This window comes from Microchirus variegatus (genome assembly GCF_963457635.1).
Source record: "Microchirus variegatus genome assembly, chromosome: 6".
NCBI lineage: Eukaryota > Metazoa > Chordata > Actinopteri > Pleuronectiformes > Soleidae > Microchirus > Microchirus variegatus.
In genome coordinates, this window is record NC_139807.1 from 10080441 (window position 1) to 10206175 (window position 125735).

Sequence of the window (125735 nt, forward strand, 5' to 3'; positions counted from 1 at the left end):
TGTGGACTGTATTTACCGTCATGTTGCGGTAGTTCAAGTGGTCACTATGTTGCTGTCGCTCATGCGCACCTGTGCCGCGCTACCTGAACCAGCCGGACCGTAGATCCCGTAGATTTCACGCACAGCGCGGTTAAAAAAAAAAAAAGTAAAGCGGTGGTGGTCAGCGGTGCACCCACGTTCCGTCTGCCGGGCATTTCGACGAGGATGGCCGCCCGCCGAAGCTGCGTGAACTCGCTGTGGTCTGGCACCGAGCGCGTCCGCATCGGCGAGCGCCTCAAAGCGACGCTGGCCGGGGTGCTGGAGCTGGAGCTGCTCAGGTGCAAACACCTGGAGATGGTGGACGCCGCTCTGGAGGAGCGAGCCTCCGCTGAGGAGGAGGCGGAGGAGGAGGAGGAGGAGAGCGTCGAGCATGGGTCTGCGACATCCCGCCGGCAACAGGTCAGTCCATGCGTCTGTCAGCTCATACCCCGGATCTCCAGGCTACATGAAGACATTATTAGATATGGATCATGCGGGGACGCTGGTCGCGCTGCCAACGAGGCAGTTTCCCTGCGGCTCACGGGCAGATTTTGGCGGCGCATGGCTGCGCCCAGAGCTGAATAACCCAATTGATTAAGATGGTGCCAGGGAGCTTCCGAGCATGCGAACTCCATCATTAAACACAGCAGCAGTGTCACATGGTGCAAATGTCAGTGAGGGTCAGGGTGCTGGCACAGAGCCCTGCTGCCTCAAGGTTATAGGGAAGATGTGGCGGAGGGACACACACACACACATACATTCTTGTACGGTATCCTTGGTGAGGACATGCATAGACCAAACACATTCCTTAGCCCCTCACCCTAACACGAATAGTCACAGCTAAATGCCTTATCCTAACCCTGACCACATAAAAAAGTTGTCTTGTTTACTCTGAAGATGCCAATGTGGAAGTAAATCTATACTGAATAGCCACTAGGGGGCAATTTGCCTACTTTTCACTTGATTTGCAACATGTGTCAGCATTTTTCTCAGCGTTAGTGGTTAGTTTCGTGCCTGCATCAAAAGCACATGATGTTGATTTTGTTAATATTGTTCCCGTTTCGTACAGCATGTATGAGTGGACATTGGTGTGATTGACAGCTCCAATCATGCCAGAATATCAGTGCCGATAATCGGTCTATCCCTAGTACACACACAGGTTTGCACAGCTATGCTTTTAAGGACTTACAAACAATTAGGTTCTCTCTCATTAGGACCAGGTTTTGGTCATACAGGACTGCTGGTCCAGATAAGGTCAGTATTTATGCCAGAAAAGCAGTAACAAAAGCACACAGACACATACACAGGTGGTAAACCCAAGTCTGGTTCAGTCTAGATATTAATACACAACACAGCAACCAGACACTGCTGCATTGTTTCCTCTGTGTCCGCTATAAGCTCATCAGCTGTAAAGGTCACTTTGAAACCACTTTTACATTCACATCACTCTGATGGTGAAGCTCTACATTCTTCCATAACTGACTCTGTCACCTGAAAAGTGACCTCCACTGAGGATGGGTTAGGATGGGGGTGATCTCGAGTCTCATGGGAAAAAGAAAAGAAACCTATTTCCCAACCTTTTGTCCTGAAATGGGATACCCGGGTCTTTTTGTGACGAGAATGTGGGGAATGTGGGTTGACACGTAATACAGTACAGGACAGGATGTGAACAGGGCTCATCCCGAGGACTGTGTGGTGACACGGGCTGTAGTTTGGACTCATCCGTTATTACTGAACATGAACTAAACGTGAACCTGTGACGTCAGCAAGATGTACATTTTAGGCACAGCAGAATCTATATTGAGGACAATGTGGAGAATACTGATATTAGGTAATACCAGAGTTTCAAAATGGTCAAATATGGTATTTGTTCCAGCTGTCTAGTGTTGCTGTAAAGGCATAATATTCTGTTAAAAAACATCACCCTCAGTCAAGTCAAGTCCTGTGTGTGCAGATCTGTGGACTGAAACTTCCTGATGGAGATGCATCACTGTACAGACAAGCAACACAGATTATCTCTGAATCATTCCCGGGTGCGACTGACAATCCAGACACATAACAGGTTCATGGTGTAACAAGTGACTTTTTTTCCCCTCTAACTATATTAGTTACGCCCGATTAATAACGTAAAGAAAACATTCAGACTAATTCCTCGATGCCACTGTTTTCTTCAGCTTTTGTGGTGGTGAACTGAATCTATTTTTGTTCTTTAATACTCCTGCTGTTTGGATAAGACACACACGTGTGGAGGCAGCGCCTTGTGTGAAATGATCCTCCTTCCATCGCTAAAAACAAAACAATGTAAGAGACAGCAGGGACGTGAGAGCTGTGTGACGTCGACTCATTCAGTCTTTCTAGTTTTAGATCAGGATCATTCCCAGATTTGACAAACCAGTCGTTAGGTTGTGTTTTTTATTTATTAAAATATGTTAATAACTACAACATTAATATTATTATTTTGACTGACGTCCACATTCACCAACAAACACTTTACCACGCTCACTTTACCCCTGAGTGTTATTCCACTGTGGCTATTATGTGTGTTCAATACCAATAAGTGCTATGAGTCAGCAGCAGCAGCAGCAGCAGCAGCAGCAGCACATTAGTACATGTTCTGCTGTTTAAGCTCGGACACAGCTTTTTTTTATTATTATTTCACAAAATAGTATGAAAAGGATGATATTAGATTTGACTGTATTTATCCACATTCAGGAAGTTCACTTATTCCAGCAGCAGATAACAAAACATCCGTGGAAATCAAAAGTGCAGGATTTCTTTATTTATTCACAACATAGAGAACTAAGTGCATAAAGTCTACGTATTGAACGTGGATGGAGAATCTCTCAACGTCGCTTTCGCCGCCATTATTTCACTGAAACTCCCTCCCAAGTTTCCCCTCATTCATTTGAGCAGCCCCACCATGAGAAAACATCAAGTAGTGATGCCCGGCGGGTGAAAATGGTGCCTTTTTAGGGTTTACGTACAGCCTTAATTTATTTATTTATTTTTTAATTAATTAATTAATATATTAATTAATGTATTTATTTATTTTTTAATTATTGTATTTATTTATTTCTTAATTCATTTTTTTTAATTAGTGTATTTATTTTTAATTATTTGTTATTTATTTATGTGCTTGTTTATTTATTTTTTATAAAAAAAATAATAATAAAAAGAGTGTGCCTTAATTTATTAATTCAAATATTAATATTTGCTGTATCGATTATCATATTGAACACGGAAGGCTAAGATATATCTCCGAATCAATATATTGACCCATCCCTGTTGAACCTTAATTGTATTGATGGTGAAGAAAATGATACGGTGACACTGTTATTAGAGCTGAAACAGTTACTCGGTTATTAATCGATTATTAATCGTCAATTAAAACAAGATTTTAAAACAAGATTTCTGATCGTTTCAGCTTCTTAAATGTGAATATTTTCTTTGTTTCTTTGCTCCAGCTAACAAAGAAATCATTAAAACTCAATCATTTTAGTTTGTGAACAAAACAAGATATTCAAGAACTTTTCCAGGTTTGACAAACACTGATCAACGTTTTTTTTTTAACGTTTTCTGACATTTTATGGACCAAACCATTACTCATGTAAATACTTGTTAGTGTCTCTTAGTTTCTTTGGCAAAACGGCTTAAAATACTAAAATCTTTTTAAAACCAGTGCACGGAGCGGAATTAGAGTCCCATCTGAGTGAGGGCGTGTGCAGTGAAATGTGTCTGATAACGTGCTGCCTTTCTCACCAGCAGCCGCCCACCAACGTCTCCCCGTGTGCTTCCTCCTGTGGAGAGAGGCCGAGCGAGCGGCTCCGCTCATTCTCACCTCTGAAGGGAGCTGCCAGGGTGGCAGAGCGAGCAGGCTGGCAGTCTGCCCTCTGACCTCCACCAACACACACACACACAAACAGTGTGTGCAAAAGCAATCGACCACGACTACTTTAAAATATGCAGCAGCTGAGAAACCAAAGATATCTGCTGTTTTATTCATTACCATAAAGGCGGAAATGTACCATAGACATTCCATAGACGCATTATATACTTTCTGCACTGCAGAATTTCATCATTTTTGACAAAAAAAACATTTATTTGGATATTGCACTTGCACTCACTGTTGAATGCATTTGCTTGAATAACTGTGCAGCTCTCATCTATAACATGCTAAAAAAAGACATATACACCTACACACACACACACACTTAAATATGCACATATTCACCGGTGCATTCACACACACATACAGTCTGAAGGAAACCTGTTAGTCCTTCACAATCTATAAATCTATACAAGATTTTGCAAAATTAATAACAGGTGAGACACAAGAAGGGAGAAAGAATGAAGTTAAGTGCTTAATCAATTTTTACTCATATTACCTCAATATCCATCACTTTATGTAACATTTGTTTTTATTCACCGGTTGTTCTGCTTTCATAAAAATAACTATTTTGTAAGCCGAGGATTAGTTGACTCATAACATAACGCTCTCGACTTATTTTTGAATCAACCTCTTGAAATATGATTCATCTTTTCTCTTTAGTGGAGAGAGAGAGGGAGAGAGAGAGAGAGCAAATCCATATTAATCAGGTTGGGATTATGTCTGTGTGTGTGTGTGTGTGTCTGTGTGTGTGTCTGTGTGTGTGTGTGTGGTGTTGTCTTTTTAAGCATGTGATGTTGTCCAGTATTTAAGCAGCATGCAGGTTTCTATTCTATAATGTTTTAAATTGGAACTCAAAGTTGATTAATCGATTACAACTATTTTGACAGACAATTAATCGGTTTGGGTGATTCTTAAGGAATTAAAACAAGTTTTCTGATTGTTTCAGTTTCTTAAATGTGAATATTTTCCCGTTTCTTTGCTCCTTGTAACCAAGAAATCATTCAAACAGAACACCATCCTTTCTAGTTTTGAGAAGGGAAACATTGAATTGTGATCTAAAAATAAAATCTCCTCACTGAAGAAAACCAATAGTAGAGGACGGGATTACCAAAGGAGCTTCTCATAATTCACACACAGTGGGAAATAAGTAACATTTAAAAGATTCAGTGACGTGAATGTCCTTGAAATGTGTCTGTTTCATCTCACTGAACTCACTGTGACATTCTCTTTAATATTGGGAAGCATCGTCTTACATGGGGAGCCATTATCCTGACGTGCGGAGTGACAAAGCTTTTGTCTGTGGGGTTTTTTTCTGGCCTCAGGATCTTTCTGGTGGGGAGGGAAAAAAACCTAAAAAGGTCTGCAAGGATCCACCTGAATGTTTCAGTGAAGCTCCAGTCCATCGCTCAACTTCACGGGAGAAGCTGCAGAGACTCTCGTGTGGGCGCTGTGTCGTCGCATTTCAACAGCACATCAATAATGCATGAAACGATAAGTGGCGTTGCTGCTGCGTGTGGATCGAACGAGCTCGTACTTTCACGCCGCGCGCCTCTTCCGCCCAGACAGCGCTTGACTAAAATGATTCGGTCTCGACGTCGTGAAAACCGCTGCTAAAATTGGTCTTGGCCGTGATGTAATGATCCACACACCTGATACATGCTCTGTGTGTTGTTAAAGAGGGTCTGTGCTGCTCGAGTGTCACGTTACACACCCCTCACCTCACTTGTGTGTCACTCGCCTATGATTTGATCATGGCTGGTGTCTGTGTGAACATTATATCCTGTAATGTGCAGTGCACTGGGCTGTTTTCGATGAATGGTTTGGTCCATAAAATGTCAAAAAACGTTGATCGGTGTTTGTCAAACCTGGAAATGACGATGTTCTCGAACGTCTTGTTTTGTCAACAAAGCAAAATGATTCACTTTTAAATGATTTCTTTCTTGTGTGGAGCAAAGACACGAGGAAAATGTTCACATTTAAGAAGCTAAAACAATCAGAAATCTTGTTTTAATCGTGAAAAAAGCTTCAGATGATCAAAATAGTTGACGATTAATGTAGTGATAGAGAAGTAGACGTTTGTTTCTGCAGATATGATTTTTACGGCTTATATATCAACGCGATATATCAGCGAGCGGAAATCACAGGATTAGTGCGTTTAGAGTTCACTCTGAGGCTAAGTTAGATATTTCGCCTGCTCTGTTGTCTGTGTGCTGTTTTGTGGTTCTGTGTGGGAGGAAAAGTGAGCAGGAGTTGGGAGAGCGAGCAGCTGCAGCTATGGTGAGTAGGGGGCGGCTGGCTCGAAGGATATTACCCAAGTAAAGGGGGTGTTTGTCAAGGGGGAGTGTGTGTGGGGGGGGGTCCTTGAAGATGCCCTTCTCTCTCACCCAGCAACCGCTCACCACTCCCTCCCCACCTTCACTCCATCGGTGACTCACTCTTATTTCCTCGGTCTCTCTTTTTGTCCCTCTTGCTCATTTCGGTCACCCACTCATCTGCTCCTCGCTGCAGATTTGAGTCGAAGCGCCCTAATCTTTCAGAGTTGAGATAAGCCGAGGACAAGAAGTCAAAGTCTGAAAAAGTCTTTCTTCCACTTATTTTTTTTTACTTCCCCCAGTCCATCCCCCCCTTTGCCTTCTGTCACCCTGGCTGCTCTTTGTTACGTCATCTGTCTTCCTTCCATTATCCTCTGAATCCCCCTTCTCTCCCCCAGCAGTGAGTCACTACCTGTTTTGTTTCCGCAGCAACAAGAGGATTGATCAGTGCCACTCAGTGTCTCTGTTGTCTGGACTCCATCAGGCTAATGCAGAGAGGGGGGGGGCTCTTGGCTCCTGTCCAGGAGGGCTGGGTTAGGGGATTTTAAAGGATAACTGGAGGAGAGGGGGGAAGGGGGTTTTACTCTAACAAGCCTCTGCTAATCTGGGAAATTGAGGCACACTTTTGCTAACCTGATAGGACAATTGTTGGTGTGTTTGTTGGACCTGTTCCAGTAAGCACCGTGTGACGTGATGTCTCATTATTGCTATAACGGGCACACAATGAGCTTATTGCATGAACATGATTTTGTTCAATTCTGTTCATGTAGTTTCAAAGTTTAATGCTACATTCTGATTCTACACTCTTAGAAATAAAAGTGCAAAGTAGAACCATATCAGATTCTTCTGCTTGTCCTCATAGGAGAACCCTTTTTGGCTCCAGGTGGACCCTTTTGGAGGGTTTCACCAAGAACCCTTTTTGATCCCTCTCTGGATCAAAATGGTTCTTACTGGAACCATTAGTGTTACCAAGAACCCTTTAAAAACCCTTTCTTCGGGAAAGGGTTTTTCAGCTAGAACCTCAGCAGGAAGGACCCTTTTGGAACCCTTATTTCTAAGAGTGTACTAGAGCTGCAACTAATGATTATTGCCGATCAGTGTTTGTCAAACCTGGACATGATGTTCTCGAACATCTTGTTTTGACAAACCAAAAATTATTCAGTTTGAATGATTTCTTTGTGATGTGGAGCAAAGAATTAAAGAAAATATTCACATTTAAGAAGCTAAAACAATCCAAAATCTTGTTTTAATCATGAAAAAAGCTTGAAACCGATTAATTGATTATCAAAATAGCTGATGATTAATTTAGTACTTTAGCTCCCTCACTACTATGTGATCATTTAAACAGAAATATCCACTAAAATGAACCAACCTTTTTTCACAGTGTTGGACACTTATGTGCATTTACACCCACTTGGTTATAATAATAGTCCATATTTAATTTGACTGGTGTTCTTTTGTAACAGTGCCTTTTTAATGCTTGTAAACACTCCACACTCACAGACAGAGAAACCTGTTTGTACGTTGTCACAGAATTTTGATTAGATTTTTCCCTATTTTTTTTTTCAGACCGCCTCTTCTTCAGATATGATGGCGTTGCCCTGTCAAAGCAGCGCAGACGACGTCTACTCCTCGTCTGCGAGGAGAAGTCATTCACGCTGGTCCACTCTGTCCTGGGACGCCCCCTCTGACCTGCTCTCTCCCCCAACACCAGACCCCAGTGGTGGGCTCCACCTGGACAGTGACTCCAGACCGAGTTCAGGTACAAATGTTTGTCCAGGGGTCAAAGTAGTTGACAGCGGGCGATAACGGCGCTGACTTGTGCGATGATCAACAGAGTTTGTCACCTTCTGTTACAACTACAGCTCACGTCGTGTCAGAGAGTTCCAATTAAACATTAACTCCACTATTTACTTACACTCTTTGTGACTTGACACTGGCTCATTCAGTTTCTGTCTCATTGTAACTCTGGTCCCTGTGTCTCTACATTTACACCCTACTCTTTTTTAAATTATTATTATATTACATATAAGTTATAATTATTACAGATTTCTCTGATACATTATGAAGCTAACAGCGTGTTATTGTGAGTCAAACAGTGGATCCAGCACTGTGACGTCCTTCTCCTGGAATTTATGTTAGTTTCTGTCGGTGATGTCTTTGTTTGGCGAGTTTTAAGTGACGTGGCTTCTCTTTTTCTACGCCCAAACTAAACACTGTGGGCACAAAAACATTCCTCAGGAAGGACCCACTCGGCCAGGGGTGTGTCAAACTCAATTACTTCTATAACCGGGCTTATAGAGGCTTAAAGAAACATCAAACGAAATGATTTAACCATGGAAGAGCCTCAGAACGGCTAAATATCAACATTTGACTACTGTCCGATTGTTGAGAAAAAGTTCCTTCATAGTTTCTCAAACTTTTCTTTGTAAACTCTGATTTTCTTTTTATTTTCTTTGCGTTTATCCTGCCCACACACCATCACCTCACACACAAGTGGCTCCAATCTCGACATTTAAATAACAACGTTATCAACGTGCCAGGCGCAGGCACACCCGCCTTTTAAAGGAACTAGTGCACTGCCCGTAGGAAGTATGTGCACACCGCAAATCACATAGGCCTTGTGAAGAGATTCCAGCGTGGCTGACAGTCACAAGACAGCTAGCTGCACTAATGCTAATCGTAACCTCTCTAGCTTGCCTTTTGAAACAGTTTTGCCAAGTTAGCTGCAAAATAGTAGCATGCTAATGCTAAATAAATATGTGCTTGCGTATTGGTGAATGGACACTCCGACTGCGTCGTTTCAGTATAACACCGTGTGAAAATCTCTTCACTCCCACCTCCCCGCTCCAGACAGCACAGCTGTTGCTGATGAGCCGCTGTCTGCCTGGTGTAGCGTGATAAATCGGCGAAAATTTAAATTACTCCAAAAAACGTGAAAATCAAAGATGCACACCATCGAGCCATGCTCAACCCTTATCCAAAGTCTTAGGGCGATCTGACTAACGGTCAGCGAGATATGCCTGTCACAGACACACAGACAGACAGACACAAAGACACAACTTGCTTTATAGATAGATGACAAGCGAAACACTGATTGGTTTAACTGATGTTCTTCCCAAAACACACCTACTTTGTGAGTTTGACACATCTCCACTAGACAGTTGGACGGATAAGGTAAAGCCCATGGAGTCACCATGACAACCTAAAGGTCTACGTCATGGGTGTCAAACTCTGGCCCGCGGGCCAAATTTGGCCCTCCGTGTAATTTCATTTGGCCCTTGAGGCAATATCAAATTAACATTAGAGCTGGCCCGCCGGTATTATACAGCGGCAATCGCGCTGAGTTTAGCCGGCGATTTGGCGACTTTGATGGTCAGTATAGCGGTATTTTCAAATTTATTAGCTTGTGGAAAAAGTTAATGTTGATATTTACCTCAGAAGGGTGCAAATAGAAAAGAGGCATTCAATTTTTTATTTAAATTTTCTTTAATATGCCATTGATATTTTTTAATTATTATTATTATTATTTGAAACTCGATTTTGCATGTCACTATAAAGTTATATAAGCCTTGCTTGTTCAATATTCAATGCAAAACTTGTTTGGGTCCCTATTAAAAGGTTAATTTGTTCAACCTTGGCCCGCGGCTTTTTTCAGTTTTAAATTTTGGCCCACTCTGTATATGAGTTTGACACCCCTGGTCTACGTGAACAACCGACAACTAAAGGTTGCCAAGAAACAAATATAGCCCCTCATTTAGGTATTAATAAACATAGAGAATTCATTATAATGCTTGTGAACATAACAACCAGAAAGGTCAGGATACTGAAAACATGTGCCAGATGTAGTTGCATAGTCCTAACATTCTTTCCTCTCTCTTATTAAGGGTTCTATTCAGTCAGCGGTAGCTCTCTGTCGGACTCTTGCTACTCCGTGTCCAGTGATGCCGCTCAGGGAGGACCAGTGCCGCCAGCCAAGCCTGTGAAGCTGTGGGAGCAGACTGCTCTTTCTGCAGACAACACAGACATCCTGTGGTCAGAAGGTGCAGTGCAAAAGCACCAGCAGCAGCAGGAGCAGCAGCAGCCTGTCATGCAGATGGATGCCGAACCCACAGAAGGCAATCCAGTTTCAGGTGAGCTGGTGCAGACAATGGAGCCTTGTCTTTTGATTTATTTGAAGTTAATGACTTTTCAGTAGACAGCTTAATGTAGTTCAAAAAGGACAGTTGTAGTAATTGTTGTATAATTATACAGGGAATAATAATCTAAGAATCTAAAATCTCATCATGTGTCACACAGGAACAAGTGACCTTGAAGAAACTGGTCTGAGCTTTTTGTTGGACCTCTACTCAGGAATTGGAGAATCCCTGGTTGCTTCACTTCTCCCCCTTCTTGACCTCATTTCCTCTCGCTCAAACTCTGCCCTCCATTCAAAGCCCCAGCTGGACCCTCGCTACTGTACTGACCTGGTGTCCCGTCGGACCAAAGAGGTTTACCCCTACCCAAGTCCTTTGCATGCCGTTGCCCTTCAGAGTCCCCTTTTCACCTCCCAAAGCCAAGAGCAATCAGTCTCCACGAGCCCAGACGGGCTTCAAAATGATGATCCACTGGATTCAAACATAAGCCCAGCTCTGCCTCTCCAGCCTCCGCAGTCTGCTACGCTGCCTTCTGTCACACAGCTGGAGCACTACATCTCTCGCCTGGCTCATCAGTACCACAGTCGGGTAACCTCCTCCACCTCTGATCTCATGTTAGCTACCACCCCAGTTCCAGTCATGCACAGAGGCCTTTGCACCCCTGGCAAAAGCCATGGTTCAACCCAGTCTCTCTCTGCTTTTGAAAGTCGCAGCACAACCTCAACTAGAAAATTCCGCCGGCGTAATTTCGATGGTGCCTGCAGCTTCCGGCATGTGTCGTCGCGTAAAGTTGTACAGCAAATATGCAGGCACTTGCCGTTTTAAATGGCCGACTTCCTGTTGGGTCAAGGGCGTGTCCCTAAACATGTTCAGGACGGGTCCCTTGTCTTACATATGATGTTTCGTGCAGATCGGTCAATGTATGGCAACGTTTAACTTCCTGTTTCGGGTGTTCCACTTCCTGTAGTGAGTTCACCTTCTGCAGACATGTTCAGGACGGGTCTCTGGTCTCACATATAAAGTTTGAGGTCTCTACGTTAAAGTATGACGACACTGTGAGGTTCTAAAGTGGACTGGGTCCTGATCATGTTGTTGACCATTTCTCATGTATGTGTATGTGGAAATGGTTGCACAGTTTTTTGGGATTTTTGTCGCCATGGTTACTCGAAACACTTAGAAAAGTCAGAGCACACCTTTCCCGATCAAACCGCACATTATGATATAAGATGTGTGGGGTTTTTCCCAAAACTGTGGGAGGAGTTGAGTGTCAAAGTTTGTGGTGGAGAAGTACATTTAGATAGTTGGAGACTGACAAGCCCCCCCTAGCCCCTCCCCCTCCTTACCTCACGCACACACGCACCTGTGTCTCTGTCGAAAACCTCAGACAACAGAGAAAACAGGCCCTTTTAAAGTTGTCATATCTCATGAACGGTAAATGATAGAGCTAAAATTCTTGGTTTGTGAGCGCCACAAGGCTCTGAGCAGCGTGCACATTTAATTTCGTAAGACACGGGTGAGAATTGACCGAGTAATGACAGTTTTAAAATGTCCTGAACTTGACTTTTCAAAAAGTCCAAATCTAAATTTTTAACATGGCAGTCAATGGGGACGTTGACCAGAACTCTCTGCGCAATTAGGTGATTTGAAGAGAAACCGCAAGTCGTATGAAAATAAAAACAACACACAGGGTTAGCCAACAACCATAGCAACATTTTGATGTAAAAAATGTCTGTTTAAGTTGGAAATTGTGGGCAGCGTTGGAGTTTGTTTGGAGATTTTAAGTGAATAATGTTCTACTTCTCACTACAGTGTACACTCTAGCTACCGCCCACGCACGCAATACACACCCATTATAAAAATTAAAAACGTAATTTTTTTTTGCAAAACTTAAACTGCGATTGTGGAAAAACCGTCATATGTATCGAAACCGTGACTTAGGTGATAAAAGTCCCAAGTCTTGTGACCCGTTTAAAGTTAAAATCAGGTTTCTACGTTAAAGTATGACGACACTGTGAGGCTCCAAAGCGGGCTTGGTTTGTCGACTTTTGCCGTCCATTTCCCATTCATGTCTATGTGGAACTCGTTAAGGGTTTTTCGCGATTTTTGTCGCCATGGTTACGCGAAATCCTTATAAAAGTCATAGCACACCATTCCCGATCAAACCGCACGTTTTGATATAACTTGTGTCAGGGTTTTCTCAAAGCTGCGGGACAAGTTACGCGGCGAAAAAACGGAAGGAAGAGGAATATCAAGAAGAAAAAGCGCGAAGGATTATAAGAGATGCTTGCTCCGCAATGCATTTAGGCCTGAACTCTAGTTCTACTAGAGTTGAGGCCCTAAATGCATTGCGGTGCAGGCACCTAACTAGAAAATTCCGCCGGCGTAATTTCGATGGTGCCTGCAGCTTCCGGCATGTCGAGTTTTCGGGCAACGTCCAAGTTCAGGGAAGTTCCCTCGTCACATCTGTCAAGTTTCATGCAGATCGGACAATGTTAGACTTTACTTCCTGTTTCGGGTGTTGCACTTCCTGTAGTGAGCTCACCTTTTCTAGACATGTTCAGGCCGGATCCCTGGTCTCATATATCCTGTTTCGTGCACACCGGTCAATTTACAGCAAATATGCGGGCACTTGCTGTTTAAAATGGCCGACTTCCTGCTGGGTCAAGGGCGTGTCCCTAAACATGTCCATGGAAGGTTCTTTGTCTCACATATGGTGTTTCGTGCACATCTCTCAATGTAAGGCAAAGTTACATTTAACTTCCTGTTCCGTGCGTTCCATTTCCTGTGGTGAGGTCACCTTCTGCAGACATGTTCAGGACGGGTCTCTGGTCTCACATATAAAGTTTGAGGTCTCTACGTTAAAGTATGACGACACTGTGAGGTTCTAAAGTGGACTGGGTCCTGATCATGTTGTTGACCGTTTCCCATGTATGTGTATGTGGAAATGGTTGCACAGTTTTTGGGGATTTTTGTCGCCATGGTTACTCGAAACACTTAGAAAAGTCATAGCACACCTTTCCCGATCAAACCGCACATTTTGATATAGGATGTGTGGGGTTTTTCCCAAAACTGTGGAAGGAGTTGAGTGTCAAAGTTTGTGGTGGAGAAGTACATTTAGATAGTTGGAGACTGACAAGCCCCCCCTAGCCCCTCCCCCTCCTCCTCCTTACCTCACGCACACACGCACCTGTGTCTCTGTGGAAAACCTCAGACAACAGAGAAAACAGGCCCTTTTAAAGTTGTCATATCTCATGAACGGTAAATGATAGAGGTAAAATTCTTGGTTTGTGAGCGTCACAAGGCTCTGAGCAGCGTCCACATTTAATTTCGTAAGAAACGGGTGAGAATTGATCGAGTAATGACAGTTTTAAAATGTCCTGAACTTGACTTTTCAAAAAGTCCAAATCTAAATTTTTAACATGGCAGTCGATGGGGACGTTGACCGGAACTCTCTGCGCAATTAGGTGATTTGAAGAAAAACCACAAGTCGTATGAAAATGAAAACAACACACAGGGTTAGCCAACAACCATAGCAACGTTTTGATGTAAAAAATGTCTGTTTAAGTTGGAAATTGTGGGCAGGAGAGGAGTTTGTTTGGAGATTTTGTGATTTATTTTCACAATCTCAGCAGAGTGTACACTGTAAGGGACGCAATACACAGCCATTATGAAAGGCCAAAAAAAGTCAAAAACTTAAACTGCGATTGTGGAAAAACCGTAATATGTATCGAAACCTTGACCTCGGTGATAAAAGTCCCAAGTCTTATGACACGTTTAAAGTTAAAATCACGTTTCTACGTGAAAGTATGACGTCACTGTGAGGCTCCAAAGCGGGCTTGGTATATGGACTTTTTCTGTCCATTTCCCATTCATGTGTATGTGAAACTTGTTAACGGTTTTTCGAGATTTTTGTCGCCACTGTTACGCGAATCGCTTATAAAAGTCATAGCACACCATTCCCGATCAAACCGCACGTTTTGATGTAACATGTGTCAGGGTTTTCTCAAAAATGTGGGACAAGTTAAGCGGCAAAGTTTTTTGTGGGAGAAGGACAAGACCATACTAGAAAATTCCGCCGGCGTAATTTCGATGGTGCCTGCAGCTTCCGGCATGTCGAGTTTTCGGTCAACGTCCGAGTTCTGGGAAGTTCCCTCGTCACATTTGTCAAGTTTCGTGCAGATCGAACAATGTTTGACTTTACTTCCTGTTTCGGGTGTTGCACTTCCTGTAGTGAGGTCACCTTTTCTACACATGTTCAGGACGGATCCCTGGTCGCATATATCCTGTTTCGTGCACATCGGTCAATGTACAGCAAAGTTAGTGGGCACTTCCTGTTTAAAATGGCCGACTTCCTGTTGGGTCAAGGGCGTGTCCCTAAACATGTTCAGGACGGGTCCCTTGTCTCAAATATGATGTTTCGTGCAGATCGGTCAATGTATGGCAAAGTTACATTTAACTTCCTGTTCCGTGCGTTCCACTTCCTGTAGTGAGGTCATCTTTTGCAGACATGTTCAGGACGGGTCTCTGGTCTCACATATAAAGTTTGAGGTCTCTACGTTAAAGTATGACGACACTGTGAGGTTCTAAAGTGGACTGGGTCCTGAGCATGTTGTTGACCATTTCTCATGTATGTGTATGTGGAAATGGTTGCACAGTTTTTGGGGATTTTTGTCGCCATGGTTACTCGAAACACTTAGAAAAGTCATAGCACACCTTTCCCGATCAAACCGCACATTTTGATATAGGATGTGTGGGGTTTTTCCCAAAACTGTGGGAGGAGTTGAGTGTCAAAGTTTGTGGTGGACAAGTACATTTAGATAGTTGGAGACTAGCCCCTCCCCCTCCTCCTCCTCCTTACCTCACGCACACACGCACCTGTGTCCCTGTCGAAAACCTCAGACAACAGCGAAATCAGCACTGTTTAAAGTTGTCATATCTCATGATCGGTAGATGATAGAGCTAAAATTTTTGGATTGTGAGCATCACAAGACTCTGAGCAGCGTCCACATGTAATGTTGTGAGAAAGGGGTGAGAATTGACCGAGTAATGACAGTTTTAAAATGTCCTGAACTTGACTTTTCAAAAAGTCCAAATCTAAATTTTTAACATGGCCGTCTATGGCAGCGTTGACCAGAACTCTCTGCGCTTTGAGGTGATTTTAAGAAAAACCACAGGTCGTATGAAAATGAAAACAACACACAGGGTTAGCCAACAACCATAGCAACGTTTCGATGTAAAAAATGTCTATTTAAGATGGAAATTGTGGGCAGGAGAGGAGTTTGTTTGGAGAGTTTGTGATTTATTTTCACAATCTCAGCAGAGTGTACACTGTAAGGGACGCAATACACAGCCATTATGAAAGGCCAAAAAAAGTCAAAAACTTAAACTGCGATTGTGGAAAAACCGTAATATGTATCAAAACCTTGACCTAGGTGATAAAAGTCCCAAGTCTTGTGACCCGTTTAAAGTTAAAATCACGTTTCTACGTGAAAGTATGACAACACTGTGAGGCTCCAAAGCGGGCTTGGTATATGGACTTTTTCTGTCCATTTCCCATTCATGTGTATGTGAAACTTGTTAACGGTTTTTCGAGATTTTTGTCGCCACTGTTACGCGAATCGCTTATAAAAGTCATAGCACACCATTCCTGATCAAACCGCACGTTTTGATATGACTTGTGTCAGGGTTTTCTCAAAGCTGCGGGACGAGTTAAGCGGCAAAGTTTTTTGTGGGAGAAGGACAAGACCATACTAGAAAATTCCGCCGGCGTAATTTCGATGGTGCCTGCAGCTTCCGGCATGTCGAGTTCTCGGGCAACGTCCGAGTTCAGGGAAGTTCCCTCGTCACATCTGTCAAGTTTCCTGCAGATCGGACAACGTTAGACTTTACTTCCTGTTTCGGTTGTTGCACTTCCTGTAGGGAGGTGACCTTTTCTAGACATTTTCAAAACGGATCCCTGGTCTCATATATCGTCTTTTGTGCACATCGGTCAATTTACAGCAAAGTTAGTGGGCACTTGCCGTTGAAAATGGCCGACTTCCTGTTGGGTCAAGGGCGTGTCCCTAAACATGTTCAGGACGGGTCCCTTGTCTCAAATATGATGTTTTGTGCAGATCGGTCAATGTATGGCAAAGTTACATTTAACTTCCTGTTTCGGGTGTTCCACTTCCTGTAGTGAGGTCTCCTTCTGCAGACATGTTCAGGACAGGTCTCTGGTCTCACATATAAAGTTTCATGCAGATCGGTCAATGTACAGCAAAGTTAGTGGGCACTTGCTGTTTATAATGGCCGACTTCCTGTTGGGTCAAGGGCGTGTCCCTAAACATGTTCAGGACGGGTCCCTTGTCTCACATATGATGTTTCGTGCAGATTGATCAATGTATGGCAACGTTACATTTAACTTCCTGTTTCGGGCGTTCCACTTCCTGTAGTGAGGTCACCTTCTGCAGACATGTTCAGGACGGGTCTCTGGTCTCACATATAAAGTTTGAGGTCTCTACGTTAAAGTATGACGACACTGTGAGGTTCTAAAGTGGACTGGGTTCTGATCATGTTGTTGACCATTTCTCATGTATGTGTATGTGGAAATGGTTGCACAGTTTTTGGGGATTTTTGTCGCCATGGTTACTCGAAACACTTAGAAAAGTCATAGCACACCTTTCCCGATCAAACCGTACGTTTTGATATAGGATGTGTGGGGTTTTTCCCAAAACTGTGGGAGGAGTTGAGTGTCAAAGTTAGTGGTGGACAAGTACATTTTACTGACAAGCCCCTCCCCCCCCTTCCCCTCCTCCTCCTCCTTACCTCACGCACACACGCACCTGTGTCTCTGTCGAAAACCTCAGACAACAGAGATAATAGGCCCTTTTAAAGTTGTCATATCTCATGAACGGTAAATGATAGAGCTAAAATTCTTGGTTTGTGAGCACCACAAGGCTCTGAGCAGCGTCCACATTTAATTTCGTAAGAAACGGGTGAGAATTGACCGAGTAATGACAGTTTTAAAATGTCCTGAACTTGACTTTTCAAAAAGTCCAAATCTAAATTTTTAACATGGCAGTCAATGGGGACGTTGACGGGAACTCTCTGCGCAATTAGGTGATTTGAAGAGAAACCGCAAGTCGTATGAAAATAAAAACAACATACAGGGTTAGCCAACAACCATAGCAACATTTTGATATAAAAAATGTCTGTTTAAGTTGGAAATTGTGGGCAGCGTTGGAGTTTGTTTGGAGATTTTAAGTGAATAATGTTCTACTTCTCACTACAGTGTACACTCTAGCTACCGCCCACGCACGCAATACACACCCATTATAAAAATTAAAAACGTATTTTTTTTTTGCAAAACTTAAACTGCGATTGTGGAAAAACCGTAATTTGTATCGAAACCGTGACTTAAGTGATAAAAGTCCCAAGTCTTGTGACCCGTTTAAAGTTAAAATCACGTTTCTACGTTAAAGTATGACGACACTGTGAGGCTCCAAAGCGGGCTTTGTTTTGTCGACTTTTGCCGTCCATTTCCCATTCATGTCTATGTGGAACTCGTTAAGGGTTTTTCGCGATTTTTGTCGCCATGGTTACGCGAAATCCTTATAAAAGTCATAGCACACCATTCCCGATCAAACCGCACGTTTTGATATAACTTGTGTCAGGGTTTTCTCAAAGCTGCGGGACGAGTTACGCGGCAAAAAACGGGAGGAAGAGGAATTTCAAGCGGAATAAACGCGTAGGATTATAAGAGATGCTTGCTCCGCAATGCATTTAGGCCTGAACTCTAGTTCTACTAGAGTTGAGGCCTAAATGCATTGCGGTGCAGGCACCTAACTAGAAAATTCCGCCGGCGTAATTTCGATGGTGCCTGCAGCTTCCGGCATGTCGAGTTTTCGGGCAATGTCCGACTTCAGGGAAGTTCCCTCGTCACATCTGTCAAGTTTCGTGCAGATCGGACAATGTTAGACTTTACTTCCTGTTTCGGGTGTTGCACTTCCTGTAGGGAGGTCACCTTTTCTAGACATGTTCAAAACGGATCCCTGGTCTCATATATCCTCTTTCGTGCACATCGGTCAATGTACAGCAAAGTTAGTGGGCACTTGCTGTTTAAAATGGCCGACTTCCTGTTGGGTCAAGGGCGTGTCCCTAAACATGTTCAGGATGGGTCCCTTGTCTCACATATGATGTTTCGTGCAGATCTGTCAATGTATGGCAACGTTACATTTAACTTCCTGTTCCGTGCGTTCCATTTCCTGTGGTGAGGTCACCTTCTGCAGACATGTTCAGGACAGGTCTCTGGTCTCACATATAAAGTTTGAGGAAGTATGACCCCACTGTGAGGTTCTAAAGTGGACTGGGTCCTGATCATTTTGTTGACCGTTTCCCATGTATGTGTATGTGGAAACGATTGCACAGTTTTTGGGGATTTTTGTCGCCATGGTTACTCGAAACACTTAGAAAAGTCATAGCACACCTTTCCCGATCAAACCGCACATTTTGATATAGGATGTGTGGGGTTTTTCCCAAAACTGTGGGAGGAGTTGAGTGTCAAAGTTTGTGGTGGACAAGTACATTTTACTGACAAGCCCCTCCCCCTCCTCCTCCTTACCTCACGCACACACACACGCACCTGTGTCTCTGTCGAAAACCTCAGACAACGGCAAAATCAGCACCGTTTAAAGTTGTCATATCTCATGAACGGTAGATGATAGAGCTATAATTCCTAGTTTGTGAGCGTCACAAGACTCTGAGCAGCGTCCACATTTAATTTTGTGAGAAACGGGTGAGAATTGACCGAGTAATGACAGTTTTAAAATGTCGGTTTATCTTGTTTTTCCAAACTACAAATCAGAATTTTTAAAATAGCCGTCTATGGCAGCGTTGACCAGAACTCTCTGCACTTTGAGGTGATTTTAAGAAAAACCACAGGTCGTATGAAAATGAAAACAACACACAGGGTTAGCCAACAACCATAGCAACGTTTTGATGTAAAAAATGTCTGTTTAAGTTGGAAATTGTGGGCAGGAGAGGAGTTTGTTTGGAGAGTTTGTGATTTATTTTCACAATCTCAGCAGAGTGTACACTGTAAGGGACGCAATACACAGCCATTATAAAAGGCCAAAAAAAGTCAAAAACTTAAACTGCGATTGTGAAAAAACCGTAATATGTATCGAAACCTTGACCTAGGTGATAAAAGTCCCAAGTCTTATGACACGTTTAAAGTTGAAATCACGTTTCTACGTGAAAGTATGACAACACTGTGAGGCTCCAAAGCAGGCTTGGTATATGGACTTTTTCTGTCCATTTCCCATTCATGTGTATGTGAAACTTTGTAACGGTTTTTCGAGATTTTTGTTGCCACTGTTACACGTATCGCTTATAAAAGTCATAGCACACCATTCCCGATCAAACCGCACGTTTTGATGTAACATGTGTCAGGGTTTTCTCAAAGCTGCGGGACGAGTTAAGCGGCAAAGTTTTTTGTGGGAGAAGGACAAGACCATACTAGAAAATTCCGCCGGCGTAATTTCGATGGTGCCTGCAGCTTCCGGCATGTCGATTTTTCGGGCAACGTCCGAGTTCAGGGAAGTTCCCTCGTCACATCTGTCAAGTTTCGTGCAGATCGGACAATGTTAGACTTTACTTCCTGTTTCGGGTGTTGCACTTCCTGTAGGGAGGTCACCTTTTCTAGACATGTTCAAAACGGATCCCTGGTCTCATATATCCTCTTTCGTGCACACCGGTCAATTTACAGCAAAGTTAGTGGGCACTTCCTGGTTAAGATGGCCGACTTCCTGCTGGGTCAAGGGCGTGTCCCTAAACATGTCCATGGAAGGTCACATGTCTCACATATGATGTTTCGTGCACATCTCTTAATGTAAGGCAAAGTTACATTTAACTTCCTGTTTCGGGCGTTCCACTTCCTGTAATGAAGTCCTGATCATGTTGTTGACCGTTTCCCATGTATGTGTATGTGGAAATGATTGCAGTTTTTTGGGATTTTTGTTGCCACGGTTACTCGAAAAGCTTAGAAAAGACAAAGCCGGCTATTCCTGATCAAACCGCACGTTTTGATATAGGATGTGTGGGGGTTTTCTCAAAACTGTGGGAGGAGTTGAGTGTCAAAGTTTGTGGTGGAGAAGTACATTTTATTGACAAGCCCCTCCCCCTCCTCCTCCTTCCCTCACGCACACACGCACCTGTGTCCTAAAACCTCAGACAACAGCAAAATCAGCACTGTTTAAAGTTGTCATATCTCATTAACGGTAGATGATAGAGCTATAATTCTTAGTTTGTGAGCGTCACAAGGCTCTGAGCAGCGTCCACATTTAATTTTGTGAGAAACGGGTGAGAATTGACCGAGTAATGACAGTTTTAAAATGTCGGTTTATCTTGTTTTTCCAAACTACAAATCAGAATTTTTAAAATAGCCGTCTATGGCAGCGTTGACCAGAACTCTCTGCGCTTTGAGGTGATTTTAAGAAAAACCACAGGTCGTATGAAAATGAAAACAACACACAGGGTTAGCCAACAACCATAGCAACGTTTTGATGTAAAAAATATCTATTTAAGTTGGAAATTGTGGGCAGGAGAGGAGTTTGTTTGGAGAGTTTGTGATTTATTTTCACAATCTCAGCAGAGTGTACACTGTAAGGGACGCAATACACAGCCATTATAAAAGGCCAAAAAAAGTCAAAAACTTAAACTGCGATTGTGGAAAAACCGTAATATGTATCGAAACCTTGACCTGGGTGATAAAAGTCCCAAGTCTTATGCCACGTTTAAAGTTGAAATCACGTTTCTACGTGAAAGTATGACGACACTGTGAGGCTCCAAAGCAGGCTTGGTATATGGACTTTTTCTGTCCATTTCCCATTCATGTGTATGTGAAACTTGTTAACGGTTTTTCGAGATTTTTGTCGCCACTGTTACGCGAATCGCTTATAAAAGTCATAGCACACCATTCCCGATCAAACCGCACGTTTTGATGTAACATGTGTCAGGGTTTTCTCAAAAATGTGGGACAAGTTAAGCGGCAAAGTTTTTTGTGGGAGAAGGACAAGACCATACTAGAAAATTCCGCCGGCGTAATTTCGATGGTGCCTGCAGCTTCCGGCATGTGTCGTCGCGTGCAGGACCTTTGCTGGTAAAGTTGTACAGCAAATATGCGGGCACTTGCCGTTTAAAATGGCCGACTTCCTGTTGGGTCAAGGGCGTGTCCCTAAACATGTTCAGGACGGGTCCCTTGTCTTACATATGATGTTTCGTGCAGATCGGTCAATGTATGGCAACGTTACATTTAACTTCCTGTTTCGGGTGTTCCACTTCTTGTAGTGAGGTCACCTTCTGCAGACATGTTAAGGACGGGTCTCTGGTCTCACATATAAAGTTTGAGGTCTCTACGTTAAAGTATGACGACACTGTGAGGTTCTAAAGTGGACTGGGTCCTGATCATGTTGTTGACCATTTCTCATGTATGTGTATGTGGAAATGATTGCACAGTTTTTGGGGATTTTTGTCGCCATGGTTACTCGAAACACTTAGAAAAGTCATAGCACACCTTTCCCGATCAAACCGCACATTTTGATATAGGATGTGTGGGGTTTTTCCCAAAACTGTGGGAGGAGTTGAGTGTCAAAGTTTGTGGTGGAGAAGTACATTTAGATAGTTGGAGACTGACAAGCCCCCCCTCCCCCTCCTCCTCCTCCTTACCTCACGCACACACGCACCTGTGTCTCTGTCGAAAACCTCAGACAACAGAGAAAACAGGCCCTTTTAAAGTTGTCATATCTCATGAACGGTAAATGATAGAGCTATAATTCTTGGTTTGTGAGCGCCACAAGGCTCTGAGCAGCGTCCACATTTAATTTTGTAAGAAACGGGTGAGAATTGACCGAGTAATGACAGTTTTAAAATGTCCTGAACTTGACTTTTCAAAAAGTCCAAATCCAAATTTTTAACATGGCAGTCGATGGGGACGTTGACCGGAACTCTCTGCGCAATTAGGTGATTTGAAGAAAAACCGCAAGTCGTATGAAAATAAAAACAACACACAGGGTTAGCCAACAACCATAGCAACGTTTCGATGTAAAAAATGTCTTTTTAAGTTGGAAATTGTGAGCAGTAGAGGAGTTTGTTTGGAGATTTTAAGTGAATAATGTTCCACTTCTCACTACAGTGTACACTCTAGCTACCGCCCACGCACGCAATACACACCCATTATAAAATTTAAAAATTTAGTTTTTTTTTACAAAACTTAAACTGCGATTGTGGAAAAACCGTAATATGTATCGAAACCGTGACTTAGGTGATAAAAGTCCCAAGTCTTGTGACCCGTTTAAAGTTAAAATCAGGTTTCTACGTTAAAGTATGGCGACACTGTGAGGCTCCAAAGCGGGCTTGGTTTGTCGACTTTTGCCGTCCGTTTCCCATTCATGTCTATGTGGAACTCGTTAAGGGTTTTTCGCGATTTTTGTCGCCATGGTTACGCGAAATCCTTATAAAAGTCATAGCACACCATTCCCGATCAAACCGCACGTTTTGATATAACTTGTGTCAGGGTTTTCTCAAAGCTGCGGGACAAGTTACGCGGCGAAAAACGGAAGGAAGAGGAAGCGGAATAAACGCATCGAATTATAAGAGATGCTTGCTCCGCAATGCATTTAGGCCTGAACTCTAGTTCTACTAGAGTTGAGGCCCTAAATGCATTGCGGTGCAGGCACCTAATAATGGCAGGGGGCAGCATCACGCCTTGTAGGTCACTGCTGGGAAATTCAGCCAGAGTCGGCCTCAGCACTAGCGCCAAAAAGGCCACGAGGAACTCAATCAACCTGGGCAACCTTCCTTCAGCAACTGGAGAGGACGTGAATATAAACCTGCATCTCAACCTTAACTTGAACCTGGCTTCTGGTTTAAATCGTAGCAGAGGAGCCGTGGACAGTTCCAAAAGTGGCAGTTGTGGAGCTTTCAGGAGTGACTTTACTGCAGCGCCTGCTGCCTCCACATCTCTCTCCTCTGCTACACCCACCCCAGCGGTTCGAGTTCGTCCTCGCATTTCAACTTGTCCAAGCAGCATGAGCCACCGCAGTTCCCTAGAGGTCATTTCAGGCTCTGTACCGAACACTGGATATGGGTCATCGACATCGTCGTCATCATCATTCTGTCGCTCATTAGACTGGAGTGGTGGTGCTCAACCAGACCCTGCACCATCAGTTTTTGGTACCAATGGTGGATCAGCTCCTGGGTCTCAGCGTAGCAGCTTAATTCAAGAGCCCAGCGCCAGTACCAAGTTGAGTGAAGACTCTCCTATGGTGGGAGAAATCTCCCGCCTCTCTGGGCTGTCCAGGGCTGTCGTGGTTGGACTGATGGAACAAGGTGTGGAGCTTGATATCGACTGCTTCCAAACAGAAAGTGCAGGTGAAGTGAGGGCTCACAGTAAATCTCACCTGACAGCCCAGACTGATCAGTCTCATCACTATACTAGAGTGACCAATCTGAATCCCCAGAGACCAATACAGCTGTCCCTCAGTGTCACTCATTCTCCTCAATCCCAGTCCAGTCTCACCCCTCCTCTCTCGCACTCAAGCAGCCCCATTCACCCTTACCAGCCTATGCATATTCCCTCTCCCCATTACTCCTCACACTGCCAGTACCAGCAGATCCCTTCCCCTTCTGATCTTCCCTCTTCCACAACCTCCTCCCCTGCCTCCCGCCCCACTCCCAGGGGTCGCTCCCCCCCACGGCCTCTCCAGCCATCCCCCATGGGTCCCACCCCTCTCTCGGTTTTCCGTCGGGATGCGCCCTTCCAGTGCTCCCTGCCCCACACCAACACTAGGACCTCTTCTTTGGAGCACGGTGGCATCCAACCAAGAGGCGGATCACTTCGTCAGAGTGGTGCATGGAAGAACGCAGAGGGAGAAGGGCTATACAGAGGAAAGCATGCGTCCCATAAGTTGGTCAGGGCAGCCACAGTGAGCAGCTATGCTAAGAGAGAGGAGTTCAGCTCTTCTTGGGGTGGGGAGGAGGAAAGGGCAGCAGCTCTGACATCCAAAAAGACCTCCAACAAACTGTGGAGGGGCTTTGAGGGACGACGCTGGGCCAAAGAGTCAGAAAAAGAAAAAGAAGACATGGACAGAGCGGAGTATGGCTACGGGTGGAGGAGGAACAGTGTTGGTAGCTGGAGAAGGGAGAAACCCAGGGTAAAGGCTTCATCCAGCAGCAATGACAAGAGGCCAAAAGTAGACAGCTCGCCACTCTTCTCCAAGAGGAGAGGGAAAGAAGATGGGGAGAGACATGGCTCCAGCCTCAGGCTTTCCAGAAGGGCTTTATTCAGAAGTGAGTCCCAAGGTTTGCTGGTGCCTCATAACCACAGCGAGGAGCATGCAAAGCGGTCACACTGGGTCTCCTCGCTAGACGTAGGACAAGGGAGCTTGGGCATCAACAAGGATGACGGGGTCAGACTGCTTACAGCGAGGGAGGACGACAAACGTCTGTCGTCCACCGCAAGCCTCTTTAACCTTTCTCGCTCTCAGAGCCTTGAAGGCAGCTGTCACTCACTCTCTCCGCTCTCCTCCCCTTCCTTTTCTCCGTCCCCTCCTTCGCGGATGCCGCTCCAGCGCTCTCGATCACTGAAGGACTTGGGGAGGAGAATGTTTGGCTCAATGAGGTCACTGAGTCTCAAGCGGAAGCCATCGAAGAAGTGACATTTGTACAACGAATAATTATTACAGTAGATTCTTCCGTGTGTTATGCTCAAACCACCAGTAATGGCCCTTATGACACTCCGTGTATAAGGAAGTGCCGTCACTTTAATTTTGAAATGTCAAAGATTTGTATTTGATTACACAGATTTACTACTTCTGAAATACTAGCTATAAAAGATATGCCATTAGTTTTTATTAACCACTATCATGAAACTTCATCTCAGGCACTGACGTCTGTAAAACCTACTAATATGATTCTTTGTTCACAGTGATTCCAGTAAGATCTTTATAAATTTATAGACAAACCCTTTTTAATTAGCCTCTTAAAAAGGGTGAGAGTGTCAATTGTGTGCTCTTCTAAAGTCTTCCTTGACGATGCATTATTGTAAAATGTACAAGCAAGAAACTGTGGGATGTAGCATGGCCCACAAAGAGATGCCAGTAATAATAATATACTGTATAATAGAGGTGATTTGTTTATGTAGGTTACAGTTTAATTTGTCATCATGCATATGCTGGATTTATATTTCGACAATATTCTGGGATCTTACAAGTAGCCCATTCAAATATATATATATATATATGAAGACAAATTGCATATTAGCAGCTTCATTGTATAATGGTTAAACCTCCCTGTAACCATGAGTTTATACGTGTAACACCCTCTTCTGCATGCTGCTCTGTGACCTGTTCAATGTTTATAGCTATTGTGACAATGTAATATTCCTCCTTGTTTATGGGCAATATTGCCTCTGAAGTACAATCACATTGGCCAAACAAAGACTAAAACCAAGCAAATACTCTTTACCTGGTTTTTGTGCTCAGGATTTTCCAATAAATACCGAATGACTAAAAGTACTCACGAGTTATTCGAGACAAAATGTGGCTTCCTCATGGCTGAAGAATAATAAAAGATAACTCAAACCTGACATCGACCTACATTACCATATGCTGTATGTTTGTTCAAAAAGACACCCACACTGCTTGGAAATGATTTATAAAAAAATATTTTACTTGAAAATTCAGGAAATCAATACTCCACACCACAGACAACCGCAATCACAGAAGCATTATCAGGAATCTGAGTAGTGTGTGAGTCCTGTGTCCATGTTGCTAGGAAACTAACATTTGTACTGTCTCTATTTTCAGCAGCAGCATCTTTACCTCCCCTCTGACTGTTGCAGTATCCTTTTATAACATGCAAACCACACGCTGCCAAGTTCAGCTCATAAATGCATAGGAGACACCGTAACATTCATGACGTGCTGAGTGTATGTGATCAGTTGAAAGCAGTCTTTCTCGGGCTGAGGCTTCAGTGTGGCGCAGTGAGCTGGCAGGCTAATCTCCATTGGTTTGGTTAACCTGGTCTCTGGAGGAAAACATTCCCCGATACAAGGCCTTCTCTTTTTGGATCTCCGACTGCAGTTTCTCCTCGGCCCTTTGCAGGTGCTTCCTCACATTAGCATCTGTCAGAAAATGTGTAAAGGCAGTTTTCAGACATGTAGGAGGGGGCACTTGGTCAGGTGAACAGAAAATTAATGCAATAAATTAGTAGAACAGCTGTATATAGAGCAAACAGACAAACAGTTGATATTAAAAATCAGTTTATATATTTATTTTCTAATCATTTCCATTCCCATACTTTAGCATAGCACCAAGCTGTGACGTTACCAAGAGCCGAGTGTCTTTATTATGTGACATTATATACATACACTCTATGCAAAAGTACCCCATACTCCTGTTAATAGAACAAATGGAATCAATAGAGAATAAGGACACATTTGCGACATATCCTTGTAAATTGGCTTGTTGGCTCTTCTCTTACCATTCGGTTGTGCTTTGCAAGCCTGGGCGAGGTACTGTTTGGCAGTCTGTGCGTCTCCCATCTCCAAACAGGCGACTCCTGCCCTGTACAGTGCTTTGACATTGCCTGGTCGCAAATGCAGCACCCGCAAGCTGTACTCCTGCACGCGTGCATAGTCAACTCTCTCTTTCTGCAACAGACAGGCTGGAAGAGAGAGATATGTACATACAGGTAAATGTATAAATATTGTACTTGGCTGCCATTTTTATATTTTAAAGCAATCAGAAAAAAGCAATTGGCTAAAGTGGAGAGGGATTTGTTGGTACTGTATAAAATACTAGTGATAGGAAATTGCTTTTACACTAATAATAGTTTTTCAGGAGTGTGTCTAAAACATGTTTGATATAGTGATTTTTCAACAATACAAGTAGTGGTGTTTTATCTACCAGCTAAGTTGTTGTAGCAGTCCACTTGTGTGCTCCTCAGTGAAGCCTCCTGTTCTGCTGTGAGAGCCGGCATCGCGTTCCCAAACTGTTTCAATGATGTCATAACTTCGGAGTCGAGGCTTCGGAGGATCAGGAGAGCGCGGTGGTAACGGCCGATGGCTGAGCGAATGTTCTTCTCCCTATAGAAAACATTTCCTTCCATTTTCATTTTGACAGCGTCCTCCAGCAAAGGCCAAGCTGAATTTGATGTCTGTGGGTGCCTTGAGATGCCAGGTGGTTCCCCTCCGGCTGCTAAAGCCACCGCCGCATCTGAACTCTCCTCCACGGCTACAGTGTTCATTTCTGCAGTGGAGCTCATTAGCTGTTAAAATTAGAAATAAGTGTGAATCAATGTGTTCTGAGGCCATTTAAGAGCCTCCTCTATATACATTCATTTTCAACAGCTTTATCCTCCACATACTGTCAATTTAGAGTGTCCGTTATGCTCTAAATGTTTTTAGAATGACCTCCAGTTACTTTGGGAGTGGACTGTAATAAATGATGAGAGTGAAGAATGAGACTATGTCTAGATGTGTGATAAATAAACAATTTTTCCAACTTCAGACTGTGGAGGGTAGCATTGCACCTCTTGGTGTATGCTCTGCCATAGAAGAAGAGGGAGCTCTTGAACATTTCATGCTGCACTTGCCTGTCATGTTATGCTGATATTCAGGGCTAAAACCAAAGTGCTTTTCCATAAAATGGAAAATGGTGGAAGATACCTGTCCGTGTTTCCTTGACCTCAAAAATATTATCATAATATGGTTTGCCCACAAAAAAGAGATTCAGATCACTTTAAATAAAGCGAAGAAAGCTGAAAAAGAGTCACATCTAAGAGGCTGTAATCTCACAAATCTGTGATCTCATTGAAATGGAGTCGATAGCATTGATAGACAAAAATGGATGCATCACATTTTAACACTCTCTTTTACTCTTCAAAACACAAACAGTACAACGAGGTACACTGCAGCACATTAAAAAGGTTGGCTTAATTATTTTTAAAAGAATTAGACACAATTCTAGTGACATTGCAGCATTGTATCTTATGTGTAAAGTTTCGTTTGTAGCTACAGCTAACTGAGCTAAGTGTCACCTGCTCACTCACTCACACGAACAACGTGCAGTTTACCTCACACTGTCGATGTTTAAACGCTTAGTTTGGTACATGAACATGTGAGATGTGAAGTATTACCTTAAAAAGGTGCCACGGAAGCTCATCAAACAGGAACTATTCTTCACTTTCCTCTGTTAAACCACCATTCTACTGTTGTTGATGTGCTTCCTGCTTTCTTCTTCTTCTTCTCCGTGTTTGGCAGGCTTGCCGCAACAACGGCGTATTGCTGCCCTCTACTGTCTGTTCCTCTAATCACGTTAATATTTTATGTTCAGTCCTGTTTTTATATTCCTACTTTTTTTTAGCACACCTATAATGTACGTGGAATGAAAACATTTATTTTAAAAAATACCTATTTATTCCTTCATTCATTCATTCATTCATTCATCACACAAATTCGTCTCATTATGACTTATATTACGATTGATGCACAAGACAGTTTGAAATGGTTTTAGCAGCCAGAGCAGTCAGATTTGAATATTAAACGTCATAATAATGCAACACTATTTTGAAATTAGGATTTGGCATCTCATACTTATCAGATATTAGTATATCATAATGATGATATGTCATTATTATGAGATAGAACATCGTTATTGACTTAGCATCTCATTATTATTGACTTAGCATCTCATTATTATGACTTAGTATCTCATCATTATGGCTTAGTTTCCCATAATTATGAGATGAGATACTCTAATTATTACGACTTAGTGTCTCATTATTATGACTTAGTATAAGATAAGATAAGATAGTTCATTATTTGTCTCGCAGTGGGGAAATTTACAGTGTTACAGCAGCAAGACAGCAAAGATAAGGATAATAAATAATAAACATGCATTAACAAGAGAAGTACAATATAAAGAGATATCAACACTAAGACTATATAAAAAAGTTAAATAGAGTAGAATGTATATTGTACATAATAGACAATAAATTAGATATTATAGACATTATAGACAGTATGCTGCATCTATCTATATTGCATGTATCTATTTTTTAATGAGATGGCATCTCATTATGACTTAGTATCTCATAATTATGGCCTGGGTATGCTTTCTTTTTTTTTCATGTGGCGGAAACGGCCTTCCATAAAAGAATAAAAAAAAGTCTATGCAGTAACTGTGCATTTTGTATTGTCACCGCTGGGGGCAGTAACGGTCAATGACGTTTTGGCGCATGCGCTGTGGCGTTTCACACAACCGCAATCAGCAATCATGGCGGCGGCCGTCGACAGTGTTGTGAAAGTGTAAGTTTACCTACATTTATTCCAAGAGTAAAACGACCAAACTCTCAGCGGCGTAGTTACAGTCGATTTACCGTTGTGTTACTGCGACATGTTGAACACAGTAAACGTCGTCTCCTTAACCGGGAACGTAATAACTGTCCCAAGAGAATAACGTTGTCCACCGAGCTAAGGTTAGCCTGTTAGCTGCGGGACAATGTTAATGAAGCGAACTCGTTGTGGAGCTGTGTTTTATCTGCTGTCCATCTCTAATTAAACTCTCCGTCGTGTTTTTAAGAGGCTCATACGCACCATATGTTCTATCTGTTGCTGGTCAGATGAAAGAGACAGTTAATTTCCTCCCCACTCACACACACGCACACACACATTGAGCTTGGCGGGTGCTTTGTTGTGACGAAATGCTCGCTAACAATCAACCTTTTGTTCCGACCACGTCCCTCCGTCTGTGCTCATCCGTGTGAGCGTCCCGATATTAAACGAAGTGACTGATCAGCGTGTGAGCAGTTTACTGATGAGACAACCTGCCGCGAGACTGCAGACAATATTATGTCATGTATTTGTGAGGAAGGCCTACCGTTGTAATTCAAGATCATCCAAGTCACTAGTCATTGTGAAAGCACGTTTAATGCGCACAGTAACACAGTGTGCTTTGCAAAGAAATGTAAAAAAAACAACTAAGATGATTGTAGAACTTTCTAGCAGTTGCCCAGCGCGTACAGTGTGAAATCAAAGGAATATTGTCATCAAAGCAGTCGTCATCTTAAAGTTCAATTTTACTTCTATCTCAATTTCAAATTCACTTCAGGAAGGTAATGCCTGATTGAAAGGATCAAAGCTAGTAGTGTTGAGTGATGAAACGCCCACAGCCAGCGACGTCGCGTGTGGTGTGGTGTTGTGGTGGCGATACTTTCTCACCTTGAGATGTCGAGTTCTCGGCCCACGACGACACGTCTCAGCAGCGTCAGCAACTAGCTGCTGGTCCTTTTCAGCGGCTCAGCGTTGACTTTAGTGGCCTCTCAAATGGCTGTTGGTCTTTTTTACCAGCAGTCCACACGGCTCCACCTTACTCTCGGCTACAGTATTTCTTGCGTCCCTTAACAGCCCCGTTAGCTCTTGCCCTCGGCTCCTCCGTTGTAGTGGCAACTTTTGCCCTTTAACGGCCCCGTTGGCTCTCAGCTTTGGCTCGCTCGTTGTGGTGACGTCTTTGGGGGTCCCGGCGCTGTTCTCCAATGACGGGTGCTCTCTGCTCGGCACCGTGTTCTTCGACAGCGGTTTACAACTGTCCAGTTTTTTACCAATTTATGTATCTATTTTGTCATCAAAGCTTTGATGACCAAATTCCTTTGATTTCACACTGTACGCGCTGGGCAACTGCTAGAAAGTTCTACAATGATGATGCAACATCATTGTAGAACATGCCTTTTAATAAGTTATTATTTTGAACCAGTCTGGCCATTGTCTGACCTCTGGAATCAACAAAGCATTGTTACGTAGAGAACAGCCTCACGCCATCAGCAGTTTTAAAGTCACTTAAATCACCTTTCATCCCCATTCTGATGTCAGTTGGAACTTCAGCAGCTCGCCTTGACTATGTCTACTTGTCTTTAACAAGCACTTGAACAAGTGTACATAAAGAAGTGGCCAGTGAGTGGATTATACACTAGGATTTATCTTTATACATTACATACATGCATACATTATGTGTGCATACATCTATGAAAGCCATGCATCAAATTCTGTCTTTGTTGACTATGAAGTTAAAAGGTGTTGTTTAACTTTGACACAGGAGCACTTGGGTTACTGCATAGGCTAAATATCTCAGTAGATCCGCGCGTGTGACGTCCCCTCTTAGGAATTTTTTCATTTGTTTTGCCTAAGTGACTGTGGCAAATATGAGATGCAAACTGAAAAGCACACGCCTGCATGTGAACAGGAGGCGTGCACCTGCAAGGTAACCTGTGGAAACCAGAAGGCACATAACACCAGCCACTCCTGTTTTCCTCACAAACCAATAGTTACCAATAAGTGTTACATAGAGTGGAATACTGCAAGTGTTCTAAAACTACTTAAACTGTTACATTTGACATGTTTATGAAGGTCTGTGTTTGCTAAAACTGCTTGTGTTACACCTTTCAGACTGGGAGAGCAGTATTACAGAGATGCCATGGAGCAGTGTCATAGTTACAACGCTCGTCTCTGTGCTGAGCGCAGCATCCTCATGCCTTTCCTGGACTCTCAGACTGGTGTAGCTCAGTCCAACTGTTACATCTGGATGGAGAAGAGGCACCGGAGTGCAGGTATATAATCAATCCAGACTAGCAAGTGAATATAATTTTCAACTTTTCATGTATGATATACTTTGCAAAAATGACACATAAAACACATAATTTACTACTGAAGCTGCTTTATTAACCTTTATCAGCAAGGGCGTTTGTTATCATGTAAATTGACCTCTACTGCCACCCACTGACTTAATTTTATACTGCACGTTATATAAAGTTTGTTTTTAAGACTACCATAACAGCATTTGTTGCCAAATTATCCAGTAACAGCTGATTTGATGCATTCGCAAGTTTCATTTTCAATTTTGCAGCGCCCTAATTACTTCACATGTTGTTGTTTTCTGTTTGTGATGTTATGCTTGACTATAGGTGTAGCTCCAGGGCAGCTCTACACCTACCCAGCCCGCCGCTGGAGGAAGAAACGGCGTTCTCATCCCCCCGAGGACCCTCGTTTGGCTTTCCCACCGATCAAAACAGGTATTTGTTTCTGATGAAACCGCTTTTGCTGTCATGCTGGTGTAACACCCCAGTTTGTGTGCACGTGCGTAGCTGTCTGACAAAAAGGTTTTCAAAGAAAGAGAAAGGATGGACTGTAAAAGTGCTTGTGCATGCACTGTATCTATTTAGCACTGTTCTGGCAAAAAAAAAGAAAAGATACCCAACCCTATTTATTGCTTTATTTAGATCAGTTTTGTTTTTTCTTTGTCTTCCTGTGATGTCTTTGCCATGCCTTACTGTTTTTGGTGTTTGCCGCAGATTTGGATCTGGGTCTGAAGCGTGATGCGTTGGGGCCTGTTGATGGCAGCAGTCTGGAGGCCTTGCTGAAAGGGGAGCCTCTCGACAGGAGGAGCGGCGTGGCGGACAACCGCGGCCCAGAGGATGACACAGCCGCTGTGGAGCCTCCTGCTACGTCCGCGGCCACTCACACATCATCTGGACGCATCCGCAAGGTCAGACCTCAAAGCTGGCTGGATTTAAATGAAACCACACTGAAGCACATTGTATATGAATGGGTTTAGGTGGTTGTAAGTTTGTTGGCTTTCCTTTCACAATAACTGCTTTTTGTAGCGAGTCCTGGATCACGATGACTACTTGGATGACTTGGACGATGAAGACTTTGAGGATGAGACTCCCAAGAGACGGGGCAAGAGCAAGTCCAAGGTGTGTGATTCACAAATGTTCTCGCCGCTAACAATTCAGCATCTTTTTATTCCACCATTTATTGTTTTTACAGGAAAATGTGAAATTTTTCAACATTTAATGGACTCAGGTTTTGATTAGTCACTTTTTTTTGTATTTAATCTGTTACTTTTGAAAGACATTTAATGGCTTCACCTTCTGCTCTACAATTGCTCTATTATGAAGAGCCCGTACTGGTGTGTTATTCATCAATTAACTGAAAGAGTTAAGTGCAGCTAATGAAAATAAGTAGTTGAATCAAAAATTGATTGTTTCATTTGTTGAGTAATGTCTGTGCCAACTGTTGCATGTGTTCTGCAGGGGCGCAGTGATAAGAATGGCAAGAAGAAAACGGAAGCTGCTGCCGCAGCGCTAGAGGAGAGAGACAAACCTTATGCCTGTGACAGTGAGTAGGAGCTTCCTTTTTTAAAACCCTGTCATGCACATCGCCTTGAAAGGCTTTTACCTTCTGTCATGCATGGTGTGACCTATTAAAGACGTATTCCAGAACTAATTTTAAACAACATAGGAATTGGAAAAGTTGCCAGAGTTGCATTTTGTGTTTGTGTGTGTGCTCTGTAACTTCCTGGAGGACTTACATCAGCTCTGAGTTTGAAATATGTGTGAAAATTAGTTTTGGAAATAAATAACAAAAAGGTGATTTTGAGATGATGATTTTTGTGGTTCCATCGTGGGCCTTTTTTTTGGACAGTAGTAGTAATCGCTTAACACTGTTGTATGACCGTGTGTGTGTGTGTGTGTGTGTGTCAGTCTGTGGAAAGCGCTACAAGAACCGTCCCGGCCTGAGCTACCACTATACGCACTCTCACCTGGCGGAGGAGGAGGGCGAGGACCACGAGGAGATCGAGGCACCACCCACTCCTCGCCAGCCTGAGGAACAGAAGAGTGAGTCCCTCTCTAGTGCTGAGAGAGAGAGAGAGAGAGAGAGAGAAAGAAAGAAAGAGAGGAGGGAGGTTTGATTGCATGTCATGCAGCATGTGTGCGTCTGTTCAAGGAAAGTCTCTCTCTCATTTTTTTGATTTTCCTCTCACTCTTTTCATTTTTTTGATTTTCCTACTGTTTTTGAATACCAAATTGAGGATTACACTCAATATTCTTCAATGCATTGTTGGGATTCTGGTATTTTTTTTCCTGCATATCATCCATCTCTTTTTTTGTCCCCGAACATATCCATCAACTCGCTGTTTTCTTTTGTGCATTTGACACAGTGTTAGCAAACACATTCAACCTTCAAAATGTGACTTGTCATTCATTAGTTTGGGTCCTGATTTATTGCATCATCAGCCAGTTACTGGGTTAGTGGGTGTTGTTGTTATAAATAGGTTTGTACTCAAACATTTGAAGTCTTTTGATTTATAAACTCTATTTACCATACAATCAGGTACCAACTTTCCAGCTTTACTTGTGTGAAAGAAGACCAATATCGTTCAGAATGGTTTTGTGTGATAGTCCTTGAGTGCACTGAATCTTTCCTCACTCTCCCACTCAGCTACTAAGAAGGGTCCCAATGGGCTGGCACTGCCCAACGATTACTGTGACTTCTGTCTGGGAGATTCCACCTTAAACCAGAAGACTGGCCAGTCAGAGGAGCTGGTGTCGTGCTCAGACTGTGGACGCTCAGGTACGACCTCGTCACATCTCTTACCACTATTAAATCAACTGTTTTCTAAGCCTCACCCTCAATGTTTACCATTCCAATTCATAATCCATGGACTCTGGCAGAAGCCAGTGAAATTCACTGGTTTATCAGCCAAATAAACTGATAATATTAGGTGGTTTAATACTCTGCAATTTGCTGACTATTTAATTGTTTCTGAAGCTTCGTTCTTGTTCCTATTTATGCTCAATTTACATACTTTAATTACAAAAAGTTGGCTCTTGGCTTATAAAATTCCTCAAATCCAGAGCAGATGCACACTTTTTAATCCAGTGCTCACACTTCACGTCACTTGACAGCTTATTGGTGCCTATTTATAGATGTGCCTGATGTTTATCACCTTCCCTCTCCTTCGTACAGGCCACCCGACATGTCTGCAGTTCACGCCTGTGATGATGGCGGCGGTGAAGACCTATCGCTGGCAGTGCATTGAGTGCAAATGCTGCAACGTCTGTGGCACCTCAGAGAACGACGTGAGCCATTTATATTTATGATCCAAACATGTCCTTATTTTATGATATGATAATAATCACTGAAGTTGAGTTATTTGTTGTTTTACACATATTTCACAAGTCGGTTTACAAATATGATTAAAGCAGAACTTTGCAAGCCCGATAGTCTTTTCACCTTTTTCTTTTTAACACCATAAATATCCATCCATTTATCTATTCATTGTCTACCACTTTATTCTCACTGTTGGAAAAAACTCACTGCTGTTGTTCATCACTCATGTGGCCCCTCGCTCATTCAGTTTTAATGATTTCTTTATCATATGGAGTAAAGAAACCAGAAAATGTTCACGTTTAAGAAGCTGAGATGAAAATGAAAATTTGTGATCTCTTGTTTTCACAGGACCAGCTGCTGTTCTGTGATGACTGTGACAGAGGCTACCATATGTACTGTTTATCCCCACCCATGACTGAACCCCCTGAGGGTAAGTTCACAGTGTTTTTATCCCGTTCAGTGTTTCTTTGTGCTGCATGTAAAGTTTTCATCATCACAAAACTCCCCAGGTCTGATTCCTCCACTCGTGTGTTTGGAGAGCTCTCAGGAATCTACACAGGACAGAGTAACTTTTAAATGCGTTATTCAGATGCTGATAATTGTCCTAACAACAACCACAAAGATAATACAAGATAATCTTTGGATGTGTACAGAATAAAATGCCTTTTAAGTCTTTCGTCTTCTTTAGTCAGATGTTCACGTTACCTAGACTTTCACTGGATGATTACTTCCTTTTATTAAAAAAAAAGCGCAATAAAATGTTGAAAATGACTTTTACAAGGTGCCAGAGTCCAGAACCAAAACAAGTAAAGAGATGTCGTGGTAGAAATAAACACTTCACACTGTAGAGCTACAATTTGAGTATGTTGAGTATCTCACTTCCAAATTGTCAGATATTTAACAGATTCATGCATCTCTCAGTTGTGTAAAATATAATACAATGGAAAATGTTTCCTAATTTTAAAGCTATCAAACACAATTCAGGACAAACCCCAGGTGAAGAAGAAGTATGAATTACAGTTAGGCCGTCCAGTTATTCTTCCTGAATATGAGTTGACAGTTTGCTGTGATGTTTTGCAGACAAAAAACCCTGCTCATGTTTCTCTGAAATGAATCGCTGTGACGCTTAATGATGTATTTTCCTCCACCTCCGCTTCCACATTTCGCCCTCACTCTTCTTTGTGTGTTTTACAGGGAGCTGGAGCTGCCACCTCTGTCTGGCTCTGCTGAAGGACAAAGCCTCCATATACCAGCAGAACCAGAGCTCCACCCCCGAGTGATGTCACATCAGCCAGTGGGGACCCCCCCTCCCTCAGCAAATAGCCCACCCCCCCAGTAGAAGACGTCAGACCCCATCTCAGTTGGGATGTCGGCGCTCGGTCCAGATGCAGCTGATAGTCAGATTACAGATGAGTTTCAGAAGCATTCATATCTACAGCGTTCAGAGGGGGGAGGGGCCTCAGAAACCAAAACAGACCTCAGATCAGTCAAGATGGGGATCAAACCGTCACTTACCACTCTGCCTACAAAGTCCCTGCAGCTAGCCCTCAAAACACAGATGTACATATCAGACTAGTACAACACACACACACACACACACAGAGAGAGGATACAGAGAGCATGAAGTAACCATAGTAACTGCTGTCTCCATGGGAACTCCGAGGAGCAAACGGATTAGCATCACACGCTAATTATCTTGTTCATGACGCAGTGTGTGCTGTCAAGATGACACCATTTTTTTTTTTCTTCTTCTGCCAAATTATCTATTTTTACTCCCTGAATGTGGGGGAAAAAAGTAAACTTCACAACATGTATTGTCAAAGAATATAATTAATACTATTATTATTATCATCATTGTTGTTGTTATTATTATTATTATTGTTCTCGTTCTCGTGGACTTGAGTCACTGATTATCTTTTTGAGAGGTTTTCCCTGAGTGGAGCTGGTCAGTACCAAGGTTCATCATCATCATCATCATCATCATCATCATCATCATATAATAACACACACATCAGTGATCCACAGAGCTTAGAATCACTAAAACCCTTCTAGTTTTATTTTGAAAGACTTCATCTTTTGACTTCTTAGGCTGTTAGCACAAAATCCTGGCTAATGATGTTGTCATTATTCTACAGTTGTGATTACCACAGGTTTTGTCATTGGATATATCGGGTAGTTTCAGAAAAATCATTATACAGCTGCGCATGTACTGTAGGGATCGACACGTTCATGTAATTTTGAATAACTCCTCCATCAGACGTTGCTTTAAATTGTCTTTATTTAAATGTCCACCGTGTAAGAATTAGAGATGTCTAATGGTGTGACTTGACACGGTTATTTTGCTTTTCCATTAGCGATAGTACCTGGTACTTTTTCTTTTTTAGTACCTGCTCTGGCGAGGTTACAATTGAACTGAGGCGATACTATGCGTGGCATCGTCAGAGTGCCGTCACAGGAAGAGTCGTGAGCAAGACGTCCGACACGAGAATCAAAACGAACAATGCCGAACTATAGATCGGTTAAAAAGACTTAACAATCCTGAAAATGTGCGTTAATCTCCAACATTTAGCACGGAAATGTCTAAAATCTCACCGTTTAACTGTGGAGTCTGGTGAATTTAGCGACAGCAGTGCTGAAAGTACTGAACTAATCTTCTAATTTAACGGATTCTAATGATTCAGTACATGCTTTACAAGTCACTAGTTTTTAAACGGCAGTTTCATGGTACTATAGTAACAGAATACCATGTAGAGGTGATGTGAGGCGGTACTGTATAATGGAAAATGAGACGAACCCCTTTCCGAGTGTCTAGTGAACTACGGTGGCCTTCACATACCAGAAAGAATGTCCTTTGTTTGCAGAGTAAGCTTCTAAGCTTTCAAAACACAGGCCATCACTGGTTTATTTGTATATTTCTGCCAATAAACCTTCCTGTTACACGCTGGACCTTAACGCAACAGAATCAGATTATATTGTCAAGACTACAAACATAGTAACAGGAAATTTGAAACATTTCTCCAAGATTGTTATTGTGGTAGCTTCTTTTTTTTATTTTCCAAAACGGTTAGTCCGTAACGTTGTCACGGCCACATCACATCATCGACTGTAGCTGTTTGTATCATCGCTCACACTGAGGTAGACTTGCATGCAGACTGCATCTGTACGAATGCACGCTCACACACGCGCACACTCGCGTCACAAAATGTTTTTTGTCTTATTTGTCTTTTTTTTTTTTTTACATTTTATATTACCTGATAATCCATTGGTATTGGGAGTATTTTCTAGTACAGTTTTGTAAAGTCTATATATCGTATAGCAACACTTCAAGTATATAGCTCCTGATGCATTTTATGTACTGTATTGACTTTTTCTATTTTTGTTATGACTGTGACATGTTTGGATTCATTTGATTATTCTGATATGTCAGACCTCCATTATAAGTATTTGTAAAATGATGTACTTTGTTGTACTGTTTTTATTTTTTACATTCATTTGGTATCCAAGCCAATTTAGCCTGACTGAAATAATAAAAAAATAATTAAGTCACTTTAAATTTAAATGTCCACATTCATTTTTATTGATGTGCTTTTTATTTGTCCCATTGTGACTTAAGATATTCGGTTTCTTTCAAAAACATTCAACCACTAAAACTAATCTTTCTGTTCAGTAATGCAAGTAAATATAATAATTTGCCATCCCAATCAATAAATAATAATAATGTGCTTTACTATTCTTAGTTTTTTTGTAAAACAGTAATTTTGAAAATAATGGACAACAAATAAATATATTTTAGCATTAAATATATAATTTAGGTTAAAGAGTCTCTACATTCTGGTTAGAGCTGAAACAATTACTCGATTAATTAATTACTAAATTAATCGTCAACTACTGATAATCAGTTTGAAGATTTCTTCGTTATTAAAACAAGATTTCTGATTGTTTTAGCTTCTTCAGTGTGAATATTTTCTTAATTTATTTGCTCCACATAACAAAGAAATCATTAAAAGTGAATCAAGAAAACAAGACATTTGAGAACATCGTCATTTCCAGGTTTGATTGTTTTGATTCTAAACCCATGAGGCTCAATCTGACAGTTGAACAGCAGTGATTGGTGCTGGAGCTGTCCATGGTGCTGAACCTGACCCTTCATAACATTGGTCTCGACCACATTTCTGGTTCAAGCTCTGTTCTTGCCTTTAGAGTAAGTAGTCCAGACTCATAATATTGAACAGAAATATTACAAGTTGTGTTTCCTTTGTCTACAAAGTTGTTGTTGTCACTTAGTGCCTTTCTGGAAGTATCATAACCTGAACCATTTTGACAGATATGAATGTTATTAATATTAATTAGTTCCCTTCTGATTGTAGAGAACTGCTGTTCATTACATATTTTCTCTTTTCATTCTCTGTAATCTAGGTGATCCCAGTAGATCAGACCATCTGTTACCAATGAGTGAGAGGTGTATATAATACATTTAAATAAATTATTTAATGCTATGCATGTAACATTTTTGAAGGTCAGTGGGTAAAAACTAATAAGTGTTAATAAGATCCTTCTCTAGAAGGAACATATTGCTCTCATCCTTTATTTATTTTCAGCAGTGTATTTTATCAGTGTACTTGCACTGACTTTTTGTTGCCTGCTTATGGGCTACAAATATACATTAGCACTCTTGCTATAATCCTGCACGTCTACATCCTCTACATAAGACTGATGTTCATTAACGTGCGCTGTCAAATCAACCCACTCAAACTGAGTAAATGTCACTGAACAAAGTGTTTTAATGTCACTCAACAAACACACCGAGGGATTCCCCTCCAAACACAGACGTTCAGAAACAGCTTGTATCAAACAGGTAACTTTGTGATGACCGAGGTCAAGACAACAGTGGCTTAGTGCAATAATCCAGAGCGTGATCATCAGCCATGCAATGCCATTTACAGCCGCATACACAAAGGCAGGTTGAAAACTCGACATAAAATAACGTCACAGACTGAGAAGCAACTCTATAAATCTACACAACCGGTCATTGAGGTTACTTGTGGCAGTCATTGAGTGATAATAATAATAACAACAACAATAACAAGTAAACTAACACACTTTGGGTTCCTTATACAATATTCTTAGTTTCAGAATACAAATTTAATACTATATAAATGTACTGTGACACATAGTGCATTATCAGTTGAGCATGAACTTCATAAAATCTGGGCTTGTAAGTGCTTGGTACAAAACTATGTAAATTACTCATTTATCAAAGGTAAACAATGTCGCTTTCAGGCGGTTGACGTCATAGTAATGCAGCTCCAACATGTACAACCACCGTGAAATGAAAGAATGCATTTGTCCATACATATGGTTAATATTGGCAGCCAGCGGTAAAGGGGGGGGGGGGTCTTCTATAGTCTGATGACAGAGTGTCAGTCAGTAAGAGTGTTGGAGGTGTGAGTGTGTCTCCTACAGCTGCTCGAAGCCAACGGAGCAGAGGAGGAAGATGCAGTAAAGCAGCAAGAGACTGAGGCCCAGCCTGCGATCCAACCTCCAGTGGTTCACATGAACACACAGTACCTGAGGACAGAGACACAGAGACGGAGAGTGAGTAGGCTTTGTTTTCACTGTAGCTAAAATTCTATCAAAGAAAAACTTGTGCAACCATTTTTGTTTCAGATAATGAAGTCAAATCTAAAAAAAAGACCCTTCATAGGCTGCTGAAAGAGTATGGATATTGATGTAGAGTTGTCTCATGAATGTAGTATATAGATAAGCAGGGAGAACCTTTGACCTCCCCAAAGCAGATACTAAAAAAATACCTGGTACCAGGTACTATGCTAGTGGAAATGCAACTTAACCGTGCTGTGCTGATGCAAGGTGAGCACATAGGTGTGGAGATTACTTTTTAAAAAACAATTTTGCAAGATAAAGGAGAGCACTGACACTACTGGAAACTGGGTGGACTTTGTCTAATAAGAGTAAAAACAGAGTACATGTACTTACAGTTAGCATGACTGAGGCCAACAGCAGGATCACAGAGTACACCAGACCTTTGCTGTTGATTGTCACCTAAAAACAGATCAAAAAAAAAAAAACAGCATTAATTGACAAAAACTTTTTTCAGGCAAAAACAAGAGCACATCAACATATTGACATCTTTACTTTTTATTTATTAGTCATAGTTTAGTATGTTGCCCAAGATTTAACAAAAAAAAGTCATACTGGACGACGTACTATAAGAATTTTTGGACGACATACTATACTATGACTTTTTTGACCATTTTTGGACAATATACTATACTTTGACGTTCTTTGACAATTTTTGACCATTTTTGGATGGCATACTATACTATGACGTTTTTGACCAATTTTGACAATTTTTTGACGACATACTTTACTTTGATTTTTTTTTACCTTTTGGACGACATACTATACTATGAGGTTTTTGACCATTTTTGACCATTTTTGGACGACATATTACACTATAGTGTGACATTTTTGAACGACAGTAAAAACTACTACACTACTACACTATTTCGTCCAAAATCTGACCAATTTTTTGAAAAAAATATTTGGGTCCAAAATTTGACAAAAACGACATACTATACTATGTCGTCCAAAATTGGAAATTTTTTTGAATTCATTTTTTTTTTGCCCAAAATGTGACAAAACGTCATACTATACTATGTCGTCGACCTCAATGTCATACTACACTATTTCGTCCAAAATCTGACCAATTTTTTGAAAAAAAAATTTTGGTCCAAAATTTGACAAAAACATCATACTATACTATGTCTTCCCAAATTGGAATATTTTTTGAATTCATTTTTTTAGCCCAAAATGTGACCAAAACGACATACTATATATACTATGTCCTCCCAAATTGGAATATTTTTAGAATTTTTCTTTTTTAGCCCAAAATGTGACAAAACGTCATACTATACTATGTCGTCGACCTCAATGTCATACTACACTATTTCGTCCAAAATCTGACCAATTTTTTGAAAAAAAAATTTTGGTCCAAAATTTGACAAAAACATCATACTATACTATGTCTTCCCAAATTGGAATATTTTTTGAATTCATTTTTTTAGCCCAAAATGTGACCAAAACATCATACTATACTATGTCGTCGACCTCACTGTCGTACTACAGTATTTCGTCCAAAATCTGACCATTTTTTGAAAATTTAATTTTGGTCCAAAATTTGACAAAAACATCATACTATACTATGTCTTCCAAAATTTGATTTTTTTTTTAATTTTTTTAGCCCAAAATGTGACAAAACGTCATACTATACTATGTCGTCGACCTCACTGTCATGCTACACTATTTGGTGCAAAATCTGACAATTTTTTTGAAAAATAAATTTTGGTCCAAAATCTGACAAAAACGACATACTATACTATGTCGTCCAAAATTGGAATTTTTTTTTTTTTTTTTTTTTTTGCCCAAAATGTGACAAAACGTCATACTATACTATGTCGTCGACCTCACTGTCATACTACACTATTTGGTGCAAAATCTGACCTTTTTTTGAAAAAGAAATTTTGGTCCAAAACTTGACAAAAACGACATACTATATATACTATGTCCTCCCAAATTGGAATATTTTTAGAATTTTTCTTTTTTAGCCCAAAATGTGACAAAACGTCATACTATACTATGTCGTCGACCTCAATGTCATATTACACTATTTCGTCCAAAATCTGACCAATTTTTTGAAAAAAAAATTTTGGTCCAAAATTTGACAAAAACATCATACTATACTATGTCTTCCGAAATTGGAATATTTTTTGAATTCATTTTTTTAGCCCAAATGTGACCAAAACGTCATACTATACTATGTCGTCGACCTCACTGTCGTACTACAGTATTTCGTCCAAAATCTGACCATTTTTTGAAAATTTAATTTTGGTCCAAAATTTGACAAAAACATCATACTATACTATGTCTTCCAAAATTTGAATTTTTTTTGAATTTTTTTAGCCCAAAATGTGACAAAACGTCATACTATACTATGTCGTCGACCTCACTGTCATGCTACACTATTTGGTGCAAAATCTGACAATTTTTTTGAAAAATAAATTTTGGTCCAAAATCTGACAAAAACGACATACTATACTATGTCGTCCAAAATTGGAATTTTTTTTTTTTTTTTTTTTTTGCCCAAAATGTGACAAAACGTCATACTATACTATGTCGTCGACCTCACTGTCATACTACACTATTTGGTGCAAAATCTGACCTTTTTTTGAAAAAGAAATTTTGGTCCAAAATTTGACAAAAACGACATACTATATATACTATGTCCTCCCAAATTGGAATATTTTTAGAATTTTTCTTTTTTAGCCCAAAATGTGACAAAACGTCATACTATACTATGTCGTCGACCTCAATGTCATATTACACTATTTCGTCCAAAATCTGACCAATTTTTTGAAAAAAAAATTTTGGTCCAAAATTTGACAAAAACATCATACTATACTATGTCTTCCGAAATTGGAATATTTTTTGAATTCATTTCTTTAGCCCAAAATGTGACCAAAACGTCATACTATACTATGTCGTCGACCTCACTGTCGTACTACAGTATTTCGTCCAAAATCTGACCTTTTTTTGAAAATTTAATGTTGGTCCAAAATTTGACAAAAACATCATACTATACTATGTCTTCCAAAATTTGAATTTTTTTTGAATTTTTTTAGCCCAAAATGTGACAAAACGTCATACTATACTATGTCGTCGACCTCACTGTCATACTACACTATTTGGTGCAAAATCTGACCATTTTTTTGAAAAAGAAATTTTGGTCCAAAATTTGACAAAAACGACATACTATACTATGTCGTCCAAAATTGGAATTTTTTTTGAATTTATTTTTTTAGACGAAAATGTGACCAAAACGTCATACTATACTATGTCGTCGACCTCACTGTCGTACTACAGTATTTCGTGCAAAATCTGACAATATTTTTGAAAATTTAATTTTGGTCCAAAATTTGACAAAGACTTCATACTATACTATGTCTTCCAAAATTTGAATTTTTTTTGAATTTTTTTAGCCCAAAATGTGACAAAACGTCATACTATACTATGTCATCAACCTCACTGTCGTACTACAGTATTTCGTGCAAAATCTGACCATTTTTTTGAAAAAGAAATTTTGGTCCAAAATTTGACAAAAACGATATACTATACTATGTCGTCCAAAATTGGAAATTTTTTGAATTAATTTTTTTTAGCCAAAAATGTGACCAAAACGTCATAGTATACTATGTCGTCGACCTCACTGTCATACTACACTATTTAGTCCAAAATGTGACAATTTTTTTGAAAAAGAAATTTTGGTCCAAAATTTGACAAAGACATCATACTATACTTTGTCTTCCAAAATTTGATTTTTTTTTTAATTTTTTTAGCCCAAAATGTGACAAAACGTCATACTATACTATGTCGTCGACCTCACTGTCATACTACACTATTTGGTGCAAAATCTGACCATTTTTTTGAAAAAGAAATTTTGGTCCAAAATTTGACAAAGACTTCATACTATACTATGTCGTCCAAAATTGAATTTTTTTTTTAATGTACTTTTTTAGCCGAAAATGTGACCAAAACGTCATACTATACTATGTCGTCGACCTCACTGTCATACTACACTATTTCGTGCAAAATCTGACCTTTTTTTGAAAAAGAAATTTTGGTCCAAAATTTGACAAAAACGACATACTATACTATGTCATCCAAAATTGGAAATTTTTTTGAATTAATTTTTTTTAGACGAAAATGTGACCAACACGTCATAGTATACTATGTCGTCGACCTCACTGTCATACTTCACTATTTCGTGCAAAATCTGACCATTTTTTTGAAAAAGAAATTTTGGTCCAAAATTTGACAAAAACGACATACTATACTATGTCGTCCGAAATTGGAATTTTTTTTTTTTTTTTTTTTTAGCCCAAAATGTGACAAAACGTCATACTATACTATGTCGTCGACCTCACTGTCATACTACACTATTTCGTGCAAAATCTGACCATTTTTTTGAAAAAGAAATTTTGGTCCAATATTTGACAAAAACGACATACTATACTATGTCGTCCAAAATTGGAATTTTTTTTTTATTTACTTTTTTAGCCGAAAATGTGACCAAAACGTCATACTATACTATGTCGTCGACCTCACTGTCATACTACACTATTTCGTGCAAAATCAGACAATTTTTTTGAAAAATGAATTTTGGTCCAAAATTTGACAAAAATGACATACTATACTATGTCGTCCAAAATTGGAATTTTTTTTTTATTTACTTTTTTAGCCGAAAATGTGACCAAAACGTCATACTATACTATGTCGTCGACCTCACTGTCATACTACACTATTTCGTGCAAAATCAGACAATTTTTTTGAAAAATGAATTTTGGTCCAAAATTTGACAAAAATGACATACTATACTATGTCGTCCAAAATTGAAATTTTTTTGAATTTATTTTTTTAGCCCAAAATGTGACAAAATGTCATTCTATACTATGTCATCGACCTCACTGTCATACTACACTATTTTGTCCAAAATCTGACCATTTTTTGAAAATTTAATTTTGGTCCAAAATTTGACAAAAACATCATACTATACTATGTCTTCCAAAATTTGATTTTTTTGAATTTTTTTAGCCCAAAATGTGACAAAACGTCATACTATACTATTTTGTCCAAAATCTGACCATTTTTTTGAAAAAAAGTTTTTGGTCCAAAATTTGACAAAAACGACATACTATACTATTTTGTCCAAAATTGAAATTTTTTTGAATTTATTTTTTTAGCCCAAAATGTGACAAAATGTCATTCTATACTATGTCATCGACCTCACTGTCATACTACACTATTTTGTCCAAAATCTGACCATTTTTTGAAAATTTAATTTTGGTCCAAAATTTGACAAAACCATCATACTATACTATGTCTTCCAAAATTTGCATTTTTATTTTATTTTTTTAGCCCAAAATGTGACAAAACGTCATACTATACTATGTCATCGACCTCACTGTCATACTACACTATTTCGTGCAAAATCAGACAATTTTTTTGAAAAATAAATTTTGGTCCAAAATTTGACAAAAATGACATACTATACTATGTCGTCCAAAATTGAAATTTTTTTGAATTTATTTTTTTAGCCCAAAATGTGACAAAATGTCATTCTATACTATGTCATCGACCTCACTGTCATACTACACTATTTTGTCCAAAATCTGACCATTTTTTTGAAAAAAAGTTTTTGGTCCAAAATTTGACAAAAACGACATACTATACTATTTTGTCCAAAATTGAAATTTTTTTTGAATTAATTTTTTTTAGACGAAAATGTGACCAACACGTCAAAGAATACTATGTCGTCGACCTTACTGTCATACTACACTATTTAGTGCAAAATCTGACCATTTTTTTGAAAAAGAAATTTTGGTCCAAAATTTGACAAAAACGACATACTATACTATGTTGTCCAAAATTGGAAATTTTTTTGAATTCATTTTTTTTAGACGAAAATGTGACCAACACGTCATAATATACTTTGTCGTCGACCTCACTGTCATACTACACTATTTCGTGCAAAATCTGACCATTTTTTTGAAAAAGAAATTTTGGTCCAATATTTGACAAAAACGACATACTATACTATGTCGTCCAAAATTGAAATTTTTTGGAATTTATTTTTTTAGCCGAAAATGTGACAAAATGTCATTCTATACTATGTCATCGACCTCACTGTCATACTACACTATTTTGTCCAAAATCTGACCATTTTTTTGAAAAAAAGTTTTTGGTCCAAAATTTGACAAAAACGACATACTATATACTATGTTGTCCAAAATTGAAAATTTTTAGAATTTTTCTTTTTTAGCCCAAAATGTGACAAAACGTCATACTATACTATGTCGTCGACCTCAATGTCATACTACACTATTTCGTCCAAAATCTGACCAATTTTTTGAAAAAAAAATTTTGGTCCAAAATTTGCCAAAACGACCAAACGTATGTTGTCCAAAATTTGACAAAAAAAAGTCATAGGTTAGTTTATCGTCCTAAATTTGACCGAAAAGTCATAGTATAGTATGTTGTCCAAAATTTGACAAAAAAATCATACTATACTACAATTTTTACTATGACTTTTTGGTCAAATTTGGTTGAAGTTTCCAACACTTATCATGTGCAGACTATGGTAATGCATAAAGGATCATGAATCATGGATCAGCTATCTTAGACATCAGATATATAGAACATATGGTGTTACCACTGATCCATAGCTGACTATGAGAGTCCTCAGTGCCCATGGGAAGCCCAGGCCGAGTAGAACATCAAAGATGTTACTGCCAATGGTGTTGGATACGGCCATGTCTCCCATCCCTGCAGCAAATGACACACACACACACACACACACACACACACGTAAAGACGTATTCTTTAGGTGAAATCTGCAGATGGAGTCAACAGTGGACAATGAGACATACACACCTTGTCGTGCGACAATGAGGCTGGCCATACAGTCAGGAACACTGGTGCCTGCTGCCAGAAAAGTGATGCCCATGATGACGTCAGGGATTCCAAGTGTGTAGCTGATTATAGTCACCTTGACAGAAGAAAAGAGCTTGTTTATATGTTTTTTATCCTGCGTGTGTGTTTGCCTCGGCATCACTGCGTTTCCTACCATCCAGACCATGAGGTAGGAAAACAGGGCTATCCAGAGTGTGGAGGAGAGGAAGGTGATCAGGTACCAGCGCTGCCACTGTGGCAGGCTACAGTCGGGGATGCTGCAGTAAAGCAAGACGCTCAAGGGCCACGAAAACAGCCACTTCAGACGCACACTCCAGCTATCTGAGGACGCCATGAAAGCACAGTTTCCCCACAAGGATCACCACAGATTCATCTAAACTTATAAATTATTCACATGGCATCGTCTGGACGTGCTTCTCTAATTAGCTTTGATTAACTCTAAATCCATCTCATCATTTTTCAAATGAGAAATACCAGGTGGAATTATAGATTATTATATAATAGTAATACATTTTAAAAAAGATAAAAACAAACAAACAAAATAAGGGGGAAAAAAACACATTTTCTGCTGAAAGACGTGAAAAAAATCCAGAGGCCACTAAGAACATTGACCTCTTATTTATTTACCCATAAGAGGATATCTCTTTATTCAGCTGGGTACAGTCATTAACTACTCACCTGGCACGACAAATGGTTTGAAAGGAGCACTCTCCTCCTCTCCCTCCTCCTGCTCTTCTCCATCTTCCTCTTCCTCTTTTGGTGGTGCTCCTCCACCGGCCCCTTCCACCACCTCTTTACCCCTCTCCCTCTCCCTCTCTCCCTCTAGCGTTTGCCTGTCCCCCTCAGCCACTGACCCATTCTCCCTTCCCCACGGCCTGCTAGCCCCCAAACCATCCTCCCCTGAGGCTCCCCCCTCCTCTGGGCCAACTCGAGCTCGAATCAGCCTCTGTCTCTGTGGGAGTGGGGAATGTAGTCAGAGAAAAAAAAAAAAAAAGAAATACTGAAATGACAAGAAACTGCAACAAGCCAAAGGAAATGACTTAATTTGAGTGGAGCTAACGATATGAGAACTGGCAGGCGGAGCGATTAAGCAGTCAGGCATGTCCTCACATTCACCAGCGCAGATTTGGGAAGCGTTGATCGGGGGACATGGCACAGAGCAAGGGGCAGCGATGGCATCACACTTTAATTTTGGCAGCAGGACTGACAAGCACACATGCAGAGGTGGGGAGGTGACAGAGTGAGGAAGAAGATTTCTAGATTGATTTCTTGTCTGTTGTTTGTGGCTGCGATAATAATCATATGACGCATTAGGCAGCACTCTGTTTGTCTGTTTGTGGGCCGATGATATGGTTTCCATTTGAAAGCAAACATATCCTTTTTATATCTTCTCAGCTGCTGGATTGGATTCAGTGAGAAATCTACGGTATTTTATTACCTTACAGCATGTTAAAATTCAGATAAATATTCAATATAAATTTATTTTTAACCATTAAGTAGAGGACAACACTGACGCATGGACATGGGAATATCATGCTACTGGTAACTGCAGGTAACTAAATGACAGTTATCATTACATAAGTCCACAAAATACAGTATATAACATAATATACATTTACATTCTCTAGCTGGACATTTGGATGTAGAACATTGACATTTTATACCTATAAATAAAGGTGAATTGTTTTATGTTTTTAGTGACGTGAAAGGAATTATTGGATTTGAAAATATTACGATCTCTGTCGTAATTTTAACCTTATTGCTAATATTATATATATTTGTACCCACCAAACTAAATAAAACAAAAAAGATGGTGTTATGTGTGTGACTTTGGGGAAGGGTACCTCGTTGATGACCATGCGTCCTGCCATGCGCAAGCGGGTGAGGGGAGGGAAATGCGGGGTGATGAGAAGGCGGAGGCTTGCCTCTGAGAAGGAGAGCTGATGAGGGTGCTGCTTCATCAGCTCATCCACCATCGCCACCGCTGAGTCCTGACCAGCCACTACGCATGAATCTGGAGGAAAGGCAGGCGACACGGTCACATTTACATATATACACTACCGTTCAAAAGTTTGGAGTCACTTTTTTTTCAATGAATATAACATTAAATGAATCAGAAATACACTCTGTACATTGTTAATGTGGTAAACGACTATTCTAGCTGCAGACGTCTGCTTTTTAATGGAATATGTCCACAGTCTGGCTATTATCTTTAATTAACGTGTGTGACATATTTGGTCTGAAAAGACACAAGGTGAGGCTCACCTGCCTCCCCTGACTGCACGTCAGATTTGAAGTAAATTACAAAAAAGAAGACATAGAGGACAATTACAGAGACATAATCTTCTATCCATGTGGTCTAGTTCTATTTGAGCCATTTGGGAATCCACCGGGAGCAGAAATGGGTTTGATTGGCAGCTGAATCTGTGCCACTGTGTCTTGTTGATTGCAGCTCAGAGACTGAGTTGTTCAAATGTGCACGTACAAACACAAGCTCCCGCACCTGGTTTCAGCGGCACCATGTCGTTGTCGCAGTCCATGGCGTTTCCGACAGCAGTCGTCCGTCGTAGGCTGCTCAGACACGGCTGACCTTCCCTGCTGAAGTGTTTCTCTGCCAGGTTGCACAGAGATCTGTTAAACCTACAGACAACAGAGACCAAGAATTTCATGAGACAACATTTAGTATGGTCTTTGTTGGGTTAGAAATATGAGGAATAAGAGACTCACTTCATGATGATTATATAGATTCCATACATAGAGATCAGGATGATGGTCTCCCACCTGTGACATGGACACAAACACCAACACTATTGATGTCAAATCCAAGGAGCAGGCACCTGAGTCATAGAATGTTCACCGGTGTCTTACCACATGACTTTTTCATCATAGATAACCTGCAAATAAAAATACACTTTTAGCACTATGCAGAAACTAACTTGAAAAAAATGGCTCTGGCCAGGATTCCTCACCAGGATAAGCACCAAAATGGACAGAATGTAGAAAAGTGCATCACGAAACAAAGGCCACCAGCTCAGGCAGATGGGCTGGAGACAATGGACACACACGGCACGCGAAGATTAGTTTGACCAAACACGCTCAATAACAATATTCTCAACAATCTTATCAGTCCTGGTCTGGACACAGTGATGCACCTGTTTGGCAAAGATGCCGCAAATGCCGATGATGACGAGGATGTTGAAGACCGCTGATCCCACAATAGTTCCAACGCCCACATCTCCTTTTGTGATAAACACACCTAAAACACAGAAGAAGAAGAAATAGTTTCACGAGACAATATTCAATATATTCTGTAATAGTGGCATTAAAGCAGATAATTTCTGCTCAAAATGGTGATTTTTTTTTTCATCTAAAGTTACACAGTTAAACAAAAACATCTCAGTTCTGTGAATGAAGCTAAATAAAACTTCTCGCCATCTTTGTTCTTGTCTACTTCAAACAAACATAGGTCAACAGGTCCTTCTGATGACACTTGACTTTTCTCAGTACTAATCACGTGAAGATGCATATGATGGAGAGGGTAACTTGAGCAATCAACAGGCTGACCCCGTTTTATGAAGTCGTGGAATGGACAAGTGTCATACTGACCAATCAGAGAGGTGAAGAGCTCCGGAGCGGAGCTCCCAGCTGCCATGAAGGTTGCTCCAGCAACATCCTGACTGAGCTGAAGGTTCTACAGGACAGAGGAGTTAATACAGCTTAAAGAATAAGGCTGCTGGAGCCCTGAAAAGCTCACCTAGTAGAGAATATCACATGTATATTATTTCCTGCAGCAGCCTACACTCAAATCCAGTCTACACATTAAAGGAAATGCAGTTTTCTTCTTTCATTTTATTGTTCTGCTTTTTTCTTATAGTCTAATATGCCTGATATAGTCACATACATTCTCTGTTAAACTAATTAAAAACAGTATGGGTGTTAAATATGAGCTAATGTTAAGTAATGTAATGTTTACACAACTCTACAGTGTCATGGTGTTTTGAGGGAGTGGTGAAATTCTGTATTTTTTATGTCTCAAGTCAAAATAAAGTAGTAATGTAATAAGTAGTAAGTAATGTCGTAATGGACAGGCGGATGAAAAGACAACTTACTGTTGATTTTCTTCTTTACATTACACTAATAATAACATTTTGGAATAAATGTCTAATCTTACCTCTGATACTTTTTCCAGTGATGGTACAAAGTAAACATCGCACACGATGGCCAACGCATAAAACATGTAGATAGCCTGAAAAACACAGGACAAAATCCATTAGCCGCATTTTGTCTGTCTTGTATTGAATCTTTCATTTTAAGTTCTGGCTTCAATGCAGATACTCACACAGAAAACATGGAGGAGCACTGCTCCCTGTCTCCTCTGCTCCTGAGTGAAGATGTCTTCAGGGAACTCGTGGACGGCTGGAGAAAAGAGAGAGACAGAGGAGAACATGAAGATAAAGGACGAAAGAGAGAAATCATTTAAACATGAGACAGCAGAACCTCCGGTAATGCTGAAATGGGACGTTTTTGCCCAAAGTATTAGAGAAGACGAAGAAGCAAAACTGTCTTCTGTTATCGCTTCAATATATCTGTCTTGGAGCTGCATGGTGAAAAAAACAGCAGCAGCCGTGATTGACAAGTGCAGGCACGGACTCAGGTATTAGTTTAGGGGAGCACTGTTGGTGGAACTTGCATTTTCAATCGCTGATGATCACATACATGAGAAGTCCAGACACGGGAGAAAAAAAAACACTGTTACACCGAGAGAGAGAGAATGAGTCATAAAGTGTTGCAGAGAGAGAGAGAGTCGTGAAGAGCTAATAAGGCGTAATCAGGATTGTGTGAACTCATTTGACAACCGTTTGAATGTATCTGACGTGTTTATATTTAAACGTTACATACTACAGCGTTAACATTTTACCATCTTAATCTTTCTTGAACTCCTTTCATTCCGCTCTGCATGATGAATACAGTTTAATTTAAATGTATAGGTCCAGTGTGGAACATTCAGCAGGGTGTATTGGTGAAAATTCAATATAATACCCATAAATGTAGACTAGCTCTAAAATAAAAAAAAATACTTTAGTGTTTTTTTTGTAGCCTCAGAATAAGCCTTTTATATTAAGCTGTGATGTATACAGGAGGGATTTATGTTTCAAAATTGAAGCTCATTGCACAAACACATAAGAATGACATCATTTCTGGTATGTGAAGGCCCTTGTAGTTACCTGACACACTTGGGAAAGGAAAAGCTAAGAGGAGAAGCCGTTCGTTGTTCTTTTTTACAAACCGCTTTCAGCACTTTTTGGAAGGGAATTAATGTAGAAAATGTATCAGCAGTTTGCCATTTGTAACCTTACCCTGAGGCTTTTTTAATTACTTGTGAGTGCACTGCGAGTGAAAAGACGGTGTGTGTGTGTGTGTGTGTGTGTGTGTGTGTGTGTGTGTGTGTGTGTGTGTGTGTGTGTGTGTGTGTGTGTGTGTGTGTGTGTGTGTGTGTGTGTGAGTGTGTGTGTTAGTTCAAGACTTTGTTGGATGCATGGCAGATTGTATCCCCTAGCAAAAAAAGTTCTGAGACAGATTAGAGTTAAAGCAAGTGCCACCACCGCCATGCAAAGTGTTCCTCTTCCGACTTCACAATCACCAAATCCCCCGCCGTGCTCTCTCACACATTGTCTCAGACAAATACAATCACTCACTGTGCATAAAAAAACAAATAAATATTCCATTCATTTGCAGTCAGGACTTAAAACCTCCACAGACGATGAATGCACCAGAGTGAAACCTGGATAAAAGACGTTACACAGAGGCAACATTGTGCACTCAGAGGCACCACATGGTGGGATGGAGACAAAGATGTGATACTAAAACATACAAATATAATAATGGGAAGGAAAGGGGTTTGATGGCTTGCGATTCCCTGTGGCACTGAACAGCTCAATAAATTATCTGCGACTGAATACAAGCTCAGTTCAAACAAACAGTTTTTCTTTCTTGTTTTTCAGTCAAACTGATCAATGTGCACACAAGGCAATGAGCGAGCTGCTGACCACTAATCACTCCGCAGGTCATTATGACAGGGCAGCCACTTTGAACAGCTCCTGATGCACACACAGCATCCGACCACAAATTCACCATTCAGTTTCCTAGCAACTGGGTTCCCTCAAAGACTGAACTGTGCTTAAACGTCTACATGTGCAGTTTGAAGAAAATGATGGATGAGATGAATGAGAGAGAGTTAGATCTGTGCACAGGAGGAGGAGGAGATAGAGTTAAACTGATTAACAGAGAGACAACACCACACACATGCAGATGTGTGTTACTGAGATGACTGATCATTCACTAGTGTATGAATACGCAAACCCTGTTAACGGTTACAAACTTCAAACTTCTATTTTTCTACAACAAAGACGGAACATAGATGATAAAAACATGTCTCACCAGATCTAGGAATAGTGTCATTATGGTTGTTGGCCTCTTGCTGGGTGAGCTCTCTCTTGGACAAGATGTCACGATCCACAACAGGTCCATGAAAGCCTGAGGAGAGACTTACATGTAAATATACAATATATATATATATATATATATATATATAAATCAATAATATTATATTGTAAATGTCACTTTCCAAAAGTGGAGGACACTGCATCTTTACCAAACTTTGTGCCATTTAATTGTTTTTACTTCAATCAACATATTATGGATGTAAACAACAGCACGAGTTTAGAAAGACATAATATCAAGCATTTGTTGTGTAAGTGAAGAAAAACACCTGAGATGTCATTTGAGTGAAAGATCCAAGTGAATGCGAGCAGAGCGACTCCACAGACGCAGAACCGCGGGAGCAGCCGCGTCTGCAGGCTCGGTCTCGGCGCTCTCATCCCGCCAGCCTCAGCCGCCTGTCGCCGGCTCTCTGCTCAGAACATCGCCGCTGCCGCTGCCGCTCCTCGTCCTCCGCCTCGCACCTCCGGATCTCTCCCGCCTTTTATAGTTCGTTACACACCGGTTCTGTTTGGTCTCTTCGACTGGTGTCGTTTATTTCAGCTGCTCGGGCTTTGGGTCTCCATCCACCACGGCACAGCGAGATGTAGCACAGGGTCGGCCCATTTTCAGCATCTCCAGTCACTCAGTTCCGCACCAAGCGACGCAGCATCAGCATCATCCGCGTCAACAAGCCTCAGCTCCAGCACCACCAGTGTGTAGAGACCAGGCAATGATTATCAGCCGGACTTAAACAAATACTAATCCACTCCTCATCCTCTCAAATCTGATCCCCGTGTAAGTATTTTTCTTTGTATGGGAGAGGGTGTTTTTTTCCTGGAGTCACAGAAAAAACACCACCAGGGAGCGCCTTCAGCTGGGTGGGGCGAGTGTGGAGACAGCTCAGCTCAGCAAGGAGGTGTGTGGACACACTTTCACTGAGTCATTCAAAACAATGAACCAAATATCCAGACTGAGGCTGGAGAGAGTAACGTGAAGAGAGGAGAACGGCAATCGTTTACTCGGTTCCTTATAACCCAGCAAACGAGCCCTTTTGGTGCCCATGTGTGCCAAAAAGTTACGGCTGCAGGAAGGAGCCATAACTGGAAGGAGCTGCAGGAGACACTTGTGTTAGACACATAAAACAAGTGAATCAATAAACCACATCTATCTATCTATCTATCTATCTATCTATCTATCTATCTATCTATCTATCTATCTATCTATCTATCTATCTATCTTGGAGCTGCATGGTGAAGAAAACAGCAGCAGCGGTGATCTATCTATTGAAGCATTCCCTACAATTTGTCATTTAGTAATAACCAACTTCTTACCAAATCAGTAAATAATCAGTGTCAGATCCTTTTTTATTAATACGTAAAATAGTCATCTCAAACCTAAGTTTCACTTAGGTTTGAGATGCGTCAAAGTTAAGAGGGTAAGAAAATACATGTGGTGAATAACAGTATGACAGTTTCACAGTCTTTGCTGCATCAGTGTGAGTAAGATTTAAAGTGGACTGCTCACATAAATGTTTTCCAAACTAACCTTGATGTGGTAAAGTAAACTGATAATTATTCACAGTATAACATATTAGCAACAAAGATTCAAAAATTAAAATAAGGCAGATTGATGCATTTAAATGTACATAATAATGAGGTGCTGTGGTCAAATAGGAGGTAAGTCACTATACTGCACACTGCAGTAGGGCAGTAACATCATCTGTGCACTGGTCAAGAAGGTGCAGATGGAAAACAGAGGGCACTTTTCTGCGATAATGTCCATAGCCAAAAAGAGGAAAAAATGGAGAATGAAGATGCAGATCAGAAAACGTCTTGCTCTCTGGACTGCTGTGTTTGAAGTACCTGTCCACCTTAAAGAGAAAAACAATCCAGAGGGACAACAAAATGTGAATTAAACAAAATAATAACACAGAACATCTGAAACATCATTTCAGAATACATATATTTTACTATATGTAACTCAACTTTTCATCATTCATCGTGAAGTTACCTTTGGTTTTGCAGGTCAACTGTGGGACTCTGGGGCTTCAGCACCTCCTCAGCCTCCTCTTCCTGTGTACACAACACCAGAGATGACTAATCCATGTCTACAGGAACTGCTTCCTGAAAATGAACTTAGTCTAGTGGTAAATTTGGTGAAATACAAGAAAATCCCTCAGCTCCTGATTTGTCTGCCTGAGATCCTGCAGTAAAGAAAACCAAACTTATCAACAAACTGAGATTAAGTCCTTTCCCTATGCAAAATACATCACAAGTGAGGCACAAGGAAACTACTGTAAATGAACAATCAAACAAGAATAACAAGTAATAATTACTTTTATGATGTTGGAACACTCTTCTACTGTTTCCTCCAAATGCTTCAGTTGTAGATCTTTCTATAAAAAGACACACACATGAAAATAATATTCAATATCAATATTTTCATGTTGGCTTCCAAAGACAAACAATGTACTAATGATTTTAAAATAAACTTGAGGCCTTTTGGTCAGATGCTGCCCTGGACTGATGTTTCTGTTCCTACCTGATAAATATCCTCATCCTTGTGCTGCAGCTCAACCTGAGTCACCTCCATTTCAAACTGAAGAAACATGCAACAAAACCAATTAGAAGATTGGAAAATGTAACATGAATGAAGAATAAATGATGTGAAAATAAATTAAACACGTCAAAGCCGAACTGTACCTTACCTCCAAGGTTTTTAACACAGCCTGTAACTTGCTCAGGCTGATTTTGTCCTGTTCTCTTTCTTGCTGAATGATTTTGATCAAAAAAATAGATAGAAAAATACAAAATGTAGTAGTTTTATCAATTTGTGTATCAACTTGTACCTGTAGGATATTGTACTCTGCCTAGTAAAAGTGATATTAAAAGTTCATGACATCATACCTCTGATGTTAGCGTCTTATTTTGTTCCTTCAGCGTAGTGGATTCCTCCTCCTGCACAAATACACAACATAAAGAGTCACCTGGGGGATATTTAAAATGACAACCCATCTACTTGATAGTTTCAAGATGATCTGCTCACCATGCAATATGGGATTAGTAGTGAAATAAATAATTTACCAAAAATCTGGCACAAAAATTCCTTTATTATCACAAAAACTGCAATAACATTGTAATGGCTAACAATATCCTCAAAAAAAACGAGACAAACAGCAAATCTTGAAGAAACTGATCTTAGCAGTGGCAGTCTAGTGGTAAGAAAATCAAAAGACAGTAAATGTCTACACGGAGGAGTCAAGGAAAGACATAATTCTTACAGTTTTTAAATGGCTGGAGGCAAAAATGCACATTTTCCCTTCATCTGATGTGCTCAGCAGCTTCATTTCTTCTAAGATGGACAGAGAGGGACCAGGTGCTATTTCTGCTTCTTCAGTGTGTTCATTCAGAGCAGACCTGGAAACAAAAAGCAGACATCTCCTGTAAGTGCACGCAGATGACTCAGTTTAAGTACAGATGATTTTGTTTGTCAGGTTTACAGTAAGGCCTCGTCCTGTCTGTCCTCCAGCTGCTCCCTCAGCTCCTGATTTGTCTGCCTGAGATCCTGCAGCCAAGGAAACCAAACGTTTCAACAATCTGAGATTTAGTCCATCCCCCATGCAATATAAGTCACAATTGAAGCAAAAGGAAACTACTGCATTATATCATGTTTCAGGCAAAGTAACAATCAAAAAAGAATAACAGGTAATAATTACTTTTATGATGTTGGAACACTCTTCTACTGTTTCCTCCAAATGCTTCAGTTGCAGATCTTTCTATAAAAAGACACACAAATGAAAATCATTCATATTTTCCTTTTGGTCAGATGCTGCCCTGGACTGACGTATCTGTTCCTACCTGATAAATATCTCCATCCTTGTGCTGCAGCTCAACCTGAGTCACCTCCATTTCAAACTGAAGAAACACGCAACAAAACCAGTGAGAAGCAGGTGTGAAAATGTAACATGAATAAAGGATAAATGATGTGAAAATAAATCAAAACATGTCAAAGCTGAACTGTAGGTGTTACCTCCAGAGTTGTTAACGCAACCTGTAACTTGCTCAGGCGGATTTTGTCCTGTTCTCTTTCTTGTTGAATGATTTTGATCTAAGAAATATGTAAAAAAAAAAAATTGTAGTTTTATCAATTTGTGTATAAACTTGTACCTGTGCGATACTGTACGGTGCCAAATAAAGGTGATGTGAAAAGTTATTGACATCATACTTCTGATGTTACTGTCTTATTTTGTTCCTTCAGCGTGGTTGATTCCTCCTCCTGCACAAATACACAACATAAAGAGTCACCTGGGGGATATTTAAAATGACAACCCATCTACTTGATAGTTTCAAGATGATCTGCTCATCTACCAGATACATAATGGACTGTAGTGATAACACCACGGCTGGCATTACTATATCAACAACACTGCAATATGGGATTAGTAGTACCAGTCTGGCACAAAAATTCCTTTAGTATCACAAAAACTGCAATAACATTGTCATCTCAGACAACATCCTCAAAAAAACGAGTGACTACCAGGAACAGACCTGGGCAAGTAATCACCAAAGATTTTACACAGAGACAAATGAGTTCATGTGTATGATAGGTTCATTTACTAGCAGGGTAAAGGTAAGGCATACTGATTTTATCAAGTGTAACACAATAAAAACAAAAGGTTACCTACCAATTCCTGAATCTTTGTTTCACTGTGCCTTCTTGCATACAGCTCATCGGTTAGGACGTAGCTGTCGGGCTCTGCTTCAACCTGCTGTGCTTCACTGATGAGCTTCTCTTGGCTGTAAATATAAAGTGTAACAGTTCTGAGTCACAAGCACAAATAAAATGTAATAAGGATGGGTTAAAGGCAGAGGACAAATTCACTATCACTAATTGGTGTGTGTGGAAAAATAACCATTTCTAATTATATATCTTAAAATGAACTATTATCATGTACAAGCTTGAACCAGCATAGGTCAGCTCCAGTGTGTACCATGTTAATGTGTAGATGATAATATGTGATAGCTTACGCTTTCACTTGTTTTCTGAGGGCAACATTCTCTGAGCGCAGCATTGCGACTTCATCTTCTGCAACATCCAGCCAGTTCCTCATCACAGAGTTCATGTCCTTCAGCTGGCTTTGACTGTAGTCCAGCTCAGCTATTTTCTCAAGCATGTCGTTCGGTGTCCTACGCACACACACACACACAGTGGAGCAAAATGTCATATATTGCTGCTAATTAACTCATTCAGTTTGTTTGCGTGGGTTTGTTCAGTGAACATGACTCACATATTTTCCTCACTGATCTCCATCCTGGTGGTTTACTCCTCTTTACTCCTGCTTGTGATAAAAAGTCAAAATTATGAGTGACACATTAAATAATTTTAAGAATTACTAAATGAAAGCCCTTGTGTCAGTTTTCTCACTGAATAGTTAATGGTGAGAAGTTCTGTACACACCATTAAAGTTATCTTACTGATCAAATCAGTTTGGCTAAGGTATTAAATAGTTTGGAAAATTGCAAATAATTATTTTGCCTAAATCACTCCAAATATTTAGTCCATAACTTCATTGACATTCATACCTGCATTTATCTATTAAATTTTGTTTTGATTTGTGCATGCTTCCATTGTCATAAGCACTTTAATTTGTTGTTTTGCTTGTTTCCATTGTCTATAATGCCTTTTATGACTTAAATGTCTTTTATCTCTTCAAAATGTTATAAACTGAAGACATTACTTACCTGGATAAGATGCATAATATGGAATATTACTGATAGATAAAGTGTTTGATGGTTTGAATATTAACAAAAGAAAAGAAAAAATAGACAACGTTAACTTTAAACCCCATTTTCCTCGATGTGCTACATGTTAAAAAGTCAGCTAGCTAATGTTTAACACTCGCTAATTATATTGCTAACATTCGCTAATTAGGTTAGGCAAATCTTTTGCTAAACCTTTTTATTTAGGCAGTCTTAAGATTATTTTATATCTTAAATTAAGCCCACAGGCGTAAAGTAACAGGTGTTATGACCCGTTTTCTCACAAACCACACATAAATTATCTAGCAAAGCGCTAACGCTAACAAAGGCAGCTAAGATTTTCAGTTAGCCAACATTCTGCATAGCAACATTGATATAAAGGCCCTAAAACTTCACATTGACATACAATATGAGTTTTAAAAGTAGACAACATGCTTTACGAGCAACTAAATCAAGTTTTTTAGGACAAAGCTTCAACTGACATACACTACAGGTTATCTCACCTGAAAGTTACATTAATGAATAACTGCTGGTCAATTATATTAAAGTTATTATATAATAGTATAAAGTGTGATTAAATGCCAGGTCCTTTATCTGCAAAAGCTGAATAAGGAGAACAACTCACCATTTAACCCGAGAACTAACAGCAAAATAATAATCATAATGATGATGAAACTTTTTTTTCCCAACAGCTCCATACATCCTTTATTATCATTTAATTAAACACTTTTAAATGGTAAAAATGTGAAATAACCGAGACATGGAATATTTAGCAAATTAACAAACAATATTGATGGATCGCATTTTGATTGTAATGTAAATCAAGTATCTGAAGCACCAAAAAGGCACGTGACATTTTAAGGACATGATGATTAAATTACAGGAAAAAAGGTACAAAGGTGGTGTTGGATGTTGGGGCTGAGGGAACGACTGAGTCATCAAAAATAAATCACAATTTTGACATTCTGAAGTCACCATTTGGTTTAGACTCATAAACATACTTTATCAATAAAACAAACTGTATGTTGATATTATGTACAGTGCTTAACACATTTATTAGATCACCACACAAAGCCACTCAATTAACAGCATGAGTAATTATCAATATACTATATATAAAGTTAATACACCAGTATACAGAAGCTCTTTAACCAAAAGGATATTTTCAATGCTATGATATAATTATTCAGATTTACTGTTTTATATAAACAAATAAAATGTTTTCTACTTGCATTCCTGAAGTGAAGAAGCCAAGTGAGCCGGCTAAAATGTGGGTATAAAAGTGTGAATTCAGTTTGTTATTTGACATATAAATAACAATACGATGTTTAGTTTGAAACACATTTTTGAAAGATTTCTGAAATATTTATGTTTTTATGACAGGTGGTTTAATAAATGTGTTGAACACTGTATATGCACAGGGGGAAAAAAAACAATAGGCACATGGTAATATGGTGTGGCACAGCAGATTTCTGAATCTGTACATCATTACACTGTAGGCTTGTTTTTTTGACATGTGACACATGGAAAAAAAAACATGATTTTGACCTGTAAACGTGTAAATTATCAACATTAGTTTTTACATAACGTACAATTCCTGCTGATTGTTGTCATATATACGCGGTACTGTAGATGTTAACAAGGCATCATCATTGTCATAAACCAGATAAAATTGGAGTGTAATAAACTTAGCTTGTGTTTCAATCACAGCACAGGAACAGTGCAAGCCCATTTCTAACCTTCATATTTAGGCAGCTTAACTGTATGAGAAAAAGTGCAGTTAAGGTCGTCAATCATAGCAGGAGTCTTCATCTATAATCACAAATACTTGTTAATGCAGAATCAAAATTGTGCATTTTTCAACATCAATAAGATACATTCTTGTTTCAGTGTTGCGTTCTTACGTTTTCAGTGCTCAGTATTCCAAAGAAACTTGAGGCCAGCCTCAGTGAGTTTACAGATAACCTTTACATTTAAGTCAATGTACCTTCCTAAGCAGACCCATCCACAGGTAAAGGATACATGTACTTGGCAGGCAGCAAACACAAACAAACATTTCAACAACCACACATTACTCTTTCCCATCCCAAACTATCTCCTCTTGAACTGAGGCAATCTTCCCTGCTTTTGCTCCCTGATTATGAAAATCATCACCACTAAAGTAAAGACACAAGGCGTGTTAATATTCAGATTTTTTTGTTGTTGCTGTTATCGTGTGGGTTCCAGTGATCCTGTGACCTGGAAGATTATCCCATCTCCAGGTAGAGGCGATGGGATGAGTGGACAGAGCCAGCCGAGGTACCAGCGAAGCCCCAGGGTGTGACGCAGGTTGCCCAGGAGTCCCAGGCTGTAGGGTCGGCGGGACGAGTACCACTCCCTGGTGGTCTGTCCCCGAAACATCAGGAAGAGATGGAAGAAGAAGAACGCGGAGACCAGCAGGAAGCCCACCACACATGTGTCAGCAATGAAGGCAAAGGCAAAGGCGCGTGCTGAGACCTGACCTAAGACACAGAGGTGTGTAAATGTATGGGATCCAATCATTTCAATAGGTCTAAAAAGTATATTAAAACAAATAATTTAATTTAAATGTTTAATAAAGACTTTCATGTCACGGTTGAGTGTCTGATCAGAACACTGGTGTCAAATTAGAGCTTGTGAAAGAAGATATTTGAAGATGTTAGAGATCATTAGATTAACTGATAATAAAAATGACTGGCTACAGGGAGGTTTCAAAAGACATCCCCTTCCAGACACACACAGATTTATGATTACCTTTCTGCCTCCTAAAGAAATACCTAGTTTCAGTGTAGGAACTCACAGATTTGTATTCTGTATTACTGGGCATCGTATGCCGCTACAGCAATAGTGACAACCAAGCTGTGAGACATGAGATCTTACCTGAAACGAGCATGATCCAGGGTATGAGCAGCAGAAGGATGCTGTGCATGGTCACCCCCTCCTTCAGTATAACGATGAAGACCTCGGCGTTCATCAGCGTGGCGTACAGCAGTCCAGACCACATGAACAACAAGCAGCTCAGGAAGAAGCGGTAGTTACGGAAGCCGACGCACTGGCCGAAGAACACACAGTGATGATCGCGCCGCAGCACGCACACTTTACAGTCATAGCAGTGGGAGCAGCGAGGTGGAGTGTGCGTCTCGCATGTATAACAGTACCTGTGTGAAGAAGAAGGAAATTTAGTGTTATTGACTGCCAGAGATGCACTAAGCAACTTTTCACATGTGCAATTGGAACAAATTGAATCTAAATCTTTACATTAATGGAAAAAAGGAGAGAATTAGGTTTCTTTGCTGCAGACTTTTTAATAACTTATTCAGGCCTGTCTCACTTTACACAAACTAGACAATCCTTACAGTAAATACCAGTCTAGGGAGTGGGAAATGTGTACCAACGCCACCATTACATGATAGCATATGGTCATATGAAAGAAACAGAGGTCTTTTCATGCAGAGAGGCACTGTCAGGAAACCTGTCACAAACTGTGATCACAATGTGAAAATAAATCTATTAAAGGAAAAACAATTGACAAGAACTAGTCTCAAATTTAAGTGTCAGGATAATATGTGTGACGTGACAACCATGAATAACGCCCAGACCAAAGAGTGTCCACATATCTTTTATAGTTAAATATACCATATATATAGTAACATAACTGTGTAGTCACCAGATACACTACATTGTAAATATCTATGCATGAATTTACCCCTCCATCCTTACCTCCACCCCTGACCTACACCCTCTCCTCCCAGGAACACCCCCTTGATGCTGGGACTGGTTTTGAGGAAGAGCAGCGCGTTCCAGCAAATGTTTCCCAGCATGAAGTACTGGGCCAGCAGGTGGACCACCTTCCACCAGGAGGACCACACAGTCTTCTTCTGCTCCGGCTCAAGCGGAGCCTCGACCAGCACCAGATAGCTCACCTCTCCGGTAATGGAGAAGACCAGGAATGTGTTGAGGGCCACCGGCAGGTGTTGGCACACCCTCTCCACCCTGCAGAACACTTTAGTGGCGAAACTCGTCATGTTTCCAGTCCGTCTTCTTGACAATGAAGTCGGTGTGGTCCGTGGTAGGACCGGTTTGACAGGCACACTCAAATAACCACTCTTAGCGTATCTTAGCTTAGCAAAACAACGAGTCCAATCGCTTCCTGGTCTGGATTAAATCAAACGCATAACACGAACGACGACTACAACATATTTAAGCACAAACGAATGTAATGCGATGGTCAAAATGTGACACCGCTGCTTTGAAAAAGACCCACTGTTTTCATACGGACTCCTGTCAATGGACGGAATCAAGTCTGAGTTCGCAAGTGTTGCTTCAAAATATGTCCGTGATGACACAATGTACTTTAGTTCCGCTAAACTCAAAACAAACCACGTGCCCCTTTTAAACTAAACACGAAAAATCCATTACTAGTTAGAAATTGCTACTATTAAACTGTTACTACGATTTTAATATTATTTTCAACATTCAATGAGACTTGCAGAAATGTGGCAAAAGGTCATGACATCCCTGAGGAAGAGCATTTTTGGTTTCTCCCCTCTGTATGCAATTGTACGTTTTTGTGTCCCGCAAATGAAGAATAAATCAATCAAAGATTATCCTTTGAATTTCAAATAAAACCAACATATAAAAAAACAAAGTAGCCTTAATATGTGCATCATTGCGTATTTGTCATAATTATCCTCTAAATGTTTTATTATAATGGTATTCTCTCAATTCTCTCAAGTGGAAAGGGTCTGCATCATAATAATAATTTAAAAAAGCTCTCACTTCTACCCCTTCACCTGCACATGACTGGATTGGCAGCATGTCTCTGGTCCCTCCCCCTTCAAACCAGAGACCATAATCCCAGATAATCTGCCTCCACTGAAAACCTGCAGTCATGGCTGCACCGAGGGAGAATTTACTGTCTCTTGGACATTTGACCAGCTCCGAGAGAAACACTTTCACCAGACAAAGAGAGCACAGTCTGAAAAAGAGGTAAGATTCTTGGATGAAACTATGTCAGAGTCATTATCACACTGGATTATGTTTGTTTTCAAAATACAGGAAGCAAGTACAGATGGCCTCTGTGAATACAATAAAATGTGGCAGCTATAGTAACATATACTGTGTTACTGAAGGGGGAAAATGCAACTTTGGTAGAGTGTATTGAATATTATATAAAGTTTATAGTAGAGTGGAGTGTGTTACTATGATGCTGCATTATAATGCATTATCTCCTGCTCTTTACAGTGCCTATGATTCACTGCTGTTGCACAGAGACAGACATCTGTAAGTGCACTGACGACTGCACTATGCATCATTGTCAGTTGTTTGTCAGTGTTTATGTTTTTAAAACTAAATTTGAACTTTGATCTGTTTCCGTGCAGCAGAGCGATGCACCTGCAGCAGCACTGGCAGCAGCTGAAGGACAGAGAGCACCAAGCACAGGAACGCAACAGACTGCTTCTGCTGCAGTTCGACAAAGCCCAGGACACGCTGAGAGAGATGTTGTCCTGCAATGCTGCCATGAAAACCATACGGGTGCATAGACAGACAGACAGACTTAAGTGTTATAACAAACAGTTGTACTTCTTTTCTAAGTATGCTCAGCTCTCATGTTGATATTTGACCCATGTAGATGGAGTATGAGAAGAACCTGGAGGAACGTGGCCCCGACTGGAAGCAGCAATACAAGGAGAAATCAGAGGCTGCACAGATGAAGGTCTGAACAGTTATCAATATGCAGCCGTCTTGTATTTCTACAGCCATAAAAAGACGGAATGGTGTATCCATATTATCATCTTGGTGACACTTTATATTACATTACAGTATAGTTACAACATAACATGAAATTTCCAGGTAATAGCCTGGTAATGACAATAGCAACAGTGTGGTAGTAAGGAGAAAATATTATAGCAATAACATTGTTTTTTTTAGTTGGCAATCATCATCTTATAAAGTGGGCATTCATCCTCCCTTATGGCACACAAGCTCTCAGAAATAAGAAATATTATCATATGATTTCCTTATGACAGTTTTACCATCATCATAAAGACTGTGTGTCCTCCACAGAAAACGGAGGAATGTTTGAGTTCATATCTGAAGAAGACAGAAGCAGAACAAACGACCAAGTCACCTGCAGGTTTGCTCTCTTCCTTACTCACTTTAATAAATGACAAAGCCGCATTTATCCTCTTCTAATATCCTGTGAGGGAATATTTAATGCGTTTCTTGGAGAATACATCCTCTACAAAAAAATCCTGACTTCAGCCACACTGATATTTTATTCAAAGGATAACACATCAGGTTGAAATGGTTTAAAATACACGTTCATATAGTGTGCATTTATTTGCAGGATTTACAAGATTGCCACAGAATGCTTCTGCACCTCAAGGGAACAACAATCAAAACAGCCACAACCAAGATATCTCTGATCTTCTCTGTACCTGGCTCACTCACCTGCGATCCCAGACAGTTCGTCTTCCCTTCACAGAGCCCGGTCAACGCCAAGGTTCCTCTCACGTCCCTCCATCTTTCCTGCCACCACCCTCCACCTTCCATCACCTGTGGCCAAGGCAGGATGCACCAGACTGGGCTTCCCCTCAGCCCGACCCACCCCGATCCTGGACGACAGGAGCTCCGAGGATTCCCTCAGAATCCAAGGTTCTGTGGGGTCAACTGAACATGGAGGAGTCACCTTGTGAGAGGGAAATGGAGGAAGAGACAAGCAGATTACTGAGCTCACACAGAAAGATGGTTGGTGGAAGCAGGAGCAGTCACTTATCGCAGGAGCTGGACATTAATCCAGGTGGGAAATTAAAACTCAACACAAAATAACCACACTGATTTCATATGACTCTATGTAAATCAACATAATATAGTATATAATAGTTGTGTGCATGTGTATACTGCACCCAGTGCGTCTGTGCAGTGGCCATACAGAGAGCAGTGAAAGTGGCAGAGATTCCAGTCAGGCGGTCAAAGAGAAACGGAAGAAGAAAACACGGCACCTCTCTTCACACCGAGGAAGGTGCAGCTCTGAGGAGTAAGTCAATGAACACAACATTAAAAACCAATGCAACAATAATAAAGAAGAACAACAAATGATTTAACTCATTCTCTTTACTTGATCCTATTTACAATATAAATCATGACAAGAGCATCATCATAGTCATTTTTAATATTTTCTCACATAGGTTATATATCCCTGTTCAATGTATTTTTGTACTGCTATTTCTATTTCGCATTTTTATACTTTTATACGTTTTATTGCGTATTGTATTACTGTTTTGCATTTTTTGTTGTTGTTGTTTTTGCCCTGCTATTACAAGTGAATTTCCCCAGTTACATACATTTCTGACTATCTTCACCACTATTCCAGTCAAACCACCTATTATTTTGAATAGGTAAAGCCTGCCTTTTCCTTGAAATATGTTTAATAAATTCAAGGTTTTTTATGGCAAATCTGATGGCAAATCATGGCAAAATCAATCACATCTTTACTTTATGCATGTTGTTTAAACATATATATATATAGATAACACATTTATTTAACCACATAAAAATAAACAAATCTCCCATGACCCGCGTGTGTGTTCTGACCCAGGCTCTGAGAATGACAAGTGAGGGATAATAATGACCTGAGAAGTTCTCCAGCTAATGATCTGTCATCCCCTCGCTCATTGAGGTTTCTAGCCTCAGGAACGCTGTGTCCTGGAACATCTGCTTCCTTCTTCCATCCATATTTTAATGTTACCATATTTATATGTGTCACATCCTGTCATTTTGCTTATACTGTGGCCCGGTTCTGTCCTCTACAATTACAATAACTTCTGCACGTCTTTTACATGATGAGAACTCTGGATTAACGTATTTTGTTCATTCCACTGTCAAGGTCATCCAGGACTTCCAGCGCCACAAAGGTCCAAAGATCAGAGAGCAATGGTTCATCGGAGAAAAGCAGCACGAGCGGTAGAAAGAGGACAAAGAAGATAAGAGGGGGAAGTGCTGCTGGATCATCATGGAAGGAGGAGGTGGAAAACCAAAGGCCTACAACTGAAGAGGAAAGCTGCTCTGCTGCTGCTGGGGAGTCACTGAGTCACAGCGAGGGATCAAGGAGTGAAGATACAGAGAATCAAAACCCTTATGATCAACCAGAAGACAGGAAGGAGGAATCGGTGAAGTTGGAACATGGAGTTGGAGAAATAGGAAGACAGAAGAGTGAACAAAACAGTGCAGAAGAAACGGACGAGGAAGAGAATCTTGAAGGAGAAGATGGTGAGGAAAAGGTGGCCAGTCAAAGAGATGAAGAGCAAGAGGGGAGACATGTGGAAGATGATGATGATGATGATGAGGTTCCTGGCAGAAAAAGCACATCGGGGGAAGAAGAGGAGACGGGAACCGAAGACGAGTTGGAAGATCAAGGAGATGATGAAGGCAGGTCAAAGGATGGACATGGTAATAAAAGAGAAGAGGATTCTTCCTTCTCTCAGGATGAAAGTGATGGGATCCAGATAGGTGAGGAGGAAGAGTCTGGTGAGGAGGAAGAGAAGAGTGATGAAGCAGAAGAGGACAGTGACTCGGATGACAGCATCATCTCACCACAGGTTCACAGGTGAGACAAAGAAAACCCATGATTTTATTTGCCAATGTCTGAACTAGAATAAAAATGCATTTTTGTTTTGTTTCCAGACAAAGACAGATGCATGTTATTCCTGAGGAAGCAGCTGAAGAGGAAGATGATGATGAGAAGGAGGGTAACATAACAGGATCTTCAGATCAGGACTCAGATGAGTTCAGTGAGGACGAGATTGAAAACATCCTCGCACCTCAGGAGCAAACAAATAAAGTGTGAGTACTTCTTATTTCTTTAATATCACAAACAAATCTGCAGCCGTTTCTCATGTCTTCTTAAATTTGTAATTTCAGAGAAAGTGACCAGAAAATGGATACGAAACCGAAAGGTAACATGTTAGTCTCCACAATTACAAAGTTAAAATGTATCTTTAAGAAAAAAAGTAGCTTTTAAGATCTTTTTAAGAATTGATGTCCCATTTCTTCCAGCATCTTGTGACTATGTGGAGATTTGTCAAGTGGAGCAGTACAGTCCAACAAAGACTGTTTACCACAGTGACTCTGATGAGTTCGATCACTTTTATGACTAATGTTTTTTCTTATAGCAATAAAGATAGATATTTGACTTAAATTAAAACAAACATCTCGACTATAATGACAGCAGAACATTAAACTGCATTACTTTCATATTAAACATTTGTTTTTGTTGGGAAATGTGTTTATTTCCCCCTCTCTTCTACTCAAACCCTCAGGTAAAGATATAAAGTGCTGCACAGCAAACAAGCAGACTGAAACCAAATATAAGTTTTAATGTTTGGTGTGTATGTGATACAAACCACAGGAAAATAAGCAATTAGGAAAGAACGTGGAAAGTACACAAATAAGTACAAATATAATTTATTTAAGAGATAATTACCACTGTATCTTTCCAACCAAAGAACAACTGGTCTCATGAGGTGACTAATAACTAATTGTCTGTGGTCAAAGAGCAGCATGAAAAGCTGCTTTCAAACTGGTCCAGGTTAAATCAGGTCACTTTTGGCGACTGTGAAACTTGAGTCTTTAGATTTTCACCACCTGAGCAGCCAAACAGGGGCTCTCTCTCTTTGTGTCCTCTGCTGCAGCGCTGCTGCGGTGGATGAGCAGTCTGCTGTATGTCCCGCCCACTTGACCTTTGGTCAGGCGTCCAGGATTGACACAAACGCAGCCGACTACGTCCTGAGGAAAAATGAAGACATGGTTTTTAAAAGGATGATATTGAATAATCCACTAACAATCATTGTTCTTGTTGTACATGTTCCGCACCTTCACAAAGTAACGCAGCTCAGAGGGAATGATGAGAACGTCGGGGGTGAGAGGCATCTGACCAAAGCACTGAAACTTTTCATAGTCCATGTTAACGTCCTCCACAGGCGGGAACAGCGGGTAGTAACTTAATGTCAACACACAAACAGGGTTGTTAATACTGTGAGTCATGAAAAAAGATGTAAATATAAGTACAATGATACAGAAAGTGAACTTAAAGACTCTTACCTTCTCTGGGTCAGAATGTGTTTCAGTATGCGTGAAAATCTGTCCGATCCAGTGCCGCTGCATCACAAACCACAGCATTTGTACATATGAGAGAGACGTTTTGTGCTACATGCGTTACTGTAAGTAAAACTAGGGTTGGGTACTGAACGTGGTACTTTGTAATGATGTCACTAGTACAGAGAGTATCAATTCACATGAATAATTGGTGCCAAATGTGCAGTTTATTCTAACAAAAACTGAGACATTTGGATTCGTTCATTACTTTTTTGTTCATAAAAGAGTATCAACAAATATGTACTGTCACAAATTCAATGTAGCATTATTGGTACAAATACCAGTTAAAAAAAAAAGAATGCTACCAATGTGAAATATACTGAACTGCTCACTAATTTAGTTCTTAATATAACCTTGATGTAAAAATGGACAAAGTCTTCAACTCTATTGTATTAAAGCCATGAGATTTATGATTTGAATCTGCACTATGAACTGGAATTTCCTAGACATCACCTGAAACTAAGATTCAGTCACACGAGTATCTACTCGTATATGCTGTGAAGTCCACATCATGTTAAAATGAAGACCTGAAATCATCCATTGAGACCATTAACTCCTCAGGAAAATGTCTGCTGACTTAATGAATCAAGTGAAAGGCCTTTCCCAAGGACATCCATTCAAACCAACTACTTTTTGCAATCAGGGAGGTTGCCCGCTGATGGCTCAGAAGATAAAGTCCATTTTCACATAGTCTACGGTTTTAAACAGTAAGTTTCAAAGTGAGTAACTGAGCTCAACTGTTGAATGATGATACATGAAAATCACATATTGCTGTAACAGCATGTCGTGCTCCTCACCAGCTTATTTCCTCTGCACCCATGTGGAACAGGATGTCAGTGGACGTCAGACCAAAGGTCACGCCGTCAATCAGCAGGGTGCAGGGGTCGGGGACCAGGGAGACACGCTGGAAAGCATCACGATGACACTGATCATGTCACTGCACATTTACACTGATAACTTGTCTGAAAGGTGCTGAAGCAATCCACAAAAAACAAGCATTTGACATCCCAGAGTCAGGTGTGTGTGTGTCTGACCTTGGCCTGGTCTTTGCTGAGGTTTGGCAGTGTGAAGGGAGGCTGTGGGTAGATGAAAAGGTGGTGGATGTCTCTCTGCGAGGGCACAAACACCAGACGACAGCCCACACTGGACAAATGAAAACACAAGGCTTTGTTAGGGTTTCCGATTAAAGCAAAATGCAAAGTTAGCATGAGGGAAAATGTCGTTTCTTAAGGCCCCGTTCAGACCTGGCATTAACATCCCTCCTCAAAGAACAAGTGCAGTGACCGGTGTTAATATTGTGGCAGTAACTGCAAATAAAATAATGTCTATGGGCTGATAGGTGTGCAAGAATAAAACAGTGGGTGGCTGACAATGTATCCAGGACAGTCTTAGCATAATCTGTAATCAGTATTGTGTGCAGATGTTAATACCAGGTCTGAACAAGGCCTAAGGGAGCTCCATTAGTGGAATCAGAGTCAGATATGAGACATACCTTTTGGTTCCATCCACGATGCTTTCAATGCATCTTGAGAAAATAGCCTCAAATGTCTCTGTTACTTGAGCTTTCTGTTGAAGAAAAAGAGAAACTTAAATACCACATAAGACCAGACTGAAAGCTCAAAAGAATTACCAAATGTTTGAATATAGTCTATATCACATCTGCTGTACATACCTCAATTTGTTCATGTTTGGAATCGACAAATGGGCCCAGCTTGAAAGAGAAGAGAAAATTATGTAACTTACATGTAATAGACTGTGTATCCATGTAACATGGCAACAAACAAACAATTAAAGTTACTATACCAGTAGACAGACATCAGGACGATCCCTGACGATCACTGTGATTAGGTCGAGCAGAGGGTCAAAGGTCAGGCTGTTAGAAGGCGTGTATGGTCCACAGGCCACAAGCACATTCACTGGCTCTGCAACTGCATACAATTACGAGCGTCTTAGATATGAAACGCATGCACACTGCACAGTGAAGTGCTTAGTAAACATTTTATAGGTGTTATATAGGTGTAACTTTTGAAAAATAATAACAATTTGTCTAAAAGGTGTCTAAAATATGGCTTGATTCCATAGTTATTAGCACAACTCTCAATCTCAAATGCTGTAACAATATTAAAACTCTCAGTGCGCTTTACCAGCAGTGGCTTGATAGTGGAGGATTTACGCTAATATTCTGTCCCAACACTAACAAACGGCAACTGCTTTTGTCTGTGTGTGAGGTCGAGGTGCCGAGAAAGTTGCTGAATTTTACATGATTTGAAATCTAGCAACTGTTTTAATCACTCGACTTTGGCAAGGTGGTTAGTAGTAACTCATATTTCTGTAAACCAACACAGTTCCTTACCTTCATCCATCTCCATTTTTATCTCAGGAGTGTAGAACGGAAGAGGTACTCCCTAAAACGGTGTTTACAGAAGATACGTTATATAAGATATTAGGCGTCATCTTTTGACTCTCTGTATCAGCACTTGTTGTCTTGTCACTGACCTCATACAGTTTGGAAGCCATCAGTTTACTTCCTGTTGTGTTCATCCCCTCCATCACAACCACCTGGGAAAAGAAAGAACACACACATCTGTACTCTGACATAAATGCTTCCAGCACAGTAGTTCAGTTCATACATTGATGTGATTTTTTTTGTCAGAGTTCTCGGTCAGACACTGGGCGAGTCTCGAGCCCACGTCCATGGCACTCTCTGTTACTCTTGGTGGACTTGTAACCTGCTGCACACAAAACTCAGCGCACAGGCAAAGGAGGCCCCACCATTGTGTGTGTGTGTGTGTTTAGAAGATGCAACACAGAACAGACACCAGAGAATTAAGGGCAGAAGAGCCATTTGTATCTGGATGTGTCCTCCTGCGTACCTGACCAGGAAACAGGGAGTACTCTTTGAGCTCTGATAGGTCAACGGGTACTTGCTGACCACCTTGCTCAGGCCCCGCCTCCAACAGAACTGACTGTGCGTTCAGTTTGCCGTTACTGTCGCAGCACACCTGACCCAACACGGTTATACCGTCCTACAGGAGGAGTGACAAAAACACAGCAAACGGAGTGATTTATGGGTGAATTATATGAGGATGTGTTGTCTACAACAGCCATAAAAACACATTTTACATGTCTTTTGATGCTATAAACAGTATGTCTATATATAGCATTAAAAAGCTAATTTCACAGCAGTTAAGTAGCTCACATTAATATACCTGTAGATTAATGTGATGCAATTCAACAATAGTATATCAATTCAAAGCTTTTGCAGACTGGGTTTATAGGGGTGATAGATTTTACCTGTGCAGGCAGTGAGACAGGAGAGAACTCTTCGATGCTGAAGTGAGACTTGAGGCTCTCACCAAGCTCCTCTATCTTCTCTGTCAACACTGGGAAAAAGAGATGCAACATATTCAAATTATTTTTTCTATCAACATTTATCTCGATATTATCTACAATATTATGCACATATGTATACATTTAAGGGATTTAATCCCCTGATGTCGTGAGTACAGCTGCATACCATTTCGCACATCTCGCAGCCTCTGGAACATGTACTTGTAGCTGCAGCTGAGCGAGTCTTCAGAACCTTCCAGGAGCTCCAGTGGGACGCCTGCACCTGGAGACCTCTTGCCGACCCAGCGGGTTCCCTGCACAGCGCCAAACGTTACCACCACCTCCCCTTTCCCTCCTCGCTGGCTGTACTTCTGTGAGGGAGTTGCACTGCGGATAAAGACGAATCGAGTGATCCATATGTGCCTTTTTTTTTCTTAAAAACATCAAACCAGACATGTATTTATGTTTTTTTAGGATCTATTTCTTAAAGTATTATCTAGACTTAACGGTTATGAATAAAAGTGTATCTGTAAAAAGGATATAGTGAAAAGAAAGTGAATTAACAAGTCAATAAATGTATCGTGTAACTCTCATATAAGCAAATGTCCATCAGATTGAAACCACAGCCAAATGAGTTCACACAATACCGATTAAGCCCGCCACGCCACACAGGAAATTACTTGATTTATTTTACAACAGCTGAAGGCAACAGCAACAAGGCTCTAGTATAGAGAGACAGCTGCAAGTACAACTGAAAACACAAAGAGGCGTTCCGTAAATTCTGCTTTTTCAGCAGATTGACAGGATAAACCCCTCTTGTCCCCTGCTGGATCCTGTGGTGCTGCTGTATACACAAAACTGCCCTCTCGGCCATGTCAGGTAGTCTTGCTTGACGGAGCACATTCTCAGATGAAGACCAAACAGAGTCAGAATAATATCTAAATTATAATAATTACTGCTAAATACCTGGGAGAGAAGCTTGCAGGAGACAGCAACAGACCAGGGCTGGTCAGCAGAGCTGCACTTCTCTTTGACTGAGGGTGTTCAGGAGTGGTCAGTGCTCGTTTCTGAGAACCCTGCACAAACACACACACACATTGACAGCACAGACACAGTCAGTGTATGGACAAATAGATTCACATCTGCACTCATTCATCTTCATCTTGGGTCTGTAATTATTACGGTTTGGCCAAATGTACCTTTGCAGGAGTAGAGTAGGAATCAAGAAGATTATCCTCCTCTTCTTCAGCTTTGATTCTGAACAAACAGTGTTAAGGTGTGACACACAATGACACTCGTCACACAAAACAGTTTAATCTCACACGGAGGAACTGCTGGAAAGTCCAATCGATGCTTTTAATCTGAGAGGTTAATGTCAAGGATACAGTTCCTGCAGCGAGTGGATGTCTCTGGTTCTATTATGACTTTCATCTTTTCTGGAGCTTGGTTTGGATTTTTTCTTGTTCAACACCTGCAAACAAGTTAGATACACACAGTTAATAAAAAAATAACCTGGACAGGTTACAACCACACACAAATATAAATACAGAGTCTCGAAAAATTGTGGTGAAATGGAAAATACAAGCACAATCATTGTGGGCCTGTCACCTCGTGTTCGAACTGCTCAAGTGTGTCCATGCTGAGTTTTAACCCATTCTTCGTGGAGCTGTATGCGACCCACTCCAGCACCATGTCGTCTGCCTGTATCCTGCTAACAATGCACTGCTCCACCACTGATGGAGGCGAGACGGGAAGGAAGAAGAGCAAGAAAAGGTAAAGACAACTGCACACACACCATGGCAACTAGTGTGACTGACACCAGTATTATGGATCACAGGATTATTACACAAATATGCAGATTATTAAGGTTAGGATTGCAGCGATTATATTAAATCTTTAGTTCCTTACAAAATAATATTAAAAATATATATAGTTAAGACAAGTTCTCCGATTTCTCTTTCTGGTCTCTTGGCTCCATATAACAAAGAAATCACAGACAAAACTAGACATTTAAAAAACATCATCATTTTGAGGTTTGGGGTATAATCCCCTGATATGAGTGAAAGTTGCATAAAACAGTCAATTGTGATTGTAACATTATTTCTGGCCACAAAACACCAACTTCACAAATCTGAGGCCAAACATGTTTTAGTTATTAATGATGTGTTGTCTCTCAACGTTTATTTGCGAATTACACACTGACTGAACATTTGTCACACTGAAAATTGTATATGAAAGTTAATATTACTATTTATTTAGTTATTGAAATATTGCCCAGCCCTAATTCAGACTATAAATAAAGAGCACAGTCACTGTTGTGTGTTGGAGGACACTTTGGGACATTGCACATAACTGCTCGCTTTTAATATATGCGACAATACAAAGGTTATAAATACTATAATTTGGAATTCATTATCTATCAGTGTTGATGTTATGTGTTTGAAAGCGACAAATGCACATCCTTCTGAATGGCTACTGAAGAATTGACCAGTTAGTCTCGAGCAGAGAACCTAGCAAAACAACTAGCATTTGTTACTTACTCTTATCCAGGACGGACTCGTCCTGACAGGGAACGCCGAACATTTCCAACTCGGATTGCAGGGTTTGTGCGTTGACCACCGCCATTGTTTTACAGCTTTATATTCAATATGGAGGAAATCAAACGTCAGGTCCAGTGTAACGTCAGCTTTTCCTGTCACTTCATAACAACAACAGCGATGAGCCAAGTCTCTCCACGACGCGTTTTCTAACCGCGAGTTACAGCAAATTATCTCCGAGTTAGCGTAGTGGGAAATGTGCTAACTCTGTATAAACCGGATAAACATTACAGCCGCATTTCATTTTACCGCGAAAAAGCGCAATAGCTGTTGGCGGCCGGAAGCTACGTCAGTGTGGCTGGAAAAAAAGCGGAAGTGAAAAGTGGTACAAAATAAAAAAACATCTACCGCCATCTTGTGGACACAATGAGAATGTTTATATAATAGTTGCTATACGTTCTGTTTGTTACATCTCTTAAAGTGTCAGTGACAAGCAAAGATCTAACATTTTTGTTCGATGTAGGTAACCAGGAGTCAAACGTTGGCCAAATAATTGAACTGTCAATCTAAATATATTGACAACTTCTGTCAAGTTTACAAACAAACAACTTTACCTATTAACTAAAACACTTCTGGATCTTGGGGATTTTCATTGATACTAATAATATGCATTACATTTTATAACTGTATATCTGCATTGTATGTGGTGTAACCTTAGTGAAACAGCAACGTGTTTTGATAAATAAAGGTTGAATACGTAGTAGTTAAGTAGTTCTATCACCAGGACATATATAAACATGCACTGATGACACATGAATTTAAGTGCATGGATATTCTCTCCAGTGTTAACGGCTTCCACAGCAGTAGCTCAAATCTATTTAAAGACACACAGACAGTCTCAGATTTCTGCTCTGGTAGGACCATCACCCTCAGGCTGTTCTTCCTCCATCTGTGGAGGCAATGATGAATGTCACAGGATGAGACACTGCACAGTTGTAAAGTGTTGCTACAGGAACGGGTCGCTGTCAGTGAACAAACATCCCACTCACCTGAGCAGAGTAGCACCGGCTCCTTGGAGTGAATTTCCATGATGTCACCCTCCTCAGAGACTCACAGAGGGCGGCTGACAATTCATGAGTGTCATGCACCTGATGAGCACATACATTATGTATACAGTAGCTGATGTATTGTATGTGACATGTTCAACGTGACCTCTCATGTACTTCTCTGTAATAGACATGTTTGCAGTGTTAACAATTGTGTCCTCCTGTTCTAATTGTGGGATCTTAATAAAAACTATCTTTTGTTCTATAATTTACACATATTTGCATGTGTCTTTTCAAAAATGATTTCTCCACACCTTCATGCTGTTCAGACAGGCATTTCTGAAGTCCTGGTTACTGCTGCAGCTCACAATACTGGTGGACGAACTGAGAATGACCTGAAGACCTGAATCCAACTTCTCTTTGCCCTGTCATTTCACACCAAAACACACCATTACATTATTATTTAGTAGCACAGAAAATACCATTGGTGATGATATATCGTTTGTGTTGAAAGTCAAGTTTTTGACCAAACCGTTGTTGATTTATTTCCTTTTAGATGATTCATCAAATAACTGTTCCAGCTGTGTGTGTGTATCTCAGACTTGCCTTCTTTCTGTGATGTTGAGCTTTCAGCGTGTTCTTCAGCTCCGTCTGCAGCGCTGTTGCAACTGCCTGACTGTTGTTGCTCAGAATATCCTCCAGGTGGTGCTCTATCAGCTCCTCTGTGGCTGTGAGATGATCACAGACATAGCAGTTAACACCCTGTGGCTGAAATAGTGACACATTGTTAGCCGTTTATAGAGAAGCGGGGCTATTTGTAGCCCGGTGCTTTGTGACTCGACATGATGCAGCTTCCTAACCCAAAACATCAGACAGCTGTGAGGTGAAAGGGTCAGTGTGCTGCAGGAAGAGGAAAAGCAGGAGACTCTGCTGCATTGTAGGAAGACTTGACTCTCCCTCCCAGTTGTCTTGCTCCACTGTATACACAGTGCCACTTTTGAGCCCAAGATCTGCAGAAGGAAATTAAACCATTATTTACATTGGAAAATATGAGGAGGAAATAGACATGGTTATTCTCTTTAAATCATTAAAACATTGCAAGTCCACACTGGTGCAATCACAACACAACACATGGGAGACACACCTCTGGGTTGGGCAGATGATTGTTTCTCACACATGGTTTAACAGTTTAAATACTTTAATGTCAGAATAGAGTATTTTCACTCAAAAAGTAGACTGTATTATGAAGCACTTTTTAAATGTTGTTGTATATTTTGAATAAATGAGATTCTTGTGCGTTTGCTCATGTTTCTGATTCAATGTGTGAAGAGAAAAAAAAACACATGGCGCAACAGCAGTTCCCAAGAAATCAGTCAAACTCACAATTAAACTTGACTGCACACAAATCTTTAAGAACACAATTTTTATAAACTTCGTGTCTCTTACGTTCCTCCAACTTGATTTATAGTTATATAGTACATTTCCTAACACTAGCCAAGATTTTAAGACATACTTTGTATTTAGTGTTAATTAAAAATGATTAAAAATGATGACATTCTATAATAAGGCCTAATTGTAGTATAGTTTGTATTGGCAAACAAATCCGCTTAGTTAATGTCAAGAGAAAACAATACTTTTTTTCCCCAGTTTGTTTAAATCAGGATGGGAACCAGAGCCTCCAGCAAAAAACAAGCTGAAATCACAGCAAACACTTCCTCCACCCCGAATTCCACGACACAATTTTCTGCTGTGAGAATGAGTTTGTGATGCAAGACTTTGACTCCTCAGAACTAAATGTATGTTACAGGAAACAGGTTTGTAGATGATTGTGACATTTAACAAACCACATATTAATGCTGGATCCCGGACGTGTTATTTGTCACAAAATTTCTTTGAGCGCTGTCACTTTAAGTTTTTTTTGTTGTGTTCTGTGTGCATTCTTCTTCTCTTCTTCCATTGTTTAGTCTTGTTTTATTCCTGATTCAAATTATAGGCTCTTTGTGATTCATTATTTTTTTTTAATATGCCGCTCTAGGCCAGGGCTGTCTTCTAAAACATTCTCTAAAAACAACACAGGTGGTGGAAAATGGTCTTCTTAAACTCAGACTTTACTAACTCGGGTTACTTTTCAAAACAGTGCTCAATGTCCTGGAATTTGAACCTTCTCAAATTATACCCGTTTATAAAGTGGCCCTTAAATCCCATCTAATGTAATGTATCCTGGCCCGGTGTGTTGTTCTCATCAGTGGTTGCTGTGGACCTTTGAAAGAGGAGCAGTGAAGGCTGTGCAGACTCAGGTCTTCACAGTCCAGACGAGCAGGAAGGTTCTGGAGGAAAGTGGAGGGGCTTGTAATGGGACCATTACTGGGGCTGTAAACCAAAACCTGGACACATAAAGTCAAGGAAGACTAATCATAACCAGATGCCGCAATAACCACAGATGACTCTACATGGGAAAGCAGAGGTTTCTACCAGATGTTTGACCTCCTCACCCAAAGTAAGGACTGGAATGTAGGCAGTCTAGTAAAATGACAGTCCCCACATAATTATAGTACCAATCTACCATATGGTTTCATTTCCCTCCATTTAAAGCAGCTGATATACTCTGCCTCCTCCCAGCAACTGTCTGACATTCGAAGGACTATATCTGACTGGTTCTGTAATTTTCTTAAAACTAACATACAGCTGCTACACAGCGGCAAACATCTGCGCTGGTTTACAGTTCCTTTTTCAAACTCTCATTTTTATTGGTTACACAACAATGTCTCCCAGGAGTGATTGGGTGAACATGAGCGCATTCCCATGTGCCTCTCCTCTCGCTTTACTGTGTCTCTGTTCTGACCAACTTTACATGCAGTTTGACAAAAACAAATCCTAAACTTCAAACTAGCTATTTTCTTGCATTTCCCACCTCTGAATCTCTCACAGATTCCGACTAAGAGCTTTCACACTCAACTGCAAAAGGTGAAAATTAAAGAAGATTAACCACATCCAGAATAATGATAAAATCAGCAAAGGATATTTGTATGTGAGTGAGCTGGGTTGGTAGATTGGGATACTGTAGCACACAGGGCCTAAGGAGTGTGACAGGCTGGATGCTGAGCTCCCCGTACAGGCCCCGATCCATGGCTTGTGGTGGGATACTGAGAGGAAACCTGCCTCCAAGGACCGGGTGTCCTCCCTCACACCAACATCCTTTCTTCACCCACTCTGGAGGCCTTAAAACCAAATAATATCATTATGAACTGCAGACAAAAGCAGTATTGACACGCTGTGGCACTAATTCATGAGAACAAAATGTGTTTTTTGTTACAGATTCTTCTTCTTCTTAAAAATAAAATAACATTGCTCCACACAAACAAATACACTATTATTAAATATGATTAAAAACAGCATCACTGACTGTATATTACAGGTGACATCCAAAATCAGTGAAACGTCTCCTGCCTGTGCAACTCTAAATTTGTTTTTCACTCTGAAAGAATAGAAACACAACATTAGTAAAGAATTAAAACAGAGGTTTTTAATGTTTTTGGCCATTTAAAGTTATAAACTTAAATTTTACAGTCAGATTTTTACATTTGAGGCTGGTACTACCTTGTAACGCCTAAAGCCAAAAATGACTTATGATGTCTTACCTGATTTCTGGCTGGATGGTCTGCTGGTTAAATTTGAATTTGAGGTGGATTTTAATCTGTGAAAAAAATAAAAAGAAGTAATTTTCTTCCTTACCAGTTAACACACTTTAATTGACAGGAAAGGTGAAAACGTCTCTACCCCTGCATTGGCCAAACTGAACATGTGTAGGAACTTCTCTATGTGAGCTTGCCACTCTGGGCTGAACATACTGGCATCTTTCATCTGTAAAGTGCAAAGAGAGAGCAAGTCATTCACACTGTGATCGAGAATGCTAATCACTTATATTAATAATTCAGGACAGAATAATGTTGGGATGATCACAAATGTTAGTACCTGAAAGGACACAAGTACTTGGAGTGAGCCATACAGTTCAGTGAAGGCACACAGCTCCTCAGGGTCAGGATCAGGACACAAGCATGTGCAGGGAAACATGCTCTCCTTCATATCTGCAAAGACTAATGTCATAGAAATATTGTAAACACAAACCAGAGATGTACAGTATGAAGGAGAAAGGTGTGTGCACACCTACCAGTCTGGAGTTCTTTCATTTGAATTATTTTGAACCAGGGACCAGCAGCTGCAACTGCACAATAAATAGATAGATGCTGTCACATCCCTCTGCAGTGTCTTACTGTAAGTCTCAACTTCTTTATCTATTTTATCTGGTTTAAAACAAAACAAAACAAAACTGTGAGCAGCCGCTTTCTTCTCATGTACAACAACATGAGTAAATTTGTATTTACTCACGTATGAAAGTTTTGTCAAGTTAAGTCATATTTATTTATATAACACATTAAAAACAACAGGAGTTGAGCCAACGTGCTTAAAAAATAAAGCAGGGTTAGACAAGCCAAATAAGGGAAAAAAAATCACAAAAGATAAGATGAAGTACAAATAACACATTAAAACAACCTGATTGTGTGTGATTTTATAGGTTGACAGTCGACACTGGGACCGTTTGTAATGTGAAGTGTGCGTTAAACTGGCATTTACACGGTCGAAATAGTTGCAGTAATCCAACATGTGGATATGGAGGAATGGAATTTCCTTTCTCAGATAAATTCTTATCATTTTTTGGACTACAAAAACACACTTGTTTTCGCCATATGTTACAGAACCCATCTGCTCACTAGTGTGCAACGCAGACACTGACATTGTAGAATCAGTTTACAAGGGACATATTACTACTATGCCTTAGCATCACACTGTCTTTAAAGTAGGTCCACACACTGGTAATGGTGTGTACTGAAGTTAACTCAAATGCAAAGATTATTTTCTGTCAGGACAACCTTCCTTTGTTTGAGTATTTCCTGACAACTTCGATCACAGGGAAATTCCCCTGATTGGTTATTTAGATGAATCAGTTCACATTGTGGTCAAAGATTAAATGTCTCACACCCAGACTTCATTAAGGACATTTTTATCCATTTGATTTGGGCACGTTCTCCCTCTTGATCTGGTCATCATTTTGGCTGTGTTAGTGCACATGGCACACATTTTGGTAAGAAAGTCTCTCTATTGACACATCTTGGAATTCAAATGTTGTTTTCTAATAGAAAAAAATGTCACTGTTGTTATTCATTTAAAGAAAAACCCCAGTTATTTTCCATATAAAAATGTTGGGTAACTGAGCGATTATTATTATAATTTTTTTTTTTGAAAGTTAGTCTTGAATATGTCAAATATCGGAAGGACAAAATGTCAATTTCCAAAGACTGCTATTAAAATATTACAGATTGCTATTTTTAATTCTGTTTTTTGGGTCAACTCTAAATTCAATGACTGAAGTTGATCACAAGACTGTTTTTTTTATAACAGATTTTGGAAAAGAGGATAGTAAATTAAAGTGAACCCTGAGGGCTAACCTGGCATTACTCCCTCCAGGCTACAACACTTTTGTTGATTACCTTTCTTTTATTATGTCAGTGTTACATATGATGCTATAAATCTGTAGAGGTTTTGGATTCATTATGTGGTGTTTTCTGTTTTTAGTTAGGTTTTTCCTCTGTGAGTGTTTTGTAAAGCTATGTCTTCCCGTGTACATTATACAACGTATTCTTGACCTTGGGATAAAAGTGAAAAACCAATAAAAGTATTATTGGGGGAAAAACCTCACCAGTGCAGTTTACAACTTGAGCACAGCATCCATCTTCAGTCCACAGAAGAAACATTAATCCCCTTGCAGACTTTAAACTACGAAGCTGACTCTGTTTTCCCATGATCATGATCAGCCTCAACACCTGCAATTAAATACCACACAAACATCTTAGCAGCGCAGCGCTATGCTATGCTAGTTAGCTTCAAACTCCAACATTAGCAGTTACCATCTTTAAAATAACAATATTCGAAGCTTTTCTAGCTAAAAAAAAATAGCCATAGACCATTACCCGCTGTATTGCTCTCAACATTTTACTGTTCAACAGCTGTGAAAACACTGTTTCAGGCAAAGTAGCTTCTTAATTAAACGTAATGGCTAATACTAATGATGCGTTCACGTGTCAGTAGTAATTTACTGTTCCGGTTTGAATTGTGCAGCAAATAAGACAGTTTCATTATTTATTAACATGATTTGTATTCCTAATTTGGTAAGTAAAAATCTGCTTTGTAACATAGGTGTCTCAAGAGGATGGTTTTGTCTGAGACATAATTCAAACATGAATATGAATTAAAAGAATCTAAATTAAAGCAATCAACAGGGAAAACGTGTTCTCATGAAACTGACAATGACACATCCAGTTGGGGGGAAAAAAAATAAAACCTTAAAATTGGATTTAAACACAACTCTTGAGAATGTGTACTACTAGTCAGGGACTTCAATAGGTAATCTGTGAATCCAAACATTACTTTAATTGTATCTATGTAATTAAGCAGGATTTTGTCCACATACCCAGAAAAGTTTAATTTGGTCAAAATGTTGTTTCAGAGTTCATGGTCACATGTTAAAATATCAGTAATCACATTTTTCTTATCTTATCTGTTGGGTCAAAGGACCTTGAGTGTGAAGAATTTGCCAACAACAATAATTTCTTACACTGAATTTATAGCAATAAGGTTGCTGGTTTCCATCACTTTTCAGGCCTTTCATGGAGTTTGCACGTTCTCATTGTGTGTGTGTGTGGGTTTTTTGCAGGTTCTCTGATTCATTTCCACAAGTCCAAAACATGCAGAGGTTAACTGGACACTCTAAATTGACCATAGGTCTGTATGTTTGACCAGTGGTGGACCGGCTACCTGTCCAGGGTGCACTCCGTCTTTTGCCCAGCTGGGATTGGATCCAGCAGCCATGTGACCCTCATGTGGATGATTAAGTGGTAGAAAATGAATGAATGACAATAGGCTCTTTATGGGTTCCTGCAGATGTTAATTCCTCTTAATGACATTCATTTTGCCTGAATATGAAGTATTTTTTCTACACAGGATGTTTGTTTCTTAAGTTGCATGTCTGAAAATATAGCTCCCAGTAAAGATCCATTCATCAATTCATGGTACATCCAGGACATGTTGGCCCTTCATAGATAAACCCACAATCCACACAAATAAATGTTGTTTTTTTGTAAATATCATACATTTTATTTGTGTCATACACTTTAAATACAAGGATGCACTATAAAAACAAAATACAAACAAAATATTTCTATATTTTTCCCTGTCACAACTTCTATTTGTATAAATAGATGCTTGGCCTGTTCTTCAACTTTGGATTACTTCTTCTCTTTGTTGGACCACTCCTGATATCCTCCAGAATAATTACAAGCACTGAAACACAAGACAGGCACAGAATAGAAGTGGTGTCATCATTATATTGTCACTAAAAATAGTTATGGCTCATAATGAAGAGGAAATACAATGACAGCATAAAACCAGGACAGACTGTGTGTAAAATAAAAAGACGATAGTAAATAATTTATTTACTTCACATATCCTAGGCGAGAGGCCTCGTCTGTGGCTGCTGCCCCTCGCTTGCCCATTTGACAGTGAAACACCAACTCTGTCGTGTCCACTGGTGGCTTGGTTACTCCGTACTTGGCCTTAAATTCTTCTGGCGCCAATGAAAAAGCATCTTTAACTGTAGCAACTGAATGAATAAAAGGGAGAAAGAGGAGAAACATTTTTAAGATAAAACAGATGATGGACATAAAACATTAACAACAACTGGAAAACATTCCGTGTCTGAAGAACCACAGTGCACTGATGCTTATCCAGCACTCCAAACTTTGGCATGCAAAGCATACACAACAGTACACTTAAGTCGGGGTGTGTGTGATAAGTGTTAACAGTAGTAAGAAAAGAGTGGGAAAACAAAAACTCAACAATGGACAACATTTCCCCCATGAATATGAATTTAGAAGACGCTCACCCGGGATGTGAGTGGATCCTGCAATATGTCCTCTATCCACTTCTTCTTGGGAACGGACATCAACCAAGAGGACATTCTGGCTTTTTGCCAGAAGTGCTTTCAGATCCTCGTAGGAGATTTCCTTCTTGCCTGGCAATAAAGTGAGAATGCATTTGTATAAAAACAATATAAAAACTCTATTATTAATTAAAACACACACACAAACAGATTTTATCTAAATGGTATAAAAATAGTTAGACACAGGATAAGAACATGTGATGGATTGTACTCTATCGAACTGTAACATGATACCTGTGGTGCAGAATTCTTACACAGGCACAAACAAACAGCCAAGTAAATAAGGTTTTTGTTTTTTTTTAGCTGTTAGCTTGTGTCTCGGGACGTAGTTAATGGTTACTTTGCTCCATTTTGTCTGAAACATAACGTATTCATTTCTAATGCATGTATTGGTATCCGAATGGAATAGTTTTAGGGTCAGACATAAGAAAAGGAGAAGATTTATACATGCATTTTGTGTAAATATATACAAGAAATGGTGAGAGAAGAGTGAAATTAAATCAGAATTCTCAAATCTAGTCAGTGGGGTGAGCTGTCACAGCGTTGCCAGTTCAGTATCACTTTGGACAAAAAAAACACAAATGACTACAAATTAATTACTCGTCATGCATGGACATCAATGTACACATCAATACCCATGCATTTGTCCATTACCAGCTATTCCAGTATTCATGAATGCGGCCAGTTCTCCCACTCTTGTGTGGTTCTGCCATCTGAACAGACGCAGTCCTACTACACAGTGTTTAAGCACTACAAAAAGAAAGAATTCCCTCGTTACCCAAAATAGTCATACTCATACATGGCATATGGTGCAGGGCAAGCAATAGTGTAATTCTTAAAAAGTTTAATTTTAAAAGGGGAAACAGACAACTTTTGTGTCCACAGGGGTTTCTGTATCATAGCAGTACACGATGTTTCTCCTCAGTCTGTGTTGTGTCATAAAAAGGATCCCAGTGTGAAAAATAGGGATGAGTCAATAGTTTATTCAGCATCAATATCAGTGTGTTACTGGTCAAAAAATGGAATTTGGATATGAGTAAAATAAAAATATAAAATCCACAAAGAGCCAAAACCCCCAAATATCACAGAAATTATTCATAAATCTCATTGGGTAAGGAGAATAAAAAATTATTCAAAACAAGGCTTTTAGGGAACAATATAAGTGGATTAAGACAAGGAAGTGAAGGGGGTTAAGGAATGAGAAGGAGGCTTGACCCTGGTGCTCTATCTCAGGCAAATCTGACTCAGCTCCTATTTAGCTTTGTTTGCATTCGAGTCAGCGACAAAAATCACACATTGGGGTATTATTATCAGAAGAGCATGGATCTTTCACTGACATAGGCTGTGAGGTCACATTCCTGGTCTGAGGTTTGTTCTGCCATGTTGGCACACCTTTCTTATCAAACATTTTACCAGTGTGTGGGTGCACGTGTGAGAATAGTATACTATTTTTTGTTACCTCCTCAGGACCTTGTCTCATACAAACAGTGACCTTATAAGGATTAGTAGTCTTCATATGGACCAAAGTACAGATCTAATGAGGCATTTCTGATGCCCTGGTCAAGGTTAAGGTTAGGCATTAACTGGTTAGGATTTGAGTTTCAGGCTAAGGATTTTTTTAAGCTGTCCAAATTAATGGATGTCAGTGCAAACTCCCAATCGATTGTTTTCAAATCAAAATTACAAAGTAATAAACGTTGGAATGTTGGACACGTTTTTAAGTTCTCATTCTTGCATGAGAGTTTGATGGTTAACGTCTCAAAGTGTCAATGCTGCGTCTTGATTTTCAATCAATAATCATTAACACAGTCAACACTGAGCTGAAGTAAAGTAAAAGTTGGCTGCAGTTTGCATTGATTCATTTCAACACTTGAACTAGCTTGTTATTTTCAGCCTGTGTAAACAGGCGTATTCTTCAGGGATAAAGGGAGGAGCCCTTTATTTACTGCAGAGTCATTATGAATCTGTCGTTTTTGTAATCAACGCGGAAAAGCTCCATATTCTTAAAACCTGCAATTGTTTTCTCACGTATTATCAATAATATCCACGCACGACATTGTTGTAAAAACCACATTACGACAAAATCTGTCAACACAAATACTATTAAAACACTATTATTACTACCAAGACACCGTGTAACACGGAAACTCGACTCGCGAGTTTTCTTCACCACATTCATGAGACATGGACGCCTTTCGTTCACTTAAAATACAGTTATTCATCACTTCTTTTACTTCTGTTTCAGAGATTGAAGGAAAGAGGAAAGAGACTCACCTGCGTTCGCCATCGCGCTGCTCAAACCTTTAAAACGAAACCTCCTTCTTCCGCATACTGTCCTGTGGACACCATTGGTTGTGACAGCTACAAAAGGCGGGACTTAGCTTGATTGACGGCAGCTCTTAACCAATTAGACGAACTTCTTGTGGGACTTTCAAAATAAAATCCAGGAAAATAAATTAAATAGATGTGGACGACGATTTATTTTTGTAAAAGCAAAAACACTACATACTGCATTATTAGATATTCAGTGACGTAATTGTTTTTTAAGGCTTTTCTCTCTCTTGGGGTAGAAATAGCCTTAAACCTTTCAAAATAATAGCTTTTATTTACGTATTATAAGTGATAAATAAAGGGCAGTTTGGTGAAAAAAAGATTCAGTAATACTTGGACTGTTACTATTATTGCTGAATTCATTTGTGTATGTTTTGATACTTTAATCTTCTTTTACATGTATGAAAATTATGATTTTTTTAATGTCACAATAGACATACGAACAAGATGGGTTGGTCAAATAATAATAATGATAATTATAATAATGATGACCTAAATGATTTTTTTTTTTTTAAATGAAGGCCAGTTAAAACTGTTTGGATGAAATAATGAATGCAGAAACCAGAATTTTTTTATTTTATTTTTTTTATTAAAATAAGATTTAGTTAATTGCAAAAGTTTCAGTCAGTAGCTACATTATATCCTAAAAAAATATCCACAATTCATTTAACTATAGTGAATCTACAGAGGTTAATCTGCCTGCAAACAAACCTTCAGTTATTACCCAAAATTACACACATTATTATTATTATTTGTCTCACAAACACCCCTACTCTTATGTTCACATATCTGCTCCTGAAACAGGAGAGTAAACACATTTCTTTGATTCCATAATGAATCAGAACCCCACCCTAGGACTGTAACTGGGATGGATTGTCCATGCTGCACTCGTCTGGATCACAGAGTTCCCTGTGTGCTGTATGAAGGGTTCCCTAGTCCATCAGCGGAATCCCTCTTCCCCTTTGAACATATTTTGTACTTCCGTAGAATCACAGCTGTTATGATGATAATCAGAAGCAGGGCGACTCCTCCACCTATGAGCCAGGCCAGCAGATTCCGGTCAGAAGATCTGGGAGGGTCATAGCGCTGACAGGAGAACTCTGAGGAGGTGCTGTATCCTGCACTGTTCACAGCCTCCACACATACCTTGGTCCCAACGTCCAGAGATCCCACCAAACCTCGACGCAGAGTATTTCCAAACTTCAAGTCATCGGAGTCTCTTCCCTCAACCACCAATCTGTACTCGGACACCACAGAAGACGGAGCGCACCATTGCACCTCTACCTTTCCTCTGTTTTCCCCTTCACTGATTGGCAACAGTGTTTGGATGAGCGGTGGCTGAGGAGGCACATCAGGACCACTCACCCCAGGACAGAGGCACCCAGTCTGCGCTAAAAGCTGGGAACAGGGCTCCTGATTCTCCAAGCAGGGGTTGTACTGACAGAGCCGAGTTTCTCGGTGGAGGTCAGGTATCCTCGCAGAAGAGACCACTTTGGGAGTGGGAGGGTTGTTTTCAACTGTGTAATCATCATCATCATCATTATACTCATCATCTGAACCCAAGGCTGTCATGAATATGATCCGTGGTCGAGTGATGGGAGGGGAAGTTGAGGCCGCATGGATGAGGAGGTGGGAGTGGAGGAGTGCTGAGGCAATCAGAAAAAGAAGAAGCATGGCTGAGCTCTGGCACTGTGACGTCACCTCTGTGGATAGAAGTGAGAAATGATGACCATGACTTCATTAGAAAAATATTGATGATTTCAAAGATAATACAGGCACAAGCAGTTTACAATACACTACAGTAAAAACATGGTAGTAACTTTGTAACAGAAAGTAATATAGTAATATTTAATAGTTCTAATGCAATGAACAGCTTGGTAGTAACACTGATAATGAGATAATTTTACAGTAATATTATGTTATTTCTAACCCGTGTTTTGCCATATGTCAGCTGGGATTGGCACCAGCGACCCCCATGTGGAGGATAAAGCGGAGGAATGAATTATGTTGTTTCCAATGTAAATGGTGATGATAGTTACTGTAAGTTAACCATCTGTGTAATAACTTGTGTCGTGCACATTATCCATTGTTATTATCAATCCATGACTAAAGTACTATACACCATATTGTTGCTGTACTGTAACATAAAGTGTCATCATTTAGACTTGTAGCCTTGACAACCAAGTCCAGTCATAGAAAATATCTGATTATGACTGAGGTTTAATAAAGAAACTGGAAAAGAAGAAGCTAATGGATTATTACGTCAAAACACAGAAACAAAATTACAGAATTTAGTTGGAAATAAGTAAGGATGGCGTCTGTGTTCGGTGGAAGTGAAGATGCTAGATGAGGACAATAAGATTTGATTTGTCTTTTTGGATATGTCAAAAAAGAAAAAGCAAGATAGTTTTTAGACAGCGGTAAAACAAGAAAGATACTTTTCCCTGGGATATAGTTTATGACTACCATGTGTTTGTGTGTAATCAAATGTTGGCAATGTTCTGGTTTCCATTCTGTAAACAGTTTAAGATAAATAAATACTGAGTGCTGCAAGAGAGAAAGAACTATTGAGGTGACTGATCAGCTCTTCCATTTTCTCCTGGCAGAAAGCCAGATGAGTTCTGTGGGAAAGAAACGCTGAATCGAAACATGAATGGAGTTCGGTGAACATAAAGTAACTCTAACAAGACAGAACAGAAGATATCGTCTCTGTCTTGACACACTGTTCAGCGACCACTCCTGAGGTTTCCATCCCCACACACACACAAACACATCCATGCGGTTAACTGAGTGAATGGGAAGGAGAATGTGCCGCTGGAGACAGTGAAGTGTTTACTGTACCTGTTTGATGCTGATGCTGAATATTCCTGCCTTGTTCCCGCGCTGTCCGCTCTCAAAGTGTGCTCACTCACTCCTCAGTTCTCACCGTCTTAAGTTGTTTCCCTCAGTCTCTCTCCTCCTCCTCCTCGACACCCCCTCATTTTCTCTCCTCTCTGTGGCTGTCCCCTCCCCTTTTCACTCTTTCATACTCTGTCCTTTTTCACCCTGTGCCTCCTCCTCCTCCTCCTCCTCCTGCTGCTGCTGCTCTTACAACAGGGCCCCCCAACAGCCACCATTGCACTGTTATGTTTCTTTGTGTGGAATTTTTGTGAGAATGTGTAATGGTGGTGGGGAGTGGGGAGTGGGGAGTGGAGGGTGCCATCATGTGCCTGTGTTCAGCATATTAATAATCTGAGCATCAGCAGGAGGAGGCAGGCTGGTGCTTGTTGCAGTATGTGTTTGTGTAATCCGTATAGGTGCAGTTGTGTGTTTTCCATGACTTGGACCGCTCAGCTCTGCAGGTGTCGCAGTGGAATGAGCGGTACACGAGGACACTTGTGTTTATGTGAGCCTTTCAGAGTCGGGGGTGAAGAATGCATGTGTGTGTATTTATTAGAGAGCCTTCCACTTCTTGGAGCCACCATGGTGACAAAGCTGGAGGAGAACGATTAAGGCTTTCAAGTTTCCCAGTCCTTTTATGGGGTGAAGCTGGCAAAGCGAGCCAGTTCTTTCTCTCTCCAAATACCCACATTGAGCACAGATGACAGACGGGGTACCAGGGAAAAAAGCCTCGTCGCTTTCCAGCCTAACAACCCCTAACATAAACATAGAGACTTCTGCTTTTTCGAAAGAATAAATAGTCACATTCTTGCGCGTGTGTGAACGTTTCTCTGAGGAAAACCAGCAACATGGTGCACAAGTTGTGACAAATTTCACTTTCAGATGCAACTTTCTGAGAAGACGACAAATCATCGTCAAAGGGATAAACAGCACATTATACTGCCACTTAAACAGCACAGCAGGACATAGTTCACTTTTATGTAACTGTTGTGTACACACACAGAAACGTGGAGGGATGTGTTTTCATAACTTTTTTTTTTTGTGTGAGAAAACCCAAAATGAGAGAAAAATAAAACCTTTGATCAACTTAACCCCTGCAGTGTCTCCTCTCTGTGCGCACACATGCAGAACTCCTTGTTTTGATCAGTCAAGCCAAGGAAGTCTGGAGCTACAATTTGGGAAAACAAGTTTCACAATTTAGATTCCTTCCCGTGTTTAAAATCTGTAACATATGTGTGCCTGAAGGGAAATGAGTTAACAATGTGTGATGTTCTTTTTGTCATATGTTCTGCATGTGTAAAATCTAGTGCTCATTTATTCTGAGGAGAAAATGGTGAAATGAAATTCACCATGCTGGGAAAGAGGAGGCCAGTGGTGACAAACATCAGTTATAAATTTATACGCCTTTTGGCTTTTTTTTTTATACATTTTACTTTCAACAAAAAAACTGTCAACTTCAAAACCCACACAGCATTAATGAACCAAAAAAAGGAGCAGGAAGATGGAAAAATCTTATAATACCTGCCCCTTTCTGACTAATAACATAATGTAACCGGCCATTAGCTTATCATATGACACACCAAAGTCAAGTTAATTCTCTTTATTTCTGAGTAAATCTTTTCAAACTTATTTATAGTAGAGCAGCACATTTCCACAGCTGCTGTTCGTGCAAACGGCCTGGTGAAAAATACAATTTCCCCTGAGAGATGTTGTCTGATGTTCAAGCTGATTTCTAAGTTGATTGACCCTTTTCTGTAAAACAGGGGAAGAATAAGTGAAAAATAGAGGATAGATAGTGATTGCTCATAACAGCAATTTTTTTTTACACACCTTCCTCTTTAAATGTTTATATTTTCTATATGGGGTTTCCTTTGTGTTCTATTATGATACCCAGAAATATAAATTCATATACTCTTTCAAGATGAATTCAATCAATAACACATATTATGTTTTCATCCATGTTGCTATAAACCATCAATTTAGTTTTATTCCGAGCCAAATTATTCGTCAAACCACCTCTTAAGTGTACGTTTAAGTTTAAAAAAATGTACAATACCAGTCATATGGACATCAAGTTTTAAGATGCTTTAAACGATATATCAAATCATACTGTAAATGTGTGTCACAACACATTTCAGGGAAAATCCGAACCCTTATCTCTACAGTTTTTTTTCGTTTTCTTTCAATGTTCCAATTGTTTTGGCTGCATGAGACAACCATCTCTTCCACTCGGCCTTTTCCCCCTTTGTCTACAACAAAGTGCTGATAAGTCTCACAAACCTTTCCTCCTGTAACTGGGTGGTACGGGTTACCTTGACTTATCGCAAAAGTGTCTTGATTCATTTCGACATTCATTCCTGAAGCAGACAGTCTGTATCCAGGAACTCTGAGCACAGCTTTAATCATTAAAGACAAGTCCGCACACTTCCACGGCTCAAGTATGACATTTTAACCTCTATCTGTAGTTTGGGTGTAACTAATAATGCATGAGCGCCCCTGGTCTTATTAGGTAAGAGGACAGGACATGTCTCTTGGTTTTGAGTATATAACGACATTATCATGACCCTGGACTTATCCACAAACAGCTTATATTACCCATCTGTGACATTATAAACAGTGTAGTTTCAGAGATGGCAGCTGTTTATTCTGTGGAACACACACTCGTGATTCTGTGTGTCATTCTAGGACGACTGTCTGAACACACCTCGCAGGAGGAGGCAGGCACACACACACACACAACAGGCCACAGATTGTACCACTGACACGGTTCACAGCTTTGTCTTCACATCCCAACGTACCCTCAATGAGTAAAGCTGTTGTGGTGCTCACGCTTGAACGGTTCTATAGTTTACTATAGAAGTGGATGACATCACCATGGAGACAGGGTTCATTATTTTCTGTATGATTTTGTCAGTGAGACGCCCCGGCTCTGGCTGCCTGAAGTTCCAAGGCCCCCAGAGGAATAAAAGAAGCCTCAGAGTGTGAGTCATAGAGACAATGTCTGCTCCACCACTGCAGATTTCCCCTCTTCCACCAAACACGTGCATGTTTGAGCACGCTGCTGGAGAATGAATCAGAACAACCTGCACGTATCACCACCACCATCTTCTGAGTTTAACCATGAGTGAGGAGCTGAGTACTGTTATGTCCCCTTACCAACACAGTATGTCATTTAAAGCTCACATAGAGTGGTCCTGTTGCACATATATGTGAGTTATGGAGGTCTACTTACATATATTAACTTCTTTCTTTGGTCAAAAACCTCCTAGTTGCTGTAAACGAGCCAATAGAAATCTCTCTTTTCTGACGCTGTCCTCAGCCACGATATTTCAGACTGAAATCTCATTGGCCAGCCAGCGTAGAGCCTTCCCAACTGTCTTGTGATTGGCCAATACCCGGAAGTGACATAATCAGCACACCAGCTCTCAGAAGTGCAGCTTAAAAATAGCTTCGTCACGACTCCCCGCCTCAGTCCCTTTTATGACTTTGACCCGGAGTCAGACCCAGAGTCAGAAGACACTGTCGCTCGTGAAACACCTCCACAACGGACGTTATTCTTCTTCTGTGGTTCAATGTAAGCCACTGGATGTGCCCGGACTAGTGCCCGGAGCAGGAGGATCTGCTGTTCAGGAGAACCGTTGTTTACGTAACCGGACTGGCTTCGTAAACAAGGTAATGACGCAGATACACACTAAAAAACAGCGTTAATTGGAACTTCCCGTCTAGGTCCACTTTAAAACAATAATTATCCTCCATCATTTTAAGCAAAAAACAAACAAACACCCTCTAACTCCTAATATCCAACTCACAAAGTCAAGCTTAACTTCTCAGCGTGAATGAATGACTCAGACATGTGTGGGCCTCTCTCAGATGTTCTTTCCCCCGTGCTGCCCACACCTCTCTGAGGATTTTAAGTATTCCAATTTAAACAGGAAGCACTAACATTGGCTATATCCCCAACATTTTTGACCCCTCCGTTTCATCGAAATGGAATCCCGGGGTAGTCGTATGACCAGACTCTTGTGAAGTAGTGCGAACCGTTATTTTTAGCTGTGGAGCTAAGAAAGGGCCGCGCAAACCTGACTTATCCTCAGAAGGCTAAATGTAAGCAGCTGTGTGATGATGATGGTAATGAGGCGGTTTTAACTGGTGACAAAATCTCATACTCCTCTTGGTCATCAGATTCCTACGGTCCGTACGCGTGGGATTATGAATAAAAATGCTGCCGATAAAAAAAGAATGTGTTTTTAATAATTTAATGATTGACAGACTCCACAGCAGTTTCTATTAACACTGTATCATAATGTCAATGGGGTAGAAAGTAGCAGTTTATTATTGTACTACTCACTATACTATTTCTATGTTTTTTATTCAACTGTATTTTCATAGTTATACTATTTTGGAGTTTATTTGTGTTTTCATAGTATATATACTACTTCTGTTACTACTTTCTTCATAGTTTTTATTTTATTTGACGTCTTTTATTACTAGTACACATATTGTTGTATATTGTAAGTCATAATTTTAGAAGTTAAAAATGCATGATTAACTGTGTAACAGGAAATATATGAATGTTTAAACAAAATTGCCCAATAAAAACATTCTATTCTATTTTTAATATATTATTTTTTTTGTTTTTATTTAGATTTATCCATTGAAAATGTATTTATGGTTTATTTTTATGGCTATTACTGGTTGATGAGGATCTGCATACTCACATTTCAATTGTTAGTTTGTTCCAAAAGGTTTAAGGACATTGTCGATATGAAGCAATCAATCTTGCCCTGATGTCAGCAACTCAAATAATTCACAGGGTTATAGCGCCTCTCAGTGGCAAATGCTTGTTATTGTCACATTATTTACTGTAAACAGCTAAAAGTAAATGATGGTTTGAATGGTTCTTGACTACTTGTTATCATTTTACACAGCACTGGATAGTGTGTATATAACAATACATTCTATGGATGTGAGGTTATAATCTATTGTGTTTTAACCGAGAACACATTCAAATTCAGCAGCACATTTTGTGCTAAGTTATATGATTGCTGGACTATAATGTTATGTTTTAAGCCACTACATTGACATGAAAACTGTCTGTAGTAACTGCTTGCTTTGCAGATGATCAGAATGTACTTACTGTTGATTTCCAGTAGATTAAACCACCATGGTCAAAATGCTGCATATACAACATTAATCCACGAGGAATAATGATGCAGCCATATCTTTCCCATTACCCTAACATTAGTGTTATGTTTCTAAAGGTATTTTGTCATAATTCGAGTGATTGAACAATGCCTAATAAAATAGTTTTTACAGTTTTTTGCAGAATGCCTGCAAACTGCATGCTATGGACTGTATAGATAAAATAAAAGTCCACAATTCCCTGTGTGAAGTGGCCGTCGCGAGGCTTTTCGGAACGCTGTCCAGCCAGTGGGCCGGTCAACCCCTGTACTACTATTTTGTGTTGCATTTACAGTAAACGGATACAAATAGATACAAAATGTTATAAATTATTTTGCACTTATTTATTGAAATGGTTACTAATTTTGTGCAAAAAAGGTAAGTAACAAAACCAACATTCAGGTACAACACAATATGAGTGCAAAAGGATTACAGTTACAGTACCACCAACATTTGGGTATAACAGTCAATAACAATTGGCTCTTACAAAATTAGAGGTAACAATATGAACAACATTAAGGTGCAATGGCCACAATAGGCTATTTTTTACAGAAATAAGTAACAGTACCAATAATATTCAGGTAAAATTGCTACAGTTGGCTCTTAGTGCAAAAAATAAAAGTAACAGTGCCAACAAGACACAGGTACTGCTACAGTTGGCTCATCGTGCAAAATATTCTGGTACATACATACAGTAGGCTGCCTACAATTACAGTTGTACTAGTATTGGCCAAAAAGTGTCACAAAGTGCTCACTTATATCTGCCATTGCAAACAGAGACAAACACCCCAAACGTAACGGTTATAGTTCTCACAGTTCAGAGTTCTCAAGAAGTGAATGATTACTGAGAATCCACGCAGAAAGATAACGGCTGAGCTGTGGTAAAAAAAGAAAAAGACTCCAGTCACAGAGAATGACTCGGTACATGTCATGAATCTGACAAGACGTGACGTGAAACAAGGTTGGCACAAAGGACAAGAGCAACTGAACAATGGCAATGAAAGATCTATTAACTTTATATATTAAAACGATTATATATTCATGCAAAAGAACAACAACAAATAAATGTCTGTTGAAGTTACAGGGCCGTTTATAGCTTAATGGGGGCCCTATGCATGATGCTGTTGGGGGGCACCTAGAGATTCCAAACCCTTATGTCACAATCCTCTATACGGCAATAAATAAAACAGATATTGAGTGTTTTAAATAAATGTTTATTAATTACTAATTACTAATTTTGAAAGTCAAGATCAACAGAAAGTGAGTACAAACCACAATGAACCAGCATCCATATCAACGTGCAAACAATAAAGCAACAACCACAAAAAAAAAAACTTAGAGAATAACTAAGAGTAATACTAATATTGGAGTTAGTGACAAACTTTACACATAACACTCCAACCCCTTCAGGACCAATTTAAATCCAGCAAACATAATCATGCCACAAAAACATACTTCCTACATACAATAAACCCACACAAGACAGCTACAGATAAAGACAGGCCATTTTTAATTCTCCTCAGATGTGGCTGAACATGCAGCTTTGGGGCCCCCTGGGTGGTTCACATAATAGCAAGAAACAGCATGTGCATGATCATCCTGTAGTTTGAAAATCCCCTGATGTTGAAATTAAAACCCATGCAGGCTCGCTGGTGTGGGTCACAAAGGCTCTCACTTGGGGAATCTTATCTTGTCCTAATCAGAATTGGTGTTAAATTGATATTTACTGTGTAGAAGAAGGCAAAGAATGGATCACATCATCCCCTTTGAAGAGGTTAATGGTCCCACAACAGGACAATGGCCAGTTCTGCTTCAGTATAATAAGAACTGGATAGAGCATGGCCCCCTCCAAGTAAGTTACAGCTATTTTTTTCCAGTGGCCACTCGTGGTACTACAACAACAACAAAAACTACAATTATTACATGTTATTGTTTTGTAGATATCTCTAATTCCACTTTCAGATATCTAACCTCATACCCGAGGACAATAAAAATTAAAACTATAGAAATAAAAAACTAGATTTGAAAAACAAACAAACCAATAACTAGCTGAAACTGAATTGTGTGTTTACAAAACTAACCAACATTGTAGTTTTCATCTTTGAAAGTTTACTTTTGGGGCCATATGTAGTTTGCAAATACTCCTTATAGTCTTATAAACTAATTAAAACTAACTAATTTAAAAGTAAAAAAAACTACACAAAAACTGTGTAGAACAAAAGAGAAGCCAACACTTTTAAATACTTTTTAATATTATGTGCAATGTTCGATGTCTTTTCATTTAGTAATCTTGTGTTTACTGTTTCACTTTATGTATTGTGTGTATGATTTAATTGAAGCCCGTTGTTGTGAGTGTTCTCTGTTCTTTTCATGTTGTGTTTGTCATGTTTGGACTGTTTCAAATAAAGTTTATTGAAAAAAAAAAAAAAAAAAAAAAAAGTTTGGTCCAACCCTCCATCCGCCTGTGAGAGGAGGCGGTGGCGAGCGGTTGAATGACGGTTCCCCTCAGCATTGACACTTCAGAGCCGAGACAACCTCCGGGAGCCGCACTGGCCTTCGTTTCCCCGCCGTGTTTACTCACCATGAAAGAGGACCAGCACCGGGGACGTTTCTTTTGTCACCGCGGGATGCTGCGGACCGTGTGAGACGGCCACGGTACGATACGGCAACCGAGGGGTTTTTTCACAGGTTGAGGATCTGCTTTTGTCAACCGCGCAGAGAAGCCGGAGGGGGAAAAAAAAGAGTGAATTCACAGTGTTAGAGTCAAGTGTTTGTCTGGAAACATATGAACGCACTCACAGGACAAACAGGCGGCTCCGTTTAAGTCCTGCTTTAAGACAAACATCCGACCACGATGACACTTCTACCGTCTGCCGGTGGAAGTTGAGGAGGAAGACCCCCCCCCCCTCCTTGTCGTGCACGTTTTGACAGATAACCAATCGAATCTGTTACTTATAGCCCGTGCTCTTATGTCAGCGACCTATATCTCCTGCGTGTGCGCCGAGAGCCCACTGTAAGCTCACCACCTCACCAGACAGCATGGGGATCAACGGGCTATACAACCAGCCGTCGGGAGGAGTGTGCAGGACGGAGGAGCCGACTGCGGATCCCCACGCGGAGCGGAGAGATGCTCCACAAGACGCGGACCAGGCTGTGGGCACCGTGCAGCAGATCGAGGCCGGCTGCAAGCCGCCCGTGTCCCCGCAGTCCACTGACGCGGAGGCGGCGGGGATGCACGGACACGGAGCCGGATTCGTGCCACCCGAGGGGGGCTTCGGGTGGATGGTGGTGTTCGCTGCGACCTGGTGCAACGGCGCGATCTTTGGGATTCAAAACTCCTTCGGCATCCTGCACATGATGCTGGTGAAGGAACACGCGGACCCAGACGACAAGACGTCTCAGTTCAAAGTGGGTGAGTAATAATCCAGCTGCAGTGTCTGGTCTCCTTCAGGTGAGGCGGAACAATAACAACAACACAGTAGCTGTGGACAGAGGCGCGCTTTTGTCCTGGATGCACATTTGGTCTCAAGTTGGTGTCATGATAAATGAAGATGTGGGGAACTTGTTGTTGTTATTGTTGTTATTATTATTTGGAGAGAACATCAGCATGAGAAAACCTTCATATAACATCAACACCATGGCATGGTTTGGATGGCATGTTTCACACGCACATACTGTTCACATGCATCCGTTGAAGAGGGATGTGGGTCAGCTTTGAGTTCATGTGAGTTTACAATGTGGCACATTTAGCTCAGTGTAGAATGACACACGTGCACGTGCCTCCCCCCAGTACAGTCAATATCTACAGTGTACTCGTTAATGCAGACTGTAAACAACCCATGTCTCCTTTGAGTGTAATGTTTCAGACTGTTATTAATGATTAACAGCTATGCAACTGACCATCAGTGCATTTGTTATCATTTTAATTCCTACATTTTTCAAAAAACAGGCCAAAAAAGAAAGACTGGGTATGGCCAAATTATCACTCAGTAATGCCACTTTTTTCAAATTGTAACTTGGCACAGGATTTTACGTATGTATTTAACTTTGCACCACTTGTATTCTGCTGTTTCCTGTTTTTTTTTTAGACAGATTACCATACTCATTCCACTGCATGTTTCTGTGCATGTGATAAGTTTAAAAAAAAAAAACCCTGAATCCTTAAATTCTAACATTGCTAACCAGCAACTGCAAATCCATTGCTTACAAATGGGCCTTTGTTGGAGTTTCTCCCTGAAATGCTGTAAATTGTAGAAATGAAACACTGACATTTGAGCTAAAGATAATCCCATAAGGGTTTTCCCCCCACTGATGTTGATCAGTGCAGCCGATGGCCAGTATATGATAGCAGTTTAGCTCAATAGAGTAAAAACAAAATATACACAGTCTGCACTTACTGTATAGATTAAAAAAAAAAAAAAAAAACCCTCAATGGTAAATACATTAAACATGTAATAAAACAGTATCTGAAAAAAAACTGTATAATGACATACTGGGTGTGATTATTAGAAATGACAAATAAATCAATTTTAATTGACTATTTATATTTGTCCCACTAAAACTCTGAGCACAACATGTAACCTTACTAAAGCGGAAAACAATCTTTACTTCGCCTCAGGCGGTTTCCTCATCTAAATATTCCAAAGAAGGCACAGCAAAACAGAGACTGCGGGACGTGTGAAAAAGTTCCCATAGATGATAACAACCCATGACATTCCTGCCACGTACAGCGCTATACAGGCTATAAACAGTAATAGATTACTACTGGCTACTGTCTGTGGTGTCCATAAGCAGAGAAATGCAAGGATCACATGTTTTTACTGATTCAAATCTCTGTCTTCAAACCTAAATAATACTATAGAATAAGGGGAAAAGCAGACAAACAGAGTCATTTTAAGGGAATGAGAAAGTTTATTTTTGACCCAAGAATTTGTCCCCAGATTCTGAATCCATCAATGAGCCATCAGTGGTTGGAAGGGAACTGGTATTTTCTTGCTTTTGTGTTTACACCACTTTGCATCTCTAAAGGTTCTGTTCCTCCTTTGTGTTGGTGTATTACAGCTCCTGCTTTGGAGTACAGTCCAGTTGAATAATTATGTGGGAAACGGTTCTTATCCTCACATAGAGGAATAGGAGCTGGTTTTGTTAGGAGCAAAGCAGCATGTAACCCAAGTAGGTATGTTCTGAACTTCCTGTCAAGGCACCAGCAAAGGCTAAGGTCAGGATGTGGGATGAGATTATGGTTCTAAGACTCTTACCTGGAACAAATTCAACACTTTATGATAATCACTGTCAAGAGAGTTAGAGGAGGGGGGGGGAGAAAATAAACACAAGGCCCATTTGAATTGTTAGTGCAGGCAAAGTTGAACATCTTTAACAGTATCACGCACCTTGTCATTCCTAATTTCCTTCGACAAAGTTGCCCTCTGTGGGTAGTCCCATTGCATTCTGGGTCCGTGCATTTGTCACATCACCCTGGGAACAATGAATCAGTTAAGGCTGCAAACACCACTATGACTGGTAGCTGTGTTTCAAGAGTCACATGCAACCATGTATGCTCCCTATATGATGCAAGCAACAGAGGGCATTTTCTATCATGAAATCTAAAACTAAACGGGTCTAATTAGTAAATGTTTGACTTGTTGACGCAAAAGTATTTTGAGACCAGTCGCATCATTAGAACCCTCCACCAGTTTTCATGTTGTGGCTGATTGGTGTATTGTGTTTCACTTGATTGTATCTTCAGTCAATCATCAGCATATAAAATGGACCTGCCCTGACACCCCCCTCAAAACACAACAGTTTAACTTGCAGCAGCAAAACAAAAGATGCGGATGTGACTAGAAAAGACAAGTCGATGATTCACTCTTGATTAGAGATTACCAGTAGATTCATGATTTATTAAGCTTTGGCACCGGGTAAACAGGTGGTGTTTTTTTTTAAAGATAGCTTAGTGTTAACCAGGTGTACAATCAGAGCTGCAGATGGTGTTGTTTTCAACAAATAGACCATGGTTACAGTTTGTACAGTATGGACAAGATACACGGGCTTATACACGACGTAACGTGGGTAGAACACGCACTGTTTATACCATCAATCAACCCATATTAGAGAGCTGTGTGCACTGTTCTACTTCTACCGCTCTGTGATGTTTGGCTTGTAAATCATTAGGATGAAAGGTGTCATGGTCATAGTATCTGAACTTTTACAAAGTATTACTATGTGAGGGATCTATACAGCCTTAAATGAGAAATAAATCGTAATCTTCACCGTATCTGATCGGATATGTTCAACATTTAGTGAATGGCATCAGTCAAAAGCCAAATACTTGGGCAAAACAGTATTCTGTTAAACTCTTGCAGTCATGATGAACATACTGTAGTACTGCTGCTACGGTCTGTGCAGTGTAGCTCTGCTGCCTTTAGATTTCTTCAGCATCTCCATGGTAGCTGGAAATCCCAGGTTGGCAGATCAGAGAATATTGTGGCATATTTGGCATTCCAGTGGGCAGGGGGAATGGGTTCAAGGTCAGATTAAAGTCTCTAGAAGCTCCGCGCGCAAGCAAGGTAAATATCAAACGGGGATCAACTGTTTCTGTTGATAGTGAGTTCATCAGGGTGGTTAAAGCTGGTGGCTCTACAGCAGGTGTACGTGGAAAAATGAAGGATCGTTCGTTGGGGTTTAGACAGACAGAGAGAGTTTAGAGACCAACCAACCAACCAACCAACCAACCAACCAACCAACCAACCAAAACGCGCCTCTGTTTTCTTGATATAATGCAACTTGGGACAGAATCTCTCAAATGGGAGATTCAGCCATTACAGGAAGTGTATGTCTTCTAAGGAACTAATTAGGACTGGGGCAAAACAAACTAGTAAAATACAAGTACGTCTTGTATTCTGTGCGTCTGTTAACCTTACAAACATATATTCAGCCATTGTTACTTTAAATGTTAGCACCCAACACACTATTGGGCGTCGTTTTACAGATAGTTCCTGGAGCACAGGATTAACAGAACAAATCTCTGTCCAGATTCTTTCTGCGCTGAGTATTTATCAAATTATCGAAACTCATCTGGGATGAGTTTGTGAGATCTGTGTCCATGATGCGTATCAATCGAAAATAGCCTCATGTTCAGGCAGATGCGTGTATAAATATACAGTATGGCATGAATTTTACTCCCGCTTCGATGGTTTAGTTGGGTTTCATTTGCACATAACAAACAACACAGATTACAGTTCTTATGTACTGTACTGTATGCCCTGCCTGCAAACTAAACTTGGTAACCCCTGATAATCAGTGCATGAAATCGGGCAGCCTCTTTAAAAGTCCAACAGCGTTTCTCTGCTTCAAGTTTGTTCCACCAGTTAACATATGGGTCCTATAGAGCGTCTCTGTGTGTCTCTCTTGTTGTCAGACTAAATCCATCACACACACACACACACACACACACACACAGTCTCCCTCGCTGTGTTCTCTTTCTTTTGGTTGATGGTGTTCAGGTCTAATCGTCTCTAATGAATACGCCACTGTCTGTCTTTTCACAGAACTTTTCTTGTGCCAGCGCAGAGGAGAATGGAGGTGGACTAGAAAAGAGATTCTTTAGTTCTAAGCATGAGTGCTGTCAATTATACACTAATTCCGCCACAGTGACATATTTGTTTTGGATTTTATTTGGCTGAAACTGTGCTCTTTTTTTTGTCTAGTCTAGTGGATGTATTGCTTATTGTAATAACCCATTTGTTCTTGTGTGGAAATAGACAATATGCACAAATCTACTAAGAATTTTACTATACAGTTATATATATACTCTATAATGGTGGAATGAGTTGGGAAAGGCTTCAAAATAGAGTGCAAGATACAGGCAAAACAGCAGGTATACATAAAACATGTACTGATAACAGACTACTTTATGGCATAGACTTTACTAGAAACAATTCTGTGATTTTTAGGAAGGAACAGGCCTTTTAGAAACTGAAAATTGTGCGAGAAGCTGGAGAAATTTCGAGTTTTGGGAAATGCGATGTCTGTCACAGAAGCACATTTACACCATAGCCTTTCATTTCTGAGATTCCTGAGCAGTGCAACCCCAAAGTAACATTGACCTGATTCTGTCAGGAGTCTTTGAGATGAAACGTAGAGCTTAGTACACGTACAACGTTTAGGGCATTGTGTTCGTGTTATTAGGTTCAGATCATATGAATCGCCTCCTTTGAAGGATCCCTCCTCTGAACTGTGACGTCGTAGGTTCATTTACAGGCTCGGTGATAAAGTGTCTGAGTGGCACTCGTCAAGATAAAGTTGTGCGGTAGAGGGGAACAGAACGGTTCTCGGCTCTGTAGATCGGTTGTGCAATATGGGACAAATGTAATGCTAAGGTGCTTATGGGAATCCAAACCCCAACTATTTGTCCTATAAAGTGAAGTATGTTAATCTGATCTCATACAATGTCGACCTATAGTTTCTCCCTCAGTGGTACTGTATGTTTCCTTAGGTTGAGATGTGTCAGGAGCCCATTGTAAAACAAATATGTACCTTCTATTCTGTTGCAATTGTAGATTTTTAACTGCAGGATGTTGCACCGAGATGTTATATGTGAAAGTCTGACCCAGTGAAGTGCTTTTCTTTTTTATTGATGTTGGCTGAACATACTGTAGTTAGGGGTGGGAGTTCATGAAGTACACATTAAACGGCAAAATTCACCCTCTCTTGTTTCATTTGGATAAATAAACTATAGCAAGGCTGAGGCGTAGTCCCACCCTAACCTATACAAAGACTGACTTTGGTATTGTATGCTTTTCTGACGCCCAGACCATGTTGCACAGAAAAACTCCACAACAAAGACTGTTTGTACAGCAGAGTTCATGTTTCACTTATTTTCATTGCGTGGGTGTATGCAAGTGTGTGTGGTAAATCAGTCCATCCACCTGTTGACCAATCTGTCTGGTCTCTTTCCCGGTGAGCTGTTAGATCAGTGTGACCCACAGCCCAGACACCATGGTAGACATTAAAGCTACCTTTGCTCCCCTGGAGACTGGACACAGATGTTTGTTTGTTTGCACTTCAGGGTACGCGGTGTCTCTGTTGGATCTTTCTGGCTCACGGTGTTCCGACACTGGATGGCTATTACACCACAGGCCTGTGGTGTCCACTTTGATCTGGTTTTTGATCTGCTTAATCGCCATGGGAAGTCATATAGTGTGCGTCTGATGTAAAGTACAATACGTGATACACAGTTAAAGTGACATAAACTCATATTAATAGCAAACATGAGTATGGTGATGGAGTATCCTCTGTATATCTTGCATAAAGATGACTTTTAGTGGGCTTTGAGCCTCGCATGATACACAAACACTTTCCTTATATTACATTTTACATGATAGCTACAACTCACAGCATTTCCAGGTTAATGGTGATTCATTTTCTCCTCTTTCCTCCTCCTCCTCCACAGCCTGGGTCGGGGCCTTGGCTATGGGCATGATCTTCTTCTGTTCACCTGTGGTCAGCATGTTCACTGACCACTTTGGCTGTCGGAAGACGGCTGTCAGCGGGGCAACGGTGGCTTTCCTAGGACTGCTCACCACATCTTTTGCAAAGTAAGCTCACGCAGACTCAATAAAGACACCCACTGCTCTTGCCCTAGTTTGTTCATCTCGTGCACACATAGCTGTTAGCGTTCATCCTTTTCTGGTGGACTTTCCAAAACTATCAAAGTTTCTAACCATTGGAATGACATAATAAAACTATCAGATTTTACCCTGTAGAAAGTTTGAATAGAGAGCTCATCCACTTTATTTGTCGCTTCACTCTTTTAATTTCTCTTTTCTTTCAGCTCCCTTAGCCTTCGTTATTTCACATATGGCATACTCTTTGGCTGTGGATCCTCCTTCGCGTTCCAGCCGTCGCTGGTTATCCTCGGCCACTATTTCCGACGGCGCCTGGGCCTGGCCAATGGCATGGTGACGGCGGGTGCCAGCCTCTTCTCCATGGGCCTTCCAGTGTTACTCAACAAGGTGGTGGAGCCTCTGGGCCTCAGCAGGACCTTCCAGATCCTCAGTCTCTTCATGCTGGTCCAGGCCCTGCTGGCGTTGACATTCAAACCTTTACTGCCTGCTGGAGGAGGCATGGGACCACCAGGCATGGGACCTGGTCCTGCTGAGCCCCAAACCCAGTCATGTGCGACTGCTCAGGGCGGGAGCAGGTGGAGCAGGGTTCTTGCTGGGTTCAGAAAATACTTCAACCTGCGAGTGTTTCACATCCTAACATATCGGCTGTGGGCGTTTGGAATCGCTACGGCAGTTTTTGGATACTTTGTGCCATATGTACATCTGGTAAGGTCATAGAATGTGGTCATTATTTACATTAGGTTAACTGAACTCTATACTTAGCATCTGTAATGTCTCTTTCTGCCTCTTAAGTGTCTTCTTCTCCCTCTTCCTCTGTTGTTGTCACCTTAGATTCTCATATATTATTGTTGTGAAATTGCATAGCTGTGCTATATTTGATGGTAATTGAAGATGTATATAGACGCTAAGCCTTGTGTACTTTATAGTGTTTATACTATAGTCATCCATCCCAGCTGTTCTGAAACATTACCTAATATGGAATGCATATGTAACAGGAACTTTTGGTACGCGACTGCAGAGATTTTCTTTCATATTACAAGGGTATATTAATAGCATAATGGCGGTTGATGAGTCAGACTTTTGTGGTCAGGTATCGATCATATTGGCATAACAATGCTTCTCAGCTAACTTGGGGAAAAAGGAGGGAGATGGAGGCTGATGTCACAGCTGGAATTCTGCACGTGGTCTGATGCACTTTTATTTTCTGTGGATTTTGTGAGTGGTGAAAGATCTGATTTTATCTGTCTCTCAAAATCAAACCGTATAATATACAGATATATATAATATATATATATATGGATATATAACTGTAAAATGATAGTTTAGCACTTTGCAGTTAATGTTTAGTGTTTAAGAGTTTGTGACATCTTATGGTGAGACTGCACCATTGAGGACTCCTCCGCTCTCCCCGCCCTTTCCCAAGCCTATCAGGGAACTACTATGAATACCAGAAAGGATGTTGTTCTTCATTTGTGTAGTAAGCTTCTGTTTCACAATGCGAAGACACAACCTCTGGCTTGTTTTGTCTATTTCGGGCTGATGTAGAGACATGGCAGCCTCTGTAAAACAAGGCCTATTGCTTTGCTTTACCGTAAAGCGTTTATTCTAAGGCTGTGAAAACCAAATTCTATTTTAACGCAATTACACACTTATACAAAAATATTATGGGCCAGTAAAACCCTAACTGTCACACACTTTTAATATCATCAGCTCTTTCTTTTGTTAATCATACAATGGCCAGACATAACATAGGAACCAAAATCCTTCAGCCATAACCAACATTAGCTTTTATGACATGCGCAAACATTGACCAAGCCATTGAACAAATCGTCAGAGTAGATTGTGCTGTATATTAAATGGCCAATAATCCGCATACATAGACAAAAATATCTATATCTATAATAAAGTCGAGCTACTGGTGCCACGTCTGCTAACATACTATGAGGTTTGTTTACTTTGTCTCTCATTCTCTTGCTGGGACTCAGCTGCTGTCAATCAAACCTCCCTGAGGCAGAGAGATAAATGAACATCTCTAATATTCCTCACAGATTGCGTCTTAAAAAAATACCGCTGACGTTATTGTTGGCAGAGGTATATGACTCTGAGCAATAAGCTATGGTATGAATGTGTACGTAGGCATGGGCACGTGTCAGGTGTGATAGAGTGTGGGTGTGTCTGTGTGCGTACATACATCATTTATTATTTATATTCTTACCGCTAACAAGTCTGTGATTCTAGTAGCATCATGATGATCAAAGTACAGACTTTCGCAGACTTTAAATGACAGATTTTGTCATGTTTTCAGTGATTGTTATTGTTAATATGTCGGCACATGAACGGTGACCAAATTCGGTGTGAGATAGTGAGACGGTGAAGGATGAAGATGTAGTGGTAAAGCTGTAGCCTGGAGCCGTGAAGTTGATCTCCCTCTTTCCAGATGTCTGATGTTCCAGCTCCGGCCTCCCTCTGTCAGTCCTGTTGTTTCAGGCCTGAGCCCAGATGTAAACACAGCCCCGGCCTTTGTATTGGCTCAACTACCTCAGGAAACCTCTCCTGTATGGCCTCTCTGTATCCCTAAACATTCCTATCCTATGGCTATTGATGAATGTAGAGCCCTTCAAAGCAGAGCAAATATTTCACAAGGACCAGTTTTTGCTCAGGAAAGACATGAGAGGGCGGTTTCATGTTTTGGACCTGAATTGGGGGGAGTCTGACCTATATGCAATGCAATCTCCCTGTCCTTCTGTTCTGGAAGATTGTTGTTCAGAATGTGGCTTTTGGGTTGACGATGGATGAATTCACCACTCACATTGGCAGACTTCATTGATTCCTTTGGCGGGGGGGGGGCAAAAAAACATGATAGAAAGTTCACCTGCAGGTTGTGCAGCATCTTTTTTTTGGCGTTCATATGTTCTTTGCAGCCTCCGGAGAGTTTCTTCGGCAACATGATCACATTTCTCCGCTGCTAAAACGGCCAAGTCTCACACAGCACTATGTCTGTCTGTTCTTTTTTGTGTCACAGATGAACTTTGTGAAGGAGGAGTTCAAAGACACTAAGAAGGACTGGGTTCTCTTGGTGTGCATAGGAGCCTCATCTGGCGTGGGGCGTCTCGCTTTCGGCAAGATTGGAGACCTCCTTCCTAGTCTTACGAAGATCTACATGCAGGTGAGGGAAAGAAACGTCTGCATATGAAAACAAGGAAGAGTTCACACAATGTTCAAAAAAAAGCTCCACACACACACAACTTCTGCATTCCTCAGTATAGCAGTGTTTAGATATTATGTTGCCTGGTGACATTCCTGCCCCACACAGGAAGTGATTAGTTTTACATCGAGGCAACTTTAACATTGCATTAGTAAAGAGTGATGACTTAAAGGAGTCATGTTATACGAAACTTAAGGGACAGAAAATGACATCTGCCACAGAGGCTACTGGGAGCTAACAGCAGTTAGCATTTGGAAAAGTGATCATTTGCAGGCTCTAGTAAGCACATTGCAACATAGCTGCCAACTCCCACGCTTTGGGCCGTGAGACTCACGCATTTGACTGACTTTTCACGTTCTCACGCCACACAAGTACACCTCACGATTAAAAACGGTTCTGAATAGCATAAGCATATGGTGCGAATGTCATCCATCCTCTGAAAGGTTTGAAACCGCTCGCACCCGCGATACCTAGACAGTTCGGTTACGATACTGAGCGGCAAGAGAGGTGTCCGAGCGTCAGTGGTTCTAGGAATTCAGTCAAGCACATGCGCAGAACGGATCGAATTTCTGGTACAAGTCGGGTGATGACACTAAACACGCACATATATGTTGGTAGGCTAGTGGTTAAGTTGTTGGACTTTTGTCAGGAAGGTCGTAGGATAGAATCCAGCTCTCAGGGAATCTACATTATTTACCATATTATTATTGTATAGAGCATTATGGGTATTAAGCATTAATAATCCATAAATCATATTGTATAAAGCATTAACCCTTACCCACAAAATGTTTCAGGCGTGAATTGAAGTCATTCGGCAGTCTGACTGGATAAATGTTACATGCACCCACTCGTCTCTGCACTGCCTCTGTATATACACAAACACTTCCTCGGTCAGGGCTGATAGTTTCAGATGAAGGGCACGCCATACAATAATGTTACATAATCTCTGTTCACCAAGACCAAACAGAGGCAAAATGAGAATTATCAACAACAAACACCACAATGTTACAAACGGGCAGCTTCAACTTAAACCGGAGATAGAAATAATTTGTTTCTTATTCATTTGAAAAGGGCGATGTGGAGTTACTGTCGTCAACCTTTGATGTTGTCTTTGCGGTCCGAGTGACTCAGTGTTATTAACGGCTTAAAGTGCAGAGGAACATGACTCAGATGCTCTTTGCACACTGGAATGAAAATAATCTTTCTTTTAACAAGACAAATTACCGACCTAGATAATGGTAGGGGGGGGGTCCAGTTCTGGGTAAATGGAGGGGAAAAGCAGGAGAGAATACAAAAAAAAGTGGTACATTACACACTTCCTGCTTAATGCAATCACACTGGCTGAGAAGCACCAACCTCACACACTGAGTGTTGTTAAAACAAGCACTGTCATTTAGATTCAAAGAAGATGGAGAATGTGTCATAAATAAAACACACTGTGACTGTGGTCTTAATGTTCGACAGATGGAAAGGTTACGGGTTAAGGGCACATGTGAAATGCTTTAGGCTAACCATTCCGCTCATTAGTAACACAAATGTTATCGTTGTTAATTGTTATTCTTTGATACCCACATGAAGAAAATTGGTTGTTGTTCCACCCTGCCAACTCTAATTTGACACATTTTATCTCGATAATGTTGATAAAAAAAAAAAAATATAATTGTAATGGCACAGAAAATGTGTCCAGCGTGTACCAGATCTCACTCCTGTCTGCTCTTCTTTTCTCCCCTTGGCCTTTCTGTATGTATTTAAGAAGTGTAAGTGCAAGCAAATGCTGCCTTAGTTTGAAGGTGTAAGGTATCTTTATAATCCCCACTGGGCAAGTCGTTGCACAGCCAGCAGTAACTCAGGTTTTTTTTTTTTGGATGTATGCAAAAACTGCAAACTTCTCAGAAACGGTATAAAGATCTATATGATCGCTTGTGTCCTTGCTTGTCTGTTTTCAGGTGGCGTCCTTCACAGTCATGGGCCTGATGTCTATCATGATCCCTCAGTGTTCTGTGTTCGAGGGGCTGGCTGTCGTTTGCGTGATCTTGGGCCTGTGCGACGGCTGCGTTCTCACCATGATGGCCCCCATAGCCTTCGAGCTGGTCGGGCCCATGCAGGCCTCGCAGGCCATTGGCTACCTCCTCGGCCTGATGTCTGTTCCCATGACAGCAGGTCCACCCATTGCTGGTGAGAAGCATGCTCTCTCTCTCTCTCTTTTTTTTTAATCCTGTTTTTCTACAACACTGAATTGATTTGCACAGTGCTCACAGTGATGCGGCTCCTCTCACTGATGTTGGCAGGCACAGGGCACAACAAGTTGATTGATATTAGCATTTAGCTTAGACAATTGAGTGGCAGGATAATATGTACAGTCGGGTCCATAAATATCATCACAATTCTTTTCTTTTTGGCTGGTTAGACTTCAGGCTGTCATTGACTGCAAAGGATTTGCAACCAAGTATTAAACAATACAAGTTTGATTTATGATTGTTTAGTTTAGTCCTTACTTTTACTTTTAGTCCCCTAAAAAGTGGGAGGCACATAGAAAGTGTTGTAATTCCAATGTCCCAATATTTATGGACCTGACTATACATCACTGTTGGGCTTGTTTCCAATTGCAAGTAGCATCTAGGGATTTGCCTGGAGGACAAAAAAAATAGATTAAATATTTAGAGGAAGCAAGTGATTTATTGGCTTATTTGATATTTGGATTAAGAAGCAGTTGAACGAGTGAACGTAATGAGTGGTTGTGTTTTTAGTAGTAAAAGAAACTACTTTAAAGTAATTCACTTTGCCATTATTATGTATTCTTTCACCAGTAAGATGGTATTAAATTTCATAGTATGTGCTATTAAAAAAGTATTTCTCTTTAAGTCTTGCACCCCTGATTCCATAAGCCTTTATGTGTAAAGTCTTATTTTGTGGATACACATGTGTGAGATATTATTCTAGGTTCAGTTGTTTGTATATAGCATGTTTGTCACTGTTTTCGCCTGGCAAACAGAAACCTTCCGACTCTTAGCAACAGCACTTAGAGAAAACAATCTGCAATTACCCTGTACCCTCTCTCATTGTTCCTGTTCTGCACATTCTAATACCAACTTAGCTAGGCCGAGCGCTGAATGGAATTATCTTAATATCCACATAATGTTGTCCTGTACAGTATGTACAGATCGTGCGCAGGAATGCATACGAGACAAGGCAACAATGTATGTAAACACCCCTCCCAATGCACTCAAGTTGACTGTGGTGAACCTACTGACCCTGCTGTGGCAGCGTGCTGTCGGTGCAGTTTGTTTCTCTCTGACATGTAAGGATTACACATGAAAAAAACCAGGAGCTGCTGCACATGTTCGGCAGCAGATGTTAACGCTTTAGCTTCCCTGTGTGCATATTCTAAACACGGTGAGGTAAAGGATTTTATTGTTTCCCAGTAATCCAATCTCTGTTGACTTTCACTGTGGAGTGCAGCAGCCAAAACTATGACATAATTAATGTGGCCATATGATATCTTGTGTAGCCAGTTATATTACTGCACACTCACAGTCAGGTAAGTATGTAGTTGTGCAATGACACACATTATGTCTTTTTGGCTCTGTTTCAAATGAATTTGAGGGTTAACCTTTGAGAAATTATAAGCATTTTTATACATTCTTGTCCATATCCAGAGGTTCAATAATAATAGGACAAACTCAAAGGCTTCTTTTAATACTTAGTTGAACATCAGTTGCAGTCAAATGACTGCCTGAAGTCTGGAACCCGTGGACATCACCCAAAGTTGAGTTTCCAGCCTCCAGTTGCTGCTCTTTTGCAGTCAAGTCTTCAGTAACTGAGACGAGCATGAGATCAGGTGACCGACTTTGTCGCTAAAGAACATTCCATTTCATTCTCTTCAAAAGCTCTAGTGTTACTTTTACAGTACGCTTCGTGTCATTATCCGTCTGTGGTGTGAAATGCCGCCCGATCGGTTTTGCAGCTGAATCTGAGCGAGCAGAGGATTATAATCCTATACAATTCAGACTCAGAAGTCATCCTGCGACTTCTATCAGCAGTCACTTCCTCGCTAAACTCAAGTGAGCCTGGTCAACACTGCCACACTCCATGTTTGACTGATGACGTAGTATGCTTTGGATCATGAGCTTTTCCTCTTCCCATCATTCTGGTACAAGTTCATCCCTGTATCATCTGTCCAGATAATTCAACACTTGTAATCAGAAATGTGAAATGGGGGCCAGACAGGTTTACTCCAGTTTAGGGTAAAAGTCTATAACAAAGTTCAAGTTCAAGTTTTGAAAAATATAACTTTCAAAAGCCGTTTGTTTACTCCTCACACACAACAAAACTCTGCCTCCATGCTATTGTACATATACAGTATGGACTTCTTTGTTATGGAGGACCAAACCTGACATGATAAATAAATAAATACAGGCATAAATAAATAAATAAATACAGGAATAAATAAATAAATGCAGGTGAACAGAAATGTAGATATAAATGTAAAACATTAATTAATTTATTTATTATTACATCAGGTTTGGTTTTGTATGCATTGTTAAGTTGTATCGTGCCATGTATCCCTCTGCAGGTCTACTACGTGGTTACTTTGGGAACTACACAGTGGCCTTCTCCCTGGCTGGGGTGCCTCCTATGGTGGGGGCTGTGGTGCTGTTCTTCGTGCCCCTGATGCACTCGAGGCTCCAGCGAAGCCGGGCTGCAGCGTCGGCCGAGGAGACGTCCGCGACGGCCCACATGTTGCCCGCTGTTCCACAGGCGGAGGAGGCCAAGAGCTGCTCCAACGGAGACATGCTGCCCGGCTACACCGACGTGGAGACGCACATCTGAGTCGCACCGTACAAAGGTTCAGTGTGTGCACACGTATATCTACAGGGCTGGGTATTATTGATTCAAACTTTCGCTTTATAGATGTCTGGACTTGGAATACTGTTCCTGATACCAAATCTGTTTTAACAAAAGCAAATAAACAACACGGTAAGATTCCTTAGTTTTATCTGGCTGGGATGTCTTCGTGCAGTTAAACATGAATCAGTTTTCTGCTCACATATTTATTCCATGCACTTTAGATCTTATCGACATACAGTTGCTTTATATATTAACTGACACAAGCCCTAACATCCTCTACTCCTTTGAGCTCAGTCATGAGCACTGTTAGACACATACAGTAGATCATCACTGACAATAATGAGATTAAACAATAATGAAATTGAAAGGCAACACATTTTCATTATTCGGTGACGCGGAGGACGTTTGATACCCAGCCCTACATATCAAGCACATGCATCGTTTCTCATCACGTTAACTTCACTTCTACTTTCCCCACAGGGATTCAGCCCACCAGCACCTTTTCTCATTCTAAGAATGCCGCCCTCCTCCTCCTCCTCTTCCTCCTCCTCTTCCTCCTCCTCCTCCCGCCCTGTGCTTTCAACCATGGACTTGTGATTGCCGACCTTTAACCTCACCCAGCCGTCTCTGGCTGTAAATCATTTTCATGCAGAGAAAAGTCCAGAAAAAAAAAAAAGAACGCCACTGCTGGCTATTGCTGCTGCAGAGAGGACAAAAGCAAGCGGACACACCTGGGTTTGGACGACGGACACGTTCGAGGATAAGCACAACACACTCAACTAGGATTGTTTAGTCAGTGTGGACTCTGTAGTAATATATACATACTTTACCTCCAAGAGGAAAAAAAATGAAGAGAATTTAACTGACAGGGGCGGTTTCTTAATGTATAGCCTTTATGGCTATAAGAACTACCCCTTTAGTAATATAAAGAATAGTCACATGTATGACTAAAATGATTATTCTTTGCTTCTAGATTCCATAAAAAACTAATTTAGAGGAGCTAGTGAAGGGATAACTTCAGCATTTCTTTTATGTAGTACCTCGTACAGTCTCATTTTAAATGCTTTATTCCACTGTTTTCTGCTGATCCAGAGTCAGCGTTGTTGTTACGTGTGAGCGACAGTTCTGTCAAAGAGATCACAGTCGTTCAACAAAAATCGACCAACCAGACTGCGTTCGAATGGGAGACAGAAATGTGACTGTGGCCAGGTGTTGTTTTCAACTGACTCGCTTTCCCAATGAACGTGAGATTTCTTCTTCTTCTCCTCTCCCCCACACTTTTGATAAACATAGGTCAGTAGCTTTGCAGCGTGTAGCAGGTCATGACTTTGGAGGTGTGACGTGAGGGCCGTGAATCTCCCGCCCCGGATCACTGAAACTACACGAGTCGGGTTTGACGTTGAGCTTTTATTGTTTTTAAGAATTGAACTCTACACTTTTATTGGCTTTTTAAGAAAAAAAAAACAAAAAAAAAACTTTAGCAGGGTGATAGACAAATCCGCATACACTGTGTTTGTTATGACTTTGAGATACAATTCACTAGTGGCTTTGTAGTGTGCACACTGTATCACTGTTAAAGTGAAAGGAAAAAAAAAAAAGGCATGGGATCATGTAGTGCTGATGGGAGTCATCATGTTAACAAAAGGAGTTTTTCCTGTCCCCCCCCCCCCAAAAAAAAAACTCCCCTCTGTGTGAATGAGTGTGTGTGTGTTATGTGATATGAAGCTATGTTACAGTCTGTTGATAAGGACGGGGATTCAAACTACCAAATGGCCCTCGTTTCCTCACGACGGCGCCACACAGAACTAATTTGCTGCTGTAGTTTAGTCTCAACATGTGTTAGCAGATGTAAAAAAAAACAACAAAAAAACGGACTCTTGTTTCATAAACATGGACCACTTACCTCTGCACTCTTAGATTACAATCTCTTTTTGGAAGCAGTGAGACATCAACTGTAATGAACAGATGTGAAGTTTCAATAACTGACAGTTTTTGAGTTGTGGTTGACGGGGAGAAAAGGAAGGTGATTCCTCCCTTTGTTGTGGTCGCCACAGTTTGAGCCGAACAACTGCACAAACCTCACTGATGATGAGTGATTTGTTGTTGTTGTCGTTTTTGCATAGGAGGGTAATGCTATTCTGAACAGAAAAATATACACGTATACCTCAATAATCAATCAGTCCTCAGCAGTTCCGCTGAACGTGTTGACATTCCTCATTCACTTCCTCGTGGTTTTGCCGTTTGCAGTCTGAATCTCAAAACTGCATCGCTGCCAAACCGCCTGTGTTTTCATGTTCGTTTCCTCAAAAAAAACCTCATCAATGTCAAACTTCCATTCCTCATGATCCTGGCAGTCAGATCGCGGTCAATCTTTTTTTTGGATTTATTCTGCTTTGATATTACTCATTTTGCCTTCATATTAATCCTCGATCCTCATTGAACTATCTGCTGTCTGTTACCTCTTCCTAGGAGACTGCGTATGGCAAGCCCTTTTAACATTTAATAGCTAGACTGGATATGTATTACAGATATCTGTAGTTGAAGTCTTCCTATCCACAATGACATTCTTCCTATCCACAATGTCATTCTTCTGAGGACAAATGACGTCACTTCAGTGCGGTTTCATTACAATTACCGTAAATGTTATTATGACTAAGATGTTATTATGAAGATATCTGAAATGGGAGTTTCTCCGAGTAAGAATTCTATTGCAGATATTAAGAATTCAAGAATAATAAGTTCATTATCGATATCCAGAATGTAATTGTGGATATCTGAAATGTTCATTTTGACTATCAATCCAATTGTTACTAGTCATAATAACATTTACGGTAATTGTGCTCGGAAGAATGACATTGTGGATAGGAGGAATATCATTGTGGATAGGAAGAATGTAATTGTGGATAGGGAGAATTGAATTACAGATATCTGTAATACATATCCAGTCTAGCTATTAAATGTTAAAAACGGCTTGCCATAGACTGCTAGTTATCATTTGCTATCGTGCGCGTGTCCTTATCACAGCCTTTTGTTTCATGGCTGTGATAAAAAAAAAAATGCCGTTTTATGAAATAAAACGTCTCATATTCCTAGAGAAGACACTCGCTAAACGGCTAAACGTGTGAAAGCGAAAGCACAGGCCTCTAATTTCATAGACGCGGCGTTAAATTCACTTTTGCCGCACATTATTTACACGTCCTAATACGACACACCAAAAAAAAAAAAGAAAAGATAATTCAAAATACGGGGCAACATGTGCTGCTGATCTACCAGTTATATAAGCTAACCAGTTTTAAATTGTGATCACAAATTCACTTTTTTTATCGGATTTGCCATTTTTGAGTTTTTATTTATCATCCGCAAGATATACAAAAAAAACACAGCAATCTGATGTTAGCGCGACACCAAATTAAACCCCAATTAGAAGAAGAAATGAAAGGAGATGTTGCTTTGTTACACTGAAACAATCTGAATTCTTCTAAAAATTTGACTTTACTTTTCCACTATGAATGTGCAGGTGTTTTCAAGATTTAACCATTGCCCGAAATGTGATTAGGACTCAATTTAAAAGAGGTAAAATAGGTAACTTTATGTTGAGATAAGTAGGTCAAATTTACATACATTTTGCTCATATTCTACAACACTAGATATAGTTTCTGTCATTACCCCGGTTAACGTTTCGTGTCATCTCGAGCAGCCTCATCGGAGGACCTGCGTCTGCAAAAGACCCGTTTCAACAAAGTTTATTGGAATTATTTTATGTTTTTACTGTGAATTTATGCCTTTTTTCCCCCACTTTCTTCTTTTCCCCCCCATTTCTGTTTTGTACTGAATTTGTTGTCACATTTTTTTTTAACCGTCACTGTTGTTTTTCCAAAATACACTTTAAAAAGAGACTAAAAAAAGGATTACGGTAACAACCTTTGTTATTTGCCTTACAGATGCATCGCAAAATACCTGTTGCAAGATTTGGGTGGGGAGGAAAAACAAAGCCTATAAAGCCGAAATGATTTTTTCATACCGTCTTCATCGTCGTCGTTTTCTGTGTAGGAAAAAAAAACAGTTGTTTCAGCCTCGCTCAGATTCTGGTCAGAACCAGCCGAGCGCTCTTTTTATTAACCTACTGTAGGATGACATATGTTCATTATACTCTTTTGGATGTTTGTTTAATTCATCATAAACTGTTTTAATTGTTTTTAAATGATTGCTTTTTTTGTCTTCTGTTTTTTTTTTTTTTTTTTTTAAATGTCTCGGAATTCAGCGACTACTGGAAAAAAAATGTATTGTTCACTCACTAATTGTTAAAGGTTGCTTCTCTCTGAGGTCTTAATGTGTCACGCTCTAAATAATTGTTTGCCTGGATCTTTGCATTTTTTCCAGCTAAATCTGCTTCTACTACTTTTATCACTACTACTATTGTCGTTGATTACAATGTGAAAGTGTTTGAACTCCCTGACAATCAAAAAGGCAGAACAGCTTCACAGTTCTCCATCTCCTGGTCCTTGCTGCTGTGTCATGTTCAGTATCGAGCTCAGAGACTCGTGAAAGCACGTTGAGCACAGCTCCACATTAAATCCACGTTTTTACATCAGACTAAAAGTTTCCTGGTTGTTGCATTCGTGTTCGTACGTTCGTCCAAAACAATCGTTTTCTGTTATCCCATAGAAAACTGTAATGTTTTACTCTTCTGTAAGAAGAGACTCCAAACTCTAAAAGAGTTCAAAAGGCCGCACAAATATAGCGGAACATTATTATAATATTTAATACTTTATATTTATTAAATATCACCATTTTGGCCACAATCGTTAAAATCTCAAATGTCATATTTTAGCACTTTTTAGATAGTCCTGGACACGTTAACGGCATCGACTTCAATGCATGGCGCGTTTCCATGACGACTGAAAAGGAAAAAGACGTGACGTCATGTTTACGTAACTCCTGATTGTTAAAATTATTTTAGTTTTTGTGCCTCGGCACCGGAGTCCAGGCACTGTTTACCACTTAGCTCCGTTAGCTCCTTTAGCGCTGTTAGCACGCCTCGATTTTTACTTTAGCTCACATGACATTGAAATAAACATATTTAATACATTATATTTATCAAATATCACTGTTTTGGCCACAATAGTTAAAAACTGAATGTCATATTTAGCACTTTTTAAAAATATATATATTTTAGATAGTCCTGGGCACTTTAACGTTAACTCATGACGCGTTTCCATGACGACTAGCCGGAAAAAAAGACGTGCGTGACGTCATGTGTACGTGACACCCGATTGTTAAAGGCACACATAGGCAGTATGCAGGTACGCTGGTTATTTGTAGTGCTGCTCTACCACTCCAGTTTGACTGTAGGCGCGCTAATGGCGCTAAAGGAGCTAACCGCAGCTAATTGAGCTATATGGTGCCTGGACTCCGGTGCAGCGGCATGAAAAACTGCGTTACTTTAGTGACTAATTTTAACAATGGGGAGTCGCGTAAACATGACGTCACGTGCTTCTTTTTACGGTCAGTCGTCATGGAAACGCGTCATGCGTTGCAACGTTGACGCCGTTAACGTGCCCAGGACTACAATATATATATATTTTTTTTAAAAGCGCTTAAAAAATGACATTCAATTAGTCTCTAAAGTAACGCGATTCTTCGTGCCGCGGCACGGGAGTCCAGGCACCGTTTACCAGTTAGCTCCGTTAGCTCCTTTAGCTATTTTAGCGCGCATACAGTCAAACTGGAACGGTCTGTTTATTAAACGAAGAGAGCAGTGCTACAAATAACCAGCGTACTTGTGTACTGCGTATGTGTGGCCTCAGGAGTCACGGAAACATGACAGCGTCTTGCGTCAACATTGACGGCAGCACTAATTTTAGTCAATGTTTTGATGTTTTTTTTTTTTTTACATGACAGACGCTCACCTGATATCCCTTTCAAGGCCCTCCCTCGGGCCGCCACCCACACTTTGGGAAGCATTGGTTTGACATGAACTCAAATTTCCTGCTGATGTCTGTTATTCATTTGCCATAAAATCAGAACCTGCTGCTTCCCCAGTCATTCGATTTTCCACTGGCAGGAAAAAAAGAAAGAAAAGAGACTTAAAGTCGGGTCCCTACGATTGTAATGTGGAGCCTTGTTGTTTTGTTTTTTTTGCTCTGCCGCACGTGTGCCATATCCGCTGTTCTCTCCTCTGACCTCAGCCTTTCCGCCGCCTGAAACCACACAAACATGTGATCTCCCGCGGGGTCTGTGCATTTACGAGACATCACTTGAGAACTGTCAACACTCTAAAAGACTCTCTATGCTCCATTTCCATCACGGCTGTGGTTTTGGCTCTGTTCCCAGTACCACTCATCACCTTTTTTCTTTCTTTTTTTTTTTTAAATGTAGAGTAACATTGTTAGTGTGCTTGGTTACACCTGAATAATGTATAGACCTTTATATCCTTTTTCCTGGAAACCTTGTATTATTCATGCTTATTTTTTAATTCTCTTGACTATAGGCACTGTGTTTCCTAGCCATATTATATCTTCTAACTTTTGCAGGTGATGTATTCGCATTTGTATCAGACTTGCATACGAGTATTTCTGTGAGTATTTCTAATCTCCAGTAATTTTTTTTTTATTATTACAAACTGTTCTAACAAGGCCAGTGGCATCACGATATCTGAAATTAAATCATGCTGCTAGAAAATCTTTGTTTAATCTGTGTTTTTTTTTAATCTTTATCAAAAAAAAAAAATAGAGAGGCACATTTGTTTTTCTATTATTAAAAAGATGTTCAAACCAAAAACAATCCATGCAGTCACTGCCAGCATCTCCTTTGTTGCTCCATGTGTTTTCAGGACTTTTCTTCATGAGACGCCACGGGTGCTCAGGTGTTTTCTTTTTTAGACTCGCAATTACGTCCAGATTAACCCCAGACTCCTTTAAAATGCATAAAGACACCATTCAAAACAGGAATATAATAATCCACACACACACACACTGCAGTGCTTCAGGGACACGGTGAATGTGTCATGAAAATGTGTGATCGACTTATCACCACAGCAACACAAATGAGTTTGTTCAGACGTCTAGTCCTCTCCTGACTCCCTGTTTCACGTCAGCGTCTCACAGTCAGGTCCAGACACTGGTGCTTAACCTTACATCACTCACATCCAAGCTTTATAAACACACACACACACACACACACACACACACACACACACACTTACAAATAAGGAACTACATGCGACAAAGATCATGGTCGTCTCGTCTGGCTCGAAGCCTGAAGCCACGTTTCAATAAATACGCATGAAAAATGATCTTTAACTGGGGCAAAAAAAAAGCATTAATTAGACTTTATCTAAATGATCAGATACTGCAAAAAATAAATAAATAAAGTGCCTTTGTTTTAAAATCACTGCAGTACATTCATTAAGAACGTGTCATCTGTTGTTTTACGACTTCATTCGTCGACCCTTGATGATCTGCTAATTTTACTTTTGACCCCAGTGAATATGACTGTTTACATGTGTCTATTTGTTATTGTTCAATAAAAGTTACTCATTGGAGTGTGTGTGTGTGTTACTGAACCTGCATGTGACTTTACCACCAGGGCTGAAACAATTACTCTATTACTAAATAAACTATTTTGACAATCGAGTCATCGGCATGAGTGTTTTTAAGGAATTGAAACAAGTTTTCTGATTTTTCAGTTCCTTAAATGTGAATAGTTTCTGGTTTATTTTGCTCCAAATAACAAAGAAATCATTCAAACAGAAGTAGTTAACTCCTTATATTATCCTGCAAATGCTTGTTAGAGTTACCAAAGTCACTTAAATCACTTTTTACATCAAGTTTCTGATACTCAATTTTGAACTTCAGTGGGTCGTTTTGACCATGTATGTCTATGAGACTAAACGAGTTATCAAAGTATAAAAAAAACAAAAACAGCTGCATGTTTATCACATTATGTCATTTTACTGTATATTTTTTGAGAATGAATACTGTCCCTTGAGTGTCTCTAATGTAACACTGTGGATTGTCCAGTAGGGGGCCCTCCCTCACTTATTATAATAAGAGAACCACAGTCCATGGGTTGAACTCACAGGAAGGATATTATGCAAAGTGAGACTGTAAAAACACATAAAGGAGCCCGGAAAATGTTGATTTCAGTTTCACTTTAGAACATCTATGCTTGTGTCCTTATGCTTATATTCCAGCATGAGGATCTTTTTGCAATAAACTACAAATATTGTTGAAAACATTATTAATCAAAGGAACTTCTTCCCTTCACAATGGACGGAATTTAGAGCGCCCTGATAGGTGCCCGAAAATGAAATGCATTATATTATTTAGGTGTATTATACAGTGACGTAACTGCAAGTATTCAGGGCTCTGTAGTAATCGTCAGATTCCCATACTGAAGTTTTCTGCTGTTGTGAAATGTTGCTTGCAGGTAAATCGAGTTTTGCCAAACTGCAAAATTGTGAACGACACAGACACAGACATGGACCCACTGCTCAGTCTTCTTAAATATTACCCAGGAGGGATTAATAATTATTTCACATGGTTTCCATGAGACACAAAGACAACAGTTAGTCATAGAAAATGAGTCATGGACGGCAAACTGTAATGAATGTATTTTGTTTTGGACAGATTTTCTGAGTAAAGACGTGTAAATAAATGACTGCTGGTACTAATGATGTCACATTGGACACTGATGTAAAAGTCAACAACAAACAAAAAAAGAGTAGATAATGTCTTCATCTGTTTTCTCTCTTTTATCTTGTATCCACACGAGCTGTCAGACCACGGCAGGAAATGACGAGTGTGATAAAATTGCTTTGTATTTTTTCTACTTTTCTTTTTCCCCTCCTCGATGCAGAAATCGAGTCCTTTACGTTGTCATCGCTGTTGTGACAGTTAGAAGTGTGTCAATCACTAACCGGATTCACTGTCGATGATTTCACATCAGGTGGATTTGAACATCATGGTTAAAAATACCAGAATTAACACAAAGATGTGTCTGTAATTTGGGATATTTGAGTGATTTGAGTTGTATTTTTGTGGTTGGGTTAATTTTCCTGATTTACTTTGTGTCCATTTTTGTCTCCTTTCCCTCCTATGATGTGATTCACCTCACTCTCCTTAGTCAGATTCCATCCATAGTAAACTCCACATCAATCCAAGCTGACATAAGGCTTTTTAGTGCAAGGCAACGTCGCTATCCACTACTCTGCCGTGTGACCCCTCCTTTGTCAGATTATTTGCTTTATCACATGTCTTTTACTCTCCTTGTGTCTTGGATGTTTTCAGATTCTGAGTTCTCGAGTTGGTTCATTAAAGACTTGGATTTAAACCTCAGTAAATCTGCATGCAGTGACTATAAGTGACTGTGTTTCTGCGAAGGGAACAAAACCAGAAATATTGACAAAGGTGTTGAAAATGTTCCATTTTCAGAAAAGTTGAAGAAGAAAAATGTAGCAATGCTGTAACTTTGTCTTCAGTTGCAGTAGCAAGAGTGTGGTCTGAGGTAAAAAAAAGAGGAAATTCAAACCAACACTGAAACTTTTGCTGTACAGTAATAAACATGTCAGCTTGTCATATACTTTAATATTTTTACATTAACCCTTTAAGGTACACACCAAGGAAAAAGCAAAGGAAAAATTATTTCTTTGCATTTTTTATTATTTTATTTACTTATGATAACAATAACGAAAATCATTATACACACACACACACACACACACACACACACACACACACACACACACACACACACACACACACACACACACACACACACACACACACACACACACACACACACACACACACACACACACACACACACACACACACACACACATATATATATTTTTTAATTAGACCCTACAATATTTCAGATACAGGCCTCTACCAAACAGTTGAGACGTCTGTTCATAATAAACCTTGTTTGCATAATTCATAATTAAAGGTGCTATATGTAAGAATGTGGCCAAAAACGGTCACTACACTCAAATTCAAAATACAGAGGTCTTTTAGGTTTCGTTTTCTGACGTAACTGGCAACCCGTGGTTGCTCGGCAGCTGAGACTCTACTGACTGCAATGGTTGGTAGACGGCGGTAGGTGGCGCCACATGCTGAAAACATGATTTCAAAACATAAACATGATTTGCAGTCTGCAAAATATTTTTTTCAATGCAAATATTTTGGCTGTACTGTTGTTGTTGGTGAGTTCAGTTTGTTATATGAACATTATTCCTGAGTCTCTGTGACATATTAAGAGGATTTTATGGTCCTTATTTCTTTATTACATAATGCACCTTTAAAGTGTGGTCGACCAAAAGTCACAGTTCATAAACAGCACAAATCACTGATGATTTACGGAACGAAAAGTGTTACAACTGTGAACTCGTTTCTCTGATGGATGTAGCATTGTGAAATGTTAGTGTTGCACAACTCGACATTCCGTCACATTCTATAGGTGACCCTGTTTTCTCAGACTGAGTCTCCTATACTTTTATAATTTGACCCAATATTTTAAAGCTGTGTTTCGACAGTTCTGATATTCTAGCCTTTGTTTCTCGTGCCAAATCATTAAAAACGTTCCATTCCGGAACTGTGATGTCACATTCCATCATTCCTAAACTGAAACTTCTCACAATTCTTGAATGCGAGCATTTACAGTCATCTTTCAGTCGTCTGTAGAAAGTTATTTTACTTGTGTGTGTGTGGTTTTGCCTTTGCTAAAGGAAGTTCATTTTCTTTTTAATAATGTTTTGCCTCAGAGCAGCATAACTCAATAAATAAAGACGGGATTTTGATGACATTTTTTGGGGATGATGCTTACGACTCAAGGAAGAAAATATCACATTTTGCCGGTGACCTGTTGAAATGAAAACTGAGCGACCTTAGAGGAAGTTTGTGATGTTTGACTGCTTTGTGAATGGTTTGGTTTCATGTTAATCATGCTGGGATTATGCATGTGGTTAAGTTTAGGCACAAAAAGGCACATGGTGAGAGCTACTAGAAGATCCTCGACTGCATAGTGGTCTCGTGGTCAACACTGGACTGTCCTCACAACACTGCAAATACCAGCAACACGTCACTTCTGAAGAAGAATCCACTGCTTAACCCTCAACGTCTTTGTGAGAAAACACAATCTGGGATAAATCCGCACATTTAAGCACAGTTGAGCAATGAGGGAATATAATTTCTGCGACACAGGGTTGCGCAAGACAACAAAGACCTCGTCATGAATTGCAGGCAATATCTGTTCTCACTACAAAACGTTGTACTATACATTGCAGACGAACATTATCCTGGTACAAAAACACAAGACATTGTTATAAACAGCTTCAGTTTATTTACTAATCTAACAAAATGCGTTTCCCCCCCATGTTGAGCTTGTGTCTGTCAAAGTGGTCAAAGTTAGACAGTTGGACAGTGAAACAGAGTCAGTCCTCAGCGCCTCCTTATATGGGCGTCAGAGCAATCACACACAGGTGAGATGATGACCGTGGCAGCTGCAAGTGGTTAATGACTGATTATGTTTGAGGGATGAATTGAAGGTAAAGATTTGAGACCTTTTTTCATAGATTTAACTTGGATTAAAGTGTTTTTTGTTACTGAGCCTTTATGTGTTTATATACATACATTATGTGTTTAATTTGTAAAGGTTTGCCTTTAATTAAAATCAACTAACATGAGAACAAAGAAAGAACCCCAACCTAGTAACTAAGTACATTTTACACAAGGTACTTTTTTACTTTAACTTGAATACATTTTATGGCCAGTACTTTTACTTGTACTTAAGTAAAAATTAGTAAAATTAGTAAAAAAAATAGTGGTACTTTGACTTCAGTACTCTTTTCACCTCTGGTGGTTTTAGGGTTAAAATATATGTATAAAATAGGTTTAATTTCCACTAGAACTAGATGTATAACTTTTGATGTTTTAGTAACCTACATTTGTTGTTGCTGGTTCTTTCGCACGCTGCAAACACAATCTCACCAGTGCTTCCATTGGAAGTGAACACAGGTGCTCGTGTCGTGTCGCTGAGATAATAATAAAAAAAAGACACCGACTGTGTTATTCTTTACAGAGAGAGATAAAAATGTGACGGCCAGGCATGATTTGCTACTGCTACGTCTCTGCCAACAACATGTCCTGTCTGGTATTAGTAGTCCACTCTTCTCCAAACGAAACACACCCCACAGCACTGGAAACTTCCTCAAATGATAATGAGGTGATAGAGCAAGCTTGGACCTACAAACAATGTTTGCAAGCTTCCCACAAACAGTCTTCAAATTATTCACACACACACACACCTTGTTGATCTTACTGTTGCCAGTCACCCCATAATTTCACCGAGTCTTCTACTTGATTTCCCCTCGGCACATGTTCTAACAGAGGAATGTTGG

At 40.2% G+C, this 125735-nt stretch overlaps 10 protein-coding genes across 13 annotated transcripts; 3 read left to right on the plus strand and 7 right to left on the minus strand.

Moving 5' to 3' along the window:
- Nucleotides 1-204: 204 nt before the first annotated feature.
- On the plus strand, nt 205-25836 carry LOC310928792 (uncharacterized protein; the record flags this gene model as incomplete). The annotated part of the gene is made up of 5 exons (XM_083891443.1): nt 205-438; nt 7789-7981; nt 10107-10352; nt 10519-11031; nt 23082-25836. 5 exons carry the CDS (start codon nt 205-207, stop codon nt 25046-25048), a joined length of 3153 nt encoding a protein of 1050 aa, XP_083747569.1. The 3' UTR covers nt 25049-25836.
- A 257-nt stretch (nt 25837-26093) lies between these two features.
- On the minus strand, nt 26094-30820 carry ttc9c (tetratricopeptide repeat domain 9C). Of its 3 annotated transcripts, none has more exons than XM_083890685.1 (4): nt 30613-30820; nt 27299-27659; nt 26874-27056; nt 26094-26514 (listed from the first exon to the last, which is right to left on the minus strand). In XM_083890685.1, exons 2-4 carry the CDS (start codon nt 27654-27656, stop codon nt 26387-26389), a joined length of 669 nt encoding a protein of 222 aa, XP_083746811.1. In that variant the 5' UTR covers nt 27657-27659; nt 30613-30820; the 3' UTR covers nt 26094-26386. The 3 variants fall into 3 exon arrangements, with proteins under 3 accessions (XP_083746811.1, XP_083746810.1, XP_083746812.1); XM_083890684.1 differs by lacking the exon at nt 30613-30820 and adding an exon at nt 28530-28635; XM_083890686.1 differs by lacking the exons at nt 26094-26514; nt 30613-30820 and adding exons at nt 26678-26786; nt 28530-28635.
- dpf2l (D4, zinc and double PHD fingers family 2, like) lies at nt 29667-37272 on the plus strand. The gene is made up of 11 exons (XM_083890683.1): nt 29667-29700; nt 31834-31994; nt 32349-32456; nt 32736-32929; nt 33048-33140; nt 33480-33564; nt 33930-34064; nt 34669-34800; nt 35197-35309; nt 35689-35770; nt 36535-37272. The coding sequence occupies exons 1-11, from the start codon at nt 29669-29671 to the stop codon at nt 36618-36620; spliced, it is 1221 nt and encodes a 406-aa protein (XP_083746809.1). The 5' UTR covers nt 29667-29668; the 3' UTR covers nt 36621-37272.
- A 3525-nt stretch (nt 37273-40797) lies between these two features.
- slc24a6a (solute carrier family 24 member 6a) lies at nt 40798-54764 on the minus strand (the record flags this gene model as incomplete). Its single annotated transcript, XM_083891444.1, has 16 exons — nt 40798-40908; nt 41335-41400; nt 47627-47739; nt 47848-47962; nt 48041-48207; nt 48565-48838; nt 49731-49900; nt 50390-50526; nt 50614-50667; nt 50755-50780; nt 50856-50930; nt 51039-51142; nt 51493-51577; nt 52058-52132; nt 52226-52302; nt 54656-54764. 16 exons carry the CDS (start codon nt 54762-54764, stop codon nt 40798-40800), a joined length of 1758 nt encoding a protein of 585 aa, XP_083747570.1.
- A 7569-nt stretch (nt 54765-62333) lies between these two features.
- Nucleotides 62334-64168, minus strand: zdhhc24 (zDHHC palmitoyltransferase 24; the record flags this gene model as incomplete). Its single annotated transcript, XM_083890773.1, has 3 exons — nt 62334-62626; nt 63024-63301; nt 63864-64168. 3 exons carry the CDS (start codon nt 64166-64168, stop codon nt 62334-62336), a joined length of 876 nt encoding a protein of 291 aa, XP_083746899.1.
- A 5605-nt stretch (nt 64169-69773) lies between these two features.
- Nucleotides 69774-76253, minus strand: pola2 (polymerase (DNA directed), alpha 2; the record flags this gene model as incomplete). The annotated part of the gene is made up of 18 exons (XM_083890933.1): nt 69774-69929; nt 70017-70143; nt 70245-70301; nt 71096-71202; nt 71333-71441; nt 71791-71864; nt 71971-72009; nt 72102-72226; nt 72652-72703; nt 72795-72857; nt 73172-73324; nt 73593-73681; nt 73816-74015; nt 74595-74704; nt 74828-74885; nt 75014-75099; nt 75237-75361; nt 76169-76253. 18 exons carry the CDS (start codon nt 76251-76253, stop codon nt 69774-69776), a joined length of 1815 nt encoding a protein of 604 aa, XP_083747059.1.
- Nucleotides 76254-77063: 810 nt separating this feature from the next.
- Nucleotides 77064-81294, minus strand: top6bl (TOP6B like initiator of meiotic double strand breaks; the record flags this gene model as incomplete). Its single annotated transcript, XM_083891445.1, has 10 exons — nt 77064-77114; nt 77215-77313; nt 77526-77636; nt 77818-77939; nt 78072-78221; nt 79472-79595; nt 80234-80429; nt 80850-80905; nt 80989-81072; nt 81184-81294. The coding sequence occupies 10 exons, from the start codon at nt 81292-81294 to the stop codon at nt 77064-77066; spliced, it is 1104 nt and encodes a 367-aa protein (XP_083747571.1).
- A 3180-nt stretch (nt 81295-84474) lies between these two features.
- On the minus strand, nt 84475-87563 carry LOC310928977 (thiosulfate:glutathione sulfurtransferase-like). Of its 2 annotated transcripts, XM_083891651.1 has the most exons (5): nt 87539-87552; nt 85919-86014; nt 85208-85336; nt 84763-84925; nt 84475-84606 (listed from the first exon to the last, which is right to left on the minus strand). In XM_083891651.1, the coding sequence occupies exons 1-5, from the start codon at nt 87549-87551 to the stop codon at nt 84552-84554; spliced, it is 456 nt and encodes a 151-aa protein (XP_083747777.1). In that variant the 5' UTR covers nt 87552; the 3' UTR covers nt 84475-84551. The 2 variants fall into 2 exon arrangements, with proteins under 2 accessions (XP_083747777.1, XP_083747778.1); XM_083891652.1 differs by lacking the exon at nt 85919-86014 and having other exon boundaries at nt 87539-87563.
- Nucleotides 87564-88228: 665 nt separating this feature from the next.
- Nucleotides 88229-90523, minus strand: LOC310928978 (uncharacterized protein). Its single transcript, XM_083891653.1, has 2 exons — nt 90437-90523; nt 88229-89298 (listed from the first exon to the last, which is right to left on the minus strand). The coding sequence occupies exon 2, from the start codon at nt 89267-89269 to the stop codon at nt 88493-88495; it is 777 nt and encodes a 258-aa protein (XP_083747779.1). The 5' UTR covers nt 89270-89298; nt 90437-90523; the 3' UTR covers nt 88229-88492.
- An 8169-nt stretch (nt 90524-98692) lies between these two features.
- slc16a2 (solute carrier family 16 member 2) lies at nt 98693-113317 on the plus strand (the record flags this gene model as incomplete). Its single annotated transcript, XM_083890953.1, has 6 exons — nt 98693-99068; nt 105108-105252; nt 105489-105987; nt 108305-108448; nt 110434-110662; nt 113061-113317. Exons 1-6 carry the CDS (start codon nt 98696-98698, stop codon nt 113315-113317), a joined length of 1647 nt encoding a protein of 548 aa, XP_083747079.1. The 5' UTR covers nt 98693-98695.
- Nucleotides 113318-125735: the final 12418 nt, after the last annotated feature.

What these genes read in the sequence shown, in the direction of transcription:
- ttc9c (XM_083890685.1), bottom strand. Translation starts at nt 27,656, where the DNA reads ATGAGCTCCACTGCAGAAATGAACACTGTAGCCGTGGAGGAGAGTTCA. An exon ending in CTGCTACAACAACTTAGCTG is followed by an intron (nt 27,057 to 27,298) that starts GTAGATAAAACA and finishes TCTCTCTTCCAG; the next exon opens with CCTGTCTGTTGCAGAAAGAG. An exon ending in TTGCAAAGCACAACCGAATG is followed by an intron (nt 26,515 to 26,873) that starts GTAAGAGAAGAG and finishes ATTTTCTGACAG; the next exon opens with ATGCTAATGTGAGGAAGCAC.
- dpf2l (XM_083890683.1), top strand. Translation starts at nt 29,669, where the DNA reads ATGGCGGCGGCCGTCGACAGTGTTGTGAAAGT. An exon ending in TTTCCCACCGATCAAAACAG is followed by an intron (nt 32,457 to 32,735) that starts GTATTTGTTTCT and finishes TGTTTGCCGCAG; the next exon opens with ATTTGGATCTGGGTCTGAAG. An exon ending in CCAGCCTGAGGAACAGAAGA is followed by an intron (nt 34,065 to 34,668) that starts GTGAGTCCCTCT and finishes TCTCCCACTCAG; the next exon opens with CTACTAAGAAGGGTCCCAAT.
- LOC310928978 (XM_083891653.1), bottom strand. Translation starts at nt 89,269, where the DNA reads ATGCTTCTTCTTTTTCTGATTGCCTCAGCACTCCTCCACTCCCACCTC.
- LOC310928977 (XM_083891651.1), bottom strand. An exon ending in CATGAATACTGGAATAGCTG is followed by an intron (nt 85,337 to 85,918) that starts GTAATGGACAAA and finishes CTTTATTGCCAG; the next exon opens with GCAAGAAGGAAATCTCCTAC. An exon ending in TCTCGCCTAGGATATGTGAA is followed by an intron (nt 84,607 to 84,762) that starts GTAAATAAATTA and finishes CTTGTGTTTCAG; the next exon opens with TGCTTGTAATTATTCTGGAG.